General features: G+C 32.6%; 4 protein-coding genes and 1 long non-coding RNA gene across 6 annotated transcripts; 4 read left to right on the top strand and 1 right to left on the bottom strand.

The window, feature by feature from the left end:
- Nucleotides 1-11,959: 11,959 nt before the first annotated feature.
- LOC140059515 (crustacean calcium-binding protein 23-like) lies at nucleotides 11,960-29,729 on the top strand. Its single transcript, XM_072105443.1, has 5 exons — nucleotides 11,960-11,986; nucleotides 14,414-14,499; nucleotides 15,107-15,290; nucleotides 27,550-27,720; nucleotides 28,633-29,729. Exons 2-5 carry the CDS (start codon nucleotides 14,420-14,422, stop codon nucleotides 28,729-28,731), a joined length of 534 nt encoding a protein of 177 aa, XP_071961544.1. The 5' UTR covers nucleotides 11,960-11,986; nucleotides 14,414-14,419; the 3' UTR covers nucleotides 28,732-29,729.
- A 142-nt stretch (nucleotides 29,730-29,871) lies between these two features.
- On the bottom strand, nucleotides 29,872-39,363 carry LOC140059014 (monoglyceride lipase-like). The gene is made up of 8 exons (XM_072104826.1): nucleotides 39,285-39,363; nucleotides 37,185-37,325; nucleotides 36,793-36,899; nucleotides 36,330-36,466; nucleotides 33,166-33,276; nucleotides 32,710-32,799; nucleotides 32,161-32,376; nucleotides 29,872-31,115 (listed from the first exon to the last, which is right to left on the bottom strand). Exons 2-8 carry the CDS (start codon nucleotides 37,316-37,318, stop codon nucleotides 30,825-30,827), a joined length of 1,086 nt encoding a protein of 361 aa, XP_071960927.1. The 5' UTR covers nucleotides 37,319-37,325; nucleotides 39,285-39,363; the 3' UTR covers nucleotides 29,872-30,824.
- Nucleotides 39,364-39,920: 557 nt separating this feature from the next.
- Nucleotides 39,921-43,275, top strand: LOC140059124 (uncharacterized). The gene is made up of 3 exons (XM_072104964.1): nucleotides 39,921-40,325; nucleotides 41,050-41,735; nucleotides 42,990-43,275. Exons 1-3 carry the CDS (start codon nucleotides 40,031-40,033, stop codon nucleotides 43,185-43,187), a joined length of 1,179 nt encoding a protein of 392 aa, XP_071961065.1. The 5' UTR covers nucleotides 39,921-40,030; the 3' UTR covers nucleotides 43,188-43,275.
- Nucleotides 43,276-44,706: 1,431 nt separating this feature from the next.
- Nucleotides 44,707-82,119, top strand: LOC140059242 (uncharacterized). Of its 2 annotated transcripts, none has more exons than XR_011847159.1 (4): nucleotides 44,707-44,760; nucleotides 45,792-45,859; nucleotides 51,899-52,129; nucleotides 81,993-82,119. It is a non-coding gene; the product is annotated as an uncharacterized lncRNA (long non-coding RNA). The 2 variants fall into 2 exon arrangements; XR_011847158.1 differs by having other exon boundaries at nucleotides 51,899-52,125; nucleotides 81,993-82,112.
- A 6,358-nt stretch (nucleotides 82,120-88,477) lies between these two features.
- Nucleotides 88,478-100,230, top strand: LOC140058122 (uncharacterized). Its single transcript, XM_072103677.1, has 8 exons — nucleotides 88,478-88,627; nucleotides 88,872-88,994; nucleotides 90,877-91,174; nucleotides 94,904-95,046; nucleotides 95,763-95,861; nucleotides 97,507-98,043; nucleotides 98,455-98,697; nucleotides 99,704-100,230. The coding sequence occupies exons 1-8, from the start codon at nucleotides 88,509-88,511 to the stop codon at nucleotides 99,741-99,743; spliced, it is 1,602 nt and encodes a 533-aa protein (XP_071959778.1). The 5' UTR covers nucleotides 88,478-88,508; the 3' UTR covers nucleotides 99,744-100,230.
- Nucleotides 100,231-102,390: the final 2,160 nt, after the last annotated feature.

Raw genomic sequence — 102,390 nt, 5'->3', positions numbered from 1 at the left:
CACAGATAAGAGTAGTAACGAATTATCTACCATCCCGCATCCACCCCTTGCGCCTTTTCTTTTGTTGAATTCGGATGACCTAATATAACATTTTATCATTAAGTAGTGTCAGTAATCCTGACTTTTGTCATTTTTATATATTTTATCATTTTTGATTTTTAGCTTATATAACTTTTCTTTTACTTGTTGGTTTTACTTTTGATATTGGGGCATTTTCATTTGTTTGGGCAGCATCATTTTGACGACACTTTTTTTATGTTGTCTGCCCCAGAATTGTTCGTCCGTCCGTCGTATTATTGAATAAAATGACATTAACACGGTCTGTCTTCGTATGTATAATTTATGTTGTCAAAAATACTTTATTCGCTCGCTCTTACAGTCATCCATACAATCATTTGTTGTTTATATTTTATGTACAGTATTTGATAAGGTAAATAAATTGAAACCTTTTCTTTATCTCAACACATCCAAGGACCGCTGAAATTTAAAAAAAATGCCTTTATTTATATTATGTGCATACAGCAGAAATTACTTTAGACCGAAAGAAATTTGCCAACATATCACAAACAATGAAAGCATGATTATAAGTGAGGAGGTCCACTGAGAGTGCTAATCGAAGTAGAATGCTGATGCAGGAAACACAATAGGTGTTACAAAACATACCATTATGACGTGTAATTTAATCACCAAGATACATAATTCGAGAGTCATTTTTACAAACCAGTAAAATTGCTGTAAACAAAATGAACTGTAGCTATACTTTGTAGTTTTCCCATGTCGTTATAAATTATTTTACCTTATCTATCTTACACATGCTTAACAATCCAAACTTATAGAAAAATGAAGGAATACAACAACTACAGTATATTTGGTTTTTGAACTTTGCAACAAAAGCTGGATCTATAAAATGAGTGTTAAAATAAAGTAATTATACGAATGTAACGTCAGTAAAATGTGTAAATGGAAATCCAAATTATTTCTACAAGGTACAAACATTTTGGTCGAAAAATAAGTGGAACATGTAATTGTTATCAACAGGTTAGGTTAGTGGACATACAATAATACATGATTAAATATTTGGGTTGGTATTTTTCAATATGTTTGCTTAAGTCTGTAATGTTTGTAACTAAATACTCCGGTCAAATATAATAATTATTTAAAAATAAATAAATATTCATATTAAATTAAAATCTAAAGATATAAATAAATATATATACCATGTTTATCTCTTTTTGTTGTTTTGTGTATTTGCGGTTTTAGTGTAATTTCTTCAAATTTACGTACCAGGTGTAATGGGACTTTGTGGTATCGTCGGTAATAATAATATGAAATAAAAGAAAGATCTCCTCCTGCTTATATGATCATTTTTTAACAGGATACTCATTGATAAATAAAATCACTGAAATAAACCAAAATCAAAGCCTCATACTCAAATTCTAATTTGTTTGTTAACGGAAATACGTCATAGGCTTGAATATTTAATATTTTATGTGTTGTACTGTATGTTTGTTTTATCGAGGGCCCTGAATGATCAGTTCTATTAGGAACTGGATAGGCTACCCTCAGTAAATATGGTAATAAATAAATAGGCCTATATAGGCCAATATAAAACACAACTACACCGTACTATTAATAATAATTTAAAAACATTTCAGAAATGATTGAATTTTGTGTACATTTGTTGAATTCGATTAGGCATACATGGTGTAAGATAAAAAATCAGAAAAAAAACCCAATATAAAGTAACAATAATAAATACAACTATAACAATAATAATAAATAATAATTATTATTATAATAACAACAACAACAGTAGTAATGGCAATAATAACTATAGTAATGATAACAACAATTTTAAATGTAAATATGTATATGTTTGTTTGATGTAGTATGTTTAAGCGGATATTAGCCCTTGATGGCATTTGCAGCAATAAAGAAATTGAATTGAATTGAAAACATTAGGCGTTTATTTATCAAACCAGTTCATCATCCTAAGGAATAACATAACTACAGTATTTATTTACATTCATATTATTTTCTAAAACTGAATTATGTATACAGTGTGGAAAAAAATCACTTCAAATAAACAAAAACAAATCTGAGAGATTGAGCAATGGAAAAAGTACTTGGATTAAACAAAAGCAGGCAGTACAGTAAAAACTGATAGATTCAACAACAGAAAAAGTACTGGAATAAGCAAAAGCAATACAATGAGGTGGAAACTGAGAGATTCAACAATAGAAAATACACTTGGAATAAACAAAAGCAAAGAAAAGTAATATAGTACAGCAGTAAAAACTGATATATTATTTAACAAAGGAAAAATCACTGTGGAATAAACAAAAGCATTACAGTACAGTAAAAACTGAGAGATTTAGCAATGGAAAAAGCACTTGGAATAAACAAAAACAGTACAGTACAATGAAAACTGAGAGATTCAGCAATGGCAAAAGCACTTGGAATAAACAAAAACAGTATAGTGAATTGGAAACTGAGATATTCTGCAATGGAAAAAGCACTTGGAATAAACAAAAACAGTAACATTCAGTAAAAACTAAGAGATTCAGCAATGGAAAAAGCACTTGGAATAAACAAAAAACAGTACATTTGAATTGGAAACTGAGATATTCTGCAATGGAAAAACCACTTGGAATAAACAAAAACAGTACAGTACAATGAAATCTGAGAGATTCAGCAATGGAAAATCACTTGGAATAAACAAAAACAGTAACATTCAGTAAAAACTAAGAGATTCAGCAATGGAAAAAGCACTTGGAATAAACAAAAACAGTACATTGAATTGGAAACTGAGATATTCTGCAATGGAAAAACCACTTGGAATAAACAAAAACAGTACAGTACAATGAAATCTGAGAGATTCAGCAATGGAAAATCACTTGGAATAAACAAAAACAGTAACGTTCAGTAAAAACTAAAAGATTCAGCAATGGAAAAAGCACTTGGAATAAACAAAAACAGTACAGTGAATTGGAAACTGAGATGTTCTGCAATGGAAAAACCACTTGGAATAAACAAAAACAGTACAGTACAATGAAAACTGAGAGATTCAGCAATGGAAAATCACTTAGAATAAACAAAAACAGTAACATTCAGTAAAAACTAAGAGATTCAGCAATGGAAAAAGCACTTGGAATAAACAAAAACAGTACAGTGAATTGAAAACTGAGATATTCTGCAATGGAAAAAGCACTTGGAATAAACAGAAACAGTACAGTACAATGAAAACTGAGAGATTCAGCAATGGAAAATAACTTGGAATAAACAAAAACAGTAAGTGCAGTAAAAACTGAGAGATTCAGCAATGGAAAAAGCACTTGGGATAAATAAAAGCAGTACAGTACAGTGAGAACTGAGAGATTCAGCAATGGAAAATCACTTGGAATAAACAAAAGCAGTACAATAGGCCTACAGTGGAAACTGTGAGATTCAGCAATGAGAAAGGCACTCAAAAGCAGTACAGTACAGTGGAAACTGAGAGATTCAGCAATGGAAAAAAGCACTTAGGATAAACAAAAGAAGGACAGTGCAGTGAGAACTGAGAGATTCAGCAATGGAAAAAGCACTTAGGATAAACAAAAGAAGGACAGTGCAGTGAGAACTGAGAGATTCAGCAATGGAAAAAGCACTTGATATAAACAAAACAGTACAGTACAGTGCAAACTGAGAGATTCAGCAATGGAAAAAGCACTTGGGATAAATAAAAGCAGTACAGTAGGCATATAGTGGAAACTGAGAGATGCAGCAATAAGAAAAGCCCTCAAAAGCAGTACACAGTACCGTAGAAACTGAGAGATTCAGCATCAATGGAAAAGGCACTTAGTTTAGAATAAACAAAAGAAGTACAGTGCAGTAAAAACTGATGATAGTTTCTGCAATGGAAAAAGCACTTGGAATAAACAAAAGTAGTACAGTGCAGTGAGAACTGAAGAGAGATTTAGCAATGGAAAATCACTTGGAATAAACAAAACAGTACAGTAGTCCTACGTGGAAACTGTGAGATTCAGCAATGAGAGAAGCACTCAAAAGCAGTACAGTACAGTGGAAACTGTGAGATTCAGCAATGAGAAAAGCACTCAAAAGCAGTACAGTACAGTGGAAACTGAGAGATTCAGCAATGAGAGAAGCACTCAAAAGCAGTACAGTACAGTGGAAACTGAGAGATTCAGCAATGAAAAAAGCACTTCTTGGAATAAACAAATGTTAAACAATGGAATTATTAATTGTATACACTACTAAACGAGAAGTACTATGGAATAATTCTTTAGTCCCTGGTATAGTATGCCCTTAAGACTGCTATCATATACCAAACATTGCACATACAATACATACAAACAGCATTGTATGGTTAATTATCGGTAGCTGAAACTGTTAAAATTCAAGAGGAAGAAACGTGGAAAACAAAGTACGGTAGTAGTCCAGATCTAGAATTTGATGTTATTTCTGCAGTATATATTGTAGTCACAAATTATTTTGACTGCCAGCACATCCGGCATATAAAAAAGAGTACAGGTTTACTGCTGCACTCTCTTTCTACCAACTGACGTTAGCTAGTAACATGTTGTGCTAGGCTCTATTATATGGGTTTTAAATAAGAGATGTTTGTACCTGTTGATTATACATTATTGTAGCCTGGCAGTGGCACACTATGTTTGACATTTCTTTTTTAATTATCATCATTTTTCATAATTCATTCAAACCTTTCTCCTTTCTCCCATTCATAAGACCAACATAAAAAGCTCTACATCCTGATATCTGATGGGATTTGTACCCACAACTCTGGGATTGCAGATAGCCTTCCACTTAATATTACCAAGGCAATGGCGAGTTAAAGTTAAAAACAAAGAAGGCAAAGATGCTTTAAATATAATTATTGATATAAATATGACCTGTGTCATGTATTGGGGTAGGTGATGAACATTTCAGAAGAGGCAAGCACATTGTTTGTCTCATGCTGGCTACCACGCTGATTACACATGCATGCATGAATGCACACATTGTAGTGAGTTGTATTCAATAATTATACAGTATTCATTTATGCTTCCTCTATTTGTAAAAACAAACAAACAAAAACCTCTAAAATATATAATAACAAAATAAAACAATAACATTATCCAAGTGGATTTAACTTACCAATATACAATGTAATCATAATCCTAACCTTCCACACAAATGTTTCATTGACCGCTCTCTCTCTCTCTCTTTTTATCTCTTTGTAATAAATCCATTAATATTATTCCAATTTCAGATGAAGCAAAACTCCTGCAGCAGCAGAGATCTTGTTAGCTTGAGCCTCATAAACCTATAATATTCTATAAATTGAAATGATTTATGTTATTAGGACTACATACAGTCAACAAATACTGAATAGGCTATCTACAGTAACTTTACAATAATTGCGTCAAAATTATATTTGGCACCACCAATGCACCATACTGTACTACTAGGCCCACACACATTATTAAAGATTTTATTTTGTTCACTAATATAATAAATTAATATTAGGGTTGGTAAAAAATCCTTCCAAAAAAATATATAAGATAAGATAACTTTTATTGATCCTCAAAAAGGAAATTCATTGCTCGTCATAAAAAAAGTAAACACAAAAAATAAAATAATAGGATAGAACAACCATTCATATAAAAACATCTAAACAATACAAAATAAGTTAAGTTAACTTATTATAATAATAATATTTATTCGGCAAACGTTTTTAAAAAGTACGTTTTACATTTCATCTTGCCAGGAGCAAGTAATAGGCCTGAGCCCAAACAGAAAAACTGCTCTTACTCCATATTATTATAAAATACAAAAATAAACAAAACTAATTAGTACAAACTAATTAAAAACAAAACAAAGGTATAATGGAATGGAATACACCAATTAAGAATAAGCTGCATTGAAAAAAAAACAATATAAACATGATATATATTTGTATGAATTACACTTTGTGTAGTGTTGCAGGGCTTCGTATTTAACCCATAGAAGAGGCCTGCACACACGTACGTACACTTAGGCCTAGCGTTGGTCAGGTTCTAATGCTATGGTTGTTGTTCTAGGTGGTAGTACTCGAGTAGTACATAGGCCTACACGTAATTCCTAGCCTAAGATACTACTAGGTAGGCCTAGCCTTTTTAGGGGCCTATCTAGCTAAAATTTTAGAAAGATTAAAGGACATTTCGTATTAGTATTATCATTTCTAATTTTGTGAAATGATGATGAAGCAAAATAAGTTTAAACTAAGTCAATTACAATAAGTACATACTTTACTTACAAAACTTTTTCTTCGCCATTTTGTCCTCGTATGCGCCGATAGTTGAGCGTCACCGTACCCCGGATGTCGGATGGTCGGTTTCTGTTGTTGATTGGTCAGTAGTTCACTTATTGCAGAATGACGTATTTTAGTCTTATTTTTACTAAAAAATAATTATGAATATGATTACGCATGCGCGTACGTTACTGTGTGATATTCTGATCATTGGTGCAAGTATAAACTTGATAAACTATTAATTATTGCGGTACATTTTTAGTGACTTTTAGTCGTAATTTAAAATAGACACAGTATTCTGGAAAATCGTCAATACCCAATTATACGTTACACGTTTCCTGTAAGATAGCAATCAAGCGAAATGGCTCCCCATGGAAATCTTGTCATTTTTACTCGAATGATTTTATGTAGATTTAACACTTATTATAGAAACTATAGATTTTATATCAAACTTTATTTGACACTATTTGAAATTCTAACGGAACAGAAAAGAAATTTATAATAGGCGGAGGATATTGTAATTTTCTAACCAAATATCCCCTTCTTTTTATTTTTTCTATCCATTATTTTAAGCCCATCGGCATACTTCCATCTTTCTTGACGATCCATCTATTCTTTATAATACTGATATCATAAATCAAAATAATTTTTATTATTTTCTTTAAAACATAGAATGGCAATTATTCTATATTTGAAGTCCATTATGAAATAAATAACACAAAAATTGAGATTTTCTAACAATAGGAATATTGAGATTGCCGTATACATTTCTTAATCATAGGCTCTGATTTTATCCCACAAAACAAATTCATGAGTCGCGTAGTAATGTAAAAAAAATTAAAATTTATATAGAATAAAGATCTTGTAAAAAATGTTAATCTTTCTAAATTGAGGTTTTGAGAAAGATGAATAATGTAAAACGAATGAAAATAATTCTGACTAACGTTTTGTAACTTAAATACTTTGAAAAAGCAGTGGAACAAATTATATAAACTAATTAGGATGTGCTGAGGAAATAGTATGTAAATCATCATCTATTTGAAATAAACATAAGAATGTAACAATCATCCCAGGTCACAGCTTGGAGGATCAAGCATATCCAAGGCAAAAGAGCATAACAAATACAAAACACTTTAAATAAGAAGGTAAAAATAGTAAATATTAATAGTATATTAATTGAATTTATTTATTACACCTAATATATTTTGAAATCATCAGAGTATTTTTGGAAAATGGAATTCGATTAGTATTGACTATCTTTCAACTTTGACTCGGGTAGTCTGTGGCGAATAGTTAAAAGTTCATAAACTCATCCGTCAGTAAGTAAAGTGTTTTCTATCTTTAATATTCATTCATGAACCATTTATGTATATTCGAATAATTACTATCCCACTTGGAGCAGTGATCCATGCAACGTTTAATAATCAGCAACTATACTGATAGTAAGACAGTCTCCATTTGATGGTTGTAGTTAGAAGTTAGTTCACATCTTCCTACACTAACCTGCATGGTATTTGTGTGTAGATCAAGCACAAGTCGATTAGAAGGAAGTTGAATAGGTAGGTTTTTTAAATGTCTTTATCAACTAATAATCAACTAATACTCTTTATTGTCTTTCCTTTTTGTTCTTTCTAACATACATAAAATCTAAATTTAAGACAAAAGACCAAAAAAAAAATATTTCGCTTAACGAGTTTTGGACTTTAAAATAAATAAGACTTAAACTAGAACGTATATGTTGACGAGTTTACAATAATAAGCCTATACAACACTACAGTATTATTGGTGAATTTTGGTTTCTGTTGCTTGTGGTTTTACTAATGTAATTACCATCTACTACAAATTACTTACTTAGTTAGGCCTAAATGTATTAACATTAGTAAGTAACAATTATTCTGGTTAACCAAGTTAGTATAAGTGTTATGATTTAAGGTTTGAATGGCGAAAATTAATATTTTTATGTTATTAACAAGTTAAAACATCATTTTTCTGCGGAAGTAATTAATTTATTAAAACTACAAAATGGACTATTCAAAATTTGATTTCATTATTCTTCATTTTTTATGTTTGTGGGGACAATACATCAAGATGTATTGCCTCCTGAAAAATAATTTGTAAATTTTTTTTTAATATGCCATTTTAATGTCACATGATCTTTGAACAAAATTTAGATCGAAAAACATTTATTTTTCTGCAAAAAAAACTGTAATTTAAAGCAAAAAATAGTCAAATTGGCTGCCAGCCAATGGATTTGGTTGAATTTATTTTGTTATTTTATAAGTGAAAACATTAATTTTTTCTTGTTTTTTTTTCTACGAAAGTAATAAAAGTCTGATGATTTAATTAATCTTTATTTTTCATGTTTTTGGAGACAATACATCTTTAACAGGTTATGTTGTTTTATTGTATTAACCTTTTAACTTTGAGAAATTGTGTCACATGAATTTCCGTATGGACAAATAAAATTAACTAATACTATGAACTATGTTACTATATATACTTGGTTACTACGGATTTATCTTCCTTATAACTACTAGATTTTATACCGCTGGTTACATAATTATTAACTCGTGAATTCCAATATACGCCAATTATAGGATACATCGTGCGCCGTCTCGAAAGGCACGAGTCGAGTCATTACCAAATCTCATAAACGAAGAGATGAAAATAAACATTCGTAGAGTCAATGTATCACTTACCTCTTCAACATACCAATAACAATAACAATAATAAGTTATTTTTGCCTCGATGTTAGAGACACCACAAACGAGATGGACAGTTGACGCGCATAATTACGTGTACAAATGTATACTGTTCGTTCAGTGTCTAGTTCAAGACATCGACAAAGTTTGACAGTAACTGTGTCAGAGATACATGACGTCACTGTACACAAAACGTACTTTCTTAAACATGAATGAAGATTGTAACGTGTGTTGATCTTAAATAATACCAGTTTCACAATTATTAAATTATTTTGTAGTATCATGGAAGTTTATCAGATTGGTGAATGAGTTTACCGACGCAACGCAACGTAAGAAAATGTCCTTACAAAGTGTATTTAAATGCAATAATTATCTAGGCTCATGGAAATAAAAAAAAAATTATTGAATAAACATGATCACTAATTAAACCAGGCTCCGATATCAAATTCATAAATATTAGAAACCAATAAAACTATAGTAAATTAATTATTGTGTAAATTTTCAACCCAAAATATTATTTTAAATTATTATTTATTATTTTTCTATTCAAAAAATATAATAATTTACTGAAACTTAATTAATGCAACTGGTTAAAAACAATAATTGATAACAGTATTTGATGCTTCACATACGTAAACGCAACACAAGCGAGTGACCAATGACAGCCGACAGTTGGAATACTCCATGGCTTGTGATTGGTTAAATTACTTGCGTTGCGCATACATCCTAGTGGGATGCAAGCTAAACTATTAACCACAGTTATCAATCTAATATACTGCGTCTTTCGACAGAGGAATATCTCAAATCAAAATACATTCACGAATTACTTTTTGAACAGTTACAAAATCTATTTAGCGTTTCATACATGCGTAACTGTAGATCTGTTGAAATTCTATTTATAGATTTACTTGACTCTTCATAATTATTTGAATACCTTGAGTTGTCTATAAATTATCTTTCTAGACAGCAGTTATGTGTACGATGGGTTGGTTTACCTTACTGGTTTTTTTTTTAAATTTTCTACACATTTGAATAGGAAGTTTAGGTCTATGGTGCGTCTGCTAGTAACAAGTACATGATCATACACTGATGCGTGAATACCAGTCTATGCCTTATTGTTATACAGTAGTATTATTCAAATAATAATAATCACCTCCTAAATAAACACCCCGAAGCGCAGCATTTATTATATTCCTTTAATAAACATGCATACACAATTGTAACATTATGTAGTTGACTGATGATGACATTGACTTTCATGACCAAGCATTTTGACTATATTTTATCTCTTGATATTAATTGTGTTAGGGAGAATTTATTTGATTATACATGTAAACATATTACAACCCTCTCACCCCCTGAACAATAAACGCATGGGGGAGCTTATTCGAATAACTCGGTAATTTTATAATGTTGTTAAACTTAAATTTCCAGGTTACTAAATTACATTAATTTCATTTGGCGCCATAGACATAGAATACATCGATGTTGTACGTCGTGCTACTAAACTTATACGAAGCCCAGAAATAGGCCTATTATACCGGCGTATAGACTTATAATTTGTCTCCTAACGTAAAAAATAAAATAGCAACTGTGATCACCTTGAATAATACACACGACGGTAAAAATTCCAGTCCTTAATTGGAGAACAAAAATATTGTCCACATCAATGGCTACAACTTCACCTGAAAGTTGATTAAACCTTATGACTCAGTTTACCAGTAAACTGGTTTCAAACTAATACATTTTGCAGAGACCTTTCACACAATAACAGGCCACGTGCGTATTATAATTGCTTTTTAACGTTCAAATCTCTAGAAAATCATTCGTGTATTCGTAGGCCTACCAATAAGAATAAAGTTATTGAGGGGAGGGGTTGTTGAGAACCTCCCGGTCCCCGATGGAACGCGTTACCAATGGGCACGTAGGCCTACTAAAATGTAAATGTAATGGGGGTATAACCTGCGGGGCTGAATTGCGCACAGGTGTGGACGACACATATACGGTCCCTTCATGTCGAGTGCTACCATGAAACGGCGCCCATATTCGTCTTTCCACAACGACAGGGGATGAATAGACCAGTAGGCCTACACCGGGTAACCCCATACTATTCCAAAAATATGTACTGGGTTCTTTAAAGTGCACACAAGCCAGATGTGTACACTGCATCTTCAGTTTGAAGTCCTTATTCGAGACTTGTTCTACCCCCAGAACAATTGTCCAGGTGTGACTTGAACCTACCGATTTGCGGCGGAGCTTCTGCATCTACCGCTTGGCCATTCGACTCGACTAAAGCTTTGTTCTCGCTTAATACGCAACGCAAGGATGTAAGTGCAACGCACATTTACCGATTAAGCATGGTTCCCATTAGGACGCCAGCGCTAGTAATATGACCGATTCAGAGAAGCAATGGATTATCCAAAATTTCTTTCGCTTCCATGTCATTGGTCAACTCGTTTGCGTTTCGTCCTAACTTAACAATTTGCATCGCTATTCCCAAGTGTCACTTTCAAAACAATAACAGATTGACATCAATTTATTTAAAAAATTAAATGCGTTTACATTATAATCTACGGGGATTTAAAACAAGCAAGAAGAAATGAAAAACTCCAATAAACCTGCACTTTGAATTATAGGGAAACGACTATATACAGTATCGTTAATTAAACCATCTTCTCTTTAAAATCACCGGTTGACCGAAATTTACGTCACGTTTAGTTGAGTGTACGGCTAGCCATTCATGAGTCAGTGCACGACTTTAGAAATGTTGGATACCAATACGTTTATTTGTATACATGCATTGAAGTCAGTCAAACGATACAGGGGCATTGTGGTAGATTATTTGTTCCTTGAATAATCGTACCAGGTAAGTTTGCTATTACGTCAGGGCTAATTATAGCCCGTATTTAGGAGATTCTAGGCCAAAGATAGACAATTCGGGTGTGCATACTTCCGGTAGGGGTATACAAACATACTGAAGGGACCATTGTTGGAAAAGGTGTGTAGCCTTCATTATAGATCAGGTAGATTGGCATTGTCATATAATATTTACTTATATTCACACACCGATATCTTATGTGTGAACACAAAATCTTTAGACATTATTCATTATAGTTTTGATATTTAGATCGCCGAGCTTCCCCTTGTTAGCAGGGGTAGGCCTCAGCTACCATTCGTTAGGCTAGTGACTGGAGGTCGTGGGTTCGATAAGTTACGCCGGAGTATTCTCAAATGTACAATTATAACCATAAAGTAAAATTACGTCAAAGAGGGCAACGTCTGATCAATTAACTTCTTCGAATATTAGATATTAAATTATCATGATAGAAATTGTAGGCCTACTTTAAAAAAAACATTGCATTTGTAATTCACATAGATCCTATATCGTGAAAGATCGAGCTGATTGGATAGGACTATATTCATTTCATTCATTTATTCTGTAATATTTCGTCATCAATTGTACATATACAGATACAAAGCTCTTAAACCCTATCGTATAGTGTAATATTAATAGCCAATTAAAGCTAGGCCTATACGTTTTGAATGTTGGCAATTAATTAGACCTATTTACCATTGTGAAACTAGGATACAAAAGTACGTTCGACTTTTTCGTCGATTTTATTGGTCAAACAATCTGGAATGCTTTTTGTTAGGACTTGTCTAAACAAACCCACTCCCACGTATAGTTTACAAACCCCATTCCTGATTGCATTTATTGTATGCATTCTCAGGGTAGGCCTTCGTTGTTTGTTCAACAATTGCAAACAGTAGCTCATTTCAAGGAATGCTGGTATTACGTTGTATTGATACTGGTAATAGTTATTGTGTGTGAATAGACATATACAACGGTATTATTATATCTAGTATGAACGTACAACAATGATGATAATAACTAGGCATATGTGCTGTATAAAGGATAGGAGAAAATATTTGGGGAAAAAAATCAGAATAACATTGGAATATATATATTAGGAAGATTGTATTGATCGTTTGAAAATGAAATAAATAAAAGTAGTGGTTAACTCCACAAAAGGTTAAACAAAACTATGTGATGATTAGCTGTTTAGTTTAGTATAATTGTATAATCGATGGTAAAAATGTAAACAATTATCTAGATAACTAGATGCTGCACTCGCAACGCTTGCTTTAATGTGTGTAATGGTTTTCGGAAACCCGAGGCCTATAAAAGGTAATGTCGTAGGCCTACAGCCTGTGCAACCTTTTTTTAAATATCTGGCGTTACAAATGTCTTGCTCTTCAACACTGCACGTATTGATATCGGTATAACAAGCTAGGCGAAATGTCTACCTTAGACCATAATTCCTCGTAAATCCATCTATTATATCAAAACATAGCAATTAATTATCTACTAAATTGAAGACTAATCCAATGGTATTTTTCAATTAAATAAAAATGTTTGCATATCCCTGACATACAACTCTATATAATTAGTGAAGCACGTTTAGAAAGGCTGTAAAGTTATTGTGAATGTAAGAGGATGAGTTGGACGTTGCTATACTGGTTGGCCACACAATAAAACTTTATCAACAAACATTTTCACGACACTATGATATATACAGTTATTGAGTTGAGAAATTTAAATTCGATGACAAATTCCTATCTTATAACTTTATGTACCGGAGCCACCCTTCACATTTATTTTGATAAGGTTCAACTTTTTTTGTTTCATGTGTAGGGTATAAGTTTAAATTACTCAGTAAAATCTCTATATTTCTGTGCACAAAGATTAAAAATGAGAAGCATTAAACAAAATAATACGAAAAATAAAAGAGTCAGAAAAAATAAACTTTTTGTATTATTTTTAACCTAATAGGCCTAATTATGTCTGTAGCTGAGCTATACTGGGCCAGTGTTACCAGTTAGTGAATATACATCCTCTGGATTTGCACATTAATGTAATTCTTTAAACTTGGTTCTCACCAGGGAGCCACACCACAAGACGTAAAACAATGAAAATTAGTTAACCAATCACATGCGATGTATTATTCGAACTGCCGCTTGTCATTGGTCAAATCGGTTGCGTCACGTGCTTGTTGCGTTACGTCTCTATAGTGGGACCTAAGCTTAAGAAAGTACATAAGAAAAAGTAGGCCTACTCTCGAAAAATTACATTGATGTTGTTTTACCGTTTTACAAAAGTGTTTCGTTTGCGACTATCTGTCTGTCCGTCTTATTTTAATGTTCTCACCTCAGACTCAAACATTACTGATAAAAACGTTAGGTGTGTTTTTTCTCTACTGCATGTTCGAATATTTTTTTAATATCATATATCTATTTAGGAAGCGATTATTCATGCATGAGATTCAGTACTTGTTAATATATGGCATACGACACACATTCATGGAAATTTAATTAAAAATAATGGAAGATAATGGACAAATTTAACATATACTTGTTATTATAGTACAATATGGCAGCCGATCAACAGAACCCAGTGCAGCTTATCAGGTCGAGGCTCGTTGAAGCTGGTGGACGCAAGGGACTAATGCAGTAAGTCCATCATAAGACAATATATTAACTTTACTAAAGCTCTGTTTACACTATCAACCTTTATGTGACAAAAAATGTGATGTGCTCACAAACGGACATGATGATGTCATATCATTACCATATTTGAGCATATCACTACCATATATATCACTTTGTTGTGTTTGTGTTTTTTTTTTCGTTTTCTGTCTCAAAATGTCATTTTTTGTTAATGTAATGCGTCCGTATAATATGTTTTATGTTTATGCTTAGGACTACAAAGACAAGCCACTTTGGCTTCTGTGTATCTTAACCCATAAACTTTGTAAAATATTGAATATTGAATAAATGTTGTTGTATTCCATTTATGGATTGAATTGAATATTTGGGCACATCATACCTTATTTTTCAAACTAGTTTGATAGTATATTTAGAGCGACATGATTATTTTCCCTAAGATGTTCAGAAACCATGACTTAAAATATATCTTCCGTATTATTTATTAATAGGAAGCAAATGTTAACGCATTACTTCGGTTTAGGTCTTAACACCTAACACAATAATACCAGGAAAACTAGACTCCTAACTGCAATCCTATGGGGATAATTTAATTCCATCTTTCATATTGCAGTGCTTTTCGCCAGATGGACCGCAACAAAGACTTTGAACTCTCTAAAAAAGAGTTTAAAACTGGCCTAGAAAAAATCGGTATAACGGCAACAGTCGGAGAGGAAGCAGTCGAACGAGCATTTAAACTGTTCGACCATGATGACTCGGGGAAGATCGACTACTCGGAATTTGTCGACAGTTTGACGGTAAATTAATATTTTTCTAATTAAATTCATTCCAGCTTTTAACATGTAAAACCTGTTATTTTTCTATCCTTTTCTTTTTTCTCCATTTTCTTTTTTTTTCTCTTTTACTTTTTTCTCTGTTTATCTGTTTGTTTTATAAAATTTAATTAAAAAATTCTGATTATAGATACATGTTTTAATTATTTTAATTAAGATTGTAATGATTATCTTTATTATGCTTTTATATATTTTTTAACACGTTTTGATATCCCTTAAATTGACATACAGCATATGTCATTAAGCCAGAATTGGCTGTCTCGTGTCAAGCAAGATGGGTTATTAAATAATAAATAATAAAATATAAATAAATAATATTTATCAGTCAGTTTGTCTAAAATAAAAGTCGATTTGAATTGTTACAAAGGGCGGAATTAAAACTGTTGGTATACATTCAATATTCAGGCTGATCTCTATCAAGCTTTATGTGACAAAACAAAGCTATGTTCCCATATATAGGGCATATTACCACTATATTTGGGTACATCACACTATTTAAAAAAAACTAATTTTATAGTGTAGACAGAGCTTAAGATTCTGGTTGAATAATGCAATTTGATAAAAAAAAAAAAATATTGAGTATATACTATATATTTTTTTTTTTTTTTTAAACCATATTTAATGAGGGTGATCCATCCAGCTATTGCTGATCATTAGGGACCCTCAGAGGTTCACAAGACAAACATATAAACAAGATGCTCTACATAAACAAAGTCTTATTACAAGTCTTTGGGAGTGGAGTAATTTAGTCCTTAGAAAAAATCCTGACATGTGACAGGACTTCAACCCAGGACCATTGGAGTGGTAGCCAAGCATCATAACCACCAAGCCACAACTCCACTTATTTGGTTTATCTTGGTATTAAATTGTGTTGCTTTGGTTTTTAAAATTAAATAATGTGCCTCTTAGTATATCATGCAAGACACGGATGACTAAACTTAAGATATGCACAACTTATTATAATTTTCCCATCACATAAGCCTTATGGGTTCGATCATCGCGCATCCCCACGGAATCCAGATTTTAGCAAAGCTTCAGTGGGAAATTACACCAAACACATTAAAAACAAATTAACCTACAAACAAACGAGTAAAATGTAGGCCTACAGTCTAAGACGGGTTAATATAACGTTAGAGACCAAGTTCATTACTTATCATTCAATAACGAACTGACATGCCGTAATTATTCTCAACTGTTCAACAACATAGTTGAAAGAGTACACCATTTTGTACAGGGATGTATATTCAAATAGTGGATTTGGTTGGGTATATTTTTAATTAGGATATATGAAAAACTAGAAGACTCGCCTCATGTCGTTACTTTATAAGGAACTATTACCTGAATCTTTCAATCAATTAGTGATATGTATGAATTTCCAAATTTCCACGAAAAACTATCAATACTAGGCCTACAGTATGATATAGGCTTAAAATAATAATAATACAAGGAAAGCTTGGTTCCACTAGGACCTAACAAACATGAACATGACAGTTCGAATAAATCATTGCTTGTGATTGGTCAAATTGCGCTTACGTCTGTGTGGTGCGTCCTACCGAGAACAAACGCAAGAACGTATACGCAACGCAACCGATTTGACCAACACAAACAATGGATTATTCGAACTGTCGCTTGCCACTGGTCAACTATGCGTTCCGCTTAGGTCTTAGTGAGAACCAAGCCTTACAGGCACTAAAGGCTGGTTTCCTGTCGACGTAAGAAGTCGAATTTTGCAACGATTCTTGCGTTTCATACGTTTCTTACGTCTCTTACGAAAGTTGAGAAAAAAATGACGTCGTTGACGTTAATCAAGATCGTGTCGGGCCGCAGAGAAACATCTGTAGTTATGCTGCTCCCGAAAGTTGAAATTTTGGCTGTGAAACACACGTCGTATGCTTACGCCGATTTTAGTGTTGTTACGAAAGTTGAAATTTTTTTCTTACGTCGGTCAGATTTATGACGTATTTGAAACAACATCTGTGATTGGTGTTTCTTTTTAGAGCGGGTTTTATCCTTTTTCGCGCGAAATGTTGAATGTTGTTATTGTACCTGTAGCTACTCAGGTCAGTGCAGCACACCAACATATTATTTTCAGTAGATAGGCTATAGGCCCTAGTATTAGTAATAATATTTAATTAATACTGTACTAATATGAATTGATTTGACCAAAATCTAATCAAACTAGCCTAGGAGCCTAGGCTAGTAATGTACTACTGTATGAATAAAAATATGAATTAATTATCCTGGCCCTCTAGGCCTAGCCTTAAATAGTTTTCAAAATTAAAAAAAGGCAAATCATTTCGGGATTCCTATTATTATTAGACCACCCATGGAACTATTATATTATAGTTCCATGCTAGGCCCTAGGCTAGGCCATAGTACTACCGCAGTAAGATACCCATTATTTACAGGCCTATAATAAGAATAAATTTAACAAAACAATATAAATTATACAAAATCAAGCAAACATTTTTTAAGTTACATAATAATATTATATTGCTTACAAAGGGGCTTTCTATATCTTATCTTGTTGAAAATGTTCATTTTCGTGACGTTTCTACCGATGCTGATTGTTTATTGCACGTTCATAAATAAGAGTATTAGATTTTGATATGAGTTGTAAACTCCCTGATTAGAACATTATTAGGCCTATATTGAAACTACTGTGCATTTGTAAAGTATGTACAACATCGTAAAGTGGGCTAAAATTATAGTAGTAAATACATACAAATGTTATTGTCCGGCTTTATTTCACTATAAGGACATACACATTACGTCATAACTCTTGTCGCTCATTGGTTGCTTGTTACGATTGCGCTTACGTCTCTTGCGAAAGTTGACTTCAAGTCAACTTTCGTAAGAGACGTAAGAAACGTGACGCAAGGGCGTTCATTCAAGCGTAAGATCAAAAATCCCGGTTTCCTGTAAAATCGGAAGAAAACGTCGTAACGCAACAATTGTTAGGTCATCGGTTTCCTGTAAAATCGTTTGTCGTTACCATTTTTCTTACGTTGCGTCGATTTTGTAAATTTTCGATCGTAATCGGTTTCCTGTAAAATCCGCATTTCTTACGACAAATCGACGTAGTCGCAACAAAAGTGATGTTCTTACGTCGACAGGAAACCAGCCTTAACATTCACAACGCATTAAAACAAGGTCATATACATGGCTGCAATCGCGTGCTCAAATTTTAGTTAGTGTTTACCGACCGACCCACCGACCGATATATGAGCTGTAGAGTCGCGTTGCACCAACTGGAATAATATTACACCAAATAAAGAATAATAAAATAATAATAACGTCTTGCTCGCAATTTGAAAGCATGTTATTTCATTAACACGTTGGTAACATTAGGACAATACGATACTGGTGTACAGATATTATGAACTCTGCCTCTTTGTGGATGAATTTCTTAATTAACTGTATTTACCATAATTATGAATAGTGGTTTATTGTGTTCAGACACACGTTGTATATTAATTATGTTTTATCAATTACATTATTGTTAAGAACTGTTGCCATTAGCAATTGAATCGAGAGAAGTCTTTTAATTATGTCTATAATGAATATTCCTAATTGTCAAAACAAAATTCACCGAGTGTTTAATAACCAAACATGGTTGTGAGTGAAATTGTATAGCAGATCTAATACTCTAGGCCTACTAGGGATCATCATGTTAATTCTGTGCGCAATGATGCTTGTTTTGGAGCGTGCTTTCCTGCTCTCCACCTTGACACAGTTTTGGTCGTTTCTAGGCCCAGGCGACGACTACCGACGACAAATAAATTGACATGACCGAACATAGGCCTTCGGCTGTCGCCACAAATCGAGAAGTGTCTAATATTTGTTGGACACTCAGAGCCACAAGTGCATGATGGCTAAACATGGTAGACATGTATCATGATTAGGCCTATAATAGGTGATTTTTGTGAATATGACGTTGGTAATGTTTTTGCCCAAACTTATAACAGTTGTAAAATGTGTGACAAGCATTTGGACATTGTATCACTGAATTTAGGTACAATGAAGAATCGAGTGTACAATTGAAATTACTTTTCTGACCAGTTAAATTCCAGATTATGACGTCCGATTATAAATTCGGCTCTCTGAACTAGGTATTTAAGGCCGATGCACAGTGAACAATTCACATACGCGAGAAGCTTCCACGCGTCAAGCGCTTCTCGTGTAAATGCCCAGTGGGAACAGGTCTTTAGAAGATGGTTTATGACGAGTTTACATTCGCAATACGTCGGGATATTTCTCTTATGTTTATTATGTGTGTATGGGTAGTATCAGCCTGTACCAAAGTCAGCGCCGCAATTTAGTGTAGAGGCCAATTTACACAGACGAGCGGTAATGGTAAGCGGAAAACCACGTAGCTTGTCCCACGTAGAATCTGTATCTATCCTGAGCGGAAACTGCCCGTCCGCTCCACGCTGTGTGTAAATGGTCGACTCATAAGGAATAACATAGATTCTATATTTGTATTACCGTTACCGCTCCTCTCTGTAAATTGGCCTTTAAAGCGTGGTTCCCACTAGCGACGCAACACAGGGACGTAACGCAGCGCAAGTGAATTGACCAATCACAAGCGATGGCTTATTCGCTTGTGATTGCTAACTGTTTATAACTTCGCTCGTCATTGGTTAAAACGCTTGCGTTGCGTTTACGTCTTTGCGTTACGTTCTAAGTGGGAACCAAGCTTAAGCTATGTCTAGGCTACACTATCAAAACTAGTTTAACAAAAAAAGTTTGATGTGCCCAAAAATGGGAGTGATATGCCCAAATATGGTAGTGATATGACATCATTTTTTTTTGTCACGTAAAGCTTATTAGAAGATCAAGTTGGCCTTAATTGATTTAAAAACTAAACAAAAATTATCATAAATACAAATGTTATTCTTGCATTTTAAACTCAGCTTGATAATTTGAATTTTACATTTTACTGACATTAAGGAGAAAATTCGAAGTAAATCCACAATCAATGATTTATGGAGTGCCACTTATAATACACTACATACATACGAGATAATAGATTTTGACATTTACTATAATATGAAATTTTAATATATTATTTCAAATAAAAATACGTGATGGATGACAGAAAATGTTGGGTTCAGCTTGGGTAGCCTTCGTCATCATCATTCCTGAAATGATGACGATAAATGGGGTGTATTCAGACGTATACATACCATTTCAACCTATATCATCGTATGATTTTATGGCATAAAGGCCCATTTACACTAGGGCGATAACGATCGACGATAAATAGATAATTTGCATTCATTCATTCTTTATTTAGCCTTTAAAATCGAAATACATTTAAAGGCCAGGTACTAGTGCGGGCAAAAAATTTCTATTGATCATACATTCCAATAATTATCGATCTATAGTTTCCCCTATGTTTCATAATTTTTGGGATTTTATTTGTGTTACACGAGCTTGTAGAAAACAAGCACTTTCTTATCAGTGGGGGGATAGTTCAAATTACACAGTAAAATCTCTATTCTTTTGTACACAAATTTTGTAAATAGAGAGGCATTTTAAAAAGCTATGAAAAACAAATGGTGTGGTAAAAAATGGTATCAGATGACTAAATATAGGTAATATAATTTGAATATTACATTTCTGGTATTTTTATTCAACTTCAGATTTTTATTTTGATGCTATAGCAAAAATTATCCACCGTATATCCACCATCTTTTTTCACCTTCTAGGGAGTCACCATACATGTTATTACATTAGGTTAACTACCTAACTACTGAAAAAAAGTCTTCCTGGTTTTTAATTTTGAATTTGACCATTTTAAGGGAAATTTATGTTTTTTCGCCTTGATTCCTTTTACAAATACTTGATTTATGTACAATTAACCCGATATTATATTTAAAATTCATGCCTGTACCTGAGCTTTAAAACATAGGTAATAAAACAAGAAATCTAAGGAGGCAATGATAAGCAAAAGCAATCGCTGTAGCTCACAGGCTTGCTTATCCATACCTGAATTAAAGGAAATTTAATTTTTCATCCCAGGATAACCATCTATGCTTACTTTGATGAAAATGATATTTTCACATGTTCAATCAAAAGGTGTCATGATTGGTAATAGCAATAATATCGTGACAATACAACGACTTTATTATTTTTATTGATCATGACGTCATGTGATTGGATTTGTCAAAAATCATTTTTTATCAAAGACAGCATAAATGATTATCCTATAGGCCCTAGTTCTAGAACAAAAACTTTTCCACTTTTTTTTGTTTGATGCAAAAAAAAATGTTTTCTATTTTTCGTCGATCTTTATCGTTCTAGTGTAAATGGGCCTTAAAAGTGTTTGACTCCATCGTTATAATGTAATACAGTAATACAATGGACCTTTATATAGGTCTATGGTAATATCATTCTTCTTTTTATGGCTAATTGAATTTTGATGGTAATTGGATATGTAGGCCTAGGTCATTGTGTTCACGTTTTCTGTGTCTATTGTTAAATTTATTGTATGTAGGTCTACCTAACAAAAGATGACAAATATTATTAATCTCCGAAATTGTGTTATTTCTTTTTGTTGACGGCTTTGATTACAGAACAAATTTGTACACGTTAGGATATTTATGCTATGGCGGTGAGTGTGCAACAACGATTTTAAACGTTCAGTAGCCTATACAGTGTACAAAAATGAAAATTCGTAACTGAATCACATAAATGTTGCCACCATGTGTCCATAGAGGGTTTAGAGTTTAGGTAAATTAGGCCAAAATAATAATAAGAAACGTGACAACTCAAGAAAGAAGATAGAAAGTGGTTAAATAAAACACGTGGAAAACTTTGATCGATAATTATTGAAATGTTTGACCTGCACCTTGCCTTCACGACGGCAATGGTCATTGTAGTTTATGATAAATTAGGCATTAATAATTTGAAAAATGCATCTATCAAACAAAACACCTCCCACGTAATTATTGCATGTTCAATGTTCTTTCTTAATGAACCGTTACCGGTATTGAGTTAGGCCTACACAGCAACACGCTACTGCTTCTTCAAAGAAGTATAAAACCTGACATGCGTGCCCTGGGCAAATCATTCAAGGGGAGTTCCGGTAGCCAGCTTTTATTTTATCTACATGGTACCGTAGTGGGCCCACTTTTAAAATTATAATTCGACAGTGATCGCATTCCATTGTAACGTGGGTAATTTACATACAGGAATAGCCGGTTAAATGTTCAGCGTGAAAGGGCGTTTACAAACAAATAAATGTTAACGTTTGTATACATACCGGTATTGGACAGTTTACAAAACACTTTTGATTGAACTTAAAATGCTGCTAACATCATCTTGTCTTTTTTTTTAAAAACCATATTTAATGAGGGTGATCCATCCAGCTATTGCTGATCATTAGGGACCCTCAGAGTTTCACAAGACAAACATATACACAAGATTCTCTACATAAACAAAGTCTTATTACAAGTCTTTGGGAGTGGAGTAATTTGGTCCTTAGAAAAAATCCTGACATGTGACGGGACTTTAACCCAGGACCCTTGGAGTGGTATAGCCAAGCATCATAACCACCAAGCCACAACTCCATATCGCTGGTTGTAATAGTAATCCCTCCAATCGGCAAGCATTTAATGAAAAGAAATAAACTTACGTTATAACTTACAAATATATTATATATCAATGTTAGATATAGTTGTACAAAAGAATGTTCTTGTTTTTACCAAAAACTTTGAAAAAAAATGCAGCTCTGAACATCATCCTGTCTTCATATCGATAGCTGTGATAGTGGTCCCTCGAATCGGCAAGCATTTGATGAAAATAAATAAATAAACGTTATATACAAAATATTATATAATAATGTTATTGTACAGCATTATGCTGATTGTTTTTACCTAAAATGTTGAAAAATGCAGCTCTGAACATCATCCTGTCTTCATATAGATAGCTGTGATAGTGGTCCCTCGAATCGGAAAGCATTTAATGAAAATAAATAAATAAACGTTATATACAAAATATTATATAATAATGTTATTGTACAACATTATGCTGATTGTTTTTACCTAAAATGTTGAAAAATGCCGCTCTGAACATCATATTGTCGTCATATCGATGGCTGTGACAGTGGTCCCTCCAATCGGCAAGCATTTGATGAAAAATAAATAAATAAACGTTGTATACAAAATATTATATATTAATGTTAGATATAGTTTTACAAAAGAAATAATTAACGTTATATATAAATATAGTTAAAAGTACAAAATGTGTTGATTGTTTTTACCTAAAATGTTGAAAAATGCCGACCTGAACATCATCCTGTCGTCATACCGATGGCTGTGATAGTGGTCCCTCCAATCGGCAAACATTTAATGAAAATAAATAAATAAACGTTATATACAAATATATTATATATTAATGTTACATATAGCTTACAAAAGAAATAAATAACGTTATATACACATATAGTCACAAGTACAAGATTGGTTTTACCTAAAATGTTGAAAAATGCCGCTCTGAACATCATATTGTCGTCATATCGATGGCTGTGATAGTGGTCCCTCGAATCGGCAAACATTTAATGAAAATAAATAAATAAACGTTATATACAAATATATTATTAATGTTAGATATAGCTTACAAAAGAAATGAATAACCTTATATACACATATAGTCACAAGTAGTAGTACAAGATTGGTTTTACCTAAAATGTTGAAAAATGCCGCTCTGAACATCATCTTGTCGTCTTCATATCGATGGCTGTGATAGTAGTCCCTCGAATCGGCAAACATTTAATGAATATTACGGTAAATGTACAAAAGAATGTTGATTGTTTTTACATAAAATGTTGAAAACATCATATTTACTTTTTGTCGGACAGGCTTACATAAAAAAAGAATTACAAGTTGTGTTAAACAATATGATTTATCTTAGTTTTAGTATTACGAATAGTTTGTTGTCATTACTATCAACATTAGTACACAATTCACCTATAATGGGTAAAAGGGGTGTCGAGAATTGAATAATCGTCTTGTAAACTACCATAGTTATTTAGCAGATTATATCATTCGTAAACTCTTAGAGAAAAATACTTTAATTAATTAATATGAAGAAAAAATAGTTTTAGGCGTAAATGAAGTTTAGTTTAGTATGCTTCTCAATTAAATATATTACAGTATATTGACAAATCTTTTATATTAGGCCTATTTCTATAGGTTTTTACAAATGTATTATTTAAACATAACTATTAAGGCATTTGAATGCATTATCCTACAAAAACATTAGAAATAATACAAATTGTGTGTACTTACTTTATTATAAATAATACTTACCAGTTACCAGTAGCAACGCAAAATATATTTGGTAAATGTTTTGTAATAATGTTGAATATTAATATTGAAACACGTAAATTAGAGATTAAAATTATTTTTTAATTATATATTATTGTTACAATTTTCAATTGTTATATCACTATTAATTATTATAATTTTATTATCATCATTAGAATTTATCATATCAAAAAAAAAAATCATATTTAATATTACTATTTAAACTAACGCCCGTTGACAAGTCGATTTCTCTTTTCATTTTCTGCCATTGTTTCCAACTTGTTTATTAATAAATCTAAAGAAGGTCGATGTTCTGGTTTAACTGCTGTAGTGTCCTTTCCGAGTTCAACCATCTGTCTACTTTGAGTTGCTACTCCTAAACATTTGATTACATAACCGATAGCATACACGTCACTCTGTACTGAGTTGCAGGCACCGAAAACGTATTTTTCTGGCGCGACTTCTCGGTTGTCCAAGTGGTATTTAATCAGTTCGGCTGACGATTTGAAGGTTAGCTGGGTATTTCTCCTTGGTTGTTGTAGAGTGCTAGCCATGCCGAAGTCTGAGAGCTTCGCTCTGTAGCAGATACCATCGTGGTTGATGAGGATGTTCCTTGCCGCTACGTCATTATGGAGGATTCCTCGCTGGTGCATGATGTTGAGGGCAATGGTCACCTCTTTCGTTATGGAAATGCAATCGAGCTTACTCAATGACGGCTGTCCAGTTAGCAATACTTTCAGTAATGTTGTACTGGATAGGGTCAGAGTATTTCCAACGAACTCCTGCACCATGCAGCAAAGATTGGCTTGGCGAAAGACGCCTAAGACACGAGGAACTGAAGGTTGGTCACTCATCAACTCCATAACACGAGCTTCTATCAACATTTCGAACCACGCTTCATCAGCATTATCGTACCTCTCCAAAAATGCGGTCTTGACTGCAACTAGATTTCCTGGATACAGAGTCGACGACATCAAGTCAACGCGACCGAAGCTGCCATGACCAAGCTGTACAGGAGTGCTAAGGTTGGATACACTCGATCTAGGCAGGATCTTCCCATGCGGCAGTATTTGATCAAGATGTTTTGATGTGGCATCTCCTTTGTTACCAACGGTTTTTGTTGACGTGGTGGAGTTACTTGTCGAAGAACTATTGTAGCTTCTAGTAGATGACACTGGCCATTGTGATGACGACGATGCTGGTATCTGACCCGGTGATAACGCCGATGCTGGTATCTGACCCGGTGATAACGCCGATGCTGGTATCTGACCCGGTGATAACGCTGTTTGGGAGGACAACGACGCGGATGCACTTATCTGACCAGGCGATGATGTCGAAGATGACCTTGGCCGTACAGACGTTGATTTAGATAGTGATGATGACTTTGATGATAGTGATGCTGTTGAATATCGTGATAGTGAGGTTGACACTGGAACTGCACTCGTTGATGGTTGGATTGATGATAGAGGCGATGAATATGGTGAACTTAAGTTGCTATCCGCTGCTTGGTAACTTGTGATACAAAAAAGGTTTAGTACTGCTACCCAAACCCTTCTAAATAATGACTTTCTTCTTGGTTGGTGTCCTACATCTTGCTGAGATCTACTTAAATTCGAAGCAAGAATAAGCATATTTTATCATAAAGTTATTATCAATTATACAATATAATAAGCATATACTTACGATAACTTGAATATGGGCTACTATTTTTTTAAATTTACGATAATAATGCCCCAGACTCTAATTAGGCCTAGGCCTAGGCCTAGGCCTACTTACAATACAGACTAATTAAAGTTAGGTCTAGCCTAGCTAGAGTAAAAGATGCCTTACTCTACAAACGCACTAACTTACTATAATAGCTATAGGGCCTATGCTAGCCGTAGAGGCAGGATAGGATAGGCATAGCCTACTTAATTATAGGCCACTTACTAGACCGTAACTAAATAGACTAAGCCTAGTTATGCCTAGTTAGCAGTCCCTCATATTATTATTAGGCTTGGCCTAGGCCTATACCTTTTTGTAGCCTTAGACCTCTAGATCCTATTCCTAGCCTACCCTATAATGAGTGGTGGAAATGTAACCACTATTAACACTAGGCTATTAAATTGTATTTGGGCCTACCCTCCAATTATTGGTTTCACCAGGATGTCTGATTGAACAATCGATTTGTTTGCCATTCTTGATCGTCGTCTTGGTAAGTTTAGAATTCGAATGCACGTTTACTTAGCAACACTTTTTTGTGTAAGCACAAATAAAACAACTGGTGGAGAGTCTTGTCTCTTGTCGTTGTCGATTTTTAGGTTGCCGATGCGCTGCTTATATAGATAATCCTGAGCGCGTGTGCGTGTTGTTCGAAGTGCATCTTTTTGTTCTATGCGCGGCGTATAGAACGGTCGATTTGTTCTATCGTTGCCATGATACTCCTTTCGAATTCGAATTCCATCGGTCATTTTTTTATGCAACCAAAGATTGTATAGCGCCGCTAAGTGGCGCAAGATAAATAACTTGCACGCCATTCAGCAGTCGTCGGGCGGACTACATATTGCGTTCCATATTATGTAACTATGATGGCTGATTCACTTAGCTTTCAAAGTTCAATTTTCGCTTTGTGACAAAACAAATTGTTTCGTTCATAACGTGTTTTATATTGTTAATAATCTCAAACAAGTGTTAATTATTTTAAACAATAAAGTTGAACGTTTCTTTATATTAAAGTAAATTAAATAACCAAAAACTTTTACTTATACTGTACTTTTTCAGAGTAATTTAACTTCATCCTCATTTGATCAATCTTTTTAACTCCATTGACTTTACCAGACAAATAACTCTACATTTTGTCTCCTTAGACTATCAAGCAATGCCGGTTGCAAAGTCATCTAACTCATGTACAAATGTTATTCAATTTACAGCTACCTTTAATGTCTGCTGATAGGAGAAAGAAAGTGAGAGAAGTTTTTGCTCGTCTAGATAAAGACGGTAGTGAGTTCTGTACAGAAGAAGACATGAGGAATCAAATGAACAAAGATGAAATGGAGAAGTTTTTCAAAGACTACGACAAACAAGGAGAAGAAGACGGAAAGGTGAGTTTATGTTTGCCCATGTTTGATATATATTTTAGCAACATCATTTAGAATGTACGGATGTATGTAATGTAATTATCTGGGTGGCCACTATACGCTTCCATAAGAATGATATAAACATGACGAAAAGGATCCAGGAACTTTTCATTAGATTAACCCTTTATAAAGGATCTTAGCACGACAAGATCCATAATCTCATCATCTGATCATTCTCTGCGAAATAGTGACAAACATAGTGAAATTCTGGATCTCGTCATGTGATCATCGTTTCTAAAGGATGCAGGTGAGATCCAGGATCTCGTCATGTGATCATCGTTCTTAAAGGATGCAGGTGAGATCCGGGATCTCGTCATGTCATCATCGTTCTAAGGGATGCAGATGAGATCCAGGATCTCGTTATGTGATCATCGTTTCTAAAGGATGCAGGTGAGATCCAGGATCTCGTCATGTGATCATCGTTTCTAAAGGATGCAGGTGAGATCCGGGATCTCGTCATGTCATCCTCGTTCTAAGGGATGCAGATGAGATCCAGGATCTCGTCATGTGATCATCGTTTCTAAAGGATGCAGGTGAGATCCGGGATCTCGTCATGTGATCATCGTTTCTAAAGGATACAGGTGAGATCCGGGATCTCGTCATGTGACCATCGTTTCTAAAGGATGCAGGTGAGATCCGGGATCTCGTCATGTGATCATATTTTCTAAATGATAAAGACATGAGATCCAGAGCATCTCGTCATGTGATCATCTTTTCTAAATGATGTAGACATTAGATCCTGGTTCATTTCATGTGATCATCTTTTTAAAAGGCTGCCATGAGATCCAGGTTCATGCGATCATCTTTCATGTGTGTAATTTAAAAAATGAATTGGCAAATAGAAGTATTGACAACACTGTTCTTATGTTTCCTCAGATATCTTTACAAGAATTTGCCGCGTATTATTGTAAGATTGGCGATAGTATGACCGATGAAGAATTCATGGACAAGATCAAACTTGATTGGCCAGAATGATCTCACACATGCGCAATGAATTACCTAGTTAAAATTTTCTCTTTATCTGATGTAATATTGTATTAAAATCTCATTAACAATAAACTTGGCAAAAAATATAGAATATTTCTATTATAAAACGACAATACTATCGTAAATCAACCAATTTAAAATAATATTATTGAGCTTGGATCAATATGTTTTCTATTTTGGATCAATAACCAGAAATCATTATTATATCCATTTATTTATCTAATAGTAGTATTATACTATAGAAGACTAATAATATTCCTAAGACGTTGCCATGTCAACCACTAAGAATAGAAATAAATATACTTTTTCGATTTGAAATTATATAAATCGTGTTTGGTTTTGACAACGATTTATTATTCCGTAAACAAAAATTATCGAATTTTTAAACTAATCGGCTAATAATTAAATAAAGTGCGCATGATCAGACATTACCAAACAACCAAGTGCCCATCCACAACGCAACAATTTGTCCTTCAGGTCAAAGGTTGAAACTATCACATTAATATCCGATAATAATCCGATTTGAATGAGATAATTATCGGTTAATTTTTCTCGAGCGAAACCTGTTTCTACAGGCAGTTTTACCGGTTAATTTTTGGCTACAGAAACACGCCTAAAATTGACCTACGGTACTGTAGGCCACTTTTAATCATGCCCAAATAGATCTTAAGTTATGGTGATATGAATGGCTAAATTACGAATTAAATATTATTAACACTTCGGACATGTAGTTCGTCTAATTCTATAGCTCTGTGGTAAGTATTATATTGAAGGTTGTGTAATAAAATGGTTGTTTTGTAAACATAATATTCCTTTTCGTTCTATACACGGTACTAATAAAATAAATTAAGAAAAACATTTTACACACGTCCTCAACCCTGTAAAATGAATTAATTATATTTAGCATTTATAATGTATTGACATTTTTGTTTTATCATTATTGTAAGTGTCATTTTTACTATTCTGTGCAAGGTACTAAATAAATTAAAAATAATAACCAAGAAAACGTTAGTTCGTATTTTTTTTCATATACAAAGTTGAACAGAAACCTAAACTGTGAACAGTACAACATTTACAAATTAAATAAATAAAACCAGATCAACAAAATAAATAAGCAATGTATTTATTATTAAATGTGCAAAATATATAAATATTAGTTTGATGAAAACCAAAATATAAATAATAATAAATATCTTTATGAAAGTTGTTAATGAATTGCCACACACTACACAAAGCTGTCTAGTCAAAAAGTCATTCTAACACACGTTCAGTAACGAGTATACGCATAATGACTGTTAGACTCAAAATCTGCACAGTCATGTAACACATCGAGTAAAGAAGAATCGATTACACCAGTGACCACTTGAATACATAATTATTTAGATCTATTTTGGTACCAAACATTGAATAAACAAGTCTCAAAACAAGTCCTTTCTACAACATGAGACAGACATAAATATATCCTTCATAAGTCAGCGTATCCATCAAAGATTTTAACAGCCTACCAGTATAACAAAATAAATTCTATTACATTATAATATCAAGGTGCACATTATTTTATATACTGAAAGCTTTTTTCTCACGAGGATACAGCACAAATAATTTGACCAATTACAAGCGATTGATTATTTGAACTGTCACTTTTCATTGGACAACTCGCTTGTGTTAAGATTAATACATCCTTGCGTTGCATCCTAGTGGAAAGCAAGCTTAAACAATATTTGGAAAAAAACGATAAGTTAAATTGATTTAACTATTTTAGAGGTAGTACATTGACGTATATTCTAACTTTAAGTTAAGTTCTATGGTAGGCATCATCTCTTTATCTCCCGGTCAATCAAAACATTTTTGTTACTTAAATTGCAATACATTTTGAAATATTTATAACTTTCAATTAGATTAGACAAAATTTACAATTTGTTTGGTAACTTTTTCTAACTTTAGACTTCCTGATTACGTATATATATAAATATACATTTTGGTTTGGTGGGTTTTCGTAATTTTTGGACTAAATTGGACAGCACACAAATAACATTTTTAGCAATTGCCATTGTTGTGTGAGCTTGTACAGATATTCTAATTCATTCTTTGTTTTCATTTTCTAGTTCTTCATCTTTTACGGATTCATCCTCCTTTATTTCTTTCATTTCTTCCTTCAATTCTGCCTTTTCGTTTTCTTCTTTTGTTTCTTCCACCTTTTTTTCTTTTTCACTTTCTTTTTTCTCAGTTGTTACTTCATTTGTTTCTTCTTCTCCCGCAACTTCCGGTTTTCTGTCAATCCGTTCTTCGATCCAATTTAGAATATCTTTTCTGACCTTTTCAGCGTCTTCTGGTATTTCCCGATGAAGTGCATGGAAGTGTTCGGGGTAAATCTGACAAAATATATATATTATATATAAAAACTGTAGGAAAACAGTGTATCTAAATTTCATTGTTTTAATTTCTAAACCTAAATAAAGATTAGGATGACTATAACGAGGCATTTAATAAAAAGGCAAATTGCCTTAAAATGTAAATGTGACAAGTCTCGAAACATGTCACATTTACATTTTAAGGCAATTTGCCTTTTTATTAAATGCCTTAGTCATCCTAACTCGCAAGTTTGGTGGTATTATTCATGAAATAAAGATTAAAAATGCAGTTAGACTGAAATTCACTACCAAACCATTTAGTACAAATAATGTCAACAAACTCATATAAAGCAAGGATTCGAGTGGCCGAGTGAAGGCAGGGGCGCCACAAACTATACAATTGGTGGTAGAGCAAGTCTTCGCAAAAAGGACATAAAAATAGAGGTCCAGTGTACAGATCTGACTTGTGTGCGCTTTAAAGAACCCATTACATCTTTCGGAAGAGAGACCTGGACAGACGAACGGGCGCCGTTTAGAGGCAGCACTCGACACGAAGGGAGCCTTAGGGGAGAAGAAAGTTGTGTTATGTGTCGTTCACACATGTGCGCAAACACCAGGTTATTCCCATTTACATTTATTCTGGAAATTTGGTCGGACCACCACCTTACCTCACCTGTTTTTTAATGAAGAGTTTTCAATATGACGGTTAAAAGACAAATAAGCTAAATTTCCTAAAATTCCTATAAAAATCTTCTAGCTAAATTCAAGGTAAATTATACAAAATATAAAATATAAAAATACTATACAGACAGGCATAAAAATGTTATGGTTAAAAAGTGTCCGCATCTGCCACTTATAGGAGACTTGTAACAAGAGGTACCAAATTCAATGTATTATTGTAAATAGAAAAACTTCACAGGTTTAAGAATAAGAATGCTATGGAAGGTAGTGTACTCAGTTATTAATAATGTGGACATTTCGTTTTCATGATGCGGCAATGAATACACAGCTGTCGAGGCAAAAAGTCATTCTGTTATCATCATAGTATACTACAGTATTATTTTACCTTTAAAGTCTTATCTTTAGACTTAATCCTCTCGTGCATCACCTTTGACCCTTCAAGAAGAACCAAATGGTCTTTATCGCCATGCAATATCAAGACAGGCCATTCTATACTGTCAATGCTTTTGAAAACGTTATCAATTCCCTTCAAAACTTGTACACTAATACGCGCCTTGACCTTTCCATGGTAGTTTAGTGGATCATTAGCATAGTCTTCAACCTGTTAATACAAATTGAAATTGTTTATTAATATGGCTGCTATTAATAAATTTAACATCTCAATCAAGTATAAAAATATTTCATTTTAAATAAATTTTGAGATGGACAGTATAATACACTAGTTTCTGTTAATGCACTACATTCTGTTAATGCACTATTCCGTTATGCATATTCATTCTGTTAATATTTCTGTTAATGCACTATTCTGTTAATGCACTACTTTTTGTTAATGCACTATTCTGGTAATGCACTACTTTATGTTAATATTTTTTGTTAATGCACTACTTTCTGTTAATAATTTCTGTTAATGCACTATTCTGACATCGTTACACACTTCTTCAGGGTAGCGGCTTATCCACTTTGGTTCAATGGCTACAATACCAACTTGAGGCATCATGTAGGCAGAAGCTTTGGCCAAGAAAAGCTGCATAATATAAACACAAAAACATGTTAAAAATAACTTTCATGATGATCAAGGGTGGATCCAGAGGGTAGCTTACGGGAATGCCTTCCCTACTTTTGTGAAATGATGAACTACGTTTTGATAGTGTCTTTTTAATATGGGTTCTATCGTAATTCCACAAGTAGCTTTGTCTACACTATCAAACTAGTTTGACAAAAAAAGTGTGATGTGCCCAAATATGGTGGTGATATCCCTGAATGTGGTAGTGATATATGGGCACATCACACATAAAAAAATGTTATAGTGTAGACAGAGTTTAACATTGTTAACATATTATTATTTTTAAACATAGTTTTAAATTAAATAATATCAAACTTATTCACTGACCCTAAATGGTGTGGCTTCTGCTGGGTTGATTTGAGTAGCTGCAGCGATTAAAACACATCCGGCGAATTCAGTTGGCTTTTTATTCATACTAAGAATTGCTATGGTACCACCCTAGAGCAAAAGAAAAAAAAATTAAGGCACTGTCTACACTATCAAATTAGTTTGACATCATGTCATATATGAGCACATCAGAATGAACTTACTGTACCTAATTACTGAAAACAAGTCTGATTGATATTTTTTTTTTTTTTTATTCAGTATATTACACAGAGGCGCCTTACAAGATGGAACCATCTTAGCTTCAAGGCGCCTCAGATTAACAAATACAACATTTTAAAACAACTAACAGAAACATCAATTAAATCTTCCAGAATTAACAAGAAATTGTTGTACATAATAAAATAATAAAGCATTTTCACAATTCGAAAGAAGATCGGAACCAAAAATAAAAATTTCACATAAAAATGTAAAATTAAATGTTAAAGAAAAATCCTTGGCTAAGATATCCTCAATAATTGAGTTAGCGCTTACAAGTAGAATATCTCTTTGTGTATTATAATTAGGGCAGTAACATAAGAAATGAAGCGGATTCTCAACATTAAAGCCACAAGTACAATTTGGATTGTCCCGAAGTCCATGTAAGAATAAATGCGAATTGAGACAGCTGAAACCAAGTCGGATTCTAGTGTGAATTTGGTTAATCTTCTTATCACCTGTATCATAATAAGAACGTTTTTTTGTTTCAAACAAATTGGATTTCAGTAGCAATTTTTTAAACTCAACAAGAAATGAGGAATTTTTTATTTCATTATTTAACTCATTCCAATGTGTTATAATAGATGGGACAAAAGATAAACGATATGATGTGGTCTTACAAAATGGAATTATTATATTTCGGATGTTACGCAAGTTATAAACTTCAATATTGTCAGAAAAATTAAATAAGGAGTAAAGATACACTGGTGTTAACTTATGAATAATTTTAAAAAACAGTATTAGGTTAAGAAATTGTCTACGTTTTTCCAATGATAACCAGCCTAATTCTTGTCTTAATGCATTATGACTTGTATATTTCCACGCACCAGTACATATTCTACCTGCAGAAATCTGGATATTTTCTAGTTCATCACTTAATTTATCTGGGATATTACACCAAACAGGAGCTGCATATTCCATTAATGGTCTAACGTGTGATATGTAAATGTGACAGAGAGCCTGTCGAGGTAGAATATGTTTGACACGACGTAGCATATTTAAAGATAAAGACGCTTTGTTAATTACAGATTGGATATGGGAATCCCACTTGAGTTTTGCATTAAGCATTACACCAAGATGCCTATGATCATTTACAAATTGTAGATTTACATTATTGAAATTTAAACTAACATAGTTATCTAAATGTTTACGTGTAAACAGTATAGCTTTCGTTTTGTTAGCATTGAATGTTACTTTCCATTTTTTTGCCCAATTATAAATGACATTAAGATCACCATTTAATTTTTGTTCTGAAATATTACGATCTGTACAAATATCATATAACGAAGTATCATCTGCATATAAACTAATATTAGATTTGATATTATCAACCATATCATTTATGAATACAATAAATAAAAATGGACCCAAAACAGATCCTTGGGGTACTCCTGCTGTAATGGTCACCCAAGGACTGGTAGTTCCTTCAATAATAACACGTTGCTCACGTGAGTTTAAGTAACTTTGGAACCATTTTAGAAGAGTGCCATTAATTCCATATTGATTTAATTTGTATATAATCCCATTATGCCAAACTTTATCGAAGGCTTTGGAAATATCCAAAAATACCGAGATTACTTCTTTCCTTAAATCTAAAGCTCTATTAAATGTATCTATAAGATAAAGAAGTTGATACGTTGTCGAGTCACCTGGTGTAAAACCAGATTGGAATTGAGTAAGAAGTTTATTATCCACAAAGTATTTATATACTATATCAAAAACTGCACGCTCAAAAATTTTTGCAAAGTTGGAAAGTATGGATATAGGGCGGTAGTTCTCAATAAGGGATTTATTGCCTTTTTTATGCAGAGGAATGACATTTGATTTTTTCCATTCCACAGGAAAATATCCTTGGCTTATGCAGAAGTTATAAAGCTTTGTCAAATGGGGTGCAATAATTTCAGCAGATTCTATTAGTATGATACTGTGAATTTCATCAGGTCCCATCGCCTTGTTTTTATCCAGCATAGTTAATAATTTCATGATCTCATCAACAGATAATTTGAGAGTTGAGAGTCTCGATGCAGTTCTATATGTGAAGTCCGAAGGAAAATCATCATGATTAGGAATAAACGATTGAGATTTAAAATAATTGTTAAACGCTTTAACTTTCTCACTATTTAAAGTTAGGACATCATCGTTTAATTTGATTGGAGGAATCTTATAATATTGTTTGGAATTACAAACTGAATTTATGGTAGACCACCAAGTTTTTGAATCACAGTTTTTATTCATTAATAAATCAAATTGTTTATCCAAAAAAGTTTGTTTAGCTTTTCTTATTGCTTTAACAACTTTTGCGCGAATTTTCTTAAAACGTTGCATATGCGAATTTGAGTTATTTCGAGTGGAATGGGCGCGATTTCTTTTGCGAATAAGAGTTCTAATATGCGCATTAATCCAAGGCTTGTCATTAGGACGCACAGTTATAATTTTAGATATAATATAGTTATCAACACAATTATTAAATAAGTCAATCCAATTATGACAAACATCTTCAACCTTTTACAGAATTAAGAGCATTACGATATAAATTAAAATCAGTTTTTTCAAAAAGATATATTTTACGATTGTATGGCTTGTCCCGTGTGATACGAATATCAATATTTGCATATACTGGACTGTGATCACAATTTAAAAGTGGGCACAATGCACCAAAATCATTAATATATACATTTTGACTAGTAACTATATGGTCAATACAAGACCGTTGGTCTTTTATACAACGTGTTGGCATATTGATGTGTTGATCTGATTGATATTTATAGCAGAATATTGCCAAAAATTGACAATTTTAAGAAATCCATGTTTTTTTGTGTGATTTCTGTTACACATTGTTATAATAATATCATATCTGAAATTCATGCCTGTTGTTGAGCTTTTAGGACAACAACAAAAGTACATATTACCATAGAATGTCCAATCAGGAATAACGGAAGTCCAGAATGTTTTTCCTTAATCATACCGGCATGTTGAAGGACATCCCTAACGAAGATGTTAAAATCAGTCACGTCAATCCTCGCGCCTTCACTCTGACCATGGCCAACTGAAAGAAACAAATAATACATTGTGTATCTAGGCAAATGCCACTTCATAATGTATAGTATCATAGGCACAATACTAAATAAAGTGACACATGTTTGACTGTTTTTACTTTAAAATTGTTCTTGTGATAAAGGTGTAACATGTTACCAACATGTGATGCCAAATCACAGAACCAAATCCAAGTAACTGAATGTGACCAGAGAAATGGAAGCTCAGAGGCTTTGTTGTGTATTTTATATGACTGAAATCATTGACTAGGTCAGTTGACTAAGTGACCTAATTGACTGGTTTTTACAACTTTTACCAAATTGATAAACAGGCTCTTACGATGATCATGAGCAAATGTACGAATTCCTTTAGCAACAAGAACCTCTGCTAACGGGTCGTACCGTCCACAATGTTCTGAAATTCCATGCGCAATCAAAACCAATGCTCTGAAATATGCAAAATATTTTTTTTTACTAAAAAATACTGAAACCTGACATCCTTTTAAGATACTAAAATTGATATCACAGCCCACAAAGAATAAAAAGAGAGTGATTTAAACATAAACATAATATGTTAATGTTTGTAGAGTGGAAGAGCAGGGCCCTCAGTTTATTAACCTTAGAGTTGCTATAATTCTGCAGACACCAGGCTTTTTATCTTTTTTTTTACATATTGCATTTTTTGTGTCCAGGCCCTGTTGGGTTTAGCACCTGTACATATAGGCCACAAACCTTGTCTCAACATCTGCTGATGGTTCCCAACACTTCGTAAATATATGATTGCCATCAGCATTGATGAAGTGCGACAGTTCGTCGTAAGGTTTCCCTTGAGGACTGAGGGCGCTCTTTGTCTTAACATCTGTCATTGTAAATCTAGATTAATTGTAAATAATTAATAATTTGTCAATATTATATACTACATTACCAGCAACTCTTTATCAGATCACTATGTGTATGTTCTCAATGTTTAGATCAATAAATTTGGATCATTCTCAGAACTATATACACGTGGTGTACAGTACCGTAAACTTTATATCAACATATTGATTTCGCCATGCAATACTGTATACAGATCATTTTAGTAACAAAAAAAGTTAATATAAACTTATTTACTGTAAGTACAGTATTACATATATTATATATACTAGAGGGTGAGCTCACTTTGCTCGCTCCCCCTCTAGGAAGTGTAGACGATGGTTCTCGGAATGATAATGACTCAGGACGTAAAAAGTTTTAGAAGGACATTCTGGCCTGGACAATTTCGGTCGGTTACCATTATTTAAATGCTTTTGATATTCGTATTAAACGTACTCACTAACCTAAGTGTCTTAGATGATTAATAGCGTTTAAGGCGTATAGTGTTTATTGTAGATATGAAAAGTGGTAAAAAAGAATAACAAATGCTTGGTAAATTGTAGATAACACTCCAAAGAAATCTACTAAAAATAGTATAATTGGGTTATAAATATAATATTGTGGATGGGCGTTTATTAGATGTATTTGGGTGGGGTTGAGTAGCGAGGATGATAATTATTTTAATTGATGTTTTATTGGGGAGGTGTTCCGGGCTCTTATTCAAATAAAAACCATCCTAATTGGTATAATTAATACATTATTCCGCGACACGAGTGGCCTAAGAAGAAATACGTTTTAGACGGCTTGCAACATGGGCAGAAGTATCCCAGGGTCCTGACGGGACACAGATAGCGCACAGTATACATAAAGTCTTGGCAGCTTACTCAACAACTCAGCTATCGGGGTTTATGTACTACTATTATATACCTTCACACGCGCGGTCCGAAAATAAACAAAAAAACAAAATGGCTATCGCCACCAAGCACCAACGGCCAACTTAGTTGAAACAGGTAGTTGTTTTACAACTCCCTGGTTGAAACCAACACCTTCCTGTGAACCCGGAAATTACTTCTACCGCGCGTAGAGTTAAAATTTACCGATTGAAACAGAAAATTTCTTATAAAACCCTTTATAATATCTTCCTAAGATAGAAATATGGAACAATAGCGTCGATGTGAAAACTAATGTTATCAAATCTATGTTTCGCGGTACATCTCAGATAAAGGTAGGTATCCAAGGCGGAGATTTGTACCGAAGTTTTTGCATTGTGCTCGCCTATGTCAGAATTAACCATAATTTATATATAGATATATAAATCCAAAAGCAAATTACTCAAAAAAATGACAATGCTGTGGGTATCAGTGGCTGGATCTCAATGGAGATACAAAAAAAAGCGAAAAGCTAAATAAAAACAATAAAGTAATATATTATTGTAGGAGGGCTAGGCCTATACGACTTTTTATTTAAAATAATCAACTAATAAGGACTTGGTTCTCCTAATCCACAGGCCCTTCTATCATTCTCATACACACAGAATGTCACAGGGCCTGTAAAAGTTTAGCTAAGCCAGAAGGCCTACCTAGGCCTAGGTCCTAGTAATTTTTTATAAAAAAAAAAAAAAAAAAAAAAAATTTACTTAATATCAAAACTTTCATATATATGCCTAAAATGAAAATGAAATACTTTATGAATGTCAGATTTAAAAATTTGGAGTATGACGTTTTTACGTCAAGTTTAATTTCCTAGGCCTCTAACCGACCAACATCCACCATTCCCGTTAGACAGACAAAGCAGTTTCTTCTAATCTTTATCGCGATACTCAAACAAAAGCCATACCCTCCCTTGGCCTAGGCTAGAACAATTTGCAAATTAATATAATTTAATAAATAAACAAAACAACCCAAGCAAATATAATACATTAAAAAATATAAACATAATACTTAGCATTACAAAAAAATAGTTCAGAAAAAAACCTACAAAAATGTTATCAGATAAGAATTAAATTGTTTTATCTGATAATGCTTGTCGACGACTGATTTGGATAAGATAAACTCAAGTGTGTATATTTAATGGGCGGCGCGAGATAAACAAAATAATGACGTAATGATATTTTACATGATGACCAAGATGACTTCAAATTTTTTAGTATTTACACTAATTATTTCTGAATTACTGAACAGTAGGATTTAGATTGTTTATATGACTCAATAACTATGTTATCTACATTGCTACATTAAGTAAATTGAAATAAAAGTGGGTTGGGGGTTTTTCGTAATAAGCTGTGTTTATCAGCTGATTTTATTTTATTTTATACACTTTTACTATATCTTGTTTTGTATTCATTGTGTAAAGTAATGATCTACTGACTGTATATATCGATGTAAATTGGGGGGGGGGGGGTAGGATATGATAGTTGCTTTTGCCTTTTATTACTTTTCTGTTAATTGTTATATTTTATATTGTGAAGGATGCACCTTTGTGCTAAGTGTGCCACCGATCTAAAGGTGTAATTCCAAATAAATAAATAATATACTGTATTTCAATTATCACAATAAGTTAGGTAATATATTTGAAGACCCCTCTGTGTCTTCGTAGAAAAGCACGTGGCGGGTTTGTTGTTGTTATTATAACATTGAGGGCGCACTACCAATCAATTATTTTGAAATACTGGCGCTGTTCAGCTGTTCCTAGCCTGGCCTAGAGGTGAAATTTTCGTGTAAAAAATGAATTTTATATTAAAAAATACGTGTTACAAGGGTGGTTATCGAGTTACAGCGTGTTTAGTAATTACTATACTTTTTCGACCAATTGAATGCCAACAAACGACGAAAAGTTTTGATTCACAAGCCCCAGAAAATGATAGAAGCGAAACGAAAAGTTACCCGGCCTTTGAATTGAATGAAGCCAAAGTGCAGCGGTACGGAGAGGGTCGAAGCCAATTGGCAAGGCTGCAAACAGAGAGCGAGAACCCGCGGTATGGACATTGCTGGACATCTGCCATTAAAGAGGTTCAAGTGGGTATGTGGACAATCTGTCTTAGTGACCATTGACATTTTAAATAATGTTGATATTGTCAATTATTGTTATTAATTTAATATTTTATTACTATTTCAGAAAAATCTCTCTGCTGCTCTGTCCAGTTTGAACTTTGACATGTAACCATTCATGTGCTTTATTGCTTGCTTATCCCATCTGACTGGTCCTACCATATTTACCCCAACGAACGATAGAGAACACCAACGAAACACACAAAACCACAGGGAACGCCAATGAACTGAAACAACCCCCATCCCCCAATGATCATCCACAACTATGTACCTTAACCCACCAACCCAACCACCCACCACCAGTACTACTTACCCCTGGCATATACAATTTTATACCCCAATTTTTATATCCCCTTGAGAATTATATTTTTCTCACAGAATTATTAATTATTTTCTTCAAATACAATCATTTGAGAAAAAATATCTCTTTTATAATACTTCCAGCAGGCAACATGTGTGCAGTATACAACAGTAATTATCAATTTAAGGAACCATGTTTTCTATTTCATCATAAACAAAACTGTTGTTGCCATAACATAATTGACTGCCATAAAACTTCTGAAACAAATATGAAATCATATTTGATTGCAGTATAATGTATTTACTGTTTACAGTAACTGCATTAGAATATAGAATTTAGACGGTATTTATTAATGAATGCAATATTGAACATTTCTGTAATTTTTATTTTGTAGGTTGTAAGCATTTAACGGATGATGAACAAAGTCGGCTTGCATTAATTTTTACAAACTGTCACCTCCAAAAAGCTCAGATTCAGCCTTACGAATGCGACGAAAATCAACCAATTTCCGATTGTCTAGCATTGATGAGGAACGATATCATCGCATTCAACGCCTACACAGAGTTTTTCACCCATACACAGAACATCTGCTTTTTCCTACAGAACCAAATATGGCATGAGAGAACCGAAAATACTGTATCACGCTTGGCAGTTAGTTCTGAGAATGTTGCGGATCAATTGGAAACCACTAGCGAATTGCAAGACAAAATGATGCAACGACAGAGCCAGTCATTATCCAATCAGGAAGCGATAATGAAAAATGAAGAATATTTACGAACAATTTTACATCAATCTAGCGAAGACCTTCAAAGGGTTTTCGATGACATGAAAATAAGCACGAAAGAACAGAAACAATTGTTTGAAGAAACATTTCAGCGTGTTTCGAATGTACAGAAGGTCATTCTGGGGGAGTTCACCTCGTTTCATAGCCTTTTGTTCTATGTCTTGGCTGCAGCGGTTGCTTATATGTTGACCTCTACATCAAGGTCAAGTGGAGCTCGATTATGGATCTTTATACTACTCGTTATAAATGGAGTTATAGAAAGATTGATTTTTTATTATTCTACAAATCTGGAACAGGTAGGGAATAGTTGAGTCCGTTTTTCATTTTTGTTGAATGTTGAATCAAATGTTTTTTATTGTTTGATATGCATGAGTGCTCATAAACACATGATAACTTATTTCCTTACCTGTGATTGGTTGTGTATTTTTTTTGCATTCAAGATTCAAGAAATTTTATTTGTCCATAAAAATGGAAATTCACTTTGCTTGGTAGATTAAAACAACAATATTGCAACAATTTAAAAACGTGCAGTATTATAACAGATTAAAAATACAAGATAAAAAGTTAAAAATACTGTTAAAAATTTAAAACTATTAAAAATTGCATTAACGTCTTACATTAGAATTAAAAATATGAATGCTATTTACAACGAAGGATTTCCTAGTTCTACAAAGATTTGCTCTTGGAGGTCGTAGCCTAATGCATGATCTATTTAAGTTATAACAGTAATGTAACGGATGAGTGGGGTCTTTCATAATATTGTTTACTTTTTTTTAAATACTCTTTTCATAGATAAATGAACAAGGCGTTAGATCAGCTTTAATAATACGTTGTGCAATTTTACGTGGTCTCTCAATATTTTTCTTATCATTTTCAGTAAAGTTACCATAAAAACATCCAATACTAAAAGATGAAATACTTTGAATATTACTTTGATAAAATAGAATTAAAATAGTGTTATCAACTCTAATTTGCTTGAATTTTCTGAGATAGTAGAGCCTTTGAGATGCCTTCTTGGAAATCATGAGAGAGTTTGACTCCCATTTTAATTTGTTGTCAATTATAGTACCTAAGTAGTTGTATTGGGTTATTCTTTCAACCTCGGTTTCTTTAATAGTTATTACATTATGTTCAACTGCGGTTTTACACAGTTTACATTGTTAAAACTAAAATAGGGTGGACACTCCTATTTACTGTATTAAAGGGGACACTCCTATTTATTAAAGGGGACACACTTTATTGGGACTGAATGTTTGTCCTCAATAAGGTGGAACTACTAATGATACTGTACTGTATCAGAACTTATATTTAAACCACAGGAACACCTTCTCTGGGACATCCCTATTAAGTGAACTGAAACGCAAGGACCAATCCCTATTCAGGGAAAATCCATAATAACTTTTTTTGGGTCCTCTATGTGTGGCCTTAGGTGTTGAAATACTTCAGTTTGTTATTAACTTTGTGCTTAAAGAATATGTTAACCTAAAGCTCTGTCTACACATCAAACATTAGTACAGTATTAAAAAGGATCAGAATGTTTCATCTTGCAGGATATGTTATACCACAGGATGTGGATGTCTAGAAAGATATTTTGTACATTAGCGGCATTAGTCTGGATGGGATTCATTTATTGGTATAAAGACTATAACAAATTAAACAATAAACTTTTGTTAAAGATAGAACAAGAAACAACAGAGTTACGCAAAGAATTCCAGCGTATCCGTAAGTTTAGCTACGTTAAACACTGAGCCTATATTCATTTCAGAGTCTAGAGAAAACTCTGGTTCACCGTGACCCATACGTTTTTGTATGGAATCGGAATTATAAAATAGTGTGTGAACGGTACTATTTTTTACACTAATGCCTAATTCTACATCTGGCAACCAGAATGGAATTCTGTTCTTGTTCAGGCAATTATCTTTTGAAATTGTCTTCATGTTTCATTTTGGCATAATCAATTTCTGTACGCATTCTAACAAACGTGCCTATATTGCTTTTGCGCGGATAACCTAACTCGTCAAATTACAAATCTGTATATAAAATGTTTTTCTTCTTATTTCCCTCTAGGGCGATATAATATATTTTTTTAGCACTCTCACATTTAGACCAATCACGTTGTCATTACACAAGATAGAGCTAATTATCTTTTTTAATGTTTTGTACAGACTCTACATCACATCCATCTATTGAGCCACCAAGTTTACATCGTATTGCATCCTCCTCATCAACAATGGTACCAACAATTACTTCCAATTCCTCATTCAGTCGTGCAATCAATTATACAGCAGTGGACAGTTGCCCAAACTCTCCGACAGGTAACGGCAATTATGCCATTATACTCCGACTGTAAAATCACTTTTTTTGGAATACCTGTTTTTCGTAATAAGATTCACATAATATACAATGGTAAAATTCTACAATCTTTAATACAGGGCTGAAATAGTTCCTGTCCATTCGGAAACCCCTATTCAGAGGAACCTTTATTCAGGGGACACCGCTAATAAGAGGACACTTTCGAAGTAATTTTTGATACTACAGCCAACCTCTTCAGTGACACCCATACAGTATTAAGGGTACACCTCTTAAGAAGAGAACATTTTGTTGGGTCCCATAAAGGTGACCCCTTTTTAAAATTACTGGATTTGTACATCAACAAACTGAATTCATGGAATAATGAACATGCATTTACATTGTACAGTAATATTTGCCATCCTCTGCATTATAAAATATAAGCAAGCACACTTACGCGCGAATCCCACGTTTTGACGCAAAGTGCCGTATTGTGTAATCACAAGTGGAACCGACAACAGTGCTGTCAACTTTGCTATGAGAAGTAATATTTGTTGAATTTCACGCAACACAATGCATGAATAAAGGAATAGTACAGTGCATAATCAAGTATTTGGAGTGAACCAGGTCAAATTCTACGGCAACTAACAATGATGCGCAACCAAGCAGGTTTGATTTCTCGAAGGTGGAAGCAAACACAATTATCGGAAGGGCATTTTAGTACGTTTTGTGCGTTGTGTTGCTAGTGGGAACCACGCTTCAGGCAGAACAGTAGGCAGAACAAATTGCGAAACATTGTTGTCAGTTTGAAAGTTCATGTTAACTATCCTCTCTTGTATGTTTCAGATTTTGAAGACCGCATTGATCACTTGGATGACACCTTAGAACTGGACTACACGTATATACCATCAGATGGCAGCAATGACTCGGACGATACAACGGTCTGTTTTCAGACTGCTCCTCAGTCGATGGAAGATCCAACATCAGTTCTTGATAGTAGTCATATACTGAACCTCTCCTCTAGGATATCAGGTGGGTATTTTGCAGAACTTTTGTTTTTAGTTAGTGAGTGGCCGAGCGGTTAAGACAGTGGAACCATTATACGTACTGTAGCCATAAATTCGGCCAAGGTGTGAGGCTCACTCGCTCCATGATTCTAGTGGTAGAATGAGTCTTCTCTGCTAAGGACTATAAACTGTAGGTCCAGTGTACACATCTGATTCATGTGCACTTTTAAAGTGCCTAGTACATCTTTTGGTATCAGTCCTTCCTGAATACTGTAGGCATAGGCTAGGCTGTTGATTATTACCATGGAGATGACATAATATCAGATGAAAGCTGGTTAGTAATAATTTATTACATTGGAGAGGTCAACTTGTCCCCCGAGGCTACTTAAAAAGGCTACTTCAGCTACTCCAACCAGCCAAATTTGGCTGGTCGTCAAGTAGTCTTTACAAGTAGCCTTTCCAGATGGTATAGTAATTACACGGAATCCATTTCTGTTTATACAATGTCGATGCGTGTAAATTTAGCGTGTTGCATAAACGGGCCCTATTCTGTGAAATGAAAGCCATTTATAGATTGTTACTTTTGGACTAAAATTCGGCAATTCAACAAACAACAGTTTCCAGACATAAATCGCTTTGGAAATCAATGCTTTACCACTTAAGGGTTTGACTGAATGAATAAATACTGAATCAGTTTTATTGTTATGTTTTTGAGTAATTTTTTAATTCTTAATTACCTCTGAGAAGTTACTAAATATGTCTACTGCCCTCTATGTTTGATTTTATTTTTTATTACATAATATGTACTGTATGTTAATAACATGTCATAAGGTAATAGTAATTATATTGACTTAATTTACAACTAAATTCCTTAAACATATTGTTACACATTTTATAAGTGTTTTTGTTTTGAATGGTGGACATAATTTTTTATTTCAGATCTGTATAGATTTTTAGAATGTAGGCCTATCATCTCTTTTAGTTTGAAATTGAAAGTTTACAAATATACTCTATATTTTCAGTATTCTATTTTGATATTTGTTTTTCAATTTTTAGATTTTGTTGCTGATACTACTAATCTAATATCCGGAAATAAAAAGAAAGAAAAGCGTCCTAAAAATCAAGTAAGTATTCCAGTAATTAAATTGAAAATGAATTACGGTAAACTTTTTTGTAATTTTTGAGTTTTATTATTAACAGTTTTTTATCGCTTTTTTTAGATTTAATTGTATATAATATCTTAATTTTACCTTTTATTATTTATTTTTTGTCTTGTTGAGGGCCTCATACAATCAGCTCACGCTCTTGAAGTATGATGAAATATATAAAAAGATAAATAATATTTCCAATACATTTACAGCAAACTTTCTCAAAATTTGTGTATATATACACATACAGTAATAGTAATACCCTTTTCACATCCACATACATTGTTACAACTTGTAACAAGTTGTAACCAGGTTTGATTACTTACTACCGGTACACGTTTTCTTTCTTGTGAAATCTCGGGAGGAAAGAATAGTTGCACGCTATGATAGGTCAGTTAATATCAAGGCAATACATGCAGTGAGAACTCTGAACACCTCGGAACAAAAACACAGGCCTCTTGTTGGTGTGTTTTTATTCCGAGAATTCACAGGGTCCCCTGTGAAATCTCAGAAGATTTTCCACAAAATTGTCTTCACACTATGCAAACCTCGTTACAAATTGTTACATTTGCAGATGTGAAAAAATCATTGATATTTATTAAACATACAATCCTCAACCTTAAATATATTAACTACCAAATACTGAGATTGTTGTCTGCTGGTTTCCTTAGCACATGTCCGAGCCATTTCCATCAATGAGTTTTGTTTTGCATTTTAAGCTTTTTTGTTGCTCTGTCGTGCCAATTGCTCTTTATAATGTTTTTTAAAGATATATTGTCCCCCTGAAAAATATTTTTTTTTAAATATTTTTGTTAAATATGCCATTTTAATGTCACATAATAGTTATTGACTTCGACCAAAAATTGGATCGAAAAAAAAATTATTTACCTGAAAAAAAAGGAATTTAAAGCAAAAATTGTTCAAATTGGCTGCCAGCCAATGGATTTTTGGTTGAATTTAACCATTTATCATGTTATTTTATAAGTGAAAACATTATTTTTTCTCGTTTTTTTTCTACGGAAGTGATTAACTTTATTAAAACTACAAAATAACATTCAAAATCGGATTTAATTAATCCTCATTTTTCAAGTTTTTGTGGGACAATACATCTTTAAATGGCTTTGTTAGTTTTAATGTCCTTGTCTACTGTACCAAGTAAACATGTTTATTTTAGGTTATTTTCTTAGTACACTTATTTTGAATACAGGTTTAGGAGTAATTTATTCTGTTGAATCTTGCTGGTAGTAAAACCAGCTTTCGGGAGAACACTGACTACTGCTCTGATACCAGGAATTAATTATTAATATAAGCTAAAATGTTTACATTGCTAATGAGCTATTAAAATAATTTTGTATACAGTAAATAATTACAAGATCTGTTAAAAGAAGTTATTCGGTGGCAACCTTTTAATCCAAAATAAATAATAATATATTAATTGTATTTAAAAAGGTTCTGTATTAGTATTTAAATTTAAATCAAAATAAAAATGTTTAAAATAGCATTTTTTAAATAAACACCATATCAATTCATTAAAATAAATGATCATGTTTTACTGAGTACAACATGATTCTGCAGGCTTTGTCTTTTGGAAATGGTTTTTTAAAACAAAATAACGTGTGTGTGTGCTACAAAGCACGTCTCAACAGATTTAGGAGTTGGGAAGTCTGCATGGGTAACTCTACAGTAGCTGTGTGTGTATTTTATTCAAAAATACAACTTAAAGTATGCGCAGTTTTTATTAACGGATTCTGCCAAAAAAAAAATTATTTCAGCACTGAGCTAGGCTATAGGCTTATAGATAGCGTACGCTGTTCGTACATTAACATTGTCTACAATCTAAGTCCTGTACGAGTAGAAAATGCATTAGGAATGACCTGGTTTAATGTTTTTAAATAATATGCATTATTTTTACAAAAAAATGTAGGAATAGTGCCTTTAAAAAACACCTTTAATGTTTAAGAAACCAATCTAAAGGCTATCTCTCTGAACATGATTACCTCCATGCTTTCACTTAATAATAAAAAGCATCCTAATTATGAAGTCAAGGTCAAATAAAGGAAGGTCATATTTCTATTCTAAAAATAGAAACACAAATGCAAATGATAGAATGAACTCTTTTTATATTTGATTCAGGAACAAACTAGAATTAGAATCACGCATTACCATATATGGAATAAAATACATACTCCTTGGGGCAAGTAAATCCAGCAGTCAATTAGTGCTGCTGGTCCAAACTATTAATTTTAATCACTACAAGCATTGTAGAAAAAAGAGTAATCTAGTTCAAACCGGAAAGGGGCATGCAGATTGAAATTTTCAGGGGTGAGGGCAAAGCAAAGTAATATAGGCTTGGGGACAGGAGACCCTTTCATGATCCTGTGTTTTAAAAAATTATTAAAAATTTCCAATTTTTTATTTTATGAATATTGAACAATAAAGAATTTCTAGAGGCAGTTTTTTACAAGTAAACGTTAACTTTAATACTATTTAACAAAATGCAACGCTCAAGCTCTGCCCCACTTTGTAAACATATTAATCTGCGTGTGTGCAAGTATATATGAAATACCTTATTTCTGAAAAATAGTCAATACGATCAATGTTTGAAAATGTTAACTGAAGGGTTACAGAATAATCAATAAATATTTTTTTTTAAACTTATCGCAATAAACTATTTATTACCCAAGTTTATTCAAGTTTTAAAATGCCTACTGTAGGTAGTTTTAGTTTTTATCAAGGCAATTTATGATTGTTTTAGTGAATATGTATGTAATTTTGTGCACGATACATGTGTTCTACACTTCCTGAAATCAAAACAAACAAAGTACATTACACAGCTGTATTGCTGATCTACACTGTCAAGCAAATGAGTAGATAGTTGATGTCATCCGTTAAATTTAGTTTACATGCTCATGCGAAAATTGTTGACTATGCGTTCTGACCATTGACTATTGTACTATTTAAAACATCATTGTAATTAAACTAATGTAGCACATTGAAACCTCAGATTCTCAAAAAAACATAGCTTCAAGTGAATCTCAGGTGGGACTCCAGGTCACTGCTATTGTTCCACCTCCTAGACTACCGCAAAGCTTGATTTGAGCCACATAATGTATTTTTTTCGTTTGGTTTGAGAATTACCTTTTTTGCAAAGTGGTCTCAAACTGCAATTGCGTCAGAATAGGGAAAACTCGGCTATCTGATGTTGTTTGATCAATACATTAGTAATGTATCAAGCTGTTGATATTAAAGGTTCGTAACAATTATGTAGACCCCAATCACGCAGTCCAATTGTCTGAGTGCCAGCAGGCTTTTGTCCCAGTAGGCAATGTCATGTCATGTGAGGACCTATAAATTATAACAAAATGATCTATTTTTTATAACATACAATTCATACAATTTATAATGTATTCTTTAAATACAAGTTGTTGAATTATTTATTCTTTTAAATTATAACAAAATGAGAGGTACATGCTCGCAATCTTGTGATCTCATGTACCTCTCATTTTGTTATAATTTAAAAGAGCAAATGTTATTATAATATAATGTTTTATTAACCACTTTCAATACTCTTATGCAATGATTCTTTGAAGTTGTCTTATTAAAATTTAAAAAAAACAAATTAGAGAATATATTTATTCACAATTACATTTACAATATACCAAAAGGAGTGGGTGTTTGTCAGTTTGGAACATAATACATGCCAGACAACATTCATAAAAAAGAGAGAAAATTATGTACAAAAAAACATGGGACGACTGGTCAGAAACTTCGGTGAGGCATTCCCCAGTGGGGAAAAGGGGAAATTCCCCTCTACTTAATAGTGACGAACATAAGCGCCACCAACAATCAAAGTGACTACCACAGGTGAGGTATAAAAGGGAAAAAAAACAGGATGAACCCTGTTTGTCCCCTGGAAGCACTATACCGATCATGATCATCTCAGTGTAATAGGCCTAATGTTTTTTGTTTATTTTTCCCCCTCTTTTTTAGTATCTTCAATATCATTTCTTTAGTTTCTTTTTAACATTATTAGGATTTTGGTTTTATAGAGCGGGTTCCAAATATTTGGTCCGTGAATGAATATATTTTTTTGACTTATTGCAAGTCTGGAGAATTCTGGTATGCACATTTTTGTTGAATTTCTATTGGGGTTTTGCGCGTTCACAGATATCATAGGTTTCGTAAGTTAAAATTTCTAATTTGTTACAAATATCATAAATGTATCATACTCCATAGAATTGACATGACAGTTAAATATGTACAAATATTTATTGTTACCTTTTCTCGAAATTTTTAAAGTAAAGGTGCAAGTATTTATTATCCTTAAGCTTAAACTGGAAACTGAGGACATTTGGATTAGGTTTAATGTATATCCGTAGGACAAGGCAATGTATTTTGTTTAGGATAAAATCGAAATGGCACAGCAGATGGGCTCAAACCCGGTCCTATGTTGCTTAACGTTGGTGATCATGATCTGATAAGAACCAGTGTTTTAACGCATTATGGCTGTATTGTACTGACAAACAGTAGTACTGAAGTAATCTATGGATACACAGTATGTTCAGATCCATGAAGGTGCGCTTCTGAACAGCAAAGTTTTCAGACTCGATTAACTATTCACTTTCTGAAGTGTCACAGATTTGGGTGCAAGATTAAATCGTTGATGCATGACATTTTTTTTATTGTAAGAGTTGTTCACTAACTAAAGCTGTCGTAACAAACAAAAAACCAGTGTAGTATGTAAGAGGTGGCTTCCGTTAATCTTTTCCTGGTTCAGACCTACCGTATGGAGTTGTACGCTGCATATAATACGAAGCATAAATCTCTCTGTCTGAACAGGCCCTTAAAGTCTCGACCACATTAATGACTTGGGTCATAAAAATGTAAAAATAGGTTCAGGATGTCTTATAGAAAGGAAATTCTCATTTAATAGGTTTGAGAACCTTTAGTCCAACATGTGTTAGTCTATAGATAGTTAGCATTTTAGAACATTGCTCTGAACAAGTCAGTTTTAATTCCTCTGTTAGCTAATAAAAAGAAACGATTAATGTACAAATGTATTTCCATTAATTTTAAAGAATGTCATGTAATAAACCCTGAAATTACCCTGTTTCTGTATGCTAAAAATAGAGAGTATTTCATTGACGTTACAATTTCTGATTCCTTGTAACATGGTGCTATAAATAAAGTTCTGTGTTGATTAGTTTGAGGAGAATGGACAATTACTTTATGACATAAATGATAAACATTTTTTCAAAACATAAAATGATATCTTGCTAATCATCATTAGACATTGCGCGTCTCACATGTGTTCGCCACTCTGTTCTGTTTCTTTTTTGATGTTTGCAATCCATGTTGTCTTTGGTCTTCCTTTTGGTCTTTCTCTGAGCTTGTCCGAGTGCGATATTAGCTGGTGTGTTTCATTTAAATGGAGCAGGTGACCATACTGTACCTGGCTTTGTTTGTATCAAACCTGTTAGTGGCGGTAATTATCGCTGTTGGTTTCGATTGAATAAAATAAAAATAAAAAATAAAATAAATACCAGCCTTCTTTTCTGTACGTTCTTACTGATATAGTTGTATAAAATAATGAATTGTAAACATGATTATAATTTCTTTAGTAAATCACTTTTTTGGCTTTGATATGACACGCTGCAACCAGGCATCATAGCCATGCATGACTATGCAATTGACCATAAACTGGCATCTTATTCAGCCGTATTTAACAGTTATATGATATTGATAAATGCAAGCAATGGAATTTCCATAAATGGATGAAAATTAAATTTACTATATATTTTTTTAAACTATGAAGTATGTAGTTAATTTTACTTTCTTTCAATGTATAAGTAGGCACATGCACGGCAATAAACATGTGTGTGATTACTCCACATAAATGCTTGCTAAATAATTGCATCAACCGGTTAAAGAGGTATTTATACAATTTAGTTACTGCAGTATCTTCAGTAAAATCATTTTTATTATATATTATAAAATCAATTTTATTTACAATAGGTAAGTATGTCCACTGGGAGGTATAATCTAAGAAGTCGTTCAAGAACAAAATTTAATAATCCGACACTTGAGTTTGAGACGCCAAAGATGTTTAGCAGACTGCTAGAAATGCGGCAACAGCTACTTCAGGAAAGCAAACGAAAACTGAGTTCACAACAGGTGTCTCGCACCTGGTCTGATAAATTCGGACAATAATTGCACCTTTTACCCCTGAAGGATGAATATTTGTAAGTACGTTTTTATCACAGTTACATTAAATTTTTGATGGATGAGGGAGTTTGCTAGTTAAAAATATAACTGATTGACATACGAGTGGTGAAAATGTAGGACGACGAGAGAATGAACTTGCCTACAAAAACATCATCTCAAATCACTCAGTTGTCCAAAAAAATAATAATTTGTTAAAAAAAATCCTTTTTTAAGTCACAAGTACTATAAAATTAAGTTGCTAATAAATGAATGTTTATGAAACAATGGGGTAAATAATTTTAACACACACCTAGTATTATATTAAATATTATCAACAACTTCATACTTTTGTTACCAAATTACAGACCTCGACAATTTACTATAGGCTCTAGAAAGAGATAAGATACATACCACTGTGTATCATCGGTTCGTAAGATGCTTAATGAATTGTCATATACTGAAGGTGAAATAAGTTCTTGGTACTGTATTTTATGCCTTTAGCACCTAGTTTAATCTATAATATCTTTTGTAGAATTTGTAATAGCACCCTCTATGGTTTACATACATACATACAGTAGTCTGCGTCATCGTGCTTGTGATGTTTACCTAGGAAAAATTAACTTGGCTGATCTAACTGAAATAAAATAAATTCCCAAACACCAATCGATCAATCAATAATAATAATCAATGATTTTGTAAAAAGCATTCTTATTTCTCATAATGTTATACTATAAATTTTAGCCTACTATAGATTATTATTTTCAAGTTAAGTTCTAGAAGATCTGTTTATTAATTGCTACATGTACTGTAATAACATTACATATTATTGTCGCAAAACATTGCACACATTGCATTAAACATAAACATTTAAAAATCATCTTGAGACCATTCCAGTTACCAACTAGATAAGCTTTCCTAATCAGTGCTTCTATGGGTGTTCAGTTGAGTGCAGGAACTCTAGTTGATCATACCCAGTACCATTTTGATTTTACGATCATTCATGAAATTCACATTTATTCAGCAATATAAGTATTTAAATTGTTACAGGGATCTTACAAAGACAAGGAATTGTCTGTAGTCGTAAGACCCTGCGGAAAATAGAAATATTATCACAAAGAAAAAAACATGAAACTAGAAAGCCACTTCGAGAGTGCATACCTCCGCCTACTGTAAAATTCTCCTACATAAGATTTCTCTGGGAAAAAAAAAATATATATATATATATTTGTGTGTGTCTTAATGCTGTTTGTGATTTAGGCTAATTTCACTACAAGCATGTGTATGCGAGATTGGTGTAATGGTTTGTAACAAGCCTATTAACAATAGCTTCAGTTGACTAACAATAGAACAGCAACGCGAAAATCATTGATTGAATTTGAAAAGAAATTCATTTTGGTAAAGATTGTAATTACTTTTTGAGTATGCTAACAAACCAACAGACAAACAAACAAACACACGCGATCGATTACATATACCTCCTTGGCGAAGGTAAATAAAATTTTAATGGTACAAGTTGACATAATATAATTATGTTGTGAATACCATAGCATTTTGCAAAGCACGCTCGTTGGGTTTGTGCACTCTTTGTGTTCATAATCAGTGTACCCTGTCCCCCATAACTCGCTCAGGCTATATTTTGTGCCAGTTTTGCATTTTGAAACAGTACTGTGTGCAGATTGGATATATATATATATATATATATATATATATAAATCATACTGTAAATTATAGAAACAGTGCTCATATTCGGAACATGATCTCATAATCGCGTCGAGCATAGCTCATTGGCGAAAGTTTCATATTTTTTAGTTGTATGAAAAAATGTCTCTGGCTGGATTCGAACCTGCAACCTCTCGCTTACAGGGCGAGTATCATACCACTAGACCACAGAGCCATGTATGGTATTAGCACAGATTTTCACCCACAAGATACATTCTCTCATACAACAAACGCCCTCACAATCAGTGGAGGCTTAACAAGTCAGAATAAATTCCAACTTTAATTCGCAACGGTTTTTTAAATATTATTGTGTATAATGTAAATCAATGATATATATATATACCTATATAAAATAAGTAAAAGTATACATATAATATAATATAAAACAAATGAACTTGTCAATTGTATGACCCAATATAGACCACCGGGTGAGGTTCGTCATTTGTCTGATGTGCATCATACCTTATGAATGATGCACACTTGCATCAAATAGGAACTTGTCTTTAGGTGACCATGACGCACCCATTTTGATGCATTGTGACCATGTCCATGATATAGTGAGCGGTAAAGTGACAAACATTAACACCATTCATTCATGTGTTGTACCATCTAGGTTTTCTGATGCACCCTTGCATCAATAATTATTTATAAATGATGCATCCATGATGCACCTCTCCCGGTGATCGTACAGTGGGTCAAACAATTGACAAGTTCAAAAATATATTACAAATATAAAACAAAAGAACTTGTCAATTGTATGACTCAATAGAGACCTCCGGGAGAGGTGCATAAACAGAACCTTTAAAATCATCTTGAATAATTAAAACATGATAAAATATTTTAACATTATAAATATTCCATTTTCACATGAAATTATTATACACACATATTTCATTAAAAACAGTAAACATCTGAATTTATTAAATCATCTCGAAAAACAAATAAAAACATTATAAAACTTTTCAACATATTCTATTGTCACATGAAATTATTATACACACATATTTCATTAAAAACAGTAAACATCTGAATTTATTAAATCATCTCAAAAAATAAATAAAAACATTATAAAACTTTTAACATTCTATTTTCACATGAAATTATTAACACATTTCATTAAAACCATACAGTAAAAACTATGTTTATTAAATCATACTTGAGTTAGTTACAATAAAGAAACATTAAAATTATAAAACTAAATTAAATTATATACAGTTATTATTAAAATAATATTCTGTATGTTTCAGTGCCAACTGTCCAAAATATTTCAAAACTTTTCTAGATTTTGCATGCCACTACACGATTAATACATAATTATTTTTATGAAATTAAGTTAATATATTCAAATGAATTAACTGTATGGATAAATTAATATGATTTGATAGAATTTTTGAATGTTGCTGGGTTTTTACCAATTAATTTGTTATTTCTAATTAAGTATTTTAGTATTATTAATTCCTATTCAACAATGCTTTTACATTTAGTTTTTCTAATTTGCATATATGAATATTCATGATTAAGATAATTTTCTATTACTATATCGTTATACTACTGTTCAAGGTCATTTTCCAAACAAGTCTTTCTTGCATACCGACAATTAGTTTTATGTAATATTGGAATTGTTCCCAGGACACGGTATGTCCATTTACGTAAGACAACATAACCAACGTACAACAATGCGGTTTGACGTAAAGCTTGATTTATATTAGTATTTTATACAATCGTAAGCACAGTCTAATGTAGATTGAAGTTGAATTGAGTTATTCAAAAAAACATTTTTAATAAAAAGAAGAAATCATTAGAAAAATTAAAGAGAAATCAGAGATTCATTTTGCTGCCAAGGGCTGACCTGAATTAAAAAATATCTTTATACAGTGTTTTAAATTTCAATTGCTTAAAATTATCAAACAGGGAGTTGTCTAAATGAATGATACAGATGTATTTTTCAGATGGTGAGCACAGCCAATGTGGTCCATAATCAGGATTAGGTCTTACTTTTATGATGGCTTATATTTAGTATTTAAAAGTCCGAAATTAGTTAATTAAAATTAGTATGAATGGTAAAAAGTGGTCCAGAATTGGGATCCAGGTCTGGATTGCCTCCAAAACCCAATGGGGTCTATGTAGCTACAGTATACTGTACCTTTAGTCGTATTTTTTAATTTAGTAAAGATTTCGCGTCTAAAATTTGTTTGATATTAAAAGTGGTCCAGAATTAGGATCCAGATCAAGATTGCCTCCACTAATTATAGTCTTCCGTAGTTTATGAGGTAAAAAGATCTCTTTTTTATTTTAGTTTTGACATTATTACAGTTGACACTAAACAAATGAACCATTGCAGCAGACAGTGGGAATAGTATTACAGTTGGAGATATTCTATTATGATTATTTGAACAGTATATTTTTAAACAGATATTGCAGGCATGGTCATTTTGAATACCCCAGCTCTATAGTTATCACTTTGCTCTTTTTTTTGTTTACTCTCTAGCTTTTTTTAAAAAGTCTTTGGTTAAAATGATTAGCAAACTACTGTTTCTCCTTTTCTTCATGATGAAAAGTGCTACATTAATTTAATTATTGTTTATTATCACTAACACTCTTCTGTATTTTGCTCTTCGTGAAATACATATTTAACCTACCTTTTCCACTATTTGTAAAGAAAAAATAATGAAAATCAAACTGTTTTTTCTCAAGGCTGTCAATTATGTTGAAAGAATAATGGCTCACGGTGACACAACTGTTGCATTTTATCTTTCTTCAGATATATCTTAATCTACAATTTTTTCTACATTACCATTTTATTTTCTATTCCAAGGAAATCTATATTTGCCCACTGGCCACATTCATAGCAACATACAGCATCACTTTGCTACCATGTCAAAATTGTGTGTTTGGTACATATTGTGTTTTGTGTGTGAACAGGATATTTTCAACTTTGAGAAGGACATATATATATATACTGTTAGTATATAATTAATGAATGCTTATGATATGAGTGCGATGGTACGAATAATTTCATGTGGTGAAAGAAATTTTTACAATGGCATGAATATAAAAACATTCATTATTTGTTTTATAACATTCTATAAAGTAGGTTCTTGCCATTGGTGGATGGCATTGTCCTCATCTTGTTGTGAAGGAGAGATTGTATTGCTATTTTTGTTAGAATATCTAACAATGCTGCTATTGGATTTCACACAGATTTTTCTTTGTGTGCTAGAATTTTTTTTTCTACACGAAAAGATGACAAAAAAGTAAACTAATTACAAGATCGTTAGACATAGCCTACATTTGCATGCCATGTGACCCACAATTCGTCCAATCAAAATAGCAGAAATTTATTCAGGTGAAGTGACACAAAGTTGAAATGAATATTATAATGACAATGAAATATTTGATATCCAGGATAATTACTGATAGTGTGAAAAGAGTATTAGTATGACAATACTATAATCAACATTATATCATTACAATGTAGCATTGTCGTCATCGAATACAATGCCATTATTATAAATGTATCCTAAAGGGATTTTAAAGTTTGCAAATTGAACTACTCTACAATTTGTTTACTGTAAATGTAAAAAAAATGCCTGAAACTTAGTCTAATGTATCCAGGTACTGAGCATGACACAATGTGATATACTTGTCACTTTATAATTAATATTGCCTTGAATTGCCATGGGGGTGACTTTGTATCTAAACATTTTTCACAAAGAAATTTCAATTTTAATAGTAAGTATGGTTACTCTAAAGTATTGATATTTTTTAGACGTCCTTATTTCGTAGAATTCTACTGTATGGAAGATGAGTATAGTAATTAGTACAGTCTTGTTTATTTTTAATTAATTTATGTCATTTTTCTTTCTATGGACCCGCCGAGATTCTATTCTATACAAGTTTTTATATGGCGCCCTACAAAGAACAGAGCGCCTACTAACAGTACGTAGTAATTAATTTAAAAGAAAAGTTTTAAGTTGACGGTGCCGAATTCGCTACTCTCAAATCGACAGGTAGCGCGTTCCAGATCCGTGGATCGATAACAGAAAAAGAATTGTGACCAGCTTTCCGATTAGATCGTGGAACGAAAAATCAGGTGGGATCATTAGAGGGCCGAAGTCGGCACCTGTAATTAAATGAAAGCTGGTCACGGTTAAACTGAATTAAATAAAAAATGTACAAACGAACAACAGAAATAAAAGGTTGAATGAATGAATAACGGACCTGATTGTATTCTTAATAATTCTACATTCAAAATTGTGATTTGTTTAACAAATTTATTTCAGATTTGAATCACAAAATGCCACACATTCTAGCAACTACAGTAATCAGAAAGGAGAGGAATGTCTACCTGCAACTCATGAATATTTCTATCCATTCCCCAAATAACCTTAAAGATGTTTTGTTCCCCTGAAAAAAATAATTCTTAAAAAAATGTTTGTTAAATATTCTATTATTAAATAGATAGGAAAAAAATCAATTTACGGTACCTGGAAAAAATTTAATTTATTAAAGCAAAAATGGTCAAATTGGCTGCCAGCCAATGCATTTTTGATTGAAAGTGAAAACATTTTATATTATTTATAATATAACATATTCAAATTCTGATTTGATTAATCTTTTTTCGTGTTTTTTGGTGGACAATACAACTTTAAATGAGACAAACACGATAGTTTATCTATCCATTTCTTTTTCATTTCAAATTCTGAAATGCTGCCACCTATAATTGTCATAGTTTCCCATATTTTGTCAAATAATAATTTGAGCTGAAGGTTCAAAATCTAACCAAATAAAATCAGCTTCGGTTGATTTATAGCTATTTGTTTTGATAATAATTCATAAACCTTGCTTATAGCAACTTTATGTCAATAAATCAACTGATTTTTTTAATCATTTTTTAAATTTTGATATCGTCATCGCAGCCTTAGCTGAATTACAAAGATATTTACATATTCTCAATATTAAAATTTGTATAATGCATTATAATAGTACGTACCCTGAACAATGATAAATTCAAATTCTGAATTATACAGTAGGCTAGGAAATTTAGCATTTTGAGTCATAGGTTCTGTAGTCTATTGATAAAATAATAGGAATTCTCTTTTGTTTTCTATCCTTTCAAAATCTTTGAAAACAATTTATTATCTATCTATCTATCTAGGCATAGTTTATCCATATATTGAATGAAGCCCTCCTTATAACATTTCCATTTCTGTCTAATTCTTGCTGTCCTAGTCCATGCAGCCGTTCCAATGTATGTTGTTAGATCATCTCTCCACCTTCTTTTCTGTCTTCCTCTTTTTCTCTTTCCTAAGTTAATTTATTGTGATTCTACTCAATACAATTATGTAGACGTCTGTTTGTCTGCTCCTGGAGTACAAAATACAATCATTAGAAAACCCTCTATGACCATGACAAATTAATTTTGAAACAGTTTAGAAATGTCAAACGGTGGCTATTGTGTAGTTTTATAAATCTCAGATTAGTCTATAATGTAATTGTATTACAAAATAAGGTTTGAAGGCTGATAATGTGTCCATTAATATTCTCTTTATTACAATTATTGGGGTGTTTATTCAGGGAATTAAGAATTGTGGAGGCGTTGGGAATCACAAACTTAAAATTAATCTTATATTTTCTAACCTTGACAAATACAGTAGCAAATCTTTTGTAAATGAGACTGAGACTGAGAGTCATCTACTGTATGATGTTTGATACAACGAAAAAAAAAACATGTATGTATGTGTTTTATTTTCATGCAATGGTACAAATAATTTCATTTGGTGAAAGATGAAAGATTTTTACTATGAAATTATTTGTACCAATACCATTGCACTCAATAACATTCATTATCTGGAACCATTGAATGTAGTAATTTCAAGAACATGTAGTACAAGAATAAGCTGTATCAATTTTGTATGGAAAATACTGTATGGAAAATACAAGGTCATACTGTAAGGTACTGTCTCCATTCTGACAGAGGCTACGGTCACACTACAGCCTCAAGCCTGGCGCGACTCATTGAGATTGAGGTAATTCCATTAATTATAAAAGTCTATGCTACATTAATACGATAAAAGTCCCGATGCATATTTATCCTTTCTCTTGCAGAAAAGAATTCGCTTCACCTTTCTAACACATTGAGTGCAAATAATGATGACTTTGAGTTGGCATTCTAGTTAATAATTATAAATTTCTTTGCTATATTTTTCAACTGAATATTCTTTGAAAACCTAAAATGATTATTGTGGTAATTTTAAATTAAGCTTGGCATTTACACTGTTGATTTGATGGATTGTCATAAAGGTTTAGAGGTGCCTAAAGGTAATCCAGCATGTCTCCTAAACTAATCCTGTATCAAATCGCTGCTCTAGAATATGTCATTGTCACTATAGGGGACATTATCCATTCCCTAGTTTAACAGTTCCATTCTGCCAAACTAAAATGCACGTTTTAGAGTAATCAAAGCATAAAATCTACTGTTAATATTAATAGTTTAGTAGTCAATTTATTTTGAAGATATTTTGTAGTTATTTCCCGTCTCCCAAAAAGGTACAACATTTTTTCTTGATGGTTTTATTCTGATAGTGCATCAGGTACACTTATGATTAGGCTTACTCGGCCCCCCCCCCCCCCACCCTTTTTTTCTTCTTCTTCTTCATTCTCATCAATACCTCACAAAATTGTGTAGATTGTTTGCTGCCCTCAACCCAAATTGAGAAAACTAATTAAAAAATATCAGAAGTTATTGTTAATAATTTGGTTTGATAAAGTATTTTATTGTCACTCATTTGATTTGATTTTATATCGATAAATTTGATTCAGTAATTCGCTTAATTGTCCAGAATTGTTTCTAAGTTTGGAGAACACTGCAAACTATATTTTTATGTAAAATATTATATTTCTTTAAAAGATAGAGATAAAGATATTTATATCATCAAAGCGTGTTGACAGGTGTGATGGCAAGTTTTTGTTCTGTTTGAAATGTGCGTAATATTCACGCAAGAATTAACATGAGTGTAATGAAATCAGCCAAACCACACTAACGATAAAATAAAGAAAGTAACCATGCTTATCAAATTGCATGTTGTTTTTTTAAATATTGTTTAAATGTGACAGAAAAGGAAATAAAAAAAAATAAAATTTCTAATTTTGAGTACCAACCAGGATAAGTGACTATACAGTAGCGTACAGAAGACATTGTAATTTATAAGATATTTGTTGTGGTGCAACCAGCAGTGGAAAATTGTACATGTTGTTGGGATGTCACTGCCAGGGTCTTTTTCACATGATAAAGTAAGGCCTTTATATGTGCACGAAATGTTGAAACCATGCCATGACTGTCTGCGTTTGAGCAGGCTAAAAGGAATACCGTCCCTCAGTAAACTTTCGAAAAACAAATCCACTCATTCATCAGTTTGCATCTATCTTGTGCTACTTTAGAAAATGTCTGAAATCATGTGTTCATGTGACACTACAAATAATAGACAAGCATAAAAGTTATGAATATTTCGTTAGTGGAGAAAATAGTGCCCTGTTGCGGAAAAAATGTGCAATATGGTGAGAAGAAAAGGTGCCCTTTGTGGTTAAAAAGGTGCCTTTTTTATGGGGGGGGAAAGGTACCCAGCTTTTATGGCAAAACGTACCCAGCTTTTATGGCAAAACGTACCCAGCTTTTATGGCAAAACGTACCCCTCTCCCTCCTCTTTGTAATAATAGTCCTGACTATGGGCTTGCAGTTCAGACATTTAGATCTCTCTGCAGTTATTTATTTTTAGAGGATATAAATTATTCCTCTATGTTTTTATTATGCACAATTTGACAGTAAGATCCTCTTTTTAATTTCATGAGAACTATATTTGTTAAAAATTGATCTGACATTGTTTATTCAACATGTTGTTTGTTTGAATGGTTCTAGTTTAAGATCCTTTAAAAACAGAAATACAAATACTATGTTATGTTTTTTCTGCTATTTATAGCAATACAAATATGTCTCTTCAAATAGCACAATATTAATATGATACTGTATTATGACCTTCAGAAAGACATCATCAGAAGATGGATGTTCACATTTATAGAAATACAATTGAATTACTAGCATATTAAATATTATTAAAGGCCAGGTGCGGGCAAAAAAATGTCTATTGATCATACATTCCAATAATTATCGATCTATGTAGTTTCCCCTATGTTTCATAATTTTTGGGATTTTATTTGTGTTACATGAGCTTGTTGAAAATAAGCACTTTCTTATCAGTGTTCAAATTACACAGTAAAATCTCTATTCTTTTGTACACAAATTTTGTAAATAGAGAGGCATTTTAAAAATCTATGAAAAATAAACGGTATGGTAAAAAATGTTATCAGATAACAAAATATAGGTAATATAACTTGAATTTTACATTTCTGGTATTTTTATTCAAGTTCAGATTTTGATTTTCATGTTATAGCAAAAATTATCCACCATATATCCACTATCTTTTTTCACCTTCTACCTAACTACCGGTACTGAAAAAAAGTCTTCCTGGTTTTTATGGCAGAATTTTGGCAAATTTTGTATTTGAACATTTTAAGGGAAATTTATGTTTTTTCGTCTTGATTTCTGTTACAAATATTTGAATTATGTACAATTAACCAGATATTATATTTAAAATTCATGCCTGTACCTGAGCTTTAACACCTAAATAAATTCCTGTAATTCTGTTATTTGACAATTGTGGGTCACGTGATGTGCAATAGTGCATACTATTTAACAATCATATAGATAGTACTTTTTTTCATATTTTTATCTACAAAATAAAAATCTTTTTACAAAAACAAATCTGTGTGAAATCCAATAGCAGTAGCACGATGCAATCTCTCTTCACAACACAAGATCAGAACAATGGAAATTACACAAATCTACTAGATGTGTAGTATAAAACAAATAATTAATGTTTTTATATTTGTGCAATCAATTTCATTCGGTGAACTATGAAATTCTATTTTTACATGGAATTTAATCTATCTAAAAACACACGCGATCGACTACATATACCTCCTTGGCTGAGGTAAATTAAGAAGTATTATTACTCGACGCTCGGATTGTTTTATATAAATGGTCAAAATTACCTACACAAACTGCCTTTGTCCATTCAATTCAGATGCTCTTTTGTCAACAATAGTGGCTGTTTTTTAACTATAACCCATGCTTGAAAGATTCTGAAGACTCAAGCATTTTGTGGATACTGGACCTAACGGTTAAGTAGAACTTATTCTACCACCAGACCACCATGTACACTAACAAATATTAAACAATGATGATTGATCGATTTATTTTTGCCTATAGGCAGGGAGTTGTTGCAACTCCCTGCTATAGGTAACCATCATAAGTTTGTAAATTACAAACAAGATTAAATTAATTTTAAAACAATTTCACTGGACGTATTTACATACAAATAGAATCAATCTACCCTGTGTAATTTTAAACTACAAGGTGATTACTGTATGTGTTATGTTGAATGTTTAAAGTAAAAAAAATTTCATAGCTTGAAAGATTGATTGTTTTCACGCTGCTGCTCTAGCCCGCTACGTCCCATTAGGACTACTCAATCAGAAGCTATAGCAAGCAGCAGTTATAGTTCTAAGGACAGACAGTTTTGTGAAAATGGAAACTCCACTATAATTGATTGATTCCAGCTGCTACAGTAGACCCATAAAACGTCTGGGAAAGAGTCTATTAGGACATGTCATGCTAAAATTACAAATCCCTAAGCATTTCTGGTATATTCACTGTCAGATATTCATTGAATTATTATCGAAACAGGCCATTAAAGTTTGTGTTTGTAATAGGATACTTCACAATTGAAATATCTAGGGTGATGAAGTGACCCCCAGATTTGACCTTAGCAATAAAATTAACTAAAGTGACAGAAATTGAGTATTCACTTCTGTAACAAAAAAATAATATTTATTCACATATAAAAAAAGAAAAGAAACCCAAAAACCATTGTCTGACAGACAATTTAAGTATTTGTTGCTTTAAATTACATTTTTTTTCAGGTAAAATAACTATTATGTGACAATAAAATGACACATTCAAAAACATTTGAAATAAAAAATATTTTTCAATAAGCGAGCAGCGTTTTTTGTAAGAAATATTTCTTGTTTTATTAGATGGAACCGTAGAGTTAACAAGGAAAATATCCTTTGATAATTGATTTCTCTCTCTAGCATAAAAATGATCTCCCCATTGGTCACTTTTTCATTTTGAACTTAACTCTTTTCTAATTTCTTCCTATTTTAGGATGGGTTTATTACTGTCCATTTCAAATAAAAAATATTCATTATTTAGTTATATAACACCATGTCTTACCATAAATTTTGAAACCTGTGCATTTTATTTATATAAAATTGGTAGAAAACGACAACGATAAATATAATAATAATATTTACATCTTTCTATCAGAAAAAAAAGACAAAAAAAGTCTCATTAGAACATGATTATATTAATTTAATAATAAATTTGTTGTATCGTAACAAGTTTATGTTCTTGCTGATAATGACGTCATTTTATTGGTGCTTTGAAAATATTATTATTCACTCTGTATGTCCGATTGTTATATATTAATTGTTGATAAAAATATTATTTTTGCAAGTTGGATCAAATAATTAACAATAAAATCATTTTATCATTGTTTAAACAATGACATCATCTGATTGGATTTTGGGAAATATTTTATTTATTTACTCAGAAAATACATAGGAAAAACACAATATTTCAGTATGGAAATTAAATTAATTGTTTCTTTTGCAGTTTACAATTTATAAACAATATAAAAACATGAATGAAAAAGACAATACAATTACTTACCAGCTTTTCTTTTATTGTAAAACTAATTTGAATACATATTGTATTTTTATTTATTTCGTTTTCTAGTAGGATAGTAATAATAATTAAAAACGTTCTTCCAAGGAATTTAAAACATTTGTAACAACTATATAAAACAACTTAAACTAACTAATGTTATTATACATCGTTTAATACTCAATTATTACTCAATATACTGTAGTGTACTCAATTTTGAGGCACACAGTTTACTAAGCTCTTTAACATTATCAAATTTATGTGACAAAAAAAATCTGATTTGCCCATATATGGACATGATGATGTTATTTACCATATTATTTGGGCACATCACACTTTTTTTGTCAAACTAGTTTGATAATGTAGGCAGAGCTTAGAAAATATTTTTTGCATTAAAAATGTTCGTCTACCTGGAATATAATAGGTGAAAACCATGAGTTTTATGAAGGATTGTAATCCATGAACACAAGTGGCGTAATGGCTACGAGCGCTCACTGGCTAATCCAGGAGCCCCAGAGCTTAAGGGGCCTCAGAGCATGAGCAACCTTACTGCAACTACCCAGCGTTGGATGGCCTCTTGGGAGTGCTAAACCAAGGGACTTTTTCCCTGATGTATACTCCAACCATAGAGATCTCTATGCTCCAATGAACATTTTACAAAAATTTCTCAAGACCACTGATTTTTTTCTTATTATCCCCCTCCCTGCCCTCAATCATATACCCTGAGACTTTTGCTGTATATTGTAATGTATGCTTTCAGATTGCTGTTTTTATTTGTGGTGATCTTATTTCTTTCTTTCTCCTCTGCATCTTCACACAATCAGAAAGTTGTAGAAATGTGGGTGTGTCAGGCCTTTGTAGACTACCATGAGAATTGATGAATTTCACACAATTTGTTATCTGTATAAATTATGTATACTTCAATCATCAAAACAGTGTGGGCAATTATGTTTATTATTACAGTATAAATAATAGATTTCTCTTTTCAAGATAAAGTTATTTATATTGCAGATATGTGTCGTATAGAAAAAGTCTACTCTTTAGTTTTTTAAATTTATGCTTATGGTTGGTGCTGTCATGGGATCCGGAAGCGGAGCCATATGTCAGAGGGTGCAGAGATAATAATTTTGTTAGGTTTAAAACTATTTATCTATGACCTGGTGCAATAACCCATATACACCCTTACACCCTGTCTGCCTAAATACACAAAATCTACAGGACCTTAGCCCCACCATGGTTGGGGCTAATTTAGAGAAAAGATATCCGCTATTGCACTTGCTACAGTATAGTTTGAATTTAGACAAAATATGTAAGTCAGGATTTACACTTATACTTTGAAAGTGTCGGGCTATAATGATCAGTAGTCGAACGTCCCTCACATTGCACTATGCCCTCACTGTCTCAATTTGACCTGCTCTATATTCTGTAAGTTAGGAATTCATTTCAATTTGAATGGCCCAGTTATTATTGATAAATGAAAGAATGATATAAAATAAATGAAGCTTTGAATTCATATGTCCCATGTGACCTTTCTTCAAAAATAGTATACCGTAATTACCTACATATTGTTGACTAATAATGATAAACTACTGTGCCTTATATACAGTATAAGATGCACTCTGAAGTAGGCATAGGTCACGAATTACGGAACAAATGAATATCCATATAAATTACGTACTGGAATTGAAGATTCTAATAAATTACTAAATATGGAACACAAACTATGATTAAGACTACGCAAAATTATAATTTGGCCTAATTGTGAAAAACCCCTTGAAAATGCAATGAACATATCAATCACCCATATGACATAAAGACCTATTTCTATTGTTTTCCATGCAATCAGGTGTGAAATACTAAATAATATAAAAGGTAAAAGGTAAAGGTAATTATTTGTCCTCAAGCCTAACTGGAAACTGAGGAGATTCGGATTAGGCCCTCTACTGCAGCCAGCAGTGCAGAGCCTACCAGATCAGCACACCGGGAGATGATCCTCTACTCTTTTCGAATAGTGTACCAAGTTCTTTAACGTGCACTGTTAAGTACACGGGACCAACAGCTTTACATCCCATCCGAAGGACGAGGCAATGAGAGTAAAGCATCTTGCCTAAGGATGCAATTAGTATGGTACAGATAACCTCGAACCCATGCCTATCACATGCTAGTCTGATATTACCATTACACCATTACTCTCCTGTATACACAGCACCCACCGCGATTTCTAGACGGTCTCCCATTCAGAACGCAACCGGGCCCATCGGTGATCTGATGAGAACCGGTGTTTCAACGCAGTATGGCCGTATAAGTACACTACAAAATATTATAACGAAATGAATTTCTATTTTAATAGGTTAAGCTCTGCTAATTTTTCTGGCTGTTTTACTTTATCGTTTTGATTTAGCTTTTTGCTTTTTTTTTTGTATCTCCATTGAGATCCAGCCACTTATACCCACAGCATTTTCATTTTTTCAGTAATTTGCATTTGGAGAAATATAATAGGTTAATATAAAAATCAATGTGTTAAAAAAGGTATGGTGAAAAACATGAATTTTCCTTAAAATGGCCAATTAATACACAATCTACTGTATATATAAATTTACGTAAGGGCAAAATTCGGTAAATCTCATGTTATTTCTATAAATGTTTACTCGATGGTGTATAAAGTTGGTCCGTACGTTCTCTTAATTAAAGTTGAGTTAGATAATTTAGTTATTGACGATTAAAACGAATTTAGGTTCAACGATTTGCCCCAAATAGGGGTGTTTTCCATCGTGAGGTGGTTTCCCGAATGATCGTAAAATCAAAACGGTACTGGGTATGACCAACTAGCGTTATTGTCATAGAATCATAGAAGTACTGATGTAGTAGCCTATCTGTACGGTGACCATAGGATGTGACCCGAGACATGACTAACTATGACTTTTAGTTGATAGAAGATTGAAAACATTTTGTTAAGAAGAGTTGTACTGTATGTGGATGTTTATTGAAATTATGTCAATAATGTTTACACACTAGGCATATAAATACTGTAGTAATGTTTGTTAGTAAAAATAGTTTTGAGTTAATAAAAATAAGATATAAGGAAGAAAAGCAAAGAGACTGGTGCGGCTATTCCTGAATATACAATACTAAGTATCGTAGTTTTAAATTATAAATTTTAGGCGATCTTGTCAAAGGTCAAGCGCCTATAGCCTGCCACACTGTCTAATGGATGTCCATCTTGAAAAATACCCGCACACAATAATGCGAGGATGTTTCTCATTTTCCTATCTCCTCCTACGATAATTGTTTTTAATACCTTAAAACCGGTTGAACAGCTTGAGCACAGCATCATAATAACCAGCCAATTTTCTTTAGACAAATACTTTTTTGATTTTATATAGGTTTATACAAATGTATTGATTTGTGATAAATGGAACATTCCAATATAATAATTTATTTAACACAAGAACCTGTAGGTAAATTTATGGGCCTTTGGGGAATAAACCTAAAACCTGTAGTATTTCAATACTTGAACAATACTGTAAATACCAACCATATTTGGTTGACATTTGATTTAAATGATTTGAAATGGGTCTCATAAAAAATATACCATATATATATATGTGATACCGCATAAATATCCCCATCGTTTGTGGATATTATACGGTATATTCCAAAATATACCGTATTTGAATCGCAAATTTCTTAGGCCCTGTTTCTGATGCCAAAAATATACCGTATATATACGGTATATTTTATATACGGTATATTTTTTGGCAGCAGAAATGGGTCTCATAAAAAATATACCGTATACTGCGGTATATATACCGCATAAATATCCCCATCGTTTGTGGATATTATACGGTATATTCCAAAATATACCGTATATTTCATACCCCGTTTCTGCTGCACTAAAAATATACCATATATGTGACCCGGCCCATGAGACGAGGTCAAAAACTAACAGAGCGTGATTGACACACACGTGTATAAGCAAGCAAGAGATCAAAATATCACTGTGGACTGAAGAAATAACTATTTTTGCAATTCAATTGTTGGGAGAAGCGAAGGTTGGGAGGAGACTGCCCTACTGCATGGTAACAGAAGAGATACCGAGATTTACAAAAGTATCTCAAACAAAATAAAAGCAGAATTTGTGGTAGACTTAATAACGCCAAAGTTATCGGCAAACGCCGTCGTCTTCTTTGCATAAATCTAGTCAATGCCCATTCTACATTTCTAGATTGTTTGTGCGGTGTAAATCCGTTGCCACTTCTGATCATTAGATTTAAAATAGAAAGCAATGCTACGACGTTTTGAGAAACCATCATTGTTTTGTTTTTGTCATGTAACCTCACTACACGAGACTCTAGGTCAATCCATACTTCCATCTCACGAAATGCATTTTGGGTATATGAAAGCCAAATTTTTTACAGCCCACCCACGAAGTATGTGCAGCGGAAACGGTGCACGAATTTCATATACGGTATATTTATACGGTCTATTTGGGATTGGCAGGTGAAACAGGGTATAAGTGGGTTAGATAAACTTCACATGTACAAATAAACTTTTACTGTGAGTGTGGGTGTGGGCCCTACTGTTAGATATATAACCGCGCAATATCAAAATAAACTTTATTACAAAAAATAAAAACGTTGTAGTGGTGTAGTGTTACATGTACTTTACTATTTCAATCGACTATGACAGTGACAGTTTAAAAATATTTTACTGTAAAACATGAAAAAAATATTTCGTTACTGAGTGGATAAAAAATATATTTAAAAAGTGTTTCTCTTTGTACCCATCCTCTTCCCCATCCCTCAACCCTAATGAGTCCAAATAAAAAATGTGGACTGCTAATTTTAGTTGACTCACATAAATCATCGTGTCTATTTATTCGTTTACTGCGGTGCATTTGAAATCGCCAGTTTTTTTAACCTGAAATTACTGTGTAATCGAGAACCATCTGTGGGCACAACCTAGATGGTCTAGTTTGATAAAATTCTGCTAAAGTTGGTGGGATACTGGATAATTTTTGGTTAAAGTATGAAAATAAGAACTAAAGTCACAATAAAAACATCAGAAATGTAAAATTAAGTTATACATATATTTAGTCTGAATCTGAAAATATTTTTTACCTCACCATAATAAGTGAAAGTAAATATAACTTATTCTAAAATGGTTTTTAAATGCCTCACTATATATTTACAACATTTGTGTAAATAGGGGTTTTACTGTATAATTTGAACTATTCCAACACTAGTTTTTTCAACAAAATTGTGTAAGTAAAAATCTTAAAAATTATTAAACAAAGGGGAAATTATAGATAAATAATTAAATAGAATGTTTGATCAATAAAAATATTTTGCCCGTATCTGGCCTTTAAACTTGTGCTACCTTTTAAATTGGGTCTCAGGAGACCAAAAAGGTTTGAGTATAAAATCTATCTACTAATTTCCTTACAACTGAGTCGATTTTGATTAAGAAGACCAAATTTATTTTACCTTTAAAGGTTAAGTTACATTCAAATGTTTTTTTTAGAAGCTTTTTTTTTAAAATTGACATGTATAAAGATTATAAATGAGACATAAAAAAGTAAGGCATCTTGAATGAGGTCAAAAATAATTAGTTTAATTGAAACAATATCGAAAACAAATTAAAAGGCCATCTTTCAATTTCAACAATTTAATGAAAATTTACTAGTCAGGAAAAAAAATCTCTTTTCTTGTTGTTAACCCCAAAAACTCTCTTGAACATTTCACCTGTAAATGGCGCTTTCCCAGTAAGAGGTCGGGGTTCAAATCCTCTCTGGCAACTTTTTTTTTTCAAAAGAAAACAAAACTTTATGCAAATGTCTTGCCACCTATATGCAGATTGACATCCATTTAAAATATCTTTAAATAATTGAAATAATTAAAATATTATTAATCAAGTAGATTTTTATTTATATGCACTTTAAAACATATATCGCAGGGACTCTCCCGTAAGGGTTCCTTTATTTCGAGCTGCCACAAACGGCGTTAGTTTGTCCGTCCTTTTGTTGACCAATATACCGTTATTTTTCATAGTTGTTGTGAAAATTAAAATAAAGAGCGCTCAAATTAAAAGAGTGTTTTTATTATTATTTTCTTATTAATATTTATTATATTATATCACCATTTCTGCGTATAGATACATCCAGTTTATTTTTGGGTTGTGAGCATTTTCAAAATAGGTTGAGAACACTGGTTTGTAATGCCATAAACAAATGATTGAAAATAAATAGAACGATTTATGAGTAGTTTAAAGTGATGAACAAATTATGATGTTGTCAAAGGAAAGGTGGTAGACATTTTTACGATGTAAAATTTATGGCGCTTACATTCATGTGTAATACTAATTGCTATATAGTAATATATGGCTTCAGAATGAACAGGATATTGGGGCCATCAACTCATATATTTATTTCCACATTGTCAGAAACAAAATCATGCAATATAACTATTGACGTTATTATTATTTTTCTTTATTAAAATGTACAGTAATTTTTAACAGTGTAAAATTAAAGAAACCCAAGAAAGAGGGTCATATGTTATTATTAAATTAGTATTGAATAAATGGCATATAATTGGCACCACTCTCAGCACTATAGGATGGCATACATCAACATTTCCTGATTGTGTACATGCATGTTTAAAAAATATGAATGTCAATATATATATAAACAAATCAGGCAAAGACAGTCATTCTAAACCGCCCGGTGATATACTGAAATTTAATTAATTAATTTTAAACGATAAAGATGAGGAAATCTGTGAGAATGAGAAATAGTCGCCCCAGCCGAGACTCAAACTCGGACCGCCTGCTTGATATGTAGATGTCCTAACCATTAGACCAGGCTTATATATATATTTTATAAAAATGATCACCTATAATTCGTCAAAGTGACGAATTAAATTCTAGTTATTATTAGTATTGAAAATAAATTGTATTACTCTAAAGTGTTCAATTTGAATTGTTTTAGGGGAGGGGGAGGGGGAGGGGGTAGGGGAGGGTGGTAAGTGGGGTGAGAGGTCATCATACAATGGTAATATTGTAGTGACTTCCTAGTAAACGTCTAAATTGAAAGCCTAATGGATGCAGTAACTGCAGTAAAGTAATTTTGGCATAATCCCTTAATACTCAGGCTGCATATTGACAAAAACATTGACACTTTCTACAAATTCTCCAACAGCTCTTCCTTTTTCTTCCTTCCTCCTATTAATTTTTCTACACTGTGTGGCAGGCAGTTGTTGCTATTAAAGAAACTTGCAGAGACATAGTTAATTTGATTCTAAGCGAATTGTAGCCAGTGTTCAGATTGGACTTTTCTAGGTCAATTTAGTTTAAGTGAATCGGTTAATTTGATTAAATTAAGTCTAGTGTGATCAGGTCTTAAATTATCCTTATTAGGGCACATTAAGTGGACCTTTTAAGGGGTCATTTTGTTGGGTCTGAATAGAGGTTCTACTGTACTGCTGATAGGACCCAACAATTTTTTCGGAGTATAAACCTACAAGTAATTTCATCGTCTTGTTTTTAGTCGATTGCAACGTGATTCTACAGCTCCCTATGTCGGTGGGTCGGTTGGTCAGTAAACACTAACTTGAGCATAACTTGTATATGGCCTTGTTTTTTTTATCCATGATGAGTGGTTTTTACATTAGTATGATGGATAGACACATAAATCTCACTTTGAAATAATTTGAATACCAAAAATGCCCTTTGAAATGATCTGATTCCTACATCCGATCTGTCTGTGAGTGTGTTGTGACATTATAGAAATGTCATGCAGAGATGATTGAAACATTCTAATGCACTGATAATTCATAGTTTGGTTTTTTTTTTTTGTCTTTTGTTAAATGATTTTTTTTATTTTCTCTATCTTTGATCGCTCATTGGTATTGTATTGTATTACATTATGTTGTTGCTAATTTTTTTCTGTTTATGGCAGGATGGTTTGTTATTGTGTTAGTGTCTACTAGTCCTTGTAAGTCTTTCTTTATTTGATTCATCCAGTTATTTCTTGGTCTTCCTACGGGTTGTTTTACTTTCCTGTTAGTTTCCTTCATTGTTTGTTTGATTGGGGTATCATCCGGTAATCTAATTATTTGTCCATACCATTTTAGTCTCCTTCGTTTAATTCTTTTACATTTTTTTATTACATTATATACTAATATTTATATTTTTTTTACAAATAATAAATTAATCTCTGTCTATCAGTCTATCATGGTAATCCCCTTTATACAGAGGCTTTCGTGGACCAGTTTATAGGGGTAACCCCCTACTCATTTAAAATGATGACCTGGGTTCTTTAAAGTGCCTTAAGTAGAGGTGTTCAAAAAGAGGGATGTTGCATACATAATTTAAATACTATATACTGTACCTACTACTAATGACTGTTGCTATCCTATACTGTAGCAAGTTAGCCAAGGGAGTTGTCACCCTTAAATATTTTCATACAGGGAGGTGCCACATTTATGGGGTTATATTTTGGTGGGCCTAGTAGTAGCACAAGTGTGGAAAAATATGAGCAGGTGCAGCATTTATGGGGTATATTTCCAAGTATTTGGTAGCACAAAAATACAAAAGTAAAACAATGTACTTTCACAAACGAACAACCTACTTTCACAAACGAACAACCTACTTTCACAAACGAACGATCTAAATTAAAACAAAGAACGTACTTTTACAAACGAACAATACTTTCACAAACGAACGAACAAATTTAAAACAAACAACATACTTTAAAAAACGAACAACCTACTTTTACGCGAACAACGTATTTTTTACAAACGGACAACGTACATTGATAAACGAACAACCTGCTTTACCAAACGATGTAGATTGCCGAATAAACTAAGGACTCGTCCATTTTTTAAGTCGGGTAATTGCAAAAGTTCCGATAAGAGGATATGCCTTAGAGGGATCTCAAAGCGAGCAGCCTGTATCTTGCGCGCGTAAGCAAAACTCATCCTGACAAATGAAGGAAAAGTGACCCTCATGAAAACGTTTTTTGGAAGATGTTGAATTCTAGATACGAATTCATGTAAAAATGTTGCGTATCGGATGTTGTGACATCATTTTATGGCCAGTTGAATTATAAAAGTCGTATTTTTATCTTTTGCGTCATAGTTCATTTAAAATAGCGCGCATCTATATTCTACGCATCCAAATTCTGCTACACGTTAATATGTTGTTGCTCAGATAAATTCCTTCCAAAAAAATTGCTATCTTCGTTTTCATTTTGATGACGTCATCATGATAAAAATTAAAATATAAGGCGGGTCCCATAATTTTACCTATGCTACACTGTATGTATAGTGTATACTCTATATTCTTAGACACAAAATAGAGAGCTCACTATTAACAACATTTTATTTTCCTCAGGTCATGTGGTGTTTTTATACCCAACTTAAAAAAATGGACGAGTCCTTAGTTCATTCTGCAATCTACATCGTTTGGTAAAGCAGGTTGTTCGTTTATCAATGTACGTTGTCCGTTTGTAAAAAATACGTTGTTCGCGTAAAAGTTTGTTGTTTGTTTTTTAAAGTATGTTGTTTATTTTACATTAGTTCGTTTGTTTGTGAAAGTAGATCGTTCGTTTGTGAAAGTAGGTTGTTTGTTTGTGAAAGTACGTTCTTTGTTTTAGTTAGATCGTTCGTTTGTGAAAGTACGTTGTTCGTTTGTGAAAGTACGTTGTTTGTTTTACTCTTGTATTTTTGGCAGTGATTGCCTTCCATACACAAGCGTGGGAAATGAAGGAGGGAAATATTAGTAGTTCAAGTACCTGGTCCGTTCAGTGTAAAAATGTCACAATTTATCGAACATTTTTAGCTATACTGAATGCTAAGTCCATCGCAAAATGTATCCTATATGAATGAATACAAATATTAACCATATTATTATTAAGTATAGAAACATCTTAAACAAAATATGATTATTATAAATGGGTTGTCCCATGACATGCTTGTTGTCATTACACATTATGAACATTATAAATATAAATTGTAATATTGGGACTTATTGGACTCCAGTTTTACTGCAAATAAAATCGATTTCGAATATTATAACACAACTGATTATATTCTTGCAATTTGATTGGTTGATTATGCATCGCATCTCATTTGAAATTAGCCCTACCTAAATGGAAAAGTTTTATCTAATGGTGATAATTAATGTGCTATAATGCGCTTTCTGTAAACATTTTTAGAATTTTTGCCATGTGACATTGTTGACTGATCGCGTTCTGAAATAAACTTGTTTTTCTTTCCATCTATAATTGTTATACTCCTCGTCAAAAGTTGGAGTGGGCAAGGCTAGGTTCATCAATAATTTACAATAATTAAATTGAATAAAAATTGGTGTGTATAAAACAAATAATGAATGTTTTGTATACATGGAATGGAGAGAATTTATCGAGAGTGTCCTCTAATAAGAGTGTCCCCTGAATAAAATTAATGTCCCCTGAATAGGGGTGTTCCCAAGGGAAGGTTACCTGTATTTTTAAATTTGTCCATATTCATTTATGTGTGTATACTGAAATTTGAAAAATTTGAACCTGGTCAAGGTGATTTAGATGTTTTGATTTCACTATAATGTAACTTTAAATAACAGGATTAAGATAATTTGTTTTCACATCATTGACATTTAATCATTATTGGTCATGGTTTAACAAGTTCAAAGGTCAGATTATAGTGGCATTGATGCGCCATAAATGAAAAGTGGGGAGCGTTTTAATATTTATATTTTTAGATTGAATAAATGTCATACAAACCAAAAATTAATATAGTAATTTTTTCTTCATTTTTGTAATTGATATCAAAGCAATTTTTTTTAAAGCAGTACATTGAGAGTAATACTCAATAGTCTTTTCTTTTCATCTTGTATTTTGCTATTCATTTTTTTATTGAACTTATAACACCACTTCTCTTTAAACCATGAAGCTGAACTTATGTTCACATATTGTGTGTTTGTGAATGTGAGTGATTTTTCTATAGTGCCCTCTATTTTGCCTTCAAGTAGTGTTTATCAAGAAATCATATTTATGTCATTACACGGAATCAACTGGAAAAATAAAAATAAGTAATTCTGACTGCTGTATCCAGGGATCATATCAAAGTTATCATATTGCAGTTACTGCAGTATTAACTACACTTAACATGTTTATGCAATTATGGAGCAACTTTTTTTGAGTCCTGCAATGCAGTGATTGCTTCATATACTTTTACATTAAGACAAAAACAAACTATAATTAATGTAATTAGCTTAAAGGAAGAAGTAACTGCAGTAGAGTAATTTTGAAATGATCCCTATACTGTACATCTTCTACAGCTCTGTCTACACTATCAAACTACAGTGTAGTTTGACAAAAAAAATGTGTAATGTGCCCAAATATGGTAGTGATACAGTATGTCCAGATAGTGGTAGTGATATGACATGTCCATATGGGCACGTCACATTTTTGATAAAGTTTGATAGTGTAGACAGAAATTTAGGATAGTTCTGTGATACACATGGTCGCGTCACACCTTATGGATATGACTAATGAATATTCATGTTTATGACGTTTCATGTGGGGTCCCAACTTATGAAAAACAACTACACGCATACGATTTTGAATAAGACGAATTTGAAGGTTTAATATTTTGAACACAAGTTTCTTTGATACTTTGATACTAGAGTTTCTTTACTTAAATTTAAAAAATAAAAAGTAAAATCTGTCGTCTATCTTGATTGTTGCCGTATTTAACGTGCACTTAATTTTTTGTGGTTTTTTTTTGCATTTGTTCTGCTCATGACCATGTCTGCCTGAACTACAGTTTTTAAATTGGATCTAGAAAAAAACATGTCACATAAAGTTTGATAGTGTGGCGCAGTGTGTTGGACGTTGGACTACCGATCGTCAGACCTAGGTTCGAATCCAACTCTCGCCGCATTGCTTGTATCCGTAGGCAAGATACTTTACTTACGTTGCCTCTCTCCACCCAGGTGTATAAATGGGTACCCAGTTAGATCTACACACAACTTTGCGCTGGTTACCGGCTGCATTATGGGAGTATGTTTCCATACGTGTTTGATCCAAAAAAAAATACTGGGGTAATAATGCTTGTAAAGCGCCTTTGAGCATGATTACTCATGAAAAGGACGCTATATAAATGTGGTATTATTATTATTATAGTGTAAACAGACTAGTTTGACAAAACAAGTGTGATGTACCCAAATATGCTAGTGATAATATACCAAAATATCGCCACATCCCATTTTTTGTCACATAATGTTTGATAGTGTAGACAGAGCTTTAGAATTAATCATATCAAATTAAACAAAACAAAAAAAAAGCTCACAAAACTCTTTATCAATATTGTCTTAATTATTCTTTTTTTTAAACACTATTAAAAAAATTAAAATAACTTTCTCCTAAAAATCCAATGTGACTCACTCAACAAAGGAGAATAATTCATTTAAAATGTTATGAAGTTTAGACTAAACAGATGAAGCAATTAAATTATTCTATGGGGAAGTGTGATGCGATGCATTACTTGGAAACATTTCTTTCAATGTACAATTAAAAAAAATGAGAGCCTTCTAGAAATTACATTTGATTAAACTTGATAAAGGGATCATGTCAAAATTATTCTAATGCAGTATAGAGTTCTGTGGTGCTGTCATCACGACGGTAGGTGGCGCTGCGTGGACGATAGGCTAGCCAATCAAAAATGTGTTCAACCTGCCTGAATGATTCTAAGGTGGTGTGGAATAGGCTTGTTGAAGTATTCATTTTAAAACCTTAATATTTTTCAACTAAAATTTCAAAAGATCACTAAATATTTGTTTTTAACAATCTATATATTACATACATACAGTAATTTGATAGAAATACAGATGAGATCTATATTATTGTTTATCAACGCATTTTTTGTTCAGTGCAAGCAACCATGAAGCACCATCCATATATCCTTGACCTTCTTCCCACCTACACCCCTCTTGCTTGTCTTCGTTCAGCTGATCAAAACCTACTACTTGTTCCTAGAATTAACACCAAATCTTATGGACAATTAGGTCTTTTATGTTCTCTGCAGCTTCTCTTTGGAATTCTCTCCCTCGTCATTTTACTCATTCAACTTCTATTGATATTTTTTAAAAAGAACTTAAAACGCATCTTTTTAACATCCAATATAAGCGCCTTTGATTTTTACTTTGGTTTAGTTGATTCTGGCGCTATACAAATACCTAAATTATTATTATTATTGTTGTGACGTCACACTACAGAACTCTATAGAGAAACTTTTCAATAGAACATATGAACCCAGTCAGGTGAATTTTATTATTGATCAAGTTTGAATGAAATCAGCCAAATTGTGTAAATTAGTCTTTTTTATTCCTTTTAATAATAAATATTAAACAAACCTATTCAGTTATAATATTTAACTTTTTTAATTCACTCTTTAACATGTTAATGCATTTATTTTGCAAGATATTATAGTAATCATACACACTGTTATTGCAGTGACAGAATCATAAAAACTTAATACAATTAGCTAAAATCAGACGTTAACAGTGACTGCAGATAAATGACTTGACAATTATTGATGCTGAATCACAGCATCAGATTTTGTTGATATTGAATCCTGAAACTCTTACAGTGCCAAAATCTAAAATAAACTAGAGAGACTCTGTTCCATAGAACATGAACCCAGTAAGATGAAGTTTATTATTGATCAAGTTTGATTGAAATCAGCAAGTCGCTGCATAGTTAAACAGCTAATACAGGAAGATTTTTCACCCCTTCCCGACCATACATGGGAGGTGGTGCTGTCATACTTAGACTATATGGCGAGTATAGATTTGTAACTTGTTGCATTTTAAAGTGTTGAAGAACAGGCTCAAAAATAGAATTCAGTCAGTTAATGTTCATACATGATACATCAACTAAACATTAAAGGACAACTTGTCTAAGACCATATTTTAACAACGTATTAGGGATGTACATATAATAAGGATATCGCTGCACTCGTTTGCCGTACAGTCGTCGCCGTAAATTGCTGGCTGTACAGCGAGCGTGTGCGGCGATATCCTTAATCTTGCGATTGTTCTGAAATCATATGTACTGTACATCCCTAATACTCTACTATAATAATCTACTTGGTCAAAATCTAAATGGTTGCTAGAAAAAGCATTCAAAATGACACTCTTCAAAGTAAGCTTGCATTTTTTTTTTCTGGTATATTTAATAAAAAAACATTCTTGGTGAAGTAATATCATTTAATCTAAATCCGTGAGCTGAGTCAGTCTTCTTGCAAATTCTGTGTAAACCATAATATTATGCACTAGAGCGTAAACTAAGTGGCAATGATTGAAGCGTGAAGATTTGAAGGTGCAATCTTCTACTACTATATATGGCTTAAATGAATAGACCAATTGTAGTTTGAATAAAAAATGTTTTTACTTATAAAAAGACGGTTAAATTTAAAAAAAAAAGAAGTAGTAAATAATTTTATTTTTTTATCCAATTTTGGCGAAACTATGTGTAAAATGGCGCATATTTAACTAAAAAAAATACTAAAAATTATTTTTTCAAATAATATGTAATACAGTAGTACAAAAAAGTGCCAAACATGGATAGGAAATTCTAGGGACCATTTCAAAATGATTCTACAGTAACTACATTATAACTCAATCCTGTTCATGTAATATTTAACAAGGTTTTTTGAGGGGGACAACACCAGTGACTGAACCATAAACTTCTACATTGAAACAAACTAGAATTAGACGTAATAGCAAAGAGTGTAGTTACTTTAGAACTGCAGTAGGGTAATTTGTAGATCACTTATAATATAAAATAACATTTTTCTACTATCTAATTATTTTTATGAGTTTTGTTTTAATACAAGACTCTTTTTTTTTCAAAATCTTTGTTTTATTTTTAGTAAAGATAACGTGTGATAATTAACGACAGTACAACCAGGTTCATATGTTATGCTAGAGGAAATATTAACACTTACACCATAAAATGAAGACAAATCATTTGGGAAAAAATACATATGCCACACCATCGATTAGTCTTTAAACTTTCAATGTATTAATTTGTCTGTAAGTTATCTGTCAAGTATCTGTATAGTTTAACACTACTACTGCTTTAGGGACGTTGAGACAGGTCAGAAGTAAGCTCTGAAGTAGCAGTTTGGTTGTTGTAAGCCCTGGGTAATGCCTGTAAATACACTCTTTGTATTAAGTTTACTTTAACCCTACAGGTACTACAGACAATTTACTCCTGAGAATGTAAAGATACGCACTAGCAAAACTAGTATTATAAATACACAATAAATTCAAAGCTTGTAAATAGATTTATATTACAGATCATTGGCACGTTTAACTTCAGCAACAGTGAAATGTATTAAGCATGTTGTGGCAATCATCGGAGGTAGCACCATGCGCATAATTTCATGCTTGTGAAGTAAATTTACATCTTTTGATTAACGACAGAGTTTTAAAAATGAGAAACAGAACATAATGTCTTCCAAAATCAGATTAAATTATTATTTTTTTAATTAATTTCTTTAATTAATTTCCTAAATTTGAGGGAAAATAAGAAAATACATAATATATTTTTATAGTTTTATTGTATAACTCTATTATTTAGAGTAAATTTACTCCTAGCTTTTTAGTTGGAGTGAACCTAATCTTGCTTATAGAAAGTTCACTCTACCAGCATTTTATCAGGGTAAGTTTACTGTATTATTGTTGGAAAGTTTGTCAACTATATACAAAATATTAAAAGTATATATACTTTTTTTAGTAAGTTTACAAAGCTAGTTTACTTTATCAACTTTGTAAAGAATGACAATAAATGCATTCTACTATTTCAATTATTAGGAGTAACTTTACTCTAGTTTTCTCAGGAGTAAATTTACTCCAATAATTTGTTTTGAGTAATTTGACCATTTTAATAGTAAGTTACTAGTTACTCAATTGTATTATTAGATTTTACTCAATTCTAGATTAAACATACTCTAATAGCTACTACTTTTTTGTAGTATTATAACAGTGATACCCTACTACCAGCATTTTTTTACCGAAGTTTACACTAGTAGTAAGTTAACTCAACGCTAGAGTAAACTTACTCCTAAAGTTTACTCAACCCCAAATTAATCTTACTCCTAAAGTTTACTCAACTCTAGATTAATCTTAATCCTAAGTTTACTCAACTCTAGATTAATCTTACTCCTAAAGTTTACTCAACTCTAGATTAATCTTAATCCTAAGTTTACTCAACTCTAGATTAATCTTAATCCTAAGTTTACTCAACTCTAGATTAATCTTACTCCTAAAGTTTACTCAACTCTAGAAGAATCTTAATCCTAAGTTTACTCAACTCTGAATTAATCTTACTCCTAAAGTTTACTCAACTCTAGATTAATCTTACTCCTAAGTTTACTCAACTCTAGATTAATCTTAATCCTAAGTTTACTCAACTCTAGATTAATCTTACTCCTAAAGTTTACTCAACTCTAGATTAATCTTACTCCTAAGTTTACTCAACTCTAGATTAATCTTACTCCTAAGTTTACTCAACTCTAGATTAATCTTACTCCTAAGTTTACTTAACTCCAGATTCAACTTACTCCTAAGTTTACTCAACTCTAGATTAATCTTACTCCTAAGTTTACTTAACTCCAGATTCAACTTACTCCTAAGTTTACTCAACTCTAGATTCAACTTACTCCTAAGTAATACTCTACTCTAGAGTAACTTACTCCTATAACTACTAATTTTTTGTAGAAATATACCCTATCAGCTTATCTCTACTACTGTTTTTTTATAAGTTTGCGCTACTAAAGTGCACAAATGATTCATTGTTGGCAAACTATTATAATGGTCAATTCTTAAATTGTGTGCCCTAAGCAAACCACACAATGCATTAAAATGACATTTTACCATTTAAGCCATTCTATTTTTAAATCTAGAAATTATAGTTATTACCTTGTCTTCCTTCTACAAGTTTGCTGCCTTAATTGTTGAAAAATGTCCTGTTGCTGTTCATTGGAAATTCAATCATTCTTTTTTTTTTTATTCTATCATAGCTCCATTTTTTTAATGTTTTTCATTCTATTTTTTTTCTTTTGAAATTCATAGTTTCATTGGGTTATTTTTTGGAAAATGCAATCATAGTTTCAATCTTTTTTTTTAAAATTCAATCATACTTTCACCTTTTTAAAAATTTCAATCAGGTTGATTTTTTTTTATTCAATCATAGTTTGTTCATGCATTAACAAAATCAATCATTGTTTCAATCTCTTTTTTTAAATTCAATCATAGTTCTTTCTTTTTTTATTTTATTAGATACTACTGGAAAATGTCATCCTCTAGAACCTTTAGAAGCAAGCAGAAAACGGTTTAGATTGATTTTTATTCATAATTATTTTGGTTTTTCTCACAGCACGAAATAGCAACATATTGTAATACTGACATTCTCACCAACTTGTTTGCCCGTTACTACAGTAAATTTGTAAATAGCGTTGGTACCAATGTTGTCATGTGAAATTGTATGTATTACATTCTGTTGCAACATTAAGCATTATCATTTATTACACTTCTTAATTTTATTAAATTATGATATGATAATTATAACCGTCATTATTGACTTATTTGATATTGGAATTTATTGTTATAATCTTTATCATTCCTGTTTAAAGTGGCCTGGGATGAGTAAAGAATAGTACAGTGCACACTTATTTATCATTATTGTCTTTGTAGATTGATTTACTAATAGGATTTATCAATTGGATTGATTTAATTGATTGATCAATTTAATTGATTTGTGCAATTTAATTTATTTAATCAATTTATTGATTTACACAAATTTGTATTTGTCACCTATTTTTCTACTCATTTTGATTGAATTTATAAATTTGATTGATTAATTTGATTGATCAATTTAATTGATTTGTGCAATTTAATTTATTTAATCAACTTATTGATTTACACGAATTTGGATTGACTTTCTGTGCTTACATTTTGATTAATTTACTCACATTTTGATTTGATCCACTCACATTTTAATTGACTTTGTAACATTTTATGTAATTACTTTTTGATTGATACTAATAGTGACTTAGTCACCTATTTTAATTGATCGACAATTTGATTAAATTTATAAATTTGATTGATTAATTTGATCGATCAATTTAATTGTTCAATTTAATTGATTTGTGCAATTTAATTTATTTAATCAATTTATTGATTTACACAAATTTGGATTTGTCACCTATTTTTCTACTCATTTTGATTGAATTTATAAATTTGATTGATTAATTTGATTGATCAATTTAATTGATTTGTGCAATGTAATTTATTTAATCTAAGTTATTGATTTACACGAATTTGTATTGACTTTCTGTGCTTACATTTTGATTAATTTACTAACATTTTGATTTAATCCACTGACATTTTGATTAATTTACTCACATTTTGATTTAATCCACTCACATTTTAATTGACTTTGTAACATTTTATGTAATTACTTTTTGATTGATACTAATAGTGACTTAGTCACCTATTTTAATTGATCTACTCAATTTGATTAAATTTATAAATTTGATTGATTAATTTGATCGATTCATTTAATTGTTGAATTTAATTGATTTGTGCAATTTAATTTATTTAATCAACTTATTGATTTACACAAATTTGGATTTGTCACCTATTTTTCTACTCATTCTGATTGAATTTATAAATTTGATTGATTAATTTGATTGATCAATTTAATTGATTTGTGCAATGTAATTTATTTAATCTAAGTTATTGATTTACACGAATTTGGATTGACTTTCTGTGCTCACATTTTAATTTAATCCACTCACATTTTAATTGACTTTGTAACATGTTAGATATTTAATTACTGTACATACTGTATTTTGATTTATTTCAATTGAATTTGAATTAAATGTAATAGACTTACTCTACATACATTTGATTTAATTTACACACATTTTGATTGAATTCATCATATTTTAATTGACTTAATACATGTTGGTTGCTTCAATCATTGTTTTATTGAGATTTCAATCATAATTGAATATATAATGAATGTTTTAAGATTGTTTTTTTAATCTTTCAAAGTTTTAATTTATATTTCACATACATTTTGGTTGCGATTTCAATCATTAATTAATGTAATTATTTAATTGAAAGTTTTGATTTTTGATTGATATTTCTATTTTAATCTATATTTCACATTTAACTAACATTTTTTTAATTGCCTATAATGTTTTTGCTAAGTAATCTTTACTCAGCAAGAAAAGACCAATGTGTACTATATATTTATCAAAGAAAACATTATGCAACTTTATTTGGAAATGTTTGATACGAATTTAGTTTGTTCTATAAAAGTAAGTCCAAGGGGTGAATCCCTTAAATAGGTACTTGAATAATATAGGTATATATTTTAACAAACGGCATTTAATGCTATTTAATGTGAATTTTTTAGTAATACAATAGTTATAATGTAAATGATTTTAATAAAACAGTAATGTTTAGTATTTTAATGAATTTTACCAACTTTGTTTTCGCGCTCGTTCTTGGATGGATGGCATTCGCATCTCTGTCTAAAAAATGTCATCAACCTGCTTGCTGTTCGCACGATCAACACGATTTACGTTTCTAATTCAGAAGGTGTTGTACTCGAAATAGGAAATGTAACTTGTTATTAATTAGAAATACAGTACTTATTTGGTTTGAAAATACTGACATACATACTTTGTTCTTTAAATTAATCGTGGAAGGTTTTTTTTTTAATCCGGGATACATTTTAAACTTTCCTGAATGATGCATCTACTTTGGTATCAGACATGCTTGTAATTGATTTGTTTCAATTATGTAGGCCTGTACTTAACAGGTCATAGCTTCAAGACGGAACTGTACAGTACTTTACACGTATGTTATACTACTGTGTAATATAAATACATACATAAAACATGAAATACCTAACATAAATTCTTGCGTTCTAAATTCCTAATTATTGTGTAAAATATAAACTTTTAATGTATAATGTTATCGCAATAAGAATTATATATACTCGAGGTACATTGGATTGTAAATATCATCAAGAAACTTAAAACACAAACAAAATACAGTAGTATGGAACGATGTGATGTTGAAAATAAGGAAGTTGGATTAACAAAATATAAAGTGGACTTGATTCCACTAGAGGACGTAGCGCAAGGACGTAAGCGTAACGCAAGTGATTTGACCAATCTCAAGTGATGGATTATTTGAACTGTCGCTTGTCATTGGTCAACTCGTTTGCGTTGCGTATACGTCCTTGCGTTGCATCTGTAGTTGGAACCACGCTTTAAGGGAACAAAACCAGATCAAATACAAATCAAGAAATGGATAAAGATATGGCACCTCGCCAGAGCAGATGGACAAAACTTATCACGGAATGGACTCCCAACAACACACACAAGGGGAAGATCATATTGCAGCATAACCAGGATGAAAGCTGCAGCACAAGACAAGAAATAGGTTTAGCTTTTCCCTGTGCTGACAGTAGCTGAAACGATGATGTTGACAAGGTGCATTGCGTGCAATAGATGATTGAAGGTAAGTTCAGCTCTTTTAACAAGTTTAACACCACCTCCATCAATGTGATGTATTGTTCAGTTAACGTTACTGCTTAATAGTACAATTGTCAAACTTTGCGCGACGCTTATTCATAGTATATGGTTTTCTTCTACAAAATTAATTTCGAGTAATCTTAGTCGTGATCTTATTGGACTATAAACTCAAAATTATTATGACCTATTAAATCTATATTTAGAATGAATATTTATTGCGTTACTTTGATGTCTAAATGTGAAAATCAATCAATTAATTTGCTAGATATATAGGCCTATTCTTGTGCAGGTGAACCAACGGTCATCATCAGTGTGTATGTACTATATTATGCTTTATCATTTACTTAAAGGCACTTTCCCTGCAATTGTTGAAGTTTTGTAAAAAAATAATACATATTACTTAAAACATTAAACCAGGTCATTTCTGTACGTTCTATGGTTAATTATGATAAAAAGAGAAAACAAATGCACCTAATGATCTCTCGTAGAATATGTACAGACGGTCTAGGTTTGTAGCTGTTGTTGTCTTGTTTTTTTTTCTCTTTTGTGGCGCAAACACCACTTTTATTCACATTCATATTATCTCATATTACATAAAATCGTATTATTTAACTTGTAAATGTCGTTACAGTTCATAAGTAACATTTTTACATATATGAATTCTGTATTACTCCTTTTTTCATTAATTTTCTTATATTTTGTTATACACTTGACAGGATCATCATTATCATCTATCCCGTTTTAAAATAGTTCACACATTTTTATTTGTTTGTTTTCATTTTACAACCCGGATTATACAATATATTTATATACATGATAAAAAAAACAATAATAGCTCAAAATTAATTAATTAAATTTCAGTATATCTCCAGGCGGTTTAGAATTAATGTTCTTTGCCTCTTGTGTTTATATATATATATATACAGTATAAACAAATCAGGCACAGAACATTAATTCTAAACCGCCCGGAGATATACTGAAATTTAATTAATTAATTTGAAACGATAAAGATGAGGAAATCTGTGAGAATGAGAAAAAGTCGCCCCAACCGAGACTCGAACTCGGACCGCCTGCTTGATATGCAGATGTCGTAACCATTAAACCACTGTTCGAAATATATATAAACACAACAGGCATAGAAATAAATTCCAAACCGCCCGGTGATACACTGAAAATTATTTAATTAGGTTATATGCATGATATGCATATAACCTCTTGATTCTTTCAAAATCTTTATTTATTTATTTACTCTTTCCTTAGCACTATTTTGTCCGTGCATTATCTTGGCATCAGTTTAATCTAGCTAAGTCAAGTTTTCAGAGTATATTCCTCATGGCCAGGAATCGATGTGGTTATATTTTCTCGATGCGTAATCAAAAATTACGCGGTCTACGCGCGATTTTACGAAATCACGTTTGTAATCATATCTTCACAAGCATGAATCACAATTAAACAAAATTTGGTACTCATAAATTTCAGGTCATATTTCATCATATGGCAATAAAATTACGTGCGTAGCGCATATAACGGTTGCGTACGGGCGCTTAAAATGTTCAAAATTGTCAAAATTTATTTTCGATGAAATTAGAGTACGTTTCAGGCAATTTTAAGCGTTTAAAAAATTGCCATGAGTGCGCAGATTTTTGCACGCGCACTGCGCGTTAAACGTTAATGCGCACTCTTTTTGCCCGATTTCTGTTTTACACTCTTTAATAATATCATCATATTTGATTCAGGCTTCAACTCGAAATTGCGTTATACGAGCACGTCAAAAGTGACTGGCTACGCACGTATAAGTTAACAAAATGGTGAAAATATGCTAAATTTTAAAATTAATATATATCGTCAGAATGCAGGGGAACACCTATTTTTTATTTCATTTTCTTGAAGTGTATGTATCATATGTATGATTTATTATCAAATAAAGAGAACAAACGTTGATTAAGTCATCATTAATTGCATATTAAATTTAAAAAAAATAATTTCGACAATCAAACAAATTATGACATTTTCTTAGGCCAAAATAACAAACTTAACATTAACTTTCTTCCTTCAAAAATTCATAATTAAAGTTAAAAGTATGTAGTTTGACAGTGCATCATTTGTATACATTTTAAAGATGTTATCATAGTAAAAAATTATAATTCATTTCGGTATGTAATAATCTATTTGCATCAAAGTGGTTACTGCATAGTAAATACACGGAGGAATTTTTCTAATACTTTTAGTCAGTTGTGGTCTGTGCTCGTGTCTATGGCATTCAAGGTACCGAGATCGAGTCTCACCTTGGGAAACGAAATAAGAATTTTTTTTTATTATCCGTATTGTTTGTTCAAATTTATTTCTTAGTGTATAGATTATACACATGATTTATAATGAAATCTAGATAAAAATTAACTTATGTCTTTATTATTATGTAACAACAAATGTGGTTTATGACATTATACGCATATGGATCTTTGATCGGATTATTGTGATACCGGCTATAGTGTTCGCGTTAGCAAGGTCCTATCATATATTATAAATAATTAAAGATTCTGAGAAAATCAATCAATCAATATATCTTTTAAAAATCAATTATCTTTATTTAAATCAATGCATATAACCTATAATTCGTCATAGTGACGAATTAAATCTAGTTAATTTTTGAAACGATAAAGATGAAGAAATCTGTGAGAATGAGAAAAAGTCGCCCCAACCGAGACTCAAACTCGGACCGTCTGCTTGATATGCAGATGTCCTAACCATTAGACCACTGGGGCTATATATATATATATATATATATATATATATATATATATTTTTATATTTGTTTACGAATGTAATAATGACTCAACATACAAATATAGAAAAGAGAGGCAATAACCGAGTAATTTACTCTTTGCCTCGTTATAAAGAAAAGCACTGCAGGTTGATTGTATAGATCTTGGACTGGCTAAATAAAGATCAATAGAACACTGTACTGCCTTAGTAATTCATACACCCCTCTACCCACACCAACATTGACATGTAACAATGGTAATCCATTGTTTGTCCAAACTTTGCCTAATTATTGTGAACAAATTTGCTATATAATAGCTTTCACATCGCCTTTCCACTTGCTAACTCTATTGTTATGATGAGCCAATCACCTAGATCTAGACCTGTTGTGAAAAACAAGTTCAACCACTTTGAGAACGGTTGATTGAAGCTAAGGCTGTTCCTGTTTAAAACTATATGAGTTTTCCTGAAATCATTGATTATGTTTAGACAACTGGCAGTTAGATTTCTTCTATTCATCTTCGTACTTTTAGCAGTCATTACCTTATTGTATTCATCAGAATTACACAAACATTATTACCCAATGTTCACTTTTGCAAGGTTAGTAGATCTCTCTTTTTTTACTACAGTGAACCTATTAAGAGGACACCTTTGTGCTCAATAATGGTGGTTGTTTGTACATTTGAGTGAAAAATGTTTGCACAAATGTGACTTTTTGCACAGACCCTCAGTTGCAGCTTGCTAGTTTGTCTTCAGTGATTTACTAGAAACATTTTTCATTGGTAGGCCTAGTTTGGTGGTCTGTGTATCGCCGTCACTACATTTTCTTTTTGATTATTAATAGGGGCCACAATCAAGATTTGAATCACCGATGGTCTGAAACCGTTGAGCCGCATAAAACCATCAAGGATTTAGTTGAAACTGAACTTAATAAAACCATTGACTTAGTCAAGGTATTTGATTTAAGGTAAGCTGTAATTTATTGGTAAAGATGAAAGGTATGGATAAATTCAAACCAACCTGTTTACCACTTCTTACCAATTCTAGCTTGCAGGCTATTGCTTTTGCTTTTTAGGATGGTATTTATTATACATACCGTGTACAGTAACACCAGACCTATTTAGCAAGGCGGGTCCGGTACTATTTTAAAAACCAGGTTATTGCTTTTGATAAATTATAATCGGCGCGTAATAAAGTGTTTTTAATGCATCACATCCATAACGCTACCATCCATCACACTTGGTCCGTTTCACGGAACGTAGACGACACCGTTCTGATTTTCCATTATTTAACGACAGGATGTCCTCTTCCGTTCTGTGAAACGAAACAAGTGTGAACGTGCCTATTAATACTGAAATGCGCTTTAGTATTACTGTGTTGTAAGTATATCCAAGGAGATAGAGTTCATGTATTATAAACCAGTAAAATAAGACAGTTTTGTCAAGCTGTCATCTAGATTTGCCATCAGCTCCTTTCCAGCCACTGAATAATGTTGATGTACAGTATAGTCTAGAAGACCAGTCGTTAGGAGTTCGCAAATATGCGACAGTTCATGCGCAACAACTAATTACTAAAACCAGATGAAAACGTTTTCACATATCCAAACACTTTCTTTCATGGGAGTTACTTGTGTATTCCTGGATAGTAAATACAATAGTGATACTAGATCAAAGATGTTGATGTATTTTTTTTAGCTGAAGTGGGTGATTTTAACATAAATTAGGGTTCCATCAGATGTTTGAAGAGCCAACCAGATTTGCCACTGCACTAAATTGTTAAAGCACACTCATTGATCTTGTTACTAATCGTGGACAACAAGTGTGCGATGTTCGTGTCTTGGAACCTTTCTCAAGCTCTGATCATTGTATGATATCTCAGAGAATTCGTAGTCAAGAGAGCTATAATTAAATACCCATATAATAAGACAGATGCAAAACAATTCAAAAACAGCCTTAGTAAAATCACATAGGATTCCATTTATGATGAATATACACGTATAAAGAAAGTATTTGACAACTTTTAACGAAGTTTATGAGTTGTGTTAATGCAGCTATTCTCGGCAGACATCATCATATTTACTTGATGGAAATTTGCTTTCAAATGTTAATGATATTACTTTACTTGGTGTTGTAATATCTCATGATTTGTATTGGTCATATCAAGTGGACAAGGTTTCATTCAAATGCCTGGGTTTTATTCAATCATGGCAACCGGATGTTATACATCAGTCCTGCTGCAACTTTATAGATCTCTTGTTTTGCCTCATGTCAAATACTGTTCTCAAATCTGGTATCCTTACCTACAATGTCACATAAACAAGACAGAGAATATCCAAAGAAGAGCCAGCAAATTTGGAATAGTCTTATGCAGACATATTATTTGAACTTAAACACCAGTGAACCTACTAAAAGCAATTATTTCACTTTTATTTGTGTCTTAAATATGTTATACAGGCTACTGAATTGTTTGATTTTAAATACGTTGATTATTAACAGCAGGAATTTGAATGTTTTAACGTTTAAACATCTCATATCTAAAATCGATAGCAAAAAATACTGTATTCCAATTCGATTTATTCGTATTTTGAATGGGCTACCGGCTAATATCAGAAATTCATTTCTATGCAAAAGTTAGACACATGTGAAAGATATTTTTAAAATAATTGTAGAATCATATAATTTTATTATATACGGCTACAAAAGCTGTTGGCTTCATTTTCCACTCCTTGGCACAATCTATTTTTGTATAGTTCTGTTTGTATAAAGTGTTTGCCGAAATTAATAAAATAAAAATAATTTTTAACGATTAGATAACAAAATAACACTGAATCCTATTTATGTCATTCACAGGAATAAATCGAAGGAATTCAAGTCGAGTGTGTTAATACCTTTTTATCAACACACCAATTTTACGAGCCTGGCGCAATTTAGGAAAGCTAATCACTTTGGCAAGTACGTTCGAAGAACAGGAAGGAACATTTCTCGGCATCGCACATGCGCAGTGGTCGGCAATGGCGGAATTCTTCTGAACAGTGGATGTGGCTCTGAAATCGACGCTCATGACTTTGTGATGAGAACAAACATGGCTCCTATAAAAGAATTTATAAATGATGTTGGAAGCAAAACGAACATAATGTCTGTAAATGTGGTCTCCACTAGACTTTTACTACAATGCATTAGGAATGTCATCCAAATTATCATTTGAACAGATTACGAGATTTTAAAAATGTTGTTCTTTGGTTTTCTACGAGAAATAGGCTACGTACTGATACACATTTTGAGCTTCTTCATTATTTTTAGTCGCGTGGAAGCGACTCTATAGTTCACTATGTCGGTCGGTCGGTCTGTCTGTCGGTCTGTCTGTCGGTCTGTCTGTCTGTCTGTCGGTCCGGTATCACTATTCGTTTTATCGCTTTCTGACCTTATCTTGATATCAGTTTAATCTAGCTAGGTCAATTTTTTACAGTATATTCCTTATGGCCAGGAATCAATGTGGTTATGTTTTCACGGTGCGCAATAAAAAATTACGTGGTCTACGCACGATTTAACGAAATCACGTTTGTAATCATATCTTCACAACCATGAATCACAATTAAATAAAATTTGGTACTCATAAATTTCAGGGCATAAATCATCATATGGCAATACAATTACGTGCGTAGCGCATGTAACGCATGCGTACGCGCGCTTTACATTTTCAAAATTTATTTTCGATGAAATAAGAGTACATTTCAGGCAATTTTAAGCGTTTACAAAATTGCCATGAGTGCGCATATTTTTGCGCGCGCACTGCGCGTTAAATGTTATTGCGCACTCTTTTTGCCCGATTTCTGTTTTCTTGACTTACTTTTCAACTCGAAATTACGTTATACGAGCACGTCGAAAGTGACAGGCTACGCACGTGTAAATTTAAAAAAATAAATGTTTTTAAACATTTCAACATTTTTAAACATGTTCAGTAATTTCGGTCAGTATAGTTCACTATGTCGGTCGGTCGCTCTGTCTGTCTGTCTGTCGGTCTGTCTGTCGGTCCGGTATCACTATGCATTGTAGCACGCGACTTAATGGCTGTTGGCCTTGTTACATTAACAATGTGAATGTTTCAATCGCTTATCCGTTTACAAAGTTGGCGAACACTTTAAAAATGTAAGATGTGCTGTTTTCATTAGAACATTGATGATGGGGTTTGCATAGTGCCATACGGTACCATCAATAGGGTTGTGCCTTTATAGGACATCAATATACTTACCCACCACGGAATAAGAAATGCAATGATTTTACCTAAAGCAGTTTTCCATTTCTAATTTCTTGATATAATGTTACTTAAGTGCTTAAAAACAAATGTAGGTATATTTCCATTTCATGAACACATAGGCCGGTAGTGGATCCTGCATTTCGGGAAAAAAGGGGAGAGTGGGAGACAGGTCTTAAAAATGTTAAAATGAAGTGCTGAACCTATAACTTATCTTTTGCATTGCAAATTTAGAAATTTACTTTATTGATTTTGCTAGTATGGTTGATTTTCATAAAAACCCTCATTTTCAACTGCTGTTAATGCGACCGACTCGAGCGTCGTCCCACAATACGTCTTTTGCACTGAATAGTGTTTTTAGGTCGCCGTGCAGAAATGCGTATTGAACATTCATACGTTCTGATTACTTGCACATTGTTTGCGTCACAAATAGTAGTTGAAATGAATACGCATGCGCATTAGTCAAGGTATGAATCCCTTGCATAATGTACGGTATAAATCTTTTTTTTTTCTTTTTTTCAGATTCTGGAACATAAAAAAGCGCCCTTCATCCGGCCTGTTGTTATACACTGCAGCCGTGCAGTTTTGTGATAGGATATCACTGTATGGATTTTATCCTTTCAGCATTGCACCTGGTGGAAGAAACCTGACATATCACTATGAAGGAAAAACGAAAACTGAATTTAAAAATATCCATGATATGCCGAGTGAATATAAGAAACTTGTAAAGATGAACGATGAATGATACCTTCGAGTGGTTACGAATAAGTGCGTGCTTTCACGTAAATCAGTTAAACAAAATTGATAAGCAGGATGTTCACGTGTATTTCACGAGTGCAATCCTATGGGCTTTTCCAGTAGACTTACATTTAGGCAGCCCCTCCCCTCGAACATCTAAAGAAACTCAAACATGTTGTAATTATAAAAAAACTATAAATGATGATGATTAACGCACCCGACGACCAGCATGCTTCGAAATGATCACAATAATATAGAGTTTATCTTGGTGGTAATCCAACTTACTTAAATGATTAATTTAAAACTGAGTAAATCAATATAAAATAAGGCTTTGAAAACGTCTGGTCGTTAATTATACAGTATTATTTTTCTTTCGTGGGCTTTTTACACGAGGGAAGCGTTTCTTTGAGTGGCGTTTATTATTTGTTTAAGGAACACAACGTACTCAAATAAACACTCATTCAATATGAAAAACAAAATTACTATACAGAACCATTGTTTACTTACTGCCTCTAGCAAGGTTTTTTTTTTTTTTGTAAAAACGTTATTGATTAATAGCTGAAGAATACAAAGACCAACAAATGCTGCGATGAATAATACGCATTATGGTGGTTTTTTGTGTCTGTGTACTGTACTGTATGTGCATCATGCCAGACTAGTATATGCTTCAACTGATTTTCTTATTTGAGTTGTTGTACTGTATTTTAAAAAGCAATAAGTATCATATCTTAAAACACCGGTAAGTCACGTTCTTTATAAAGCTACAGTTACACTTCACAAAACGGAATAGGCCTAACATACACGATTTAACTAGTGTGAATGCAGCTTTAGGATGTTTTTACGTTGGTCACTTTTCTGTAAACATCATTGTATTATTCTGTAAATATTCAGTTTAAACGGAACTAGACTAGTGGGTGGTGGTGTGCGCAGTAGTAGACTGTATTAATAGGCAGTCGTGTCATTTTCGGTTGGTGGTGATCGTGGTAGGCTTACATGATTTACTAAATTATTCAAAATTGTTGACTAATGAACGGTCATGTTGAAAGTTACCCTATATAAATAAATAGGTTTATAATTATAATTTGACTGGATTTAAACATGTTGTGTTCATGGTAGCGGGACGATTCGGCCCTGGGACGATTGTAATGTACATAATTTGCCTATGGTAGCCTACTGGGCGCAATGCCAGCAGCGTATCGGCTGCACACTGTGCTTTCTTAAACAGAGGTAGCCTACTGGTATTAGGTAAAATCACTTTGTAATGTGCTCTCCAAAAAAATCATTCATATATGTTACATTTTTGGCAAATATAGATGATGTTGTTCAATGGTTATAATATAAAATACTTACTATCTAAAGGACATTTTTGTTGCTATTTGAGTGGCCGAGAACTTGCGGTTTTCCATGGTTTTTTTTAGGTTGGCTGGCTAACGAGTCTTTTTGGATAAAGACTATTTACCTGGAAAGCCCAGAATGCTGGTGTGAACTTCAATGAACCTAGTAGCGGGCCTAGTAGGCTACAATCTTTCGAGACGAGTATCGGTAGGGTAGTAGGTCTACTACTGTAGTTCACATAATCGCTGTCGTAGAAAGAAGGAGAGCGCTGTAGAATTAAGCACAGACAGGACGTGACCCTTAGTGAAACGGCATGTAGTTGAAGAATCAAATATCCACAGTGTCGTGAAATGATTATACAAATTGGAATTCATATTGTTATTATTTTAAAATTTTACAGGCTTATAATCTTTCTCTCCTATGGCAATCGCTGTCGAGAAATATGTTTTGTATATTGATAAACTGTTATTCGCTATTCAGTATTTACTGTATAATATATTGTTCAATAAAAGCTTTCATGATTTTATTATTTAGGCCTGTATTGAAATTTGAAAACCGTTGATAATGGTTACACAAAAGACAATTACCCTGTTTACGTTTCTAATAAGCTTCTCTGTACTGGTAACTGCATTCACTCTATTATGGTCGTCAAAATATAACGACAACATACACATAAGCAGACAGTATTATCAAAGGTTAGTAGAAACATATCTTAGTCACTGGCTTAAAATGGAACAAGGTATCATTACATATACTGTACCTAAATATTATAAACTCTACTTTACCAATCTGATTCTTTCATATATATTCTTTTATGATTTATTTTATAATTTAATCACATATTCCATGTCCGAAAAGGTCTTTGCTATAAATTATGTGCCCTTATCTTATTCATTCCGAAAATATACGCCTTAAATTTAGTTTTAAAGGGTTTTCCCGAAGCACCATTGGTTCGGAACAACTTAATTGCAATAGATGTTAACCGTGCACGTAGTTGCAGTAGAGACGGTCCCTATTGTTAATTATGAACTTACTTGCGGTTGAGATGGTCCCTAGTGTTAACTGTGAACTTATTTGCAGTAGAGAAGGTCACTATTGTTAATTATGAACTTAGTTGCTGTAGAGATGGTCCCTATTGTAAATTGTGAACTTAGTTGCAGTAGAAATGGTCCCTACTTTTGATTGTGCACTTAGTTGCAGTAAAGATGGTCCCTGGTGTTGATTGAGCACTTAGTTGCAGTAGAAATGGTCCCTACTGTTAATTGTGCACTTAGTTGCAGATTAATTGCCGTCGCGATTTAGTTGTACTGTTTTTATTTAGTTTTTGACCAGAGACATTTTTCACTGCTTCTCAACATCGTGGCCTATTAGACTGTCTCTATTTAATACCACTAATTCATGTTATTTACAGATATCTGCCAACTGCTAAAACACCGAGGAGATCCACGAAGGAATTAGTTGAAAATGAACTTAATAAAACCATTGATTTAGTTAAGATATTCAACTTAAGGTAAGTTTGAGCTCCATTGCTTTTTTAGATATTTACTTTTTTAAAGAAATGGTCGATCGTATTATGTCATTCGATTTATCATCCGAATTTCATGTTTCTATTGCAATAATTATCATTTTTAATAACCTACCTGTGAATACTGTAATGGTTAAATTTCACATGATTGAATTGTCGAGCTAATACCGAATGGGTATACAATAGTTCGGTACAATTTACATCCTAAACACTTTAGCAAATCCAAATTGGCCTACCTTTCTAGTATAATCGAAACACAAACATAAGTAATAGATAAATATATAAAATTATTTTTTATTTTATTTGATCGAAGAGACAAAGATGGAATCGAAAGATTTAGCTTATACGCATGCGTATTCATGTTTACATATTCCAAATCATTCCCTACGCATGTGTATAAGCTGAAGCTTTTCGATAGTATAATATTATGAATGTTTAAAAGAGTTGGAAGGTCAGAATATTTCATGAGTTGAAAAAAAAGTGAATTCTCTTTGTTTAACGAGGCAGGGCCGAGTTGAAAATAGAGCAGTCACATGACACGTGATACGTAATTAACCAATCAATTTGCTAATGCAATCAGTGTGTTATTTATTATTCAGGTATATAAAAAAACATTACAAAAAGCAGAACAAGTCTGAAATGATTGTAGTATATATATTAAAAAGTTACAGATTACAGAAAAATGTACAATATGCATAAAATATAAATATACTGTACATTAACCATTTAAAATTTATGCAATAGAACAATATTGCAATGTCATAAAAATAGATAATTTCTTCATTCATTTTATCAGTACAAAGTATCATTAATTAGGTTCACTAGTATTTTAAATATATTTATCAAGGTTTTAATTTATTTTTAGCAATATATACAATAGTATTAATTTAAATGTATGTATTTATTTACTTAGAAGAATCCAATATTACATGCATAATGTCCATCAAGTAAAACAAATAAAAAAGGTCGCTCCAAAAAAAAAAGAAAATATTTAAACCGTAAACATCAAAAGTTATTTAAAACATAACAAGGCCAACCGCCATAAGTCGCGTGCTAAAACACATAGTGATACCGGACCGACAGACAGACCGACCGACCGACAAAGTGAACTATAGAGTGCATTTTATTAAGAGTAAAGCAGCTTAACAATATAAGGTACAGCAGACCGTTTATATCTGTCGATTTTACATTTAGGCACTTCCAGATTTCCACCTTTGGATCTAAGGTTTAATTTTTGCTTGCGGCAAGGAGGGAGCATATCCCTGTGCAAAGACGATTTTATGAGACCCTGACTAAAGGAAAGGACCAGACTTTCCCTCCTTGCCGCAAGCGAAAGGAGTTGCGTCTCCTCTAAAGCTAAATCGTACGATAAATAATTTTCCCTAGGATAGTAGAGTTCTTTTTTGAACAGCTTCAATTTTTTGTGCAAATTTTTTAGTAATTGCGCCATGCCACACAGGGTATGCATACTCAAGAGTAGGTCTAACAGAACACCTTGATCAGGTCATCCACATCCACAGATGCGCCAGATTTCCTCATCACAAATAAAGCAAACATCTTTCGAGATGCCTTAGAAAGTATGTCTGTGACATGCATGTCCCATTTATAATCATTTTTATTTCATTCACAGAGCGGAAGCAAATAAACTGGAGTTTGGTTTGTTAACACCTTTTCATAAACATGGTAAATTTAAGAATCTGAGAGAATTCAGAAAAGTTACTCATTATGGCAAGTATGTTGGAAAAACAATACAAATTATTACTCGCTATCGCACATGCGCAGTAGTCGGCAATGGTGGAATTCTTCTGAACAGTGGATGTGGCTCTGAAATCGACGCTCATGACTTTGTAATGAGATCAAACATGGCTCCAATAAAAGAGTTTGTAAATGATGTTGGAAACAAAACGAATATAATGTCTGTAAATCGTGAATCCACAAAATTTCTACATTGGTACATCCAGGGGAAAAAACACGAAAATTATGAGCTATGGAAGTCAAAGTGTGGTTTAGAAAGATTAAGAGAGTTTAAAGGTGCAGTTCTTTGGTTTTCTAAAGAATATACTCCACGAACTGAAAGATACTTTGAGTTTCTTCATTTTTTTAGCAGAAACAACTTGAATGTTTCAATTGCTTATCCGCATAAGCAGTTTTATCACAATTTAAACACGTAAGATGGTTATCTTGTTATCATTATTGTATAGTATATTTGTGTTAGGATTAACCAGTAGTAGGGTAGTCTTAATTGTTGATAAACCGGTGACCAATCAATAAAGTTAGGCCTAATATTGTTCTTGTAGCGTTGCCAAGTTAAAACTTACATCCAACGCTCTTTAACTTACAGATATTCTATAAAATAGAAGGCGTCGTAAAGCCCGTTTTCTACGTCATTTTTGCGTCCTCGTGCGAACCAAGCTTCACACAAGCTGAACGACATTTTGCGGGTGAACCAAGCTTTAAGACACGCAGGATTATTTCCTTACGAGATTTTACGTCGAAAAGTTGCGTTTAAATCTTTGCATTGGTTCTTTAATAATCTTTCATAAGCCGAATTACTAAAAATCTTTCTTATATTTTTCAGATTTTGGAACATAACAGCCCCTTCATCCGGCCTGTTTTTGTACACGGCAGCCGTGCCTTTTTGTGATATGATATCATTGTACGGATTTTATCCTTTTGGCATTGCACCTGATGGAAGAAACCTTACATATCACTATGATGGGAAATCCAGATTTTCGTTTAACAACTCACATAATATGCCGAGTGAATATAAGAAACTTGTAAAGATGAACGACGAAGGATATCTTAGAATGGTTACGAATAAGTGCGTGCTTTGATGAAAATATTTTTAACAAAAACGAAAAGCAACATATTCACGTGTATTTCACGAGTGATATTCAAGTGCTAACATGCCTAAATTTAATTTAAATTGTGTTCAAAGCACAATTTGAAATGTTCAGAATTGTCATTATTAAATGAATTTACATACAAAATAAAAATTTGAAATATTTAAAAAGTTCTATTTAAGGTGTATGAAAATATTCGTCAAACTCAAATTAAGAATTCATTATTTATATAATTGGTAGTCTCTACTATTTATCTTTGCAAAGAGAGAATTACAAAAACAAAAAAGACAATCATGTTCAATGTTAACATGAACCCTGTCATTTGACCTTTATCTTATTAAGGCACAAGTAGCATGAAGTACAAAAATATAGAAAATTAAACGTAAAATCAGATAGAACAAAATAATAAAATTGGGTGTACTCCCACAGTTCAAATAGTTGAATGACCCTTGACCTATTGATTTTATCAATTGAATGATTGAAAGGCATTAATATGAGGTGTTTTCATGTGAAGGTCTTTCAGGTAAATCTGTCCGGTGACCTCTATTACAGTCAGCTCAGAATAGCCAAGTGCAAAGCTATACACGTGAAGTGCATTGAATAATACTGCCATTAAATCCCTCTTTGTGTTTTTGAGTAAATCAATATAAAATAAGACTTTTAAAACGTCTGTGCGTTTATTATTCAGTAGGGTATTTTATTCGTGGGCTTTTTACTCGAGGGAGGCGTTTCTTCGAGTGGCGTTTATTATTTGTTTGAGGAACACAGCGTACTCAAATAAACACTCATTCAATATGAAAAACGAAATTAATATACAGAACCATTGTTTACATACTGCGTCTAGCAATGTTTCTATTGTGTTTTTATTTATTAATGTATTGTAAAAAGCAATAAGTATCATATCTTTAAAAAATTACAGGTAAGTAACGTTCTTCTTTATAAAGCTACAGTTTTTTCTTTGTTTTTTTGGTTTTTTTTATCCAGTTCACAACCAACATCGATGAAACCGCCACTAACAGGTTGAATCAAACAACAAACAAGTTACACTTCACGAAAGGGAATAACATACACAATTGAACTCGTGTGAATGCAACTTTATGATGTTGTTACGTTGTTCACTGTAAATGTATATTTTTGTATTACTCTGTAAATATCCAGTGTAAACGGCCGGAACTAGACTAGTGGGTGGTGTGCGCAGTAGTAGACAGATTACTGTATATTAGTCAGTCGTGTTATTGTGATTGGTGGTGATCGTGGTACACCATGACTGAATTTAAAATTGTTGACTAATGAACGGTCATGATAGAAGTTATCCTATTTAAATAAATAGGTTTATATAATGTGACTAGATGTGTGTTGTGTTCATGTTATCGAGACGATTCGGCCCTGGGACGATTCAGCACTGGGACGATTTGGGGACTAATCAGTTTGGTAAACGAGTTCTGTGATGCAAGGAAGCAATTTTACTTGGCAATAATTCCAGAAAATGTTGCCTCTCATATGTTTGTTGTTAATTGAAAACTGTAACGGTAGTCGTGTCGAGGGCCAAGACAATAACGATGGCACACAATTATTCAATGTACAAAATATATTCAATCAAAAAGTAATAATTATAAAACAATGTGAAACGTAGTGATTCTGACTGATGTTATAGTCTCAAGAATCAATACCCGAACTAACTAACTTAACTACAAAAAAACATATATTTATATTAAGGGGACAGGAAGGATGACTAATTAAATGGTACCACATCCTGATTGACTTTCCTTGGAAGACCCACCTCAGGAATGTAGTGTTCCAAGTTAAGTAGACATCGGGGAGAGTAAGGGGTGAATAGCCTGTGTGACTAATAGGGTTTGGTCCCACCATGTTACATTCCCCCGCTCGTCAATTCGAAGCCGTGTCTTCGAAACCAACGAGTCACTGAGCCAAAAATGTATTGAGAAACAAACTTAACTACGAACATCTTAAATCTAAACAAAAGAAAACGTAACGCAAATCGTCACAAATCAATAAATCGGCTAACGTGGCAAAACATACAAAAGTAAAAGTAAAATTGGTAAAGTTCTCAAATTAAAAGTCATAATAATAATATAAAGCGTTCATAATAATATATAGCTCAGCAAACATGTTCAGTTGAAAATGAAAGTCAGCAGGTCATAAATGTAGTAACTCCTGTATTTACTCCTGATGATCCATCAATCAATCAGCTGTTGCCTAGAAACAAGTTGACCTGCTTCCCAAAATTCAGTTCATAACAAAAAAAATTGAGAACGACATAACTGCAGTTGACTGTCCACTATATCTTGAAGAAAATTTTTAAAAAGTGTACATTTCTGGATTCACGTTTCTCATCAATCCGAGGAATAAAGTGAAATAGTTTATCAATAAGTAATTCTCATGTAAGTGTTAAAAGTTTCTTGTGATCCATTATAATTAACTTCATTCAGGGAACATAGTTGTGAAAAGCTTCTTGTACCCAATGGGCAGGAGGGGAGAACCAATAAAACACAATTCAACATACACATCATCATGACAGTGGCAGTAAACTTAATACTACATTTAACTAAATCCAATCTGATAAGCAAATAACAACTCGACAAGACCATTTGTTTGCTGGTGAAAAGGGGTAGACGTCATCTGTTCAATTTGTAATAAGTCTGATAATTGTTTCATCAGTCGTGAAGTGAAGTTTGTGCCCTGATCGGATAGGATTTGTGATGGGAATCCAAAATCTTTGAACACCAATATCAATGCATCGGCCACAGTTTTGGCTTCAATATTACTAAGGGGCACAGCAAAAGGGAATCGAGTGGCATAGTCGCAAATTGTCAGTATATAGGCTTTTCTGTTTTTCGAACGTTTAAGTGGGCCTAGAATGTCAATTCCTACTTTGGAGAATGGTTGACCGACAATTTCTATGGGTTTCAAGGGGGCCTTACTATACGTATTAGCATGGGCTGTTTTCTGACATATGTCGCATGTTCTACAGTACGTAGCAACATCCGAAAAAATACCTGGCCAATAAAAGGATTGTAGGATACGTTGTGTTGTTTTGTTTACACCGAGGTGGCCGGATGTTGGGTTGTCATGGGCTAAGGAAAGTATAGTCGGGCGATAAATTGTGGGCAATACGATTTGTTCTAGGCCAGGGAGATTAACACTGGTCTTAATAGATTTCCATTTTCTAAATAATATATCATCTTTCAAATAAAAGCATACACGATGAGAATTAATTTGGTCAAAAGAGACAGTTCTATCATGTATTATGGTGCTAATGGTTTTATCTTCTTTTTGTTGATGTGCAAGTTGGTGTGGTGTTGTTTTGATGTCCAAAGGTGAATGATCGGTAATGTGGGCAGTGGTAGTGTTGTCATTTTTCTTTACAATTCGGGACGATCTTGGGGAAGGTTTAAGTGGTAGGGCATCAGGGATTGGGGACGTTTTAACATTAAGGGCAGCAGCTAAATTAATAGCCTCTTGTCTTTCTTGGTCATGGGCTTGTTTTCTGGTAATAGCTAGTATAGAAGGGGGCCATGTGACGTCGTTTGGGTTACCGGTCATAACTTCGTTGCCAAGTAATAAGTCTTTAGGGGTGTCATTACTCACGGCTGCCTTTAATTTTCCTCTATAGGCCTTACAATCAATATGTACGTGTACAACTGGGAGGG

Source organism: Antedon mediterranea, chromosome 9, assembly GCF_964355755.1.
Source record: "Antedon mediterranea chromosome 9, ecAntMedi1.1, whole genome shotgun sequence".
NCBI lineage: Eukaryota > Metazoa > Echinodermata > Crinoidea > Comatulida > Antedonidae > Antedon > Antedon mediterranea.
This window is presented reverse-complemented; position numbering and strand designations above follow the sequence as displayed.

Bases quoted from the DNA above. Each gene is read 5' to 3' on its own strand.
- LOC140059515 (XM_072105443.1), top strand. From the start codon at position 14,420: ATGGCAGCCGATCAACAGAACCCAGTGCAGCTTATCAGGTCGAGGCTC. The intron at 14,500-15,106 runs GTAAGTCCATCA...TTCATATTGCAG, and splicing joins GGACGCAAGGGACTAATGCA to TGCTTTTCGCCAGATGGACC. The intron at 27,721-28,632 runs GTGAGTTTATGT...ATGTTTCCTCAG, and splicing joins AAGGAGAAGAAGACGGAAAG to ATATCTTTACAAGAATTTGC.
- LOC140059014 (XM_072104826.1), bottom strand. From the start codon at position 37,318: ATGACAGATGTTAAGACAAAGAGCGCCCTCAGTCCTCAAGGGAAACCT. The intron at 36,900-37,184 runs GTTTGTGGCCTA...TGCATATTTCAG, and splicing joins TCAGCAGATGTTGAGACAAG to AGCATTGGTTTTGATTGCGC. The intron at 33,277-36,329 runs GTAATATGTACT...CTTTTGCTCTAG, and splicing joins TCCTGATTGGACATTCTATG to GGTGGTACCATAGCAATTCT.
- LOC140059124 (XM_072104964.1), top strand. From the start codon at position 40,031: ATGAATTTTATATTAAAAAATACGTGTTACAAGGGTGGTTATCGAGTT. The intron at 40,326-41,049 runs GTATGTGGACAA...TTTATTTTGTAG, and splicing joins CATTAAAGAGGTTCAAGTGG to GTTGTAAGCATTTAACGGAT. The intron at 41,736-42,989 runs GTAGGGAATAGT...TTCATCTTGCAG, and splicing joins ATTCTACAAATCTGGAACAG to GATATGTTATACCACAGGAT.
- LOC140058122 (XM_072103677.1), top strand. From the start codon at position 88,509: ATGTTTAGACAACTGGCAGTTAGATTTCTTCTATTCATCTTCGTACTT. The intron at 88,995-90,876 runs GTAAGCTGTAAT...TGTCATTCACAG, and splicing joins GTCAAGGTATTTGATTTAAG to GAATAAATCGAAGGAATTCA. The intron at 91,175-94,903 runs GTCTCCACTAGA...ATTGAAATTTGA, and splicing joins ACATAATGTCTGTAAATGTG to AAACCGTTGATAATGGTTAC.